This window comes from Erpetoichthys calabaricus, chromosome 5 (genome assembly GCF_900747795.2).
Source record: "Erpetoichthys calabaricus chromosome 5, fErpCal1.3, whole genome shotgun sequence".
Lineage (NCBI taxonomy): Eukaryota > Metazoa > Chordata > Cladistia > Polypteriformes > Polypteridae > Erpetoichthys > Erpetoichthys calabaricus.
In genome coordinates, this window is record NC_041398.2 from 109616440 (window position 1) to 109760618 (window position 144179).

The 144179-nt window shown below is 38.1% G+C and overlaps 4 protein-coding genes across 6 annotated transcripts in view; 3 read left to right on the plus strand and 1 right to left on the minus strand.

Annotated features, from left to right (window-relative positions):
- Positions 1–10601: 10601 nt before the first annotated feature.
- On the plus strand, positions 10602–45572 carry guf1 (GTP binding elongation factor GUF1). The gene is made up of 18 exons (XM_028801919.2): positions 10602–11039; positions 11660–11771; positions 12020–12168; positions 14359–14439; positions 15856–15933; positions 16957–17040; positions 23596–23660; positions 23860–24063; positions 24483–24622; positions 31404–31527; positions 31990–32122; positions 32634–32777; positions 33318–33451; positions 33725–33826; positions 42400–42519; positions 44094–44130; positions 44227–44545; positions 45460–45572. The coding sequence occupies exons 1-17, from the start codon at positions 10854–10856 to the stop codon at positions 44359–44361; spliced, it is 2028 nt and encodes a 675-aa protein (XP_028657752.1). The 5' UTR covers positions 10602–10853; the 3' UTR covers positions 44362–44545; positions 45460–45572.
- Positions 45573–53981: 8409 nt separating this feature from the next.
- On the minus strand, positions 53982–80460 carry gnpda2 (glucosamine-6-phosphate deaminase 2). Of its 2 annotated transcripts, none has more exons than XM_028801920.2 (7): positions 80332–80460; positions 74293–74421; positions 70605–70706; positions 67057–67239; positions 64174–64358; positions 58652–58826; positions 53982–54861 (listed from the first exon to the last, which is right to left on the minus strand). In XM_028801920.2, the coding sequence occupies exons 2-7, from the start codon at positions 74414–74416 to the stop codon at positions 54797–54799; spliced, it is 834 nt and encodes a 277-aa protein (XP_028657753.2). In that variant the 5' UTR covers positions 74417–74421; positions 80332–80460; the 3' UTR covers positions 53982–54796. The 2 variants fall into 2 exon arrangements, with proteins under 2 accessions (XP_028657753.2, XP_051784294.1); XM_051928334.1 differs by having other exon boundaries at positions 74293–74417; positions 80328–80367.
- An 8350-nt stretch (positions 80461–88810) lies between these two features.
- Positions 88811–117667, plus strand: LOC114651879 (protein YIPF5-like). Of its 2 annotated transcripts, XM_028801922.2 has the most exons (6): positions 88811–88896; positions 100412–100522; positions 102444–102574; positions 104977–105122; positions 115168–115349; positions 117411–117667. In XM_028801922.2, exons 2-6 carry the CDS (start codon positions 100413–100415, stop codon positions 117571–117573), a joined length of 732 nt encoding a protein of 243 aa, XP_028657755.1. In that variant the 5' UTR covers positions 88811–88896; position 100412; the 3' UTR covers positions 117574–117667. The 2 variants fall into 2 exon arrangements, with proteins under 2 accessions (XP_028657755.1, XP_051784295.1); XM_051928335.1 differs by lacking the exon at positions 88811–88896 and having other exon boundaries at positions 100424–100522; positions 102421–102574.
- Positions 117668–130202: 12535 nt separating this feature from the next.
- Positions 130203–144179, plus strand: part of LOC114651878 (BTB/POZ domain-containing protein KCTD8-like) — a 168765-nt gene continuing 154788 nt past the window's right edge. The window contains exon 1 of the mRNA XM_028801921.2: positions 130203–131484. Coding sequence (XP_028657754.1) covers positions 130686–131484 — 799 coding nt within the window. The 5' untranslated portion in view covers positions 130203–130685. The remainder of the gene's footprint in view (positions 131485–144179) is intronic.

The following is a 144179-nucleotide window of genomic DNA, read 5'->3' on the forward strand; positions in this document are numbered from 1 at the left end:
GCGGCCCTGTGCAAGTGCACAGTTTGCACATGCCTAAGGCCGCCCCTGCAGTATTGTCACTTTCAAACGTACTAACCTCCAATTCCTATCCTTCCTTTTATTTCTCCAAGTAGCCGATCGCCACACAATCAGCTCTGTAATGGACGTTAAGCCATCTGTAAGCTTATAACGCCGATTCTTCAAAACTTTTAAGGAACATTGAAATATCTTCCTAGTACAGTGATCCCTCGCTATATTGTGCTTCGCCTTTCGCGGCTTCACTCTATCGCGGATTTTATATGTAAGCATATTTAAATATATATCGCGGATTTTTTGCTGGTTCGCGGATTTCTGAGGACAATGGGTCTTTTAATTTCTGGTACATGCTTCCTCAGTTGGTTTGCCCAGTTGATTTCATACAAGGGACGCTATTGGCAGATGGCTGAGAAGCTATCCAACTTACTTTTCTCTGTGTCTCCTGCGCTGACTTTCTCTGATCCTGACGTAGGGGGTGTGAGCAGGGGGGCTGTTCGCACACCTAGACGATACGGACGCTCGTCTAAAAATGCTGAAAGATTATCTTCACGTTGCTACCTTCTGTGTGCAGCTGCTTAGTGAAGCGACATGCTGCAAGGTGCTTCACATACTTAAAAGCTCAAAGTGCACGTATTGATTTTTCATTCTTTGTTTTTATTTGTCTCTCTCTCTCTCTCTCTCCCTGCTCCTGACGGAGGGGGTGTGAGCTGCCGCCTTCAACAGCTTTGTGCCGCGGTGCTTCGCATACTTAAGCCAAACAGCCCTATTGATTTGTTTGCTTTGCTCTCTGTTTCTGACAGCCTGTGCTCCTGACACGCACTCCTTTGAAGAGGAAGATATGTTTGCATTCTTTTAATTGTGAGACAGAACTGTCATCACTGTCTTGTCATGGAGCACAGTTTAAACTTTTGAAAAAGAGACAAATGTTTGTTTGCAGTGTTTGAATAACGTTCCTGTCTCTCTACAACCTCCTGTGTTTCTGCGCAAATCTGTGACCCAAGCATGACAATATAAAAATAACCATATAAACATATGGTTTCTACTTTGCGGATTTTCTTATTTCGCGGGTGGCTCTGGAACACAACCCCCGCGATGGAGGAGGGATTACTGTACATGTTTAATTATTCTAGCCTTCACGCCAGTCCCAGTGAAGCATACAGGGTGCGGCAGGAACAATCCGTGAGCGGAGCGCCAGATCCTTACTAGCGTAGCAACACCGTGTCCTTTAATTTTTAACAATACAGATTATTTAAATGAAGTTTCATCTGTATAATATAATATAAAGTATCTATCTATCTATCTATCTATCTATCTATCTATCTATCTATCTATCTATCTATCTATCTAAACATATTTTGCAGCATTTCATCTTAAAAATGATATCGTCATCATATGTAAATACGCACTTTATAAAGTGGCTTAGGTTGTGCAATATTATAACTGTATCGCAAGTTTACAGTGAGGTGATTGTACTTAAAGTACAAACAGTTCTACCAGGAGCAGTTGATGGACTGATTTGAATGCCTTTAGATCTCTTGGGATTAAACTGTTTCTGAACCACGAGGTCTGTACAGGAAAGGTTTGAAGTGTTTGCCATGTGAGAAGCAGTTCAAATAGGAAGCATGGCTGAGGCAGCGTATGCTTGATGCTGTATACCGATAATTCTCTTTCTGATCAGCTTCTCCGAGTGGTGCAGTAAGAGTAATATGGAAAAAGATGATCCGCTGTGGCAACCCCTAATGGGAGCAGCTGAAAGAAGAAGAAAAAGAAGGTGCAGTGAGAGTAACAACGCTAAAGCAGCTATGGTATTTAGAATAGTTTGACCATTCCGTGGACCATTATATTGTTACTGGTTAATTACAATCAGATGCATTAAACTAATAAACAATATGTGGTTAATTTCAGTGTATTTATAAAGCCGCGTCATGAAAAGAAAGGATAACCACACAGGAACAGTAGCACTGCTTTGACGCTGGCTGCCGCCAGTCTGCAAAACCGAGCGGAAAACTTGCGTACGACAAGGTATGAGGTACCGTGGAAATGTGCGTGGCTTTATGCCAAGTTTAGGTTTTATACATCATGATTTGAACGTGGAAACATTCTTACGCAACATTTCTGTGCGTACGCACCATTTATACATGAGGCCCCAGGGGATTCTACCATAAATTAGGATAATATGGAGGACCAAAACTAAGGTAGTAAAATGCAATAATTTAAACTACCTTAGGGTCAAGCTGTGTGGGCTGTAGTGTTTCCTTAATGTTTAGTTCTTTCAGTTTATAAAGCTATTTTGTAATCCACTTGTATTCAGTACAAGATTGCAGTTTTTTCTGAATTTGTCTCTAGTCAGTGATCAGAAACTTTCTTCTCTGAATATTTTAGGCTCTTTGAATCAGTATGTAATACCTCCCACAGCAAATTAAACACATAGTGTTTCCATAAAGGGCGGCACGGTGGCACAGTGGGTAGCGCTGCTGCCTCGCAGTTGGGAGATCTGGGGACCTGGGTTCGATTCCCGAGTCCTCCCTGCGTGGAGTTTGCATGTTCTCCCCGTGTCTGCGTGGGTTTCCTCCGTGCGCTCCGGTTTCCTCCCACAGTCCAAAGACATGCAGGTTAGGTGGATTGGCGATTCTAAATTGGCCCTAGTGTTTGCTTGGTGTGTGGGTGTGTTTGTGTGTGTCCTGCGGTGGGTTGGCACCCTGCCCAGGATTGTTTCCTGCCTTGTGCCCTGTGTTGGCTGGGATTGGCTCCAGCAGACCCCCGTGACCCTGTGTTCGGATTCAGCGGGTTGGAAAATGGATGGATGGATGTTTCCATAAATCCAAATGTCTCTCTGTAAAGGATGAAAACAGTGCTCCAGAATTACATCTCTCTATTATAATAAAAAAATCCTTGGACAAGATGAGATTTTTAAGCCATGGATGAGACGTGACTTTTTCAGAGAGATACTTTCACGTCCCTCAAGACAAGACTTTGTGCCAAGAGATTTAATCACGCCTGGGGCCAGAAATAAAAGACAAAGAGTAGATGACAAAGTAGAATGTCATAAAGAATTCAAAAATGTTGGTGCGATACACATGCAGAGCAGGTTAGGGACAATGAAAGTACTATAATTCAAAAGTTTAAAAAAATTATAGTAAAGATAGCATCAGCGCAAACAAAACGGAAATTATTACTCAGTGAAATAACGGAACAGCAAAAAGAGATTGACTGTATTGTTCAGATTTAAACTTTAAGTCAGAGATTTGTAGATTGTCTAATCCGTGTTGCCATCAGGGAAAAGTAGTGTTTCTTCCCAATGAAGAGGTGTATCCGCGAGAATTAAAAGATTTGTTGTTTGGTGAAAGTGGAATCCACATACGCGAGTGGCAGAAGCACAAAGTGGATGGCATGTAGCGCAGGCCAAAGGGGGCGAAGCCCACTAGTTTTAAATATAGTTAAAATCACAGGGAACAGAAGAATACAATTAGACATAAACCAAGTTTTGTGCATATGAATTAGCTAGTCTCATATAATGCTCTGTCATTACATAATCTAAAATCAAATGACATATTTAGAGTAGAATTGACACTTGCATTAGTATGGCAATTCATTGAATTTTGAACTGAATGCCACTGAGGAACATCTGTCAAATGCATCCCTTCTTCACATGTAAATTGGTCTCTTGATAAAAACAGTCCTGAGATGAGAATGTACTTTGTTTTGTTTTCCTACGTGATTGAACTCTTAGATAATGTCAGCCATAAAGTTCACTTAACAAAGAACTATATATTATAGTTTTAGATATAGAGATCATAAACAAAAATATACTGTATCTTTATTATTACTAGGGGGCTCTGCCCCCTGCTCGCTTGGCTCGCCAAACCCCGGGTTTGGTCCAGTGGAAATACAATTTATTTATTTTGTTTTCATGGGAATTGTTACATATGCATTAGGTTCACTTTTTATTTTAAAACTTCCGTAAAAATTTCTTTAAACACTTTTGTTCTTTTGAGTTCCAACATACTGAATCTTTTAAATGAGGTCAGTGAGACATGTGTTTAATGACTTTGTACCATAATTCAGGACAGGTTTCTCTGTTTGGAATCTCAGACAAACCGATCTACATCATCAACAGTTAATAATGTACTTTGAAAAGTAACCAATAAATGCATGTGAGGCAAACCTTGTGTTTGAAATTCTATGTTGTAAATGTATGCTCTGATTTGCCGGAACACCGTTTCAAGTGCATTCAATAAAAATAAGACTTTCTGATAAAACAATCTACTTACAAATGTGGGAGTATCCAGAGCCGATGCAGCCGGTGGCATTGTTCTCAAAAATCTGTGGATTTCTGGCCATTGTGGATTGCACGTCATTGTAATAAATAAATCTGGCCGACCGATAGTTCTGGATATTGCCATTGCATGATGATCTAACTGTTGCAATGCTACCTTTATATGATGAAGGTAATATTACTGCTATACCTATTTTGAATTTGTCTGAACTATTGATATTTGAATTTTGAACGAGATCAATGAGACCTTGCATATGTTCCCTTCTAAGTTTAGCTTGATTCGATTTAATAAAGAAGATACGATTAGCTTCGACTTTTACATACGCATTAACAATGTAATGTTGCAATAGACGTCGAGATGATAGAAGTGGGTTAAATACATGGGAACGCATCGCTAATTTGGACCAGAAATATTGTGTGGGTGTTACACACTTTTCTGATTGTGTTTGTTTCATATTGTATACCACCCTGTTTTGCCATCTAGGAAAAGCAAAGGAAAGAGTAAAGGATCTGAATGTGGCGATGTATTTTTGACAGAAATGACAAATCGTGCTTTGCCTTTGGATATACACGAATATCTACTCTGTCTTTGATATCTCCGTCTTTCAAAATTATTATCGCTGACAATTCGTCACATGTTGGTTTATTATAAATGCGACTGTGATCTTTCGGATTCAGATAGAGATCCAAGACAATTTCTTTGTCTGTGTTCTCTAGATAAATGTTGTGTAAAGTGCGATACTTTTGGACGTATGGATTTGTATCCATTATTGGCTGTAGAATTTCTAGTACGTCGGATAGTTTAACTCTTTCAATTCTATGTTGTAGCGCTTCTCCCTGATCATAAATATACACCTGAACAAATTGTGTTTTTTTCGAATTTAAACTTGTCGTAGCTTTAATTGTTGCGGGACTACAGATTCTCATAGCGTATGGTCCATTATTGTGTAAATCAACGTTTTGTGCATTGAATGATGCTAACGTGAATAGATTATTGTAGACGTGTATATTTTGCCTGTAGTGTTTGTGGATTTCCCGTTCACCAAACAACAAATCTTTTAATTCTCGTGGAGACGCCTCTTCATTGGGAAGTAGCAGTACTTTTCCCTAATGGCAACATGAATTCGCCGATCTACAAGTCTCCAAGCTAAACTTTAAAGCCTTAGAATATCTACATACTTCCGACATATCACCTATGCCCATATATTTGATCAGTGTTTGCTGTTCTGTTATTTCACCGAGTAATAATTTCCGTTTGTTTGCGCGAATGCGATCTGTACTGTCTTTTTTTTAACACTTTTGAATTTTAGTACTGTCATATTTTTGAGCTTGCTCTGTGTGTGTATGGCGGGAACAGGTTTTTTTGAGTCTTTCGGATTCCACTGCTGTCATAACCTGTAACCTGCTCTGCATGTGTAAGGCACCACCATTTTTGAATGTGTTTATGAAGTTCTACTGTGTCTTGTACTCTTTGTCTTTTATTTCTCACCCCGACTGGACCTGCAAGGTTTTCAATTCCACTTGTTCCAGGCTGATTATTACTGCCCTTAGTTTGCGATGCTGCTCTTTCTTCTTTGTTTTTTAGATGACCATGATCTTGTTTAAAAATGGTTGTAAGTAGGGCGGGGCAACAACTGAGAAGTTACATGGCCATTATCTTGTTTGACAAGTCACCATCTCACTGGAACATGCTTCCAATGGATGTCAGTATGTCACAGGAAGTGAAAATGTCTCTGACGTGACTGTTTCTCTTTAAGATTGCGTCTTGTCGCAGGATTTTCTTTTATAATCCATATTACTAACCGAAGGTTGTAAACCGGATATGGACACAGGGCTCATCGAGGAGCACGCGCACTGCCGCACTGCAATGAGCCCGCCACAGAGAAAACAAAAAAGGTTGTAAACCGGATATGGACGCAGGGCGCTGGGCGCAGGGCGCATCGACGCACACGGGCGCTGCCGCACTGCAATGAGCCCGCCACAGAGAAAACAAAAACGAGACGATTCAGCGCATATGTGAATCACATTACAGTATTACAGTACAGAATCCTCAGACGTCCAAACTACACAGCGTAACCCGGATATGGACGCAGGGCGCATCGAAGTGCACGCACACTGCCACACTGCAACGAGCCCGCCACAGAGAAAACAAAAACGAGAGGATTCAGCGCATATGTGAATCACATTACAGTATTACAGCACGGAATCCCCAGACGTCCAAACTACACAGCATATTTTAATCACACATCGAAGCGCACGCACACTGCCGCACTGCAACGAGCCCGCACGGATAACGCGCTTCTAAAACACCAGAGGCAAAGGAGTCACGGCTCAAGAACGAAACAGCTCAACTAATGGAAATACAAATCCGAGCCCATTGGTAACGACGCAGCCACAGAAAAAACAAATACGAGAGGATTCAGCGCATATTTCAATCACATTAAAGTATTACAGTACGGAAACCCCAGAGCTCCAGACTACACAGCATATTTGAATCACATTACAGTATTACAGTAATACATTATTAACAGTCCAGCCACAGAAAACACAGAAACGACACCAGATGGAAAAAAACAATAAACGAACGCTCCGTATTATACGTAAGTGCGATTATAATTCCTAACAGTAAACGACTTATAGCTAACGGAGTCACGGCTCCAAAAAGATACAGCTCAACTAACGGAAATACAAAAACGAGCCCGTATGGATAGAATGAATGAATGAAGGTGCCCACACAAAGACACCGCTTTAGTACAAATATGTTTATTTAATTAAATGAAACCTTCACCATGGCTACGACCTGTACACTACACCTGAGGTAAAGCGTGCACGCCGGGTTATACAGCCGCCCGAACGCGACCGCCCACACCGCCGCATATACCACGTTCGTTTAGTAATGTAGCCCTCCATGCCCGGATCCGCCGACATGGCCACTTCAGCATGCGAATCCGCCGCCGTCAGCAAACGACTTCTCGCTGACGACGCAGCAATAGAAACACAGAAACGAAACTGCATGGCTAAAAACAATAAACGAAGGCGCCTACAACTGAGTCACAGCTCCAACAAATATGTTTATTTAATTAAATGAACTTTCCCGGGACGCACCCACCCTCCATGATATTTCATCACTCCAAATATCGGAGGGAACAGAAAGTGATTGCCATTCTTGGATTTGCGATTCTTTTGAGAATCGTGGGCTTGCTGGTAGAGAGATATAAAGAAGTAACCACTTAAAATAAATTTGTCTGAATAAGCACATTGCAGGTGTATTTTTAGATGAATTAAACGAAATTAATTTATTTAAGTTTCTTGCTAAAGTATTAACAAATAAAAAACAGAAATTGTGATATGTTATTTATCAGTTTTACTCTGCAATTACTACATTATGAATAAAAACTGCAGTACAATTTTATGAAATGCATGATTACCATGTATTTCTTCAGGGATCACATCATGTAGGGAGGTAAGGACATTTAAACTTATTAACAGCACAACAACTGGAAAGTCTGAAAGAAAAAAATGACCAGAGCAGAGCATCTTTTACTATAGAACACATCAAGCCCTTTCAGATAAAGACACCATTCAGAGGTCAACTCACAAATGAAACTCTTGTGAATGTGCTGTCTTGCACAATCAACAAGTTAATCGACACACTATAACAATGATTTTAAGGTACATGAGGATGTGTTAGTCAGCTAAACACGATGCATGTAGTTATAAAGAAGGTTTAAAGTAAACAGTGTTAACTGAAGTAGTGATGCAGCAGTCATTTATTCATTTTTATACCAGGACCTTATATGAAAGCACCCTGACCTCTCCCCCGAAGTTAAACATAAGAACTCCACTTCCTAAAAAAACCTCCCTGAAATCAGTTCTTTAAGGCTGGGCTGTCTGGGTAATGACAAAACATCAAAGCTAACATTTCCAAATTATACTGTACTCACATAACTGGAATTCTACTTCATAGCAAGCAAAACTGGCTTTATTATACAAATAAACCTGTATTGGCACAATGTGTTCTGGATGTTAGTGAATATTTACAAGATATGTTTATATAAAGAAAAATTATTTTCATAAGCAGTAGTAAGTAGGCTGAGCTTAAATGCTGTCACCATATTGAAAGTCAGACTTGCTGGAGCTTTTCAGTGCCTCCCCAAAACTCACTTTTAGAAGATGGCCTACACCTAACAATGTTTTACTGCTTTTACATTATCACATTTATCATTTTTGTTTACAGACACAGTTCTGCTACATATTTGCACTATATCTGATTTATTTTAGGTTCGTTCCTTTAAAATTTGTGTTCTAATTTTTTTATTCATGACATTCAAGGGGGTGGCTGGTATGGGATTGTATGAATGTCAGAGTTTAATTATATTTGAAATGTACAAATAAAATCATTATTATTATTATTTTATTACTATAACTTAAACAGGGATATCCATCCAACAATATGTGTTTAACATGCCTATCCATGTGTGAGAAATAAAATCTTATATTGTGTCAGAACAGTAAAGGAGCTCTCACCAACTGATGATAATCCTCAGGATTCTGAGAAGACCCTGGAGGTGATAAGCAGAAATTGTTCAGCTTACAAAAACTGTGTCATATTCCGCCATGTCCTTCTGTCTCGCTAGAACCTGTTGACTGATGACTACCATGTAATTGGCTTTTGGTCACAAGTTCCTGCAGACCTTGCTTGTGACACAAGTGGCCTGTGAACAAAGCTTCTTCACACTGAAGCTTGTGGGGAACAGGCTGAGGACCTGTGATACACAGGAGCACCTTGAGGCCTTTATTCTGTTGTCAATAGAGAGAGAGATACTTGTTGAACTTGACACTAACAGGATCATTCAATTGTCATGGTTGCAGAGGGACAGTAAATTCTTGCACATCCTTCTGATTTTCTAGGCTAGTGTAAAACATGGCATGATTCAAAGCAGAATAAACTTTGGAAGCCCATCGTTTAGTGATATAGGTGAAGAGGATTGCCTAGTTGGGAAATTTTCTGCAGTTCTTGTAAGGACAATATTCTTGGCTGGACAGTGCAGCTCTAGATATGCTTTCAAGTTGTGTGGGACAGCTATAATGGTGGTGCATACCTGTGGTGCCTCGAGTTGTGAAACTTCTGCCTTACAAATAAACAGTGAATACATAAGAAGCCACACCAAGCTTTAATGCTCGACAGTGGAATAATTGTGTTCAAAGGGTGTCAAAACATAAAAAGGAAAAAGCAATACCCTTAACCTTTAAGTATTTCTAAGAGCACAGTATCAATGGCATAAGAGAATTGAATAACAAAGTACAAAGTAGGATTTCTGTTAAAGTGTGTCAGCACTGATGGCGATGTCAGCTGTTGCTTCAGGGAAGAATGTAGTCGGCAGCAAGAAGGTGGTGAAAACACAGGATCTACAGTTAAGAAATATGTGAGACAATTTCTTTATGCAAATTCTAATACTCTACTGTTCATTTTCTTACAGATCACGGCAGGAAATAACTTCCTAACATGTAACCCACAACCAATCCCCAGCTCTTCTAACCTAGAAATGAGCATCCCAGCATTACTAGCTGATTTATTGTATGAAATATTAGTAGGTAGGTGCAGTAGGTGTTTGTCATTCATTCGTCCATTTTTTATTCCAGTAAAAGCCCTAGGGAGCTAACCCTTAGTTTTATCAGGCAAAAGGGTAGAACCAACTCTGGATTGGTCCCCTATTCATTATATTTTACATATATTCATCACATAATTTGGTATATGAAGAATGAGCCTTAAAAATATACATTTTCAATTAAATTACATTTTTATAATTAATTTAATTGATTTAAAGTATTAATTATTTTAAATACGCTATGTCACATTATTAACTCAGCTCTCAAATAGTTCCGCTTAATGCTGTATATAACAAGGAATACATTTGAAAACATTGCTTGCACTTACAGATTAAAACATTTTCTAAACAAATGCGGTAGTTTTTAATTTTTCTCATATGGTTTTAAGTACTGAATATATCTTTTTTTGCAGCAGTGGACTTGACTAAGCATTTCTTTGAATAAACGGAAGGTTTGGACTACTTTCGTTCTCAACGGCTGTCAGTGACGTCAGAGACGTGACGAACCCAATTTGTAGTCAAATCTCAATCACGCAATGAACTTCATTTCCCATGATACCATTTTTAAAAGACCGTTTAGGACAAAAGAGAATCCAACATCTGGTAAACTATGACATGTGAAGTAGGCGTTAAAATAAGAGGTATATGTTGTGTTGTATGCACATTTATTTTACATACAGCATATAGAAAATGAACGATGACATATGACCTTTCAGCCTAATATGGCCGCGCCTACGAGTCACGCTTCATCGTGAATTTAAAAATACTGTACACGTTATAAATAACAAATAATGTGGACATAAAAAAGTTGCGTAATTAATGTCGCCTGAAAATTAAATTCTTCCATCGAGTATCTGCGCAGAATAAACCGATATACCTTTTTGTATCACAGTGCATCAGTAACAGTTTTGGCTTCACTGTAACGTGACATTTCAGTTTTGGTACTGAAAAAAATGAACCTTGCCTTGGTTTGTCAGAGGAACGTAATATCAGGAGTTAGGCGTCTTGTAGACTTTAAAATCAAAGTACAACGCAAAAACCCAGACATCAATGTGCTCACCGTGAGGCACTCATGGAAGAAAAATACATCCACTCTCACAGTTTTTCTTTGTCGACATTACGTTTCACAACGAGATAAGGTAATAATTGCTTTTCACCCTTCTTGTTTTCTAATTCTTAAAAGTACCATATAACTGGATACTATGTGCAAAAAGCGTACTTTCAGCATATTTCAATTAAAGACCGTGTGATCTGACTAAAACTTGCAGGTTTGCTGGTTCATTCCCCACCACGCAGTTACTGGTTATCTCCAGTAGGTCCCATAACCTGCTTTTTTACCGCAAGTGGAAAAATAAATAATAAATATATACAGATACACAAGCACATCTATACCATCATCTATATCATATCATGTTTAAATCTGTGGACGGCACTATTTCTTACAAAGGCTGTTGGAATCTGTAATAAAATACTGAGTCGTACTGTATTTGAAGTGGATAGTATTTAAATGAGATGTTGACATTTAGCTTTGAAGACCACTAAGCCACTTTTTTGTCAAATCACAGAGTGCATGTTGGATTTTTTAAATTATATATTTTGCACTTTTGAGAAGCAGAAAATGTATACATTACGAAGTGTGATACTTCCAAGTTATTCGAGGAGAATAGATGCATTTAATATAGTAGTGGCACAGTTACATTAATTTAGTGCAAGCACATTCATAATTTTTTTTTTTGGGTGGTGTTATTGTGACTTTTAGGAAAATGTCGACATGTCAAAGTTCCCAACAGAAAACATCAGAAATTTTTCAATCATCGCTCATGTTGATCATGGAAAAAGTACCCTAGCTGACAGACTCCTTGAATTAACAGGTAAAATTATATAAAAGTAACATTATGAGTTAATCATAAAATACTTAAGAGTTGCAAACTAATTTTCTTTTCATACTTAAAAATACTTAAAACATGATATACAATAACTTGACTTAAAGGGCATATTAACTTGAATGCAGCTCTGAACCTGTTGACTGTAAAATCAGACTATACTTATTGTGCCTATTTTATTACAATGAAGAAGAAAACAATGGCTTAAATTACTGTTTTGTTTTTCTGCCATGTAGGAGCAATTGACAAAACTGACCGCAATAAACAAGTTCTGGATAAACTACAGGTTGAGCGGGAAAGAGGAATCACAGTGAAGGCACAGACTGCCTCTTTGTTTTATTATTATAAAAATCAGACATATTTATTAAATCTGATTGATACCCCAGTAAGTAGATACTTCTGGCCTCTTCTGTAGTCTTCTTATGGAAAAAGAAATGTACATTTTGAGTTTTAGGTGTTTCTGTGAAGTTATGTTATATTTTTTCATTTGGATGTTTAAGTTTTAAAATTCAAATAGTATAAAATAAACTCATATAAATTTATCTACATCCAAACAGGGAGTCCAGTAATCATGTATTGCTGAACTTGTTTAAAATGTACCTAAGTTCTTGTCAATAAGCCGCGGCTTATCTAAGGAAAAAAGTTGTGAAAATGAAAAAATAGAATATCGGCTTATACATAAGTCCGGCTTATACATCCATCGCGGGGGTTGCGTTCCAGAACCACCCGCGAAATAAGAATATCCGCGAAGTAGAAACCATATGTTTATATGGTTATTTTTATATTGTCATGCTTGGGTCACAGATTTGCGCAGAAACACAGGAGGTTGTAGAGAGACAGGAACGTTATTCAAACACTGCAAACAAACATTTGTCTCTTTTTCAAAAGTTTAAACTGTGCTCCATGACAAGACAGAGATGACAGTTCCGTCTCACAATTAAAAGAATGCAAACATATCTTCCTCTTCAAAGCAGTGAAGCAAACAAATCAATATGTCTGTTTGGCTTTTAAGTATGCGAAGCACCGCGGCACAAAGCTGTTGAAGGCGGCAGCTCACACCCCCTCCGTCAGGAGCAGACAAAGAGAGGGAGAGTTTGTTTTTCAGTCAAAAATCAATACGTGCCCTTCGAGCTTTTAAGTATGCGAAGCACTGTGCAGCATGTCTTTTCAGGAATCAGCTTTACAAAAGATAGCAACGTGAAGATAATCTTTCAGCATTTTTAGACGAGCGTCCGTATAGTCTAGGTGTGCAAACAGCCCCCCTGCTCAATCCCCATACGTCAGGATCACAGATAGTCAGCGCAAGAGAGAGAGAACAGTAAGCCGGGTAGCTTCTCAGCCATCTGCCAAAAGCGTCCCTTGTATGAAATCAACTGGGCAAACCAACTGAGGAAGCATGTACCAGAAATTAAAAGACCCATTGTCCGCAGAAATCCGCGATATATATTTAAATATGCTTACATATAAAATCACAATTTAAATGACCGCTACGCGCTCGTGTTGACTCGGCGACGCCCAGAGCAGAAAGAACGCGCTCCAACCGCGCCATGCGGGGAGTGAGAGAGATGGCAATATCTCACACTCTCTCCCCCCTTAAAGAAATTAAATGGGCGCGAGTGAGACCACTGACCTCCCTCCCTTCTATTAGTTATAGGTTATAGTACGTTCGGCTTATCCATGAGTCCGGCTTATCTATGATACGATTTTATTTTAAAAATTCGTATGATTTTTGGTCTCCGGCTAATACATGAGTCCGGCTTATAGACAAGAACTTAGGGTAATTATAGCCAGTGACATGTTCTTATAGTTAATTTGTGAAGTGTACTTTATGTAATGGATAAATATTTTAAATGAGCTTTTGAAAATACTGTATGGCCTTGTCTCAGCAGGGAATGAAGACATAATAATAAAAACTTACACTTTTTTGTGATTGCATTCTTAAGTTGTCAGCAGTCTCATTAAAAGATGATTTCCTTTGGAATGAAACAAAAAGTGGTAAAGTTCTAAAATATGAAACATGTGTATGCAGAAATACCCAAACATATCAAAAAATAAAAGGTGGCACCCTGTGCTTATTTGAGATTATTCTGATTTTTATTAAAAGTTGGAATGTCTTCGGTATGCAGCACAAACAGCAATTATTGCATCTAGTTCCTAATATTTATATAGGACTCAGTATGGACATTTGTGGAAAAAACTTGGAATAGTTGGCATTGTAATATGAATGTCTGCTGAAATTGTACTTTGGTTGTTTATCTTAACAGAGATATAATTTGCAATTGAAGTGCTGCACACTAACTTAAAAAAATCGTGGGATTGACTAGTGGGAATTTCAGGTAAAAAGGATTGAAGTGATTGTTTTACTTGTATGTCTAGAATTTAATAGTGCTGAACATTTAACAGAAATATTTAAGTAACTTGTTATAATTTTCAGGTATTTAAGAAGTTTTTCATTTTTTTGCACAAAATAATTTTTATAATCAAAACTTGCTTTTCAGAATATTTTTTATATTTGTATGTTTGAAGTGTTATGCTAATTTTACTTATTGTATTTGTTTATTTGTGTTTTTCATAGGGCCATGTTGATTTTAGCTATGAAGTGTCAAGATCCCTTTCAGCCTGTCAAGGTGTACTTCTTGTAGTTGATGCCAATGAGGTACTGTGTACATTGTTGTTATTACGCAAATACTAGTTTACAAATAAAATATATTAATATGTTCAGCATTTCTAGGTTAGATTAAGAAGTATAAAATTTGTTTAGTGTTTTGTTTCCATATCTGTCAAAGAGCACTTTAACATACTTGTTTATTAGGCCTCTTCACCTGTTAATTTTACATGAAAGTGTTTAGTTATGAATTTTTAATTATCTTGTGCAATATCACATTTTTTTGCAGTTAAAAATAAAAAGGGCTATTTTAATTATAATATGACAGAGATTGGTCAAATGAATATATATAATTAGTAATTACTCTAAAATAAAAACAGTAATACAGTTTTCCAGAAATGTACATAACTGTCTGTTATAATAGTACCCTTTTTTGAAGTGCATATGTTTTGAATTGTAACAACATAAAAGTTTCTCCTTAAATGTGCATATTTTATGAACAAATGGCATTATGCGCATAACAGCACCTGCTCAGTTTAGTGTAGCTGTTCAACCCAATATACAAATCTGTTGAATAAGGGTGAAAACCAGAGTACCCAGAAAATCTCATGTGGGAATTGGAGGAAATGTGACAGTTCCACACAGAGAATGCCTAGGCCAGAGTTTGAACTCAGGACCTGAAAATCAGCAATGCTTATCACAATGTCAATCCTAAATAAATATTTCACATAATAATCTTAGGTAAAGTAAAGGTTATCAGGATGCTTACTGGGTGATTCAATTGGTACTGGTATATCTATAGGATGGCACAGTGGTGCAGTGGTAGTGCTGCTGCTGCCTTGCAACAAGAAGACTGGGGTTAGCACTCCAGGTACTCCCAGTTTGTGGAATTTGCATAATTTCCTTGTGTCAGTATGGATTACCTCTGGGTATTCCAGTCTCCTCCCAAAGACATGCAAGTTAGGTGTATTGGTATTGCTAAATTGGCCTTAGTGAGAGTGTGTTTGTTCGCCCTGTGATGGACTGCATGCCTTGCACCCAGTGATTGTTTGGATAGGCTCCAGCAGTCCTGCGACCCTGCCCTGGATGGATGTCGACTCTAGTATATCTGTAAGGGGGCATGGTGAAACAATGGTTTACACTGCTGTCTCACAAGTTTTGCGAGATGAACAGGTGAATAATTGTATTGTTGTGAAGGAAGATAAAGAATATGAAAGAATTTGTTTTGCTGTAATAGTTTTCATTATCTACTACCAGTTCTTTGACAGCACTGTCTTGGAATGTAGATTTTCTATCTAACTATACTTTGATTTTTAGGTTTTTAACATTTCCCCTGTGCATCAATGTTCTGATTGGCATATCCATCCTTTATAGGTTCATTAAATAAAGTACTTAAAAGAAGAACAATAATCTTTTTTCTGACTATATATTTTAAATTACCTTCAATTATGTTTTCTTTTAATTAAGGGTGTTCAGGCACAAACTGTGGCAAATTTTTTTCTGGCTTTTGAAGCTCAACTGGCAGTTATTCCTGTTATTAACAAAGTAAGTATGGTGTTCAAAATAAATATAAATTGCTTCAATCATTAATAATCATGTAATTAAAACAGTATTTTGAATATAGATACTGTATTAGCTACATGTAAAGCTACCAATGAACAAAAAAATATTTGCATTCTAAATGTACTCCTTTCTTCAGCCACTTGATGGCTCCGTAAGCACTTTATTGAAGTTCAGAAAATAACATGTCTGTAGTATGCATGTACAAGTAAGCACCTCAAATTCTGTATTTTCAATATACAATAATTTTGAAAAAATTACATATTTAGTATGAAATGTCATTATCTTTATTATGTACTGTTGTTCTAGATGTGTCCAAAGTTTTTGTAAATACTATTAAATCATTCTTTGTTTTATTTCATGTAATGAAAAACACATTAGGTGATTGAGGAATTATGTGCCAAGTTGAACTTATTGAGTCAAAACGTTTTTATACTAGTGTGAAGCCATCACAATAAACCAGTTTATTAATAATGAATTTTTAAATAAAAAGTTTACAAGTTGCCGGAAGAAGGGACCTAAGCTGCTTCGAAAGCTTGCATATTGTAGTCTGTTTAGTTAGCTAATAAAAGGTGTAATTTTGCTTGACTTCTCATTGCATCCATTATGACTAACATGGTAAAACACTCAATTACTGTGCCTGTCAAGAACTTCTAATATGATTTTATTTTTGGAGAGATTTGGTTTGTTTGTTTCTCAATAAATGTTGAAATAAAACTGGAACCATACTTCAGTCTAAAGATAAAATAAAGAATACATTCATAAATGAGCTGCCCATTGCTGGATCAGTTATGCTGCCATTATTTAAGAGCTACCTAGATGAATTGATTATCTAGTACCTAACCAAACAATAAAATGGTTACAGGATTACCTATTAAGAAACTTCAGTTGTTCAGCAATGTAATGGAAATAGTAGTTTAGAATACTCAAATAAAAATATGAAAAAGGCTTTTATTCTGATGGAAAAAAACATTTTTTGTCTTCTTGTTTGTTTTCAATTTACAATAGATTGACTTAAAAAATGCAGACCCAGAGAAAGTAGCAAAGCAAATAGAAAAAATTTTTGATATTCCTAAAGAAGAATGTATAAAGGTAAGCGTTTATATATTGTGTGGTGTGGTTTTAGTTTATGAATGTTTGTCTTATTCTTCAAAATGCACAGATTAAATTATATCATATTTTGACATTTGCTGTATTGAACTACTGTATAATTCAGTCTAAAGTATAGCTGGTGTTCTTGTTAACATCCCTTAATCCAGAATACTTCCAAGCAGGCCGAATTAAAAACAAGAGATCTCTCTATTATATTTAAAAAAAAAAAAAAAAACTTGGGACAAGACTTTTTTCCTGCGGCGAGACATGATCTTTTGAAGAGAGAAAGAGAGACACTTTCACGTCCCGTGAGACAGGCAAGTCACATCATACTTACAACCTTTGGAAGCAAGTCCCGTGAAGCACATGCAAAACAGGTTAGAGATAATGGAAGTAGGAAAATTTGAAAGTCTCAATAAAATGAGAGTAAACATCGCATTAGCACAAACAAATGAAAAATATTACTTGGTAAAATAACAGAACAGTGAAAAGAGATTGAATAGTGTTTGAGGATGTCTGGCGGAGAAGAGAGACCAGGCAGTGACTATAAAATGTTTGAAGCGCCGCACGAAATGCAGATCACACAGCACAGGAACTGCAGCAAGCCAGCAGCTGATTGAGCAAAGAGGAGGTAAAAAAAAAAACAACTGTTATTTGTTTCCCATTGTATCACTGTTTAAGAGGAGTTTTGGAGGAGCGAAAGCATCTCCTTGGGGTGCGTTAAGCCCCTCTCTTCACAACGGCGCGAAGCGAGCAGGGGACAAAGCTCCCTAGTTTATTAAAAAAAATCTATAAGGGCAACGTAAACAGAACAATACAGAAACAATATAGAAACAATATAATAAGTGTCTAATGCCTGTCTGGGACTTATGTACCATGTCAGATATGCCATACTATCCATGGAGTGTCTTGCTTACTTACTAATAAATTGTACTTCAGATACCAAATTTGCCTTGTTAATCTTCCATCACCCAATATTTTCTCTCATTCAAACTCTGAACCCCCTACCATGCTGCCAGACTAGTGTTTGCCCAGGTTGCACATCTTGACTCCTTGAATAAGCCAGACCATGCATACTATATTTGTTAAGAGCCCTATGCGTCATGCCCTTAATAGTACACATCTATAGGAATGGTAGCCAGCTGCCTGGTGGATATTCAGTGGGACTGTGTTCATTCCTGTGGCTAGGAGGTGTTTTATCTTCTGTGTTTTTGCCTATTCCTTCCTGCTATACTCTGTTTTCAAAGAGAGAGTTATATACCCCTGCTAGATGTTGTGATGCCTTCCTGTTAGTGTCCTGAAGAACTGTGACATTGTTCCATTATGTTTTGCACTCTGTCTTCCTCTTGCTGATGCTAAAGCTAATATACAAACATACCATCCTCTAGGAGGGATTTTCTTTCTGTGTTGACAGAAGAACATGTGTTGCCCCTGCCAGTGTTCCTTTCTCTCAGGTCTCTGTCGCTTCACTGGGCTGTGCCTTTGTCGCGTGAAGCAACCTCCTGCATGTAGTACAAAAATTCACCTGGGAATATCTTAGTGAGTATTTTGTTATGTGCTGACAGTGTGTTTAAGCGCAGTGTGCATTGTTGATTGCTTTGTGTCATGTCATGTTTCAGCGATTTCTCTAGAGAAACGTGATTAAATAGCATTAAGAAATATATTTCTGTGTATAATTAGCGGTAGAAAATAACAATAATACATTGAAAAGTTTCCTTGTTATTTCAGTTATCAAAAATATTTACTTATACTCTAGAAGGCTGAAATATGGCCTCATCAATGACTTGAACGGGTGGTATAACTTAGTTTCGTTAAACATGTTAGTGGCAGGGTGACACAGTAGACAGGTTTGCTACTTTATTCATCCATTTTCGATAATGTGAATCCCATACCTGTACCCTCATGTATGGAACCTTAAGTAAATTCCATGCTAAAACTGAGTTTCCAAAACCATGCCTATGCTATATGCCTCTCCATCTTTCTTTATAAATTTCAAATCAACTTAAAACTATGTGCACATGCACAATTTTTTACTCCTTTAGCTCCAGCCCATAATGGAACACCATTTTTGAACATTCGTGATCTAATCACCATTTAATTTTCCCATGTTTTTGAGTGACGTTTTTACTACAAACCACAGGAAAAAAGAGGAAACAAAAGTTCAGTGAATGTGAAATTAAGGTATTACTCACATTGGCAGAGTGCAAGTGGTGGCTGGGGTAGTCTGGCTCCATCAGAGGACGCACTGTGTTACTAAAATAAATGTCAAATAAAGGGTATTCTTTCACCAGTTTTTTTAGGCTACAGTTAAAGTATACAGTACTAGCTGACGCCCACCGTAGCATACGGCGGTGTAAGAATAGGAACGGAAAACAGTGAGAAAGGAATTCAGAAATCAAGAAGAAATAAGTACTTCTTGAAAGATGCAGTTGTGCATAGGTGTTTTGGTGGAGAAGACAGAAAATGAGTCGAAAGATCTAACCCTAGAAAAAGCCATGTACAACTGACCGTGGCTGAAGACTGGTATCAGGTCTGTGCTCTGGTCTTTGGGTATCCGACAGTGCATGTAGAATTTCCGGCCAAGCAGGATTACATGTGAAAGTGATAAATAAATCAGGCTTTCCGAATTTACGTACTATGGCCATGGCATCCTGATAGTTTTGTTGCATGTATCTTGGACTTCCTGGAAATGTGGATGGTAATTATGATAATTTTACCTACACGTACGTTGTTATTTTCCGCGTTTGCTTGCAGTGCATCTGATAGTCCTTTGTATTGTTCCACGCGCAGATGTTGTTGATGTAATCCGAGATAGTTGAGACGTGCGCCCTCTGTTTTAACATACGCATCTACGACATACTGTTGGAATAGTTTGCCGCTGGAGTGCAAAATACTAAATGTATTCCTCATTGCTAATCTGTACACGTAAAATTGGCATTGAGTAAGGTTTATTCGCTTGTCGGTTCTTTTATCGGGAACATGTTGTAAATCTTTGTGCCAGCCAATGTCTCCGTAAGGGAATAAAAGTGGGTAAACCATAGGATCACAATTCATATTGAGCATGGAAATCTGTTTACAGGAGTTGCCTATGGGATAGATGTAAATGTCCCTTTCGGCAGATGGTTCGCTGCAACATCGGTGTGACATGTCGGGGCATTGTATCGTCGTAAATCCTGCCTAGGGTTTTCCTTGAAAACCATTCATACAGATGCTGTTGGATTGGACTGAGCGATTTCATGCATGTATTTTTGTATGATATAGTGAAGGGGTTGATGGTTCTGAGAATGGAATTTAGCTGGATAAATAAATTTTCGCTGCATGCAGAGTTTGCTTTATGTTGTAAGTGTACTTCAGTAGCTTGCGCTATGTCAAAAACATACAACTGTCCATATCCTGGAGAGGTAGAAGTGTTAGGGTATAGTGGAGAGATTTGGTGATAAATTTGCCCGTGTATTTTAAAACAGTATGATCCGTGGCTAGGAGGTTGAGTTATCTGTGCACCCATGGAAGCAAACGCTAGAGAAGAGTTGTATTCTTGAATGTGTTCACGATAAATTTTAGCTTCTGATGTTTGCTGTGTAAGAAGCTGTTGTAAAGATACAGGAGCTGCAGGCAGCATGGGGAAGGTTTTGGAAGAGGATGAATCGGAATCGAGAAATGCCGTGTCGGCTGCGTGTGGGCGGGACCGGTTTTGAAGTGGAAGCAGGTCGAACCAGAAGAGAAATATATATAAAAGATACGTTAATAATTACCTAATTAGACGCACAGTGACACAGTGGAAGTACTTCTCCCTTGCAGTAAGGAGTTGGAAGAGTTTGCATATACAGTACTGTAGGTGTGCATGGGCTTACCCTGGTTTCCTCCCAAATTCAGGGACATGCAGGTTACATGAACTAGTGATAGTAAAGCATCCCTTGGTGTGTGGGGGGGGGGCGTTTGTGTTCATGAGTGACACTGGCCAATTTTAGTTACCTGTATTTCAGCATGTAATTGATTCAGCTAGGTATTTCCTGAATGACAACGGGTATTGCTCCAACAACGGATGGTCTATTTAGGATTGAGGTTTATTCTGTTTATATTTAAATGTAAATACATATTAGTAATACTTTTTGTTGTGATCAAGTTTTTATTTATAAAGTATAAATAGTAACAATTGCAACAGCGCGCAGAAAGGTACATTATAATATAGTAATAATTTTTAATTGATATCTTTATACATGCATTGGGAAATATAAACAAAACAAATCACTACTTTAAGTTTAAAATCAAAACTGTCCTGTTTGAAGAGCAACCAAATTTTTTTTTTATTCATCTTCAGCAAATAACTACAACAGTGGTTTTTGGAACCCTGACTTACTGCTGACTTACTGTAAGGTCTTAAACTGATCCAAGACATATTAATTCTAGCAGGTATTAAGCTATTTCTGATTAAGAGAATAATGTTAACTGGGTCAGAAATGTACCTCCAGAAAGCTATACTGATACCAAATACCTAGTTTCTAGTACTCCTTCTTAGAGGTTATTATACTTTAAGTCAACTACCCACAAATTACAGCATCTGTCGCTGTTTATTACAGTACAGTTAATTATTTTACCTTTTTTTTTTTTAAAAAGGAATCACTTTCTTGAAGTTATCGAGACATGATTTTCTCAGAAAGACACTCTCACGTCCCACGAGACAGTACATTGTGCCAAGAGATTTAACCACGCCCAAGGCAGTAAATAAAAGTAAAAGAGTAGATTATAAAGTAGAACATCGTAAAGAATTCAAAAACGTTGGCGTGGTACACATGCAGAGCAGGTTAGAGGTAATGGAAGTACGAAAATTCGAAAGTCTTAAAAAAATTATAGTAAAGATCGCATTAGTGCAAACAAACGTAAATTATTGCTCGGTGAAATAATGGAACAGTGAGAAGAGATCATATATTTTGTTCATATTTAAACTTGAATTAAAATTCAATACGATATTGATGAAAAGGTAAAAGCGAAAAGAGATTGAATATATAGACATAGGTGATATGACAGAAGTATGTAGATATTGTAGATCATCTAATTTGTGTTGCCATCAGGGAAAAGTGGTGTTCCTTCTCAATGAAGAGGCCTATCCGCGAGAATTAAAAGTTTTGTTGTTTGGTGAAAGTGAAATCCACATACGCATGTGGCAGAGATGCGAAGTTGCAGGTGCGTAGTGCTGGGAAGGGGGGTTGGCGAGTGAAGCCCCCTAGTATATTTACTAATAAAATCACCTACTCAGGGATGCCATTGGTAATGAAAGGGCAGTGAATTTAAGACAGAAGCCAGGAACCACTTACAGTAAGTAGTGTTGATCAGTGAATTTCACCAAAGCGTTATTCGTAGCGGATTTACTGATAATTTGGCCGATTTAGGAGAATTTTTTTTTTTATACCAGCGCCCTATAATGCTTTGCGAGGTCAGTGTGTCATCCTCTGGAGCTGTAACAGCCAATATTGATGGGACTGCCCCCTAGGTATATAATGCTAATCATTTGCATTACAGACTTTGTGGGACAAGTATTCTGTTCTTGTAGCCAAATGTCAACATAAGAGAAGGTGCGTGCCCTATACATGCATAATAATTAGCTACGTGAAAGTAAACATTGAAGGAGCCTGACAACCCTCCAAACACCGGAGACTATATGAAATAATAATAATGAAAGATTTCTTGCTATCTGCAAGATGTTTCTATTATTTTGATGGAAGAAAAAGTGCAAAGCATTAGCACAGACAGTTTGGAGACCCTTCAGCGTGACTTCAAAAAATAGAATGAGCCTGCGGCTCCAATCATGACACGGCACTTTGAATTTTCTGCCTTTAAAAGACCTACATATTTTTTCTGACCTTTGACTACAATTTTTGCATTTTGTTTGTTTTTTAACATTTTATTGAATTTATTAAAATCAAATAACATTCCATACAAGCAAGTCAAATTTTACAAGACTAGATTTGAATTAAATCAACCCCCACCCATACGATTTTGGCATTTCTATTTTGTTTAATTTCTGCTTTGTTTGTGAAGTATGTGATTGCGCGTCTCTGTTTGGGTTCTTTCATCTTTGATCCCATGGAGGTACGTTGGTGGAGTGGTTGGCACTGCTGCTGCACAGCTCATATCACCTTTTTGGCCAAATTAATCAGTCCTGTATAGTTGGCAGATATTTCCCTTGCCCTCAGGGACACATGAAAGATGGTTACACCATTGTAATCCAGACATATCTAGTTCAGTTAGTCCTTCCCCATTGACTTTAATGCATATAGCCAAGTTCAGTGAATATCGCAAACATTTCTGTGATTTCAGTGGACTCATGGAGAATTGAACTAGTAAGAAATAAAAATGGAAATTTAGAAATATTAATCGAGCTTGGATTACTTTGACGTTCTTGATTAATCAGCGATAAAGTACTTTTTATAAGCGCTGTCGGCCAATGAACTGCTGGAAATGATATTGCTTACTCACAAAGGCACCTGACATTGCTGTAAGAGTTTGGAGGTCCTGCATGATATTACTTAATTTATTTTTACTAATACTTATTCTTAGATATCTGCTAAACTGGGGACAAATGTTGATCAGGTACTTCAGAAAATTGTGGACAAAATACCACCGTAAGTCTCACTTTATTTTCTTTTTAAATTAAATTGTGACATTCATTAGTGAGAGCTACAATGTAATGTTTTATATAATTTGTAAATTGAATAAATCTTACTTTAATCGTACCTGTAATATGTTATCTACTGGAAAATGTATGGGGTATATTTCAATAAATATTTTACAGATTTTAATTTTGTAAATTTCTGGTTTTAGGCCTACTGCAAGTTCAGATGAGCCTCTAAAAGCATTGGTGTTTGACTCTACATTTGACCACTACAGAGGAGTCATAGCAAATGTAGCCCTCTTTGGCGGTTTTATGTGTAAAGGGGATAAAATTGTGTCTGCCCACTTGGGAAAAGCCTATGAAGTTAATGAAGTTGGGATTTTCACACCTGCAGAGAAACCATCAGATAAACTGTAAGAGGATATTATTATGAGTTATAGTACTACAATTGCATTATACTAAATACACATAACAATAAATAATCACTTAATCCTTTGTTTTGTTTGTTTTTGAAATATTATTTTACATGACTTTTGTCTTACTTTTTCTGTTATTATTTTGTTTTTAAGCATATTCAAACACTGCTTTAAAGTGCAGCTAATTGTATGTCTCACAGTATATATTTATTTTTCTCCCAGTGGTAGATAATTTAGTGCATTCTAGTATTGTAGATTAACACAATGTTGTTGCATAAGATGCTTGTGTTTTGACAATGGCTAAAATTTATCTTGCAATTCATATCCAAGATATTTTCATCAATACTAAGCGATTATTTTTAGTTACTTTTGTGTCTTCACTTAGACAGTTTATGCCATTATCGGTTCTGTTTTAGATATGCTGGTCAAGTTGGTTATGTGGTTGCTGGAATGAAGGAGGTCAAAGAAGCTCAGATTGGAGATACTTTGTATTGGCTTAAGCATCCAGTTCACCCACTGCCTGGATTCAAGCCTGCTAAGCCAATGGTTTTTGCGGGTAACTCTAAAATTGAAATGTATTTTAATATTTACCATATAGGCTACCATATCAGCTTCATTATTATCACCTGAATGCAACTTTGTGTGAATGTGTATCGGTTGCTGTCTTCAAAGCAAAAACAGGGACATGACAGTACTTAGTACAGATGGAGCCTGATGATTTCTTGAACACAATGGTAGTGGTTAGTAAAGTCATAGTAAAATCTGCATAATTATTTTTGTGTGCTAGGTAGAGCAACATTCCTTAGATCCTCTATTTTTTACATCTTATGCTTGATTATTCTTTATTTCTTGATAAGAAAATGCTTCATTTTTGGGAAGGTACTGGATTTATTGTATAGATTTTAACTGCAAAACAACTCTACATTTGATTATTCTTTTTTTGCACTATGTGTTGTTTACTGCATAAGGCCTGAATTTTGTAACCACAAAGAGGAGGATTTCAACTTGGTATTTAGAATGGCATATTCAACATAGTCTACCTAATTCATCTTACAGTATGCACACATAAAATTTATTCACTGATATGTTTTGTTTAGTAACTGAAAAATAAGCACTACTAGAAATCAAAGCTAACTAAATCAAAATGCAAACATTATTACACTAGTGTTACATACAGTACATAAATTAATAAATTCCAAAATTATTCAGGATACTTTCATTGGCAACATCTTGTTTATAAAACTACTTTAAAAGCTGATTTCGTAACCTCACTTTTCAAGTTCTGTTAAAAAAGTGATATTGTCGTATTGGGTTTTGTGTAAGCCTATTTTAGGACAACATGTAACTTTTCTACGAATAAAGATAAGCTCCAAAGCATTTGCTTCCTTAATTATGCTTTTCAAATCTTTACATTGAGCATGAAGTTTTATAAGAAGACGGAGCAGACCAAAGGACAGCAGTCCACTTGTAAATTATTGATTAGCATAAGAGAAATATCGGCAGTGTGTTCCCCTCGACTTTCTCGTATACCGAGATAGAAGAAAAGGTCATCAGAACCACTTCCAATTGAGCAATATTTCTCAAATATCGTATCTCTTTGTTTCTTATCATAACTAATTGATAATATCGATGCACAATCATTTATCTCTATTTATAATCAAACTTTTTATTAAAATTATATTTTCGCACTTAGGGAGGTCGAAAACAGTGGTGGAATTTTTTCATGATTACATATGCATTACCTAGATTACTTGCAAAGTAAAAAGAGTTATAGTCACCTAAAAACATAGAAAAAGTGTTAGTATTATATAATATTTGTTGCAATAAATTGCTATAGGTAAAACTGCATTTAGCTACATTTAATTATGATAATGATGGCGGAAATAAAAAAAATATATATAAAATTAAATGTATTACCAGGAACATGATGGGGATGTAGCAGCTTATTGTTCCCATTACATTTTTATATTTACATTGCATGTTCAATGTTTACACGTTATTGTTAAACTGATGATGTATAAATTAAAATAAAATTAATAATTAATTGAAAGAATATGTGTTATATTGAATACAGTTTTTAATATTGTGTACACATTTATATTTCCATGATACAAAAATTTTGAATGGTTGTTTAAATAAAATACCACTTCCAGTTGAGTAATTTTTCTCAAATTTCATATGTTTGCTTTTTATCATTATAAATATGTATACAAAATTAGAATCATCTATCTGTAATAATAACCATAGTTTACTTAAAAATTTGCAAAAGTATTCAGTCAAAGTACCACTTCTGGTTGCTGGAAGTGGCCCAAAAGTTGATATGATTTCTTATTTTTGATACAAAACAGGTGTACAAAATCTCTTTGAGCTAGGTCAAAGCGTTTTCGAGTTACCGTGTTTACACACACACAGACAGACATAATTTCAAAAATGGTATTTTTGGACTCAGGAAGTCTAAAACGTCAAGATTCATCAAAATCTCAAGTTCAAATTTTTTCACCATCCTTATACTTTCACCATACTATTTATATCCCGCTTATCGCGGAAGTTACGTTCCAGACCCATCAGCAATAGGTGAAAATCCGCGATATAGAAAGACCATATAAATAAACATTTTTTTTTTATAGTTTAAGCCTTAAATACCCCTCCCACATGCTTTAAACACATGTAAACTTATTAAAACACACTTTGTAAACACATGATATGTGGATGTCGGGCTAAGGATATAAGTAATATCTCTCTATTATAAAAAAAAAATCTTGGCAGGGAGACCAGGCAGACAAGGTTTGATTTTCTCAGGAGACAATTTGACATCCTGCGAGAGACGTTTTAATGTCACGCAAGACAAGGCAGTGAGGCAGAAGGATAGCTGCTGTACAGACTTTTAAATGATCGACTCGCAGAGCGACAAGCAGAACAGGCATCTTGGCAGAAGCAGCACAAAGCTAGTAGCTGATCTGTCCACTTCTGCTTAGCGTGAGTTCAGCCCCCACAATTCACAACGCGAGCGGGAGAGACGCGAAGTGGCAGGAGCATAGCGCGCCTCCGAGGGAGTTGAGCGTAGCGCGCCTCTGGGGAGGTTGAGCGAACCGATTGAGACGTGATCATCTCGGAGAGACACTTTGAAAACACGCAAGACTAGACATTACAACCTTAGGAAGCAAAACCCATGAGATGGTGACTTTTGCATGTCACACCCTACTTACAAACAATTTAAAACAAGTTCACTGACATCTAACGTAGCACTTGTTGGAATGCTTTTGGCAGACACACTTCAGGTGCTCCCAGCTCTTAAAACAACGACAAGCAGAACGTGCAGCTTGCCAGCAGCGCTGCAGCAAGCCAGCAGATATTCTGAGCACTTCTCCTTAGCAGGCATTCAGCCCTCACATACCCCTCCTCCTTCAGAACGCTAGCAGCAGAGACACGAAGTGGCAAAAGGACAGCTGCTGTTAGACTTTTAAGTGATTGACACAAAGCGTGACAAGCACAACACACAGCTGGCCAGCAGCGGCAGCAACACACCAGCTGAACCGATCGCATCTCTTTAGCATGCATTCAGACTCCCCCTTCACAACGCGAACAGCGTTACAAGTCCCGTCAAGAAAGAGATTTAACCATGCCCGGGGCAGGAAATAAAGGACAAATATTGTTTTTACAAAAGTTTTAAAGTAAAATGAAAATAATGCATATGTAACAAGTCCCATAACAATAATAATAATAAATCCGCGATGTAGCTGAACCGCGATATAGCGGGGGATCACTATACATGTCTTCTGGGTGAGATGTGGTTTTGTTTGCTTGTTTAATTAGTTTAAAGTCATATAATTATATAAATATATAGTGGCCTGATAGAGGCACTCTTGAAAAGACCCCAAAACCAAATAAAACTTGGCTTAATTTCAGAAAGTATTTCATAAGGTGCCACATGAAAGGTTGGGTATCAAACTAAAAGAAGTAGGGCTTGAGGATTATGTTTGTAGATAGGTGCAAAATTGGCTTAGATGTAGGAGGCAGAGGGTTATGGTACAGAGTACAAAGTCCTAGGAGGTTATGCTAAAGCTTTATAATGCATTAGTGGGGCCTCATCTGGAGTACTATATACAGTTTTCTTCAACTGCATTTAACCTGTGTTTAACCTCTTGTGAACAATTTGACAAAAGATTTAAAATTTACATTGATAATGACACATTTACAGAATACTGAGGCACGGCTACCTGAATGTAAATTGTAAATTAAAAATGTAAATTAAAACAATGCAATTATTTGCAAATCTCATAAACCCATATTTTATTCACAGTAGAGCATAGGAAACATGTTGATTATTTGCTCATTTTGAATTTATTGACAGCAACACATCTCAAAAAAGTTGGGACAGGACAATAAAAGGCTGTAAAAGTAAGTGTTACTAAAAAGAAACAGCTGGAGGAACATTTTGCAACTAATTAGGTTAACTGGCAACAGGTCAGTAACATGGTTGTGCATAAAAAGTGCATCTTAGAGAGACAGAGTCAGAAGTAAAGATGGGCACAGGTTAACCAATCTGCAAAAAAACTGTGTCTACAAATTGTGGAACAATTCCAGAATAATGTTTCTTAATGTAAAATTATGAAGATTCTGAATATCTCGTTATCTACAGGGACACTTCAGAAATCATTGTCTGTGAATACAGTTAACTGTGGCATCCACAAATGCAGGTTAAAACTCTGTCATGCAAAGAAGAAGCCATATGTAAACATATTCTAAAAATGCTGTGCCTTCTCTGGGCCAGAACACATTTAAAATGGACTGAGGCAAATTGAAAACTGTTCTGTGATTAGACAAATAGAAATTTGAACTTCTTTTTGGGAAACATGGATGAGGCGTCTTCCGGCCATCTGGCTTGTTATCACTACTCAGTTCAAAAGCCTGCATCTGTGATGGTATGGGGGTGCATTAGTGCCTATGGAATTGGCAGCTTGAAAATCTGGAAAGGCACCAGCAATGCTGAAAGGTATATACAGGTTTTAGAGCAACTTATACTCCCATCCAGATGACATCTTTTTCAGGGAAGGCCTTGCATATTTTAGCAAGATAATGTTAGAACCCCATACTGCATCTATTACACCAGCATGGCTTCGCAGTAGAAGAGTCCAGGTGCTGAATTGGCCTGCCTGCAGTCCAGACCTTTCACCAGTTGAAAACATTTGGTGCGTCATGAAATGAAAAATACGACAATGATGACCCAGGATGTTTGACCAGCTAGAATTATATATCAGACAAGAATGGTCAACATTCCTTTCCCAGAAGTCCAACAACTGGTCTCCTGAATTCCCAGACATTTACAGAATGTTGTTAAAAGAAGAGGGGATGCTACACAGTGGTAAACATGGCTCTCTCCCAACTTTTTTGAGACGTCTTGTTGCCATCAAATTCAAAATGATCTTATTCTGTTCTTAAAATGGTACATTTACTCAGTTTAAACATTGGGTATATTTTCTTTGTTCTATTGTGAATAAAATATGGGTTTATGAGATTTGTAAATCATTAAATTCCATATTTATTTACATTTTACACAGCATTTTTGGAATTGGAGTTGCCCTGCCTATCGCAGAAGTTACATTCCAGACCCATCAGCGATAGGTGAAAATCTGCGATATAGAAAGACCATATAAATAAATAAATAAATAAATAAATAATTTTTTTTAATAGTTTAAGCCTTAAAATACCCATCCCACACGCTTTAAACACATGCAAACTTATTAAAACACACTTTGTAAACACATATGATATGTTGATGTCGGGCTAAGGATATGAGTAACATCTCTCTATTATAAAACATTTTAACGTCACACAAGACAAGGCAGTGAGACAGAAGGACAGCTGCTGTACAGGCTTTTAAATGATTGACGCGCAGAGCGACAAGCAGAAGAAGCATCTTGGCAGAAGCAGCACAAAGTCCACTTTTCCTTAGCGTGCATTCAGTTCCCCCCTTTCACAATGCGAAGTGGCAGGAGCATTGCGTGCCTCCGGGGAGCTGGGGGGTGTTTGAGTGAAGCAATCGAGACCAGATCATCTCGGACAGACACTTTGACGACACGCCCTACTTACAAACAATTTAAAACAAGTTCACTGACATCTAACCTAGCAGTTGTTGGAATGCTTTTGGCAGACAAAGTTCTGGTGCTCTTAAAACAACGACAAGCAGAACACGCAGCTTGCCAGCTGCAGCTGCAGAATCCCAGCAGATGATCCGAGCACTTCTCCTTAGCGTGCGTTCAGCCCTCACACAACCTCCCCCCCAACTCCTCCTCCTTCAGAACGTGCAGAGTGACAAGCAGAACAGGTATCTTGGCAGAAGCAGCACGAAGCCAGTAGCTGATCTGTCCACTTCTGCTTAGTGTGCGTTCAGCTCCCCCCTTCATAAAGCGAGCGGCAGAGACGCAAAGTGGCAAAAGGAAAGCTGCTGTACAGGCCTTTTAAGTGATTGACGCAAAGCGCGACAAGCACAACACACAGCTGGCCAGCAGTAGCGGTAAGACACCAGCTGAAACGATCGCATCTCTTTAGCGTGTGTTCAGACCCCCCCTTTACAATGCAAGCAGCGTTATAAATGCAGAGAAAAAGAGATTTAACCATGCCTGGGGCAGGAAATAATAAATATTGTAATAAAAAATACATATTGTTTTTACAAAAGTTTTAAAGTAAAAATGAAAATAATGCATATGTAACAATTCCCATGAAAATAACAATCTCTTTAAATTGTTTATCCGGTAAACCAAACCCGGGGGTGGGCAAGCGAAGCGAGCAGGGGGCAGAGCCCCCTAGTAATAATAATAGTATTAATAAATCCGCGATGTAGCGGGAGCACAATAGCTGAACCGCGATATAGCGGGGGATTCAATGTAAAGAGTATAGTGGACTAAAGTAACCACTTAAATAAATGATCCTTTTGTCAGTTTTCATCCTGATAATCTTTACAAGAAGAAGTTGAATACAGTGAGACAACAGTTAACTACTGATTCATTTAACTCTTTTACAAAATGAGCTTCATTGAGCTAAGAGGGAGTTAAAAAAGATTCTGAATATGATTGAAAACTTACAGGGAAATAAGTCTTGAAAAGAGAATACTATTCTGTTTGATCTTTTCTCAATTTTTCATTAGTATTTATTATCAGCCTCACTTATGTTTATTTTTTGATGACTCTGTAAATGGAAGAACACAGTATAACGACAAGGTTATCTCTTTATCTTGGGTTAAGACTTTATAGGGTTAAGAAAATTACACTATATTTATTTTCTTTAGTTGTATTAATTTATGTTTATGTATTCAACCTGATATTTTCTTTATCACTTAGGTTTATATCCAGTGGATCAGTCGGAGTACAATAATCTACGTAATGCAATTGAAAAGTTGACTCTTAATGACTCAAGTGTAACTGTACACAGAGATAGCAGTCAAGCTTTGGGTGCTGGCTGGAGGTAAGAGATGGCTATTGATGGATAACATACTGTATTATAATCTAGTCGAAATTGTATGTAGTTTTTACTTATACAAAATTGCCGGTTTTAGTCAAAATTATAATTTTATTTCTTACAGCTTCTTCTAAATTTTATTTTTTTTGAATTACAGACCATAGTATTCCTTATTGCGATAGAATATATTTACGTGGCACTGGTTGCACATCCAAGGAGAATCAGAATCCATTTCTAGATTTCTGTGGTTTAGAAATATGTGAATGCAGGGCTTTGTTACTATATTCTTGCTGCCACATACCATGAAGATTCCTGGCTAATAAATGGAAATATCATTGTTACAGTTCTGATAGCAAGTCTAAACATTGTTGAGGGGATGTCAAGCACAGACTTTTTTATTTCCTTAAGTTTAATAAATCCAGATGTCCCAGCATTACACAATTATACTGAACAGTTACTAATTTACAGATTGGGGTTTCTTGGCCTTCTCCATATGGAGGTTTTTAACCAGCGTCTGGAACAAGAATATAATGCATCAGTTATTGTCACTGCGCCAACTGTTCCATACAAGGCTGTTCTTAAGTCAGCAAAACTCATAAAGGTATATTATCAATTTTGCTTTTAAGCTTTTTGTTGTTTATTATTGCTATAAAAATACATTTTAAGAAAAGTATTTTTTAAATGACTTTCTTCAGGCAAATTCTAGCTAGGATGTCATATGTGTTTGTTTTGAAAGCGACTTTCTCTTTGCCTGTCTCCAATAAAGCTATTATTGGAAAACCATCTAGGCAACAGTTGGTGTACTCAAAGTCTCCAGTCTTTTCTGCTGTTGCTTCTAACTCCTTCAGAGTTATCATAGATCTCTTGGTAGCTTCCCTCACTTTTCTTTTTGGGAGAGTGTATATATTTTACTACGCAAAAAGACAAAAATACGTGGCTTTATCCACCTGACTGCATAAGTATTCTTTTAAAGCATTTTGTAAATTGCCAGATCTTAAAGCCTACAAAACAGAGAGCCTACAAAACAGAGAAAGATAAATTAGTATTCATGGTTATATGATACATTAAATGCGTAATCTTGATGCATACATGTATTTGTTTCTTTTTCACAGGATTATGGTGAAAAGGAAATTACCATAGTCAACCCTACACAGTTCCCAGAATCATCCCAAGTATCTGAATATTTGGAGCCTATTATTCTTGGCACAATAATCACACCTGACAATTATATTGGCAAGATTATGACACTTTGTCTGGTAATTGAATATCTTGTTTCTGTTTATTTGCAAAAAAAAAAAAAAAAGATTTTCCATCTAGTTGATACTGTTTTGATATGTATAGAACTGTGAGTTTTTTTTTCAAATATTGAATAAATTATCCTGATACACCAGAAATTTGAGTAATGTCATGAGGTAATAATAATAATAATAATTAATAATTACCCATTCAGTCAAAATCAAAGTACCCTGAACACATTTGCATTGCAGCAGGGTTTCGTTTTTCTTAAAAGATTTGAGGATTTACACCAACCATAAATTCAGAAGTTCATCAAAAATTGTTTGGAATAATTTCACCATATTAGACAGAAGTAGCTAAAATTTGAATGTCTTTATATACAGTAGCATACAATGGCTTAATTCTTAGAGAAATGCTAAATATTAAGAAAACTTCTTTTGATCAAATAGGTTGTTCAGAATAGTTTTTCTTAATATATTTGGGTTATTGGAAACTGGCTTTTTATATTTTATTTTAATGGTATTTTTGTGTAAACTATTATGTATATTTGTGTTTTGTAGAGCCGCAGATCAGTTCAGCAGAACATGAGTTATATTGATGACCAAAGGGTTATGATGAAATTTCTTTTTCCACTTAATGAAGTTGTTGTGGACTTTTATGACCAGCTAAAATCTATTTCTTCTGGATATGCTAGGTAAATGAACAAGATTTTGAGAAAATGGCTAAATATTTTTAAAACAGCTTGTCTTCAGGTTAAGAATGTGCATACCCTAAATACTTGAGTATTACAACTAAAAATAAGAATGTTACTTTAAATATGTGGGTTTTTAGGCAAATTCTAGTTCTGAAATGCATTATATTAGGTGTAAAGCCCAATGACCCACTTTATAAATATGTTGCATTTATAGTTATTTTTCTTCATAATGTGGGTAATAAAAAAAAAAAAAGGTTTTCCTGTTTATTTTAGTTTTGACTATGAAGATGCAGGGTTCCAGCCAGCTGATCTTATAAAAATGGACATTTTATTGAATGGAAAACCAGTGGAAGAGCTAGTGACTATTGTGCATAGGTATGTATATATATTTGATATTGAGCTGATGAATAAACACCTAACCCTCAACAGGATTAAGCAAGTTTAACAATTGAAATACTCTGCAAATTACAGTTTAGTTAACCTGGTCTCTTTTAATTTAGAATATTTTACTGTTGTTTATGACTTCACTAAGTATCTGAAAGAGAAGGAAAACAGAAAAATGAATCTACTTCAGTTTAGAAAATACTGAGTTAATTTACACATCCATGTCTTCATCCATCCGTTTTCAAACTTGTGTTTTCCAATGCAAAACATTGCAATAGAATTACAGAAGGAACAAAAACATTTTTCATTAATAGCAAGGTTTGGTTCATAATAGAGAAAATGGATTCAACAAAAACCTGTCTCTTCTGCAGCCGCAAGAAATTAAGTTTATCCTTGGCATATACCCTTATTCTTTTGAATCTGAAAATTTTAAAGAATCTATAATTACCTACTAATAGGCACAGTCCAGGATATTCAAGTCCACCAAAGAATAGCTTAGGAGAATGATGTTCTGCATTCTGGAAAAGCTAAGGCAAAGCTTTGACCTGTGGCAGGACTTGAAGATGGCTGTTCCTTCAAACCTCCTTGAGCTGAAAAAATTCCTTGAGCAAAGATGGATTATTTGTTATAGGATGGAACTGTGTAAAGTTATTTCTGAAAAAGGAGATGCCACAAGTTATTGGCTGAAAAGGGTTTTGCATAGTAGAATATATGGTGATTTGTCAAATATCACAGATAATCTACAGTATGATTTCAAATTTCTTTATATGTTTAAGAATTCATTATTTAGGATATTAATTATATTTATTTGTTAAGGTCTTGTTTACACTTTTGCTTTTACCATTGTTTTTTGTATAGCACAATGGTAAAATTATTTATATTCTACCCCCCCTCCCCTTTCACATCAGCACAGTGTAGTATACATTAAAAAAAGTGACACCCTGCATGTTTTCTGCATGAAGATGTGTCAGAGTGCATTATTGTGGACATTTTTCTTCTTTTTTTTTCCTCCAAAGGTAAACTCACATTATGGGAAGCCTGCTTCTTGCTGTTCCTAGGCAACTGCCCTTACTTGGCTTCGGATTTTTGCAGATGAGACTGAGCACATGTATGCCTGTGCCATTCTTGTTTCTGTGTCTGATGCATCATTTGGATTTCAACTCTAACATTTACGATAATAATTGTCAAAATGAGCATCATACAATGAGAACCTTATGGCTCAACAGAATAACTGCATGTGATAGGAAATGTCTCCAGTGAGATAATGTATTTTTTTTTTTCTCTCAACAGAGATCTTTATTTAAACACAAAATAACAGAACCTTATTGAAGCTTGTTCCTGCCATTCAAAAATGTTTTAATTGTGCTAGTTCGCTAAAGTATTATTTATTATGCCAAAGTATTGCATTATTTTATAGTTATTATTGCGTTACTTCACGGTATCATTGCACACTCGTGTGCTGTGGTCATCTAGTGACAGAGAGAGATTAAGCACTTGCAAAGCATCTAATCAGTTGATAAAAACTGAACAGACACTATTGGTGTAGATTTAGTTTTAATCATGCTAATATCATGATCTTAACATAGTTTATACATAACATGATAGTTTTATCATGTTACCATAAATTAAGTACAGATGTTTTAACTTGGATAAAGAGATGGCACAAAGCTATCATCCTCCATAACAGCAGCAGGAACTCAGGTTTGTTTGCTAGCCTGCTTTGGAGTGTACATGGAGTTTGCATGTTTTCCTCATGTATTTGTGGATTTATTGGTATTAGTGAGTACTGGCCAACGCCGCATAATTATGTATTGATGGGTGAACACTTCCTGAAAGACACAGTTGTCCAAATGGGGTTGGTTTTGAGGATACAACTGTAGGTGAATGAAAAGATGTAACTCTGGAGAGGGCAACATACAATACAGCGTTTTACACGCTGCATACAGCGATTCACATCGAAGTATAGACAATGCTAAGACCATGGAATACCCCTCGTAAACTGTTTTACACGCTGCATACAGTGATTCACATCCGCGACAAATATGATTCTTCTTAGATGGTGCTGGCGCATCCACCCTCGCTCTCAAAGCATACACACTGCCTGGTCATGTGCCCGCTCGCAAGAGCAACTAACAGAGACCCGCCCACCAACTATAAGACCATGGGATACCCCTCGCAAACTGTTCTACACGCCGCATACAGCGATTCACATCTGCGACATGATTTTTCTTAGATGGTCCTATCGCGTCCACCCTCGCACTCGAAGCATACACACTGCCTGGTCATGTGCCCGGTCGCAAGAGCAACTGACAGAGACCCGCCCACCAACTCTAAGACCATGGGATACCCCTCGGAAACTGTTTTACACGCTGCATACAGCGATTCACATCCGTGACAAACATGCCTCTTCTTAGCTAGTCCTGCCGCGTCCACCCTCGTTCTCGAAGCATACACACCGCCTGGTCATGTGTCTGCTCGCAAGAGAAACTCACGGAGACCCGCCCACCAACTCTAAGACCATGGCGTGTAAAACAGTTTGCGATGGTGGACGCGGTCGTGCATCATAACTGAAAAGAATACAGTGGAACCTTGGTTCACGACCATAATTCGCTCCAAAACTCTGGTCGTAAACCGATTTGGTCGTGAACCGAAGCAATTTCTCCCATAGGATTGTATGTAAATACGATTAATCAGTTCCAGACTGTACGAACTGTATGTAAATAAAAATTTTAAGTTTTTAAGCACAAATATAGTTAATTAAACCATAGAATGCACAGCGTAATAGTAAACTAAATGTAAAAACATTGAATAACACTGAGAAAACCTTGAACAACAAAGAAAACTAACACTGCAATAGTTTGCGCTATAGCGCTACCAACCGCTGGCTAAAAACACTTTTTTTTTAATGAGTGTTAAGCACAGGGAAAATAATGAACATTTGAAAAAATCTGTAATTTAATAAACCACCAAGAAAAGTAACATTGCAACAATGCACACTACGAACTGATCGCTGTAAACAGACGTGAAAACAAAATCAAGCCCAGTGCAGTCTTTAACTGCCTTCCTACCTTATGAGTCCAGCCCCCTCTCTCTCGCGCTGCCTGTGTGTGTGCGTATGTCTCTCTCTCGTGCTGCCTATGTGTGTGCCTCTGTCTCTCTCTGGTGCTGCCTGTGTGTGTGCGCAGCTCTCTCTCACGGGCTGCCTGTGTGTGTGCGCGTCTGTCTCTCTCTGGCACTGCCTGTGTGTGTGTGCGGCTCTCTCTCTGGCGCTGCCTGTGTGTGTGCCTCTGTCTCTCTCTGACGCTGCCTGTGTGTGTGCACGGCTCTCTCTCTCTGGCGCTGCCTGTGTGTGTGCCTCTGTCTCTCTCTGGCGCTGCCTGTGTGTGTGTGAGGGTCTCTCTTGCGCTGCCTGTGTGTGAACCGAGGTTCCACTGAGGTTGACTAATGAAAAGTCAACGTGGCTGAGAGGTGCATGTGGAGTCTAGCAGAGACGAACGTGAATGACGCCCAGTGTTGTGAGTTGCTGCGTCCGAGTTGGTGAGCGTGGCTCTGCGAGTTGTCGTCGTATCCAATGATCTTAGAGTCGGTGGGCGTGGCTGTCTTGTGTGCTTTACATGGGTGGCTACTTGTCGGCGGCTTAGTGAATTATATACGGTGGGCGTGGCTGTCTTGCGTGCTTTCCATGGGTGGCTACTTGTCGGTGCGTGCTTTCCATGGGTGGCTACTTGTCGGCGGCTTAGTGAATTATATATATAGATGCTTAATTGCGGATTACCTGCTTTCAGTAATACGGTTGACCTGCTTTCCATAATACTTCTCAATTACCAAAGTACTTTTAGTCCTACATCGCGTCCATACTGTTTCCTACCAGAAATACAGCTTTTTTAGAATCTTATAATTTTTTTATGGTTTTATATCTTTGCGAAAGAGTTACTTATCCTGTCAGTTTCATGTGCAAGTCAAGAACAAAGACATACTCCCAAACCTATATTGACTCTGTATTTAGACTTAACAATCAGTGTAAGCTGCATGCCTTTAAAAGTTAGGCATAAGATTAAAGTTCATATAATATCTCTTTAATATAATGACCACCTTGAAAGTGTTCCCAGACTTTCAGCACGACTGTAGTTGAATTGGAAATCTTGACTGCTTAAATTTTGTCTAAATACTTAACCCGAATAATTTTTAAAAATTTTATAGACTTGATTGGCTATCAATAAACAATAGGATAGATCATTTGGAGAAAAAAAAACTACATTTAAAAATCATAATTGATATGGAACAATCATGAATCTGAATGATGTTTCAATTGGAATGAAAGGAGTGATGAAACTCCTGAAATTGCAACTACATGTTTTTGAAAGTTTTTGTTTTTGAAATTAATTTTTGGTGCCTGAACAACTTACTATATAATATTTAGCCACACAGTTTCCAAATACAGTATGCTTCCCCAGATAGGTGTTGTTTTTGGTAAGAGCCCATTTTTTTATTTTGATACCTTTATAATGTTGTCTCAGTATGTATTTTTCCAGTTGCTTCAACTGCATAGAATAATAATAATAATAATAATAATAAATTTTATTTATATTGCGCTTTATATTTAACAATCTCAAAGTGCCCCTCCTTTAACCGTCACCTTATCGTGGTGGAGGGGTTTGCGTGTCCCAATGATCCTAGGAGCTCTGTTGTCCGGGGCTTTATGCCCCTGGTAGGGCCACCCAAGGCAAACTGGTCCTAGGTGAGGGATGAGACAAAGAGCGGTTAAACAAACCTCCTATGAAGAAAAACAATTTTGGACGGCGTTTTCCCTTGCCCGGACGCGGGTCACCGGGGCCCCACTCTGGAGCCAGGCCTGGAGGTGGGGCTCGATGGCGAGCGCCTGGTGGCCGGGCCTGCACCCATGGGGCTCGGCCGGGCACAGCCCGAAGAGACAACGTGGGTCCCCCTTCCCATGGGCTCACCACCTATGGGAGGGGCCAAGGAGGTCGGGTGCAGTGTGAGTTGGGTGGTGGCCGAAGGCGGGGACCTTGGCGGTCCGATCCTCGGCTACAGAAACTGGCTCTTGGGACGTGGAATGTCACCTCTCTGAAGGGGAAGGAGCCTGAGCTAGTGCGCGAAGTTGAGAGGTTCCGGCTAGATATAGTCGGACTCACCTCGACGCACAGCTTGGACTCTGGAACCAATCTCCTTGAGAGGGGCTGGACTCTCTACCACTCTGGAGTTGCCCCCGGTGAGAGGCGCCGAGCAGGTGTGGGTATACTTATTGCCCCCCAACTTGGAGCCTGTACATTGGGGTTTACCCCGGTGGACGAGAGGGTAACCTCCCTTCGCCTTCGGGTGGGGGGACGGGTCCTAACTGTTGTTTGTGCGTATGCACCGAACAACAGTTCGGAGTACCCACCCTTTTTGGAGTCCCTGGAGGGGGTGCTAGAGGGCATACCTTCTGGGGACTCCCTCGTTCTGCTGGGAGACTTCAATGCTCATGTGGGCAATGACAGTGAGACCTGGAAGGGCGTGATTGGGAGGAATGGCCCCCCTGATCTGAACCCGAGCGGTGTTTTGTTATTGGACTTCTGTGCTCGTCACGGATTGTCCATAACGAACACCATGTTCAAGCATAGGGGTGTTCATATGTGCACTTGGCACCAGGACACCCTAGGCCTCAGTTCGATGATCGACTTTGTGGTCGTGTCGTCGGACTTGCGGCCACATGTCTTGGACACTCGGGTGAAGAGAGGGGCGGAGCTGTCAACTGATCACCACCTGGTGGTGAGTTGGCTTCGATGGTGGGGGAGGATGCCGGTCAGGCGTGGTAGGCCCAAACGTGTTGTGAGGGTCTGCTGGGAACGTCTGGCAGAGCCCCCTGTCAGAAGTAGCTTCAACTCCCACCTCCGGCAGAACTTCGACCACATCCCGAGGGAGGTGGGGGACATTGAGTCCGAATGGGCCATGTTCCGTGCCTCTATTGTTGAGGCAGCTGACCGGAGCTGTGGCCGTAAGGTGGTCGGTGCCTGTCGTGGCGGCAATCCCCGAACCCGCTGGTGGACACCGGCGGTGAAGGATGCCGTCAAGCTGAAGAAGGAGTCCTACAGGACCCTTTTGTCCTGTGGGACCCCGGAGGCAGCTGATAGGTACCGGCAGGCCAAGCGGAATGCGGCTTTGGTGGTTGCTGAGGCAAAAACTCGGGCGTGGGAGGAGTTTGGGGAGGCCATGGAGAATGACTTTCGGACGGCTTCGAGGAGATTCTGGTCCACCATCCGTCGTCTCAGGAAGGGGAAGCAGTGCAGTGTCAACACTGTATATGGTGGGGATGGTGCGCTGCTGACCTCGACTCGGGACGTTGTGGGTCGGTGGGGGGAATACTTCGAAGACCTCCTCAATCCCATTAACATGCCTTCCAATGAGGAAGCAGAGCCTGGGGACTCAGAGGTGGGCTCCCCCATCTCTGGGACTGAGGTCACCGAGGTGGTCAAAAAACTCCTTGGTGGCAGGGCCCCGGGGGTGGATGAGATACGCCCGGAGTTCCTCAAGGCTCTGGATGTTGTAGGACTGTCTTGGCTGACACGCCTCTGCAACATCGCATGGACATCAGGGACAGTGCCTCTGGATTGGCAGACCGGGGTGGTGGTCCCCCTCTTTAAGAAGGGGGATCGGAGGGTGTGTTCCAACTACAGAGGGATCACACTCCTCAGCCTCCCTGGAAAAGTCTATTCAGGGGTCCTGGAGAGGAGGGTCCGTCGGATAGTCGAGCCTCGGATTCAGGAGGAACAGTGTGGTTTTCGTCCTGGTCGCGGAACAGTGGACCAGCTCTATACCCTTAGCAGGGTCCTGGAGGGTGCATGGGAGTTTGCCCAACCAGTCTACATGTGTTTTGTGGCCTTAGAAAAGGCATTCGACCGTGTCCCTCGGGGAATCTTGTGGGGGGTATGGGGTACCAGCCCCCCTGATAAGGGCTGTTCAGTCCCTGTACGATCGGTGCCAGAGCTTGGTCCGCATTGCCGGCAGTAAGTCGAACCCGTTTCCAGTGAGAGTTGGACTCCGCCAGGGCTGCCCTTTGTCACCGATTCTGTTCATAACTTTTATGGACAGAATTTCTAGGCGCAGCCAGGGTGTTGAGGGGGTCCGGTTTGGTGGGCTCAGGATTGGGTCACTGCTTTTTGCAGATGATGTTGTCCTGTTTGCTTCATCAGGCCGTGATCTTCAGCTCTCTCTGGATCGGTTCGCAGCCGAGTGTGAAGCGGCTGGGATGAGAATCAGCACCTCCAAATCCGAGACCATGGTCCCCAGCCGGAAAAGGGTGGAGTGCCCTCTCAGGGTTGGTAGCGAGATCCTGCCCCAAGTGGAGGAGTTCAAGTATCTCGGGGTCTTGTTCACGAGTGAGGGAAGAATGGAGCGTGAGATCGACAGGCGGATCGGTGCGGCATCCGCAGTAATGCGGGCATTGCATCGGTCTGTCGTGGTGAAAAAGGAGCTGAGCCGCAAGGCGAAGCTCTCAATTTACCAGTCGATCTATGTTCCTACCCTCACCTATGGTCATGAGCTATGGGTAGTGACCGAAAGAACGAGATCGCGAATACAAGCGGCTGAAAATAGTTTCCTCCGCAGGGTGTCTGGGCTTTCCCTTAAAGATAGGGTGAGAAGCTCAGTCATCCGGGAGGGGCTCAGAGTAGAGCCGCTGCTCCTCCGCATCGAGAGGAGTCAGATGAGGTGGCTCGGGCATCTGATCAGGATGCCTCCTGGACGCCTCCCTGGTGAGGTGTTCCGGGCACGTCCAACTGGGAGGAGGCCCCGGGGAAGACCCAGGACACGCTGGAGGGACTATGTCTCTCGACTGGCCTGGGAACGCCATGGGATTCTCCCAGAAGAGCTAGAAGAAGTGGCCGGGGAGAGGGAAGTCTGGGCATCTCTGCTCAAGCTGCTGCCCCCGCGACCCGACCTCGGATAAGCGGGAGACGATGGATGGATGGAATCTCAAAGTGCTACAAAATAAGAATAAATTAACAAAATAATCTATAAAAATAATTTAACAAAATGTCTTTCTAAAAAGAAGAAGAACATGTTTTAACTGAACTCCTCCTACAAATACATTGAAGTTCCTTGCAGTGTGTCTTGAACAGGAATCCAGCTCATAATGACTTGCATTGTATTTTAATAATGTCTGTTTTGTTTTGTGTCTGATTGTTGTGCGAGTATTAGGGCCTGTTTATATATTGTTCATCCATGTAGATGTGACGGTCTGCGTGATGAAAAATGTCAACAGTCAAATTTGCAAACAGGTGTCTTCAGATTTTTGTGTATGCTCGGTCCTATGCACACACGTATGCATCAATGAACATGTGCTAAAGAACAGGCCAGTGTGTGTGGAATGATTCAGTGCAGTGCCACACATACACAACTGTACCATAAACAGAACAGGGTGCACATCCTCTGTCTGCGTTCATTCAGTTTTAGAGTGTAATTGTTTCCTTACTGTACAAGGTAGCCATTTCCTGTCCAGTCTTTCCTGTTGTGTTCATCATATTTTGAAATTATTGAAAAAGAAAAAAAAATTTTTTATCTTTCAGAGACAAGGCATACTCTGTTGGCAAAGCAATATGTGAGAAACTAAAAGAGAGTGTTCCAAGACAGTTGTTTGAAATAGCTGTTCAGGCTGCCATTGGAAGTAAAATCATTGCTCGAGAAACGTAAGTAAATATTTCATATTTTTGAAAATGACTATTTAGAGCAGATTATGCCAAAGCCATTTCAGTGAACTAGATGAAAAATATCTGATCCTTAAACAGAACTGGAAGCCAATGCAAAAACTTAGGAAGCATGTCTACATACATCCTGATTGTAATTTTAATAGTTACCTTTTCATGAGCATTTTTCAATCAGAGATAGGATTTATAGAACATTGACAATGGATAGTTAAGTTAATTAGTAAATCAAGAACTTTGTTAGAGGAATTGGCTCCTGATTCACCAGCACCATTCATTAATTGGCACACTGACACGGTACTGCTGCTAGGCACTAAAACTTCTCAATATGTGACAGCTACTTCCACATCACCGGTAGGAAGGAAAGAAGAATATATCCACATGTTTGAAGATGGTGATTCTACTCCCAAAAAGATCATACTTAGCCGTGCACCACTCCAGTGTGTTTTGTACTGTAGACTCCAGTCAAGTGGAACAAAGAAGACAATTGCATTCATAAATAGCCAAGATTTAACCCATAGGTCCCCAAACTGGGTGGTTTCTAAGACTTGGCTGCACCTTGATATCTTTTCTGTAATGACCATTTACAAGAGAAGAGACAAGATGCATCCTTTGAACCATGTTGTATCTTCTTTTATCCAATCCAGCTTACTGCCAAGCATACAAAAACTTAGCCATCATCATGGAAACAGACACAGTCCAAACATCATATAGAAACAGCCACTGAACCTAATACTCTTGTAGCACCTCCAGCAGGTTTACATGGAGTATGTCGTAAGTTGTATGTTTATACTGAAATGGCCAAAACTCATTATCCCAAATACACCTATGCAAGGGCAAATAGTTGGAGAGCTGTACTTTGACAAGGGGTTAAGCCTTATTGTTCCTCCTGGATATGAAGCTGAACTTCAGAATTTCCAGGCATCTCATCCTCTCCTGCACTTTTGATACTATGGAACTTCTCAACCACCATACTGCTCTCTGCCACAGAAAAAGAACTGATTCACACTTGATGTCTTTTACATACAGGTATGCTACTAAGGGTGTCTCCACTTTGACCCTTTAACTGAGTGAGGAGCACAACACAAAAGTACATTGACTTGACTATGCACCCATTTTGGGGAGTTTCAAAAATTGTTTTTGTGTTTATTTCTTGTTTTATTCCAACCTATTGGCATGTTGTTCTCTTGCGTTAGAAATTCAGTAATAGCATATATAATTTTGCGGTTTTCATATTCCATGTTGACTAGATCGTGAACCAAGAGCATACATTAGAAATCACAAATGTTGAAAACCTGTAATTGAGATATTTTAGTACACAGGAGCAAATATTTTGCTGATTACTAAACTATTATCATAGAATACCCCATTCAAGTTCAGGATCAAAACAATTTCATCATCCCTCAGATTTTGTCTTATATATTGTGTAGTCATAGTCCTTAAGCTATCCGTTTTGAGGTGCAGTTTCCTCACAGACAAAAAGCAAGACTGTACACATGATTACAATATATTTTAAACATGTTTTGAAATACTAACATTTTCTGTTTTCTGCCCTTTAGAATTAAAGCATATAGGAAGAATGTGCTTGCTAAATGTGTAAGTTAACATTGAGTGTTCTACAGATTTTTTTAAATGCATGTCTCTAAAACTGCATATGTAACTGACTGTTAACTTTCTTTTGTTGTTTTACAGTATGGTGGTGACATAACACGCAAGATGAAATTACTAAAGAAACAGGCAGAAGGTAAAAAGAAGATGAGAAAAATTGGAAATATTGAAGTGCCAAAGGACACGTTTATAAATGTTTTAAAGAGAAATGAAAAATAGTGCAACACAGTGTCATAAATTTTGATGGTATATAATGTGAACATAAAATATTAAAACACAAGGATCGAGACATTTTTCAGATAAAAAAAGATTGCAAATAAAACGTATATTTATCTATCATTGAACTGTAATATTCCTGCATGACGCTAATGTATATTATAACATACAAAATGATGTGAGTCAGGTACTAATTACACTGGTCAACAAGCAATTTGCTACTGGGATTCTTTCACCTGTACTTTAACAAATTTCACTTGCTGACTCCAAATCTGAAAACTGTTTTCATCCAGCACGTCCCATTGTTTAGTTATGATGTTCCAGGTCTTGGACAACTAGGGTGATTGGACAGTAAAGGTGATGCATTTCAGCATTTAAGAAATAAGTTTGGTCTCGAGAAAAGTGAAGCCAAAATGAAGGAAGGTGTTTTTGTTGGCCCTGAAATCCGTGAACTGATGCTTGATGACGAATTCAAACGGAAACGGAAACCAACTGAATCAACAACCTCATTCGTGCAGGTTGTCCGGAATTTTCCTGACAGTCACAGAGCAGAGAATTATGCTGAGCTTGCGGAGAATATGCTGAAAGTATATTAGCTTATGGGAGCCAGAATGTCACTGAAGATGCATTTTTTACATTGTCATCTCGACTTTTTTCCAACAAATATAACAAAGATTATAGCAAGATATAAAGGGCAAAATTCACTCTGAGCATGATGGGTGACTACCGTTGGTGCAAAGAGAGACGGATGTGCAGTACAAGCGCAAAAGCGAGTGCCTCCAACATTTTTGGGCAGGCTGACTTCACCTTAATATTGAGGTTAATTGACATAAATATGCTTTAATGTGTCTCTGGTATCGTCTTCTGGTTTGTTTTCAGAATAAACACAAATAAATCAAAACAATTTTGGTGGGACAGAGTTCAAACTCCAGATATCGTGTTGATATATTGATATTCAAAAGTGTCAAAACATCAACAATGTATATTTCAAAAACCTGACGTGCTAGCTTAATTCCAATTTCATATATGAAATCAGTGTAAAAAACGTAATAAAGAGCTGCTCTGAAGTTCCCAGCAGCAAACAAAAAATATTTTTTGTAGACCAGTGTTATTATTTGGATCCAGGTCTCAGCAAACAGAGCTTCAAATAGACATAAAAGAGCTGGTAGTGGTTTTATGAGAGGTGTCATATCAGTGTTATGCTACAGGCCAGGCCCTTGGTTTTATTTTTAAGTTTTTGTTTTTACAGTTGTGCTTGAAAGTTTGTGAACCCTTTAGAATTTTCTATATTTCTGCATAAATATGACCTAAAACATCATCAGATTTTCACTCGAGTCCTAAAAGTAGATAGAGAAACCAGTTAAAAAAAATGAGACAAAAATATTATATTTGGCCATTTATTTATTGAGGAAAATGATCGAATATTACATATTTGTGAGTGGCAAAAGTATGTGAACCTCTAGGATTAGCAGTTAGTTTGAAGGTGACATTAGAGTCAGGTGTTTCCAATCAATGGGATGACAATCAGGTGTGAGTGGGCACCCTGTGTTATTTAAAGAACAGGGATCTATCAAAGTTTGATCTTCACAACACATGTTTGTGGAAGTGTATCATGACACGAACAAAGGAGATTTCTGAGGACCTCAGAAAAAGAGTTGTTGATGCTCATCAGGCTGGAAAAGGTTACAAAACCATCTCTAAAGAGTTTGGACTCCACCAATCAACAGTCAGACAGATTGTGTACAAATGGAGGAAATTCAAGACCATTGTTACCCTCTCCAGGAGTGGTCGACCAACAAAGATCACTCCAAGAGTAAGGCATGTAATAGTCGGCGAGGTCACAAAGGACTCCAGGGTAACTTCTAAGTAACTGAAGACCTCTCTCACATTGACTAATGTTCATGAGTCCACCATCAGGAGAACACTGAACAACAATGGTGTGCATGGCAGGGTTGCAAGGAGAAAGCCACTGCTCTCCAAAAAAAAACATTGCTGCTCATCTGCCGTTTGATAAAGATAATGTGGACAAACCAGAAGGCTATTGGAAGAAGGTTTTGTGGAGAGATGAGACCAAAATAGAACTTTTTGGTTTAAATGAAAAGTGTTATGTTTGGAGAAAGGAAAACACTGCATTCCAGCATAAGAACCTTATCCCATCTGTGAAACATGATGGTGGTAGTATCATGGTTTGGGCCTATTTTGCTGCATCTGGGCCAGGACGGCTTGCCTTCATTGATGGAACAATGAATTCTGAATTATATCAGAATTCTAAAGGAAAATGTCAGGACATCTGTCCATGAAGTGAATCTCAAGAGAAGGTGGGTCATGCAGCAAGACAACGACCCTAAGCACAGAAGTTGTTCTACCAAAGAATGGTTAAAGAAGAATAAAGTTAATGTTTTGGAATGGCCAAGTCAAAGTCCTGACCTTAATCCAATCGAAATGTTGTGGAAGGATGTGAAGCGAGCAGTTAAAGTGAGGAAACCCACCAACATGCCAGAGTTGAAGCTGTTCTGTACGGAGGAATGGGCTAAAATTCCTCCAAGCCGGTGTGCAGGACTGATCAACAGTTACCGGAAACGTTCAGTTGCAGTTATTGCTGCAAAGGGGGGTCACACCAGATACTGAAAGCAAAGGTTCACATACTGTTGCCACTCACAAATATGTAATATTCGATCATTTTCCTTAATAAATAAATGACCAAGTATAATATTTTTGTCTCATTTGTTTAACTGGTTTCTCTTTATCTACTTTGAGGACTTGAGTGAAAATCTGATTATGCTTTAGGTCATATTTATGCAGAAATATAGAAAATTCTAAAGGGTTCACAAACTTTCAAGCACAACTGTATGTGACATTTATTTTCATTATTTTGTAGTCCTTATATCTACAGTATTTACAGCCCATGGACAACACAGTTCACATTTCACAAATTTCAGTCTCGTGATTATATTCATAATCAGTAAATTGCATAAAGCTACGTAACACGTGTAAATGAATGCACTGAATACGTAGATAGTATTAAACACATATATGCAGAAGCAGGATGACCTGCTTAAAGAATACAGATTTTAAGGCTAATGCAGATGTGTGTGTTTATAACTGAATTGTTACATTAATTTTTGTACATTTTGGTATGCAAACTCTCTCCTCCATCTCCATTGGCCAGTAAACTTAAGGCATTAATGGTACTTATTTATCATCACCAGTTTTTATACATGACCAAGAGCAACCTCAAGAGCAAACGTGTGTACAAAAAAGCAAGGAAAACTTAATTGCCAATGAAGATAGTGTTTACTTAAAAAAATGTGCATAAGGAAGTACTTTCTACTTAAATATGTCATTAAATTCAAGCAGGATTTATGTAAATATGCAGATATATTTCTCATTCTTAATTTGCCACCTACAGACAAATATCAGGCACCCATTCACTATTACAGGCTTCTCTTCATTGATGGTAGTACGTGATGTTAAGGCAAGTTTTTATTATTAGCTACTCTCTTCCCAAACCCTACACATACAGTATATTATTTAAATTGACCTCAGACTGGACTTAGCACTAAGACAAAACATAGGTGGGAAAATGTCTAAATGTAGAATTCATGTTTAATTTCCACAGAAGTAATTTCTTAACTAAGGTGTGTCCTGGAATGTAGCATTTTACTTTTGTTTAGTAAGAGTTGGTGATGATTTCTTGGGACTGAGCACATAAAAATTTGTCCTGCATATTTTTGTGCTATTTGCACACAATGTCTGCACACACTTATCTGCCCTGCACTACCAACCAAGTATAGTAAGCTTTGGTGTACTGAAGTGGTGCCTTGCAGGCTCCATAAATTTAAACTTGGATTTGTTTTCTCGTTCTTTTGAAACCTTTCAAAGTAATCATTTTCTTACATTTTCTCACATTCATCTATGTACATGACTGGACACTTACTGCAAGAAATGCAGCAAGTAAGATTTGTAGACTGGCAGAGGACCATAGCTTAATATTGAATTTACCAGAGGGACCAGATACGAGACTAATGTTTGTGACATATTTGCAGGTGACCCAGCGTCTCCTTTTACAGCTCAAAAAAGCCTATTGTAGAATATGGCTTTTCTCTGTGAAGTGTGCTGTGGATGAGAAGTTTGCACAGGTTAGGTGGTCGAAGGAATATCAACGGAGTGTTAGGTTTAAGGCTGCTGTGGAAGGATCAGTCTGCAAAACTGGAAAATTGTGCTTGATGGCCCATGAGTCAGTCAGAGTGTTATTTTGGAATGGGAGGACCAGTGGGATGCAGTTTCATTATTGGTGTTGCTCTTGGAGTGGATGTTATGTGGAGTTCACCTAGCTTGGTTGCGGGCCTTGTCCACAATCTGAGAAGGGTATCACCTATCAATTAAGAAAATCCTCACTCTGAGTACTACATTACAGAAGTGACTATCACTGCAGAGACAACGGAGTCTAAGGAGTTGTAAAAGAGGTAGAATGTTATTATGCCAGGAATGGAAGAAGCTGTTTAGGAGGTGAATGTGTGAGTCAGTTGACTTGTAAGAGGCAGAGGTTTTAAGCAGTTATATTTCAGTTCTGATATTAATTGTAGTTTTAATTTTTATTTTATAAAATTTTTATTTTTCTAGTTTTCAGTGGAGTCATCAATTTTTATTTAGTTCTGTGTTTAAAATTTTAGGTTTTATTTTATTTAGTTCTGGCTTTTTTGCATAATATTAGTACAAGTTTAATTTTGTTTTTCTGTTGTAAGACTACAGATGCTGGCCAACACATATTTCAATGCAAATTATGTTTCAGTCAACAAAATACACTCACAGTTCATAATGTAGTTAAACACAGCTTGACTATCAATGAGCAAACAGATTAAGTGGCCTAAAGAGTACAGTCAGCAAGATCAAATGTTTCAACCCAAGAAACCAGTCTGTGCAAGCACGTTGCTGTTAAGCTTTAAACGAGCACACATTTCGAGAGATTTGTTCATGCTGCAACGATGTCCATTGCACAGATAACCACATAGTGAAAATATTAACTTGACAAGCGTCTGTAATGCAGGTGCACAGACAAGGTCCTATCTACTGGCACCAGCAGACTGTATGTTGGCGATTTCTGCTGGCAGTACTGAAGCAGTGACGTGCGGTGAGGTTCATGGCTGGTGAGGCACGGACTCCTTCATAGTCAGATTTACAAATATAGGAACCCCAAAGAGTAGCTTCTTCACTATTAAGTTGGCAGCATGCACATTGACTACTGGTTATGTTTCATATCTCATCAGCATTCTTTACACACACATAGGTAAGGCACATATTTGGCTAAGAAAGATCGTTACATTTATAGAAAGCGGAGAACACATTTGCTCTGCATCCTCCATGTGTTCTAAATTTGCCGTTGCAATTTCAGTATTCACACTCATTCAATACAAATGAAAGTATAGAGTGGTGTTCGATAAAAGGATAACATGAAAAACAAAAGAATATTTTATTTAAGGTCAAAATTGAGTTTTTAAATATTGTTTTTTTCTTAGTCCGAACCCATTTTTTATAAAATTGAAAAACGTTTATGGTCTTACCTTTATTTGTAAATGAAGTCCATGCGCCTATCCTTCTCCACGAAAATCTTTCTTATAAAAGTCCTTCTCGTTTTCCTTTAGTTTTAAAAGTCTTCATCTTCCATTTTGGCAGTCAGTTGGAACAAAAAATGAATAAATAAACAGACTGCTGCAGTGAACTTGATTTTCTGATATCACTAACTTATTGGCGCCCAGAGCCTCTGCGTAGAAGAACAGCAGCAACAAGCACCTGTTGGGCTCACATCTGTCCCCTTCAGTGCAACAGAGTGAAGCTGGTATTGCGGGCAGCAGTTAGAGACCCTTCTCCTTCAGTGCGCCATGGTACTGTCTGCCTCACCTTCTGGCTTTTCACTGCGGTTTTATGTCCAATCAGCAAGACTAGATATGTCACACACATTCATTAAAGATATTAGCCAGACTGTGGAAAGTCAGGGTGTATAATAAACGCGTGTACAAACAATATATTGACGACATGCAGAGAGACAGCAACAGGCACACACCAATTGCATGCATCAACCCAGTGTGTGAGGGATAGCGCAGACTGAGGGGAGGCTCGTCACAGATGCGCCTTGCATTTCTCCCCTATATTTAATCAGGAAATGAGCAAATTCAGTGATTTTGACTATTATAATGATCAAAATTACTGGAATCATACTGAAAACAAATTTATAGCACAGACCAGTGGACAAATTTATTTTATGATATCATTATTAGTTTTTTTACTTTTCATGATGACAGGCGAGACTGCGTGGCCCTGTATGAAGTGCAGTAATGGTCCCAGATAAGTGCTGGACTTCCACCAAGTACTGATCCAGCTGGTCCGGCACTGAAACTCCAAGACTCTTTTGTTCTTCTTGCACGCTACATTTACTTTTATTATCATCTGCGCTATAATTAAAGTATTTCCACATGTTACTTTCTTGCTTTCTACCCGCAAACATCTGTGCAAAACTCGCCATCGTCAACCACAAGTGCTTACTGCTTCAACCCTACAAGTCAAATGCGCTCAACAAACAAACAACAGTCCTTTGCAGAAGTTGCGCCACGTGACTATCGTAAGCCCAAGTTACAAGATCACCGCATAGTGAAGAGCGCAACATAACTGAACGCTCAGGGCGACCTACAAACAACCCCCCTGCACGACTGAATGAAAATGCTATTGCTGTTTTTTTCTTTTTTTACTCATCCACCCCAAAGACCAGATACCAAAACAGAAGAAGAGCAATGTAGTATATGCCATTCAGTGCAGCGAAGAGTGCCCTGAACTGTACATTGGAGGGACCAAACAGGCACTACACAGGAGGATGGCCCAGCACAGAAGGAGTAACACCTCAGGGCCGGAATCAGTTGTGTACCTCCATTTGAAGGACATTAACGTCCAGATATTGGATAGAGAAGACAAGTGGTTGGAACGAGGGGTGAGGGAAGCTTTGCATGTGCAAATCAACAACCCCTCACTCAACAGAGGTGGAGGCCTTAGGCATAACCTGTCTACAATTTATCATGCTGCCCTTTCATCCATCCCCAGGGAAATCAGGCCCAATTCACACCTCCACCAGGTGGACCACTCTTAACAACCCACTTTATGGGGGTAGGAGGGGCTGTTAAAAGGTGTGACTGTTACATCTACCCACACCTTCCCCTTCCTTTGTTTTACTCTATGAGCCTATTCAGGGCAGGAGTGAAGTGAAACTAACCTGGAGGATAAACCTGTGGTCTTTAACAACATTCCTCAGACTGAAGAAGCTGCTTGGATGAGCAGTGAAAAACGTATCTACCTAACAAGAACGATGTCCAGTTGCCATGACTCAACTACCAGATAATTTCACCTGGATGACTGAGAATCTTCACAGATGTTTAGTTTCTCTGCCTTAATTTCAGTTCTCGTTCTTGTAAAACGAAAAACAATATTTTAAGTTCTAGATCTCGTTTTCATTATGAAAATATCACTAGTAAGTCCTGGAAAGCTGGTAGAAAGAATTATATGAAAAAATGGTAGAGTTGTGGTAGAAACGTCTATTATTCCTTGAGATGGATGGAAACTATTAAATATCTAGTAAATGAACGAATTAATGAATGTGTTGCTGGCGTTTGGTGCTAAACACAGTACTGGCCAGTCATCAATGTATCTTTTGCACAGGTCTGGTACAAAGCCTAGGCAGAAAGAAAAGGGGAAAAAGCACTGTTCCACAATGTTGGCATAGATAGGTCCCCTTCTGGTACCCACTGCAGCTTCACTGAGCTGTTGAATAAAGTTGTTGTCAAATGGGAAAACAGGGTAAGAACCAGTTCTGCTAGGCTGCTGTGACGGGATCCTGGACTGGATGTCTGGTGCAGTCTTTCTGAGGGCAGTGAGACCTTCATTGTAAGGAATAAATTTGTGTAGAGAGGAGATGTCCATGGTAAAGCTAAAGCAGTCAGGACCGTGAAACATTTTAGTGGTCTTAAATGTGCCTAAACCAATGTAGGTGTAGCAATCAGGGACTACAACCTAGATGGATAACAGCTCTTCTTGCAACCATTGCATTTTGCTTCTGAGCTGATGGATCTTTGATTCACTATAGTCTCCAACTGCATATTGATAGGAGAGATGACGTGCCCTGTATTTATGCCAGCTTTGTTCTAATTTACTGCATTCCTTGGACCTATGGGACATCATAGTTTAGGGCCAACTCCCTTTCTCTGCCCTGGTTATATGTTTCTGGACCATCCCTGGCCAGGCACAACCTATATTCTCAAGCCTTTCATCTATCAGTGTTCCACCTGAGGCTGTGGGCTTGGGTAAAACATTTCATTTTGTCTTGCAACCCCCCTACCTGTGGTTAGTAGGTTAGTTTAGATGACCCTAAGTTCCACTTTCAATTGGCTCTAACTGGTCATATGGTGCAGGCAGGCACATTCTTACAATGTAAAAGGTAACAGAGCAAAATTTTCCTTTACATCTTAAGAGTTTATTTTCTAGAACATACTTTACCACTACAAAATTGCCAGTAAAATAGCATATTAAAGTATGAAAGCTGATATGCCAAACAAACATCAGTCATCTTCCAGGAGTGGTACAGGATTCTACACTCAATGCCAATGAAGGTCAGTGCAGTACTAAAAAGTGATGGTATATATACCAAGCACAAGCATAATACATCCATCCATCCATCCATTTTCTAACCCGCTGAATCCGAACACAGGGTCACGGGGGTCTGCAGCATAATACATATTATAATAATTATTTACATGTATATAGTACTTTTCCCACTACACACAGCACTTTGCATAGTGAGTGAGGAGCTACTTTAACCAATGTGCAACATCTACCTGGATGATGTGACGGCAGCCATTTTTGCACCACTATGCTCACCAAACATTCGCTGTTAGGTGGTGAAGGGATGAGAGGCAGTTAACCAATTAGAAGCAGGGGAAGATTAGGGGGCCAAAATTACTAGGCTGCACTAGGACAATGGGCTACACCCAACTCTTTACAAAGGATGTCCAAGGATCTTTTAGGACCACACAGATGACCTCAATTTTATGTCTCATCCAAAGGATGGCGTTATTTTTACAGCAGTGTCCCCCTCACTGCACTGGGGCATTGGGATCCACATTCGGACAAGAGGGTAAAGTCCCTCCTGCTGGCCTCATCAGCAGCAACCCAAGCTTATTGTGGTTGGTCTCCCATCCAAGTACTGGCCAGGCCCAAATATGCTTAGCTTCAGGTGGACAACCTAGTCTGAGGTGCATGGCTATGGCTATACAACTTAACCAAGGACAAACTTATGTTTGCCACCCTTGCTTTAAGCAGTGGTGCCCAATTTACTTATCTGACAGTTGCTGTTAGCATATAAACTTAGCAACAGCAAGAAAGATCTACAATACATGCACATTTTGTTACTTTTACATGAATGACAATGCTCATCATTTAGACATAAAACATATCTAAACGTTCAAAGGTATGTACCCATTTATGTTGTATACTGTATGTATGCAAAGTGTTAAAAGATATTAGTACTACGATAATGCATCAGTTAACTCAATCGTATAAGGAGTTAAGACACATAAAAGAAGATGCACTAGTTAAATGCTTTAATAAAGAAAATGGAATATATAATTAACTTATCAATGTATGCTTTCCAGGTTCCACAAGCTGACTCGAATTGGGTCAACAAATGCCAGAATGAAAAGAAAAAAAAAAAAAATATATCAAATCAACTGACAAATTTTGGCACATAATTAATTATAACTTTGTTTCCAGTCCCCTATTTTTATGATTTAAAAAGCAATCATTACATAACCTATTAACAGTTCAAACTAAGACACCCAAAAAACGTAATATAAAATGCAATTTATGAATGTGCTTTAATAATAAGTAAATACAAGTTTTCCAAGCATTTGCTACCATGATTTTAAATTAAGTGGTTAAGCCTAACTATAAAATATTTATTTTAAAAAAAGTACAAAAGAGAGTGTGTGTTATAAAGTAGAAGAAACAACTGCACTCGAGCTTGACTTAAGTAAAGTGCAAAACGTAAATGTGAAATATTGACTGCAAAACTGCACTGAGTTTGGGATAAGTGAAACATTTTCAGCATATAATTAGTGTGACATAGATTGGCCATCGAATATAAACTATTTCAAGTCTGAAGAATGTCACATGAAAAGACACACCGCAGGGTATCCATGTGCCCGTTACATAAAGTCTTAAACGGTGATTTGGGTTTTCTTTTTGATGCATTTTCACAGGCTGGCTGTCCTGCAGGAGGCAATTAAATGACGTCAGGAGTACTCAGTGGAAATATTCTAGCGTACGTCTTGGTCATCCCGGTATAATGTTTATGCCTCTCATGACTTTCACCTTTGCTTTCACTTCAACAAGTCTTTGGTCGTCAGTTTGCAAAGTCTTTCATTGAGTATAATGGGTCCACCAGCTTGTTGTGCACATGCATTAACCCTAAAAAAAAAAAAAAGACAGCAGATGACAAGAAACTGCGCCACAAAATGTTTTAAACAGTATTTGGTAACAAACATATGGTAAACAAGAAAAGCATTTGTATTTCATGGATTAACTTAGTATTTTAGTGTTGAAGATACGTACAAATCTGATGAGATCAGAAGGAACCAATTACCTAGCAATATGGACGTGTATCTACAATTACGCGTGAAGAAAAGTTTTCCAGTATTTGTTGCATGTCCACTTCACTCAAAATCAGTTTTCAGATATTGTTGCATTGTCGCTGTAGAACTTGCATTAAACAACTGCCTTTTATCAAACTTACTTTGCTATGACCGCCAATGCAGCACTGCTCTCTGACGAACACAAAGCCCTGATGTAAAGCTGTGCAGCGATTGAAACTACCACAGAGTAGGGCACATTTCTCTTGCAAATTAGCTGTAGATGAGCCAACTGCCCATTCCCCATTAGCTGACCCAGCTGTGTCACACAACAGACAATTAAGTATTTGACTTTTTTTTTTGTTTTAAATAAACTGACTGAACTTTATCTAAAATTACAGCACACAGATGTGTTCATAAAGCACAGGGAGACTGAGTACACTGCACTCATCACCATCAAAAATCATCCTCGCAATATACTATACATAATGTACTAGAAACTCTGCTGTATCCCCTTCTGACCCAGACCTTTCAGCAAGGAAACCGTCCAGAGCTTTTTTAACTCACTGTAAACTGTGGGAAAGTACAAGGCAACTGTGGTTATGGCTGCACTATCAAAACCAAGCATCTTAACAGGAACTTAACAAAGGAACAAATGGCTTTAATTGGATAATCAGAGTCAATTCAACTGATGGCATGTCAAGGGAAGTTATCTGTGTGCATGCGCTAGAATGTGATTGGTCAAATCTGAACACAGTAAGAGTGCCCTTCAGAAATGATGTACAGGCTACTGCAAACAAGGCATGGAAAGATTCCTTTTTAAATAAAAATGTGTATTTTTCACATAGCTAATGTTAGTTACAAATAATTAAAAACACTCTCACATAATTTATCTTAATTAACATCAAAAATGATTACACCTTTGATATACACTCTACATACAGTTAGGTCTATAAATATTTTGGACAGAGACCACTTTTTTCTAATTTTGGTTCTGTACATTACCACAATGAATTTTAAATGAAACAACTCAGATGCAGTTGAAGTGCAGACTTTCAGCTTTAATTCAGTGGGGTGAACAAAACGATTGCATAAAAATGTAAGGCAACTAAAGCATTTTTTTAACACAATCCCTTCATTTCAGGGGCTCAAAAGTAATTGGACAAATTAAACAACTGGAAATAAAATGTTCATTTCTAATACTTGGTTGAAAACCCTTTGTTGGCAATGACAGCCTGAAGTCTTGAACTCATGGACATCACCAGATGCTGAGTTTCCTCCTTTTTAATGCTCTGCCAGGCCTTTACTGCAGCGGCTTTCAGTTGCTGTTTGTTTGTGGGCCTTTCTGTCCAAAGTTTAGGCTTTAACAAGTGAAATGCATGCTCAATTGGGTTAAGATCAGGCGACTGACTTGGCCATTCAAGAATTTTCCACTTCTTTGCTTTAATAAACTCCTGGGTTGCTTTGGCTGTATGTTTAGGGTCATTGGGCGACGTTTCATGATGGACAATCAATTTGACTGCATTTAGCTGGATTTGAGCAGACAGTACGTCTCTGAACACCTCAGAATTCATTCGGCTGCTTCTGTCCTGTGTCACATCATCAATAAACACTAGTGTCCCAGTGCCACTGGCAGCCATGCACGCCCAAGCCATCACACTGCCTCCACCGTGTTTTACAGATGATGTGGTATGCTTTGGATAATGAGCTGTTCCACGCCTTCTCCATACTTTTTTCTTGCCATCATTCTGGTAGAGGTTGATCTTGGTTTCATCTGTCCAAAGAATGTTTTTCCAGAACTGTGCTGGCTTTTTTAGATGTTCTTTAGCAAGGTCCAATCTAGCCTTTCTATTCTTGAGGCTTATGAGTGGCTTGCACCTTGCAGTGCACCCTCTGTATTTACTTTCATGCAGTCTTCTCTTTATGGTAGACTTGGATATCGATACACCTACCCCCTGGAGAGTGTTGTTCACTTGGTGGACTGTTGTGAAGGGTTTTCTCTTCACCATGGAAATGATTCTGTGATCATCCACCACTGTTGTCTTCCGTGGACATCCAGGTCTTGTTGCGGAGTTCACCAGTGCTTGCTTTCTTTCTCAGGATGTACCAAACTGTAGATTTTGCCACTCGTAATATTGTAGCAATTTCTCAGATGGGTTTTTTCTGTTTTCGCAGCTTAAGGATGGCTTCTTTCACCTGCATGGAGAGCTCCTTTGACCGCATGTTGCCTGTTCACAGCAAAATCTTCCACATGCAAGCACCACACCTCAAATCAACTCCAGGCCTTTTATCTGCTTAATTGATAATGACATAACGATGGACTTGCCCACACCTGCCCATGAAATAGCCTTTGAGTCAATTGTCCAATTACTTTTGAGCCCCTAAAATGCAATCGTTTTGTTCACCCCACTGAATTAAAGCTGAAAGTCTGCACTTCAACTGCATCTGAGTTGCTTCATTTAAAATTCATTGTGGTAATGTACAGAACCAAAATTAGAAAAAAGTTGTCTCTGTCCAAATATTTATGGACCTAACTGTACACTATCATTACATACAGTATTTAGAGTTTACAAATGTTACAATATAAAAGTAGTTTGTCACTCATGGACTATACATACATCCTTTTTCTGTAGGAGTTTTGTGCAGTTCTGGGTTGCACTATGCATTGCAATTGCTGCATCTGTGGAAGATTGCTTGTCTGTTACGAGAGCAACTACAGTCTCACAGGGCTGCAGTGGAATGTTGCAGAAGCAACTCCGAACCAATCGCAGTCACACTCTAAGTGCCTGTCGTGGAGGGGTGAGGAACATTATAAATGCAGGGAACAGTATTACTTGGCCACGACCCTGCCTGTCTGCTGTGTCTGTGTATAGGAGAGAGGTAGCTCCCGCTACAATAAATAACTATGTTGTTCCTGTTTCAAGTTGAATAAAGCTGGTTTTGCTAAAGTAGTGAGACTCAGCCTCGTGTTTTGGGGTGCAAGACAGTGACTCACGCATCAAATGGTGCCAGAAGTGGGGTCCTTACACCAAAGGATCCCCAAGAAATACGGCAACCCTACCCCCCAACCCCCCGAAATTGTACTGGTCTCAAAACTGGATGGGTTCAGTTCTGTATTGATTTTAGGCATTTGAATAAGATTTCCAAGTTTGATGCTTGGGCAGGCATCATATATCTCCACCCTAGACCTCACGAAGGGTTATTGGCAGGTCCCCTTGGAGAAGTCTAGCTGTGAGAAGTCCGTGTTCACCACTCCATGGTGCACTGTTAACTTTTCAGCGAATGATGGACCAGACACTGCATTCCCATCCAACGTACTTGGGTGCCTATCTTGACGATTGGGAATCTCATCTTGTCTGCTTTCGGGCAGAGCTTGACAGTTTGCAGCTGGTGGGGCGGACTGCCAAACCCTAAGACATGCAAGCTGGGTATGTCGGAAACGCATTATCTGGGATATTCCATAGGGAAGGGTTTGCTCAAACCTCAAATGGATACGGTTGTGCCTTCTTAGGGCTCGTGGGGTACTACAGGTGGTTCATTCCCAATTTTGCACATCAGGTCGCCCTCCTCACTGACTTGACAAAAAGCAGAAGGCTTTGTAGTGTTGTCCAAAAAAAATGTAAACCTACCTTTAAAATACTTCACTGTCTTTACTCGCAGCTCTAAAGTTGCATCTTCATCACAGACAAAAATTGTACGAGGGTGTTGTTGGAATGCTGAAACTGTCCACATGTGATTCACTCCCTCTTCAATTGCCTTGTACAAAGCAAAGGCTTTATGTGCTCCTGTGATCAGAATCATTACCTAGTGGAAAGCCAGAAAATATCAAAAGGCAGGTATGAGTACAGTATGTGTCAAAATGATCACTATATTTACATACAATATTGCCCATTTCAAAAACTTCGACATTCCAAAACAAAGAAAATCTGCTGCACACAGACTCCTACAATTTATCTTCTCATTTTTGGTTGCAGTAAACTAGTTCAGGTACTTTTACTAGCATATGGTTTGTGGCAGTCCAAATGACATGACAGTGTCCGAATGAAATTAAGAAATACGAACATATATAAACTTTTGAATAACAACAAGATATACAATGCTTAAACTAAAATTACTTTTTAAAAACAAATACTGAGAATTAAGTCAATCAAAAGGCATATGGGGCACACACACACACACTTTTGGAGGTTACTGTATGCGGTTACTCAGGTCATTATGCTACAGCTATATTTACATGAAGCTTAATAATCCAGTGAAAACTGCTCTAACTGCACACTTGGAATAAAACATGGACATATTATAATTCTGCATTGTTTGGGACACTTTATCAGACAAAGGACAATCTAAATTACGTTTCAACCAATAATGAAAGAGATGACTAATACAGTACGTAATTATCTGAATCAGATTTATCTGTTAAAACTTTTTCCTTCCATAAGCCCCAGGAGCAGTAAAGCAGAACACAATTTCATGCTGACAGACATGGTCCCCAACCATTTCTCACATTTCTGTCTTTCATTTAAAATATACAGTATTCAGACATAGTACTGTTACATCTTGCCTGAAGAAGGGGCCTGAGTTGCCTCAAAAGCTTGCATATTGTAATTTTTTAAATTAGCCAACAAAAGGTTTCATTTTGCTTCTCACTACATTCATAATGGCTAACATGGTATAACACACTAGTACTACAAACATAATGTGTAAGTCTTGAGCATCCTTTTACATAGATGTTTATTTTTTGTCTTCTGAATTAATATGTCAGTAGAGAAGACCAAATTTTCCAAAAAAATCACAAATTACAGTGAATTTATATTATATATAACTAAAACTTGGATGCTACATCAAAATCAGTAAGTATCCGCTAAGAAAAGTCATTTAGATTTATCAATATTTAGAAGTAAGACCCTACCTCCCCACAATAAAAAAAAAACCTAAATACAGTGGAACCTCGGTTTACGGGTAACTTGGTTTACAAGTGTGTTGCAAGATGAGCTAAAACTTTTAATAAATTTTGACTTGAGAAACGAGTGAGGTCTTGCAATACGAGTAGTATGTATACGCTTTGTCTGCTGAGCATCATGTGATCACAACTGAGCTGATGGTTCTTCTCTCCTTCTCTCGCTGCGGGATTGTGGTCAATCGTCTCCTATTCTCAGACGGAGTCGGCGTGCCTCACTCATATAGTCAACATCCGTACGAGCATATACTGTTTACTACAGCATTGTGACTGTGTGTGTGTGTGTGTGTGTGCGCGCGCGCGCATGTCTGCTCTGACGTGCGAGTCCCTGTCTTGCACTTCAAAACACGTAGCCGAGTCTCAGTACTTTAGCAGCACCAGCTCTATTCAGCTTGAAACAGCAACAGTGCGGTTATCTATCGTAGCGGGATCTGCCACTCTCATATACACAGACACAGCAGTCAGGCAGGGTCGTGGCCAAGTAGTACTGTGCCCTGCTCATTTATAACGTTCTTTGTTTCTTGTATCACCCATCGACGGCAGGTGCTTATAGCATGTCCGCGATCTTTTCGGATTCGCTTTTACAGGTCCTCCCGTAGGGTGGAATCCCACAAGAGTTTAGAAACTCACTCACACCAGCCATGATTCTTTTCAAAGGTGAAGTGCAGGTTAATTTGTTTTATGTATTTTTACTTTATATTTTGTATTAATCATTTTTATATGAATAGTTTTGGGTTGTAGAACGAATCATCTGAGTTTCCATTATTTCTTATGGGGAAATTCACTTTGATATACGAGGGCTTTGGACTGCGAGCATGTTTCCAGAACGAATTATGCTCACAAACCGAGGTTCCACTGTACTACAAAATCTCCAAAATGGTTTGACAGATTTGAATGAAATTTGGTGACTTTTTTATTTTAAATTTGTGGATACATTTTTTTAGGTTCAATATTTATTAATGTTTTGTAATGTAATGTATATGCGCTGCACTGAGAGTGCAGGAACACTGGAGTGAGCCAGAGGGATTAATGGAATTGTGCTCTGGGGTTGGAATTGTGGAGAAGGGTGGAGAGACATCCATGGCATCCTCTATGGCCAGGACACTGGAGAGGGCCACAGAAGCCCGTGGCATGCTCTGGGATCTGAAAACCGGAAAGGGTTAGAGACATTTGCAATGTGGTCCAAGGCCAAACTAGAGCTAAGTGGTAACTTTCCTTCCCTTAATAGAAGGTAACTTCTCGATGTAAATAATTTTCAGCCCATTTCAGTCTTCCCCGTGTTTTCATTTATAACATATAACATTATTTCTGCTGATTACCCATTTCAATTAAAAAAAAAAAAAGGCAGTGATGTTTTCTGCATTTGTAATTGTGTATTGCATGTTTAAGAGTAAGAAGCTTCAATGACCTAAAATTCATATTATTTGACTGAAACTTTTATCCAAGGCAACAAACCATTTGAGATACAATTGGTTACATTTCATTTGGTTTTCAGATTGGAGCACAGGCAGGTGAAGTAACTAGCATATAGTCACACAGTGTCACTAGCAGGTTTTAAACCCACAACCTCAGGATTTGAAGTCCTAGTTCCAAAGCATTAACCACTACAACTTACTGCCTGTCAATAATATTAGCCCTTGGTTTAAAAAAAAAAAAAAAGGAAAAAAAAGTAATACTTCTGATACACGTGATTAACCAACGCCCATGGTCTTAGGAAATTTCCCGAGCAAAGCTAGATAACATAACGCTAGTGTAGCGTATTAAGCAACACACCATATTTCTGCTAAAATTTTGATTTCTTTGTAGATACAGAGCCTAGTACATGATTAAACAAATATATAACAAAGAATTGGCAATGGTCAGTGATATAATAAGCTGATCTGATCCAAACCGATTACTTCTGTTTCAGCTAATCAAACTGGGCGAAGGAAAACCAACTTGTGAATTTCCCATCGGGATTAATAAAGTATCTATCTATCTATCTATCTATCTATCTATCTATCTATCTATCTAAAAGGTTAGAGTGTAGCAGATGTATACAGTTTAACCTTCAAGTCATTAATTTTTGACCATGACAAGATGTACAGTCCAAGCCCTTCTGAAGAAGCACAAGGAAACGGGCAAGGTTCAGGACAAGAATAACAGTGGTCAGCCATGGAAACTGAATGCTGCAGACCAGAGTAACATGACACTGAAATCCCTTCCAAATCGGAAGCGGTTTAGCACTGCTATCAGCTCTGAAATTACTGTAAGGATGCTCCCATCAGGTTTTTTTTTTTTTTTAGGGCCAATACTGATCACATGTATCATGTTACTGAATTGATCAATTCTGTTTTTTTTTAATCTCTTTGTACACAAAACACAAAAACATGTACACAAGCCCTGCATAACCAGGCAAGGAGAAACCTTATTTCCACATTAAGATGTTACTGTTCACTTTTTATTAATAAAATGAATTTATGTGACTTATTGTCCAGTGAGCAAAAATAAAATAAAATTCCCTTAAAAATACATACTTTTACTAATAAAACACAGAGAAAATATTTATCCATAAAACATGCATTAAAGAAAATAAATTGCTTCTCATAAATTACAAGCTGTCATAATGTTCAATTCCTTCAGTAATGTACTTATCCTAAAGAAAGCTTAATTAAATAAAAAAAGTAGTTTTTACCTTTTGTCTAAATATATATATTTTTTTTCCCTCACACATTAATTCAATTAAATGATATTGGGCAGTTAACTGCTTAAATGTAAATATGCATGCAGCTACAGGTTTTAATAATTTTTTAATCATTAATTGTACTACGTCTTTTTTTTTGCTCTTAAAATACACATTATATTTACACAGGGTTTTTTTTCCCATCACATGTACAAGCTAGACGTTCCTAATTCTTGACATGTAATTATAAATATGGATTGCCATTTTAATTATGCAGTACTTTTTTCTTACCAAACTTACACTGTATGAGACACACAAACAAACAATAAACATAGTACAAACGTTTAAAAAAGCCACAAATGTATCAAATGTTCATTAACATGTGTATCAAGAAGATGGGAGGCTGACATGCCTAATAAGTTTAAAAGTTCACAAATTTTATTGTTTACTAAGCAGCAATTTCAAATTCTTCCTTTTTTTCTTTTTTCTTTAAAATGTAAGCTGCTGTACTTAACACGAGCTAGCTCACTGTGCAACCTAGCTGTTCTCACCATTTACCTAATTTGCACAAGATGACTCTTCAGATTCCTTTTTCTCCATTTATTACTCCACTTACTTTACCAGAGGGAATAATAGCCTTTAAATTAAAGTCTGCCTTACTGCTCTCTGCTTACAGGAGTTTTGCAGCAAAAAAAAAAAAAAAAACCAACAACATCTGCAAGCTCAACTACTGTAGTACTTTCCGTAAAGGAGCACTACAACAAAATTACCATAAAGAAAAACACACACTATATAAAATGTATTACTGTAATGCATAGATATAAAATGGAATTTAAAAATGAACAGTGCACCCATTCATTTTCTGAATGATACTATATATGAAAAAAAAATGCAGAGGAGAAAACATCCAGTGGAAAAGTGAATTATGAAAACCGGTAAGTGCAAGATTTTGCCCAAAGTCATCTACTCCATCTTATGGAAGAAAAAGATATTTCAATGCAAACTAAAGCAAAATAAAATGAGTGTGAAAGAATTTGCATGACAACTTCCAGTGTGTAATAGTTTATATATGCATCTCAGTAAGACAAAATGAATCAGAATGCTTCATAGTAATACACAGGTGTTTAATAAAATGCTGCTTGTCAAATGGGGCTGCTAAGAGATAGAGTAGGGGTCCTGTAAGTTGCTCCTACTTCTTATATATATTGTCACATGCATGTGCATGGGGAGCAGCTTAAAAGCTGAGATAATAGTAACTTCCCGCTGGAACAACAGTCCATCTGCCTAGACTCACCTCTTCCTGCCAGGAGTCCATATTTCTGATAGCTCTGCCCTCTTGTGGAAGTTTATGCCAGAGACTTATGTCTACATGATGTTTATTTGCTTTTTCAACACATTTTTTAACCCACGTTTTATTTGATTATACAGAGTTAGCCTTCAGGTGCCCCAAAACTTTATCTTTGTCTCATACATTACAATATATGTGTGCACTGTATACTTGGTAGAAAATGAGGTTAACCAAGTGTATTTACCTCTCTGGCATCCATAACTGTTCCGACACCTACTGTAAGAGCCATTGTTGGAACCTTTGACAAGTCATTACCAAAGAATCTAGCATTAGCCACAATGGTATCCTTTGCCAATGTTTTGACCCTTGTTCTGGAAACCAAACTGGAGCCTGGCTCATTGAAAGCAATGTGACCATCAGGGCCAATACCTGAAAGTAATATAAATGGGATGAGTTTACCATTCTTTAAAAACATAGTTATCAAACTCAGGCCTTCTCAGAAATGGAACTTAAAATTTCATTTGAAACAACAAGATCCAGCAAATGAGCAGCAGACAAAAAAAGAAAAAAAAGTACAGTTTAATAAAGAGTTTAATTTTCACTTACTACAATCTACATATTTTTCCAGAATTGCATATAAAGTATATCAACACCTTTAAACAAATCTACAAGAAGATTTAAAAAAAAAAAATAGTGGTAATTTAGCACATACTAAATATTCTGCCCACAGAACAATAGTGTCATGATGAGCATAAGAGGATTATCAACACCAACATGTACCTCATCATACTATAAAGACACTAAGGTGATGAAGGTGGCTGGATGGCCACAGTCATCCAAAATATGATGTTGCTTATTCTAAAAGATTGTGGAACCAGGGAGGTTTGCTTTCCTTAGGAAAACTTTCAACTCGATTATTTACTTTTCCTCTCCAATACTTCCACTTCCATTATATTCTGCTACTTTATATACAATGTTTCCTGTATTTCGGAATCTCTGCATACACTCAATGCCTGTTATTTGGAGGTTCTGCTTTGACACTTAATTCCTTTTCAGTATTACCTGAACAACAACTATGGTCAAATCCATCCATCCATCCATTTTCCAACCCGCTGAATCCGAACACAGGGTCAAGGGGGTCTGCTGGAGCCAATCCCAGCCAACACAGGGCACAAGGCAGGGAACCAATCCTGGGCAGGGTGCCAACCCACCGCAGGACACACACAAACACACCCACACACCAAGCACACACTAGGGCCAATTTAGAATCGCCAATCCACCTAACCTGCATGTCTTTGGACTGTGGGAGGAAACCGGAGCGCCCGGAGGAAACCCACGCAGACACGGGGAGAACATGTAAACTCCACGCAGGGAGGACCCGGGAAGTGAACCCTGGTCCCCAGGTCTCCCAACTGCGAGGCAGCAGCGCTACCCACTGCGCCACCGTGCCATGGTCAAATCCTCTACAGGAAATGCTTTACAGAGCTCCTCTGTGACTTTTTGCACTTGCACTGTTTGTTGGGCTAGCCACAAGAAAATTAGGTTGAGACCTATGCAGAACTCTGGTCTCAAGGGGTGAGGATTTCTGATGTGTATTTAACATTGAACTTTTATTGATAAAGAAGAAAAATATATTGTATTTAAAGAATAAGTATTTTTCAAGTGGAAGTTGCTTTTCACAATCATAGATTAGTATGACAGAAGCATACTATGAAGTATATTTTATAAAAATTGTGAGAAAAAAAAAAAGGAACTAGCCCATTAATGCATTTCATAATGAAGCCAGTGGGTACTGAGGTCCTTTTGTAAAGAAATACCTTACAATTTACTAAATATGCCCAACTTTTAATTAGCAAAGGTTACAATTAAAAAATTGTGCCTTTCTCATTTCTTAGGCATGCTTGTGAAAACTAAAATAACCCAGAAGATTCAATAACAGTTTTGGCAGTGTAGTAGTGAAAACGAGAAATACAGTTTCTTTCTGTGTTTATGTTCATGTTTTGATATTTAAAGGTTTCTGAAACACATAATAACATTTTCTTTTTGACAAAAATTCAGTGACTTTGGCTCATTTTTCTGGGGGTAAACGTAACACTAAGGAGGCCAACAGCACCTGACCAATTGGAACATTTAATAATTCATCATGACAAAAACATGCTAGTGGTCCTCTTAATTACATTGTGCATCTCCCAATGAAGGAGTCTGCATGTTCTCCCCGTGTCTGCGTGGGTTTCCTCCCACAGTCCAAAGACATGCAGGTGCATTGGCGATTCTAAATTGTCCCTAGTGTGTGCTTGATGTGTGTGTGTGTGTGCCCTGCGGTGGGCTAGCGCCCTGCCCGGAGTTTGTCTCCTGCCTTGCGCCCTGTGTTGGCTGGGATTGGCTCTAGCAGACTCCCCCGTGACCCTGTAGTTAGGATATAGCGGGTTGGATAATGGATGGATGGATTCCCAATGAAACATGCAAATAAACCCCAAAAATGTTTAAATGCACATTTGAACAAGTAAATGATTCAAATATGAGACCAGTTATCAATCTGTTAATTTATCAATTCTTTTGCAATCTCCTAAACAATTCCAGGTTGTAGGGAACCAGTGTCTATCCCAGCAACACTGGGGATAAGGCAGAAAACAAATGAAAACTGGACAAATATTACAGTTTTAATTATGGGTTCAGATGGCAGACTTAGAAGTTTGTGCAGCTCTTGTGAGTGAATAATGAAAATATAAACATTTTATTGGGCATTTTCATTTACTGGCAAAGTACTGTACTCAAATAAACAGTAATGATTTTGAGTTTGCTGGAGTGTAGCTATTTTGAGTTTTGACTCACAGTCCAAACCAAAATCTATTTAGACATAACTTATTTATGTTTGGCTAGAAATTAAAACAGGACAAATGTCTTGATGTTTTGGCAGTTATGATGCCAAAACCAAAGCCAATTTTCGATTTGCTCCTAGCACCAGATTACCTTCTACTGCCCCTTAAATTACGAGATTATGTTCAAACACAGAAAATGGTATGTAGTGTGAAATACATTCACAGGTTTTATTGTTCCTGTTGTTAGGTACCCTACTTTCAAATTCATCTCGGCAACTGATTGACAAACAAAATTCTATTTTACTTACCACCAACAAACAGATCAATACCCCCTGCTTTACTAATTTTTTCTTCAAATGCTTCACATTCTGCTTCAAGATCCGTTGCATTTCCATCAAGAATATGGGCATTGGCAGGGTCAATATCAGTATGTTTGAAAAAATTGTTGAACATGTATGAGTGGTAGCTTTCTGGGTGATCTCTTGGTAATCCTGTAAAGAAAAAAAAATGTTATTCAGCTTCACAACAAAATTAAAGAAAAACTATTTCAATTAGAAATGTATAAAAAAAAAAACAATATTTAGTAGGGCTTCTATTGATTTTAAAGTTAAAAGTAAAAAGGAAGCAAATGACCAGCAACAACTCTTTGGAAAGTGCCTCTAAATGACACTCATTTCACTTTAAGAGCTTAATGTGTGCCAAAAAACATTCCCTAAAAGCACCACCCTACAGCCTTCAGCCTGTACTACCTTGGATTCATGCTATTCACACCAAATTCTAAGTCTATCATCAGACCGTTGCAACAGAAATGAAGATTTGTTAAGCCAGGCGTCATTTTTCCCAGTCTTTGTCTAATTTCTGTGATCACATGCCCACTGTAGACTCAACCTCTTTTTGTTAACTGATATGAATGAAATCTGACATGATTTTTCAGCTGCTGCAATGCATCCATTTAAGTCTGGTTTACTGCATGCCGATATTGTAAAGATCAGTTTCTTGAATATATCTGCCTTTCTGTTAGCGTGAACAAATCTGGCCATTCTCTTATGATCGCTTATTAACCAAGTGATTTTGCTCACTGGATTTTTTTTTTTCTTTTCTTAATTGCAGCATTCTCTGTAAACTCTTCAGACTGTAGTGTATGAAAATTCCTTGAATCCAGGTGTTTCCTAAGATGCTGGAAGAATCAAGTTCCACACCAACATTTATAACAACCAAGGCGCTCAGACCATGCATCTTACATATCCTATTATCTGGTCAAACAACAACATATATTCAGAGGCACCTAGAATGGATGTCTGGAGGAGAAGAATATTTGCTTTAATGAGTAGCGTATCAGCAAGAGTGAAAGGGAAGGTCTACAGGACAGTAATGAGACCAGCTATGTTATATGGGTTGGAGACGGTGGCACGGACCACAAAGCAGGAGACAGAGCTGGAGGTAGCAGATTTAAAGATGCTAAGATTTGCACTGGGTGTGACAAGGATGGATAAGATTAGAAAGGAGTACATTAGAGGGTCAGCTCAAGTTGGACAGTTGGCAGACAAAGTCAGAGAGGCGAGATTGCGATGGTTTGGACATGTGCAGAGGAGAGATGCTGGGTATATTGGGAGAAGGATGCTAAGGATAGAGCTGCTAGGGAATAGGAAAAGAGGAAGGCCTAAGCGTACGTTTATGGATGTGGTGAGAGAGGACATGCAGGTGATGGGTGTAGCAGAACAAGATGCAGAGGACAGAAAGATATGGAAGAAGATGATCTGCTGTGGCAACCCCTAACAGGAGCAGCCGAAAGAAGAAGAAGAAGAGTAGCTTTATCTAACAGAGGCCACTGAACACAAAATAAAGTAAGTACAACCCATGAAAATCTAGGTTTTTCAACATACCTGCAGTGCTTAATTTAGCTCCAAAAACTTAAAAGGAACCTTTTCCACCTCACCATGAAGAAAGGGTGCAGGAATGGACTGAGCATGGGTCTACAGACTCCACATCTAGTTTCTTAAATCACCCTGATAGGTAATCTAACTAAACAGTGAGATATTCATCCATTTACTGTTAGGTGGGAATGAGAAGTCAAGAAAAATTACACCTTTTATTGGCTAACTAAAAAGATCACAATATGCAACCTTTCAAGGCAACTCAAGCTCCTTCTTCAGGAAAGATGTAAGGCCTTTATTGAACAGTTTCCTTCAAGAAATAGCATGTCAGACAAAGACCACTGACCTGAAAGCAGTTACTACAAAACCCTTGGTAAATAAAAATGTTTGACAAAAGTGTGCTCTTTATTTTATGGAAGTATTCCAATTAAACTTTCAAATATCATCTAAGAACATCCTAATTTGACAAGTTTAATAAGATTATAAGAGCAAAAGAAACACCTTTACAATAATTAATAATAATAATAATATCCATGCTAGTGCCCGGCTGATAACAAGATTGACATATGAGCAAAGAAGATGGCTAATTACCAATGTACATTGTACCGATATTGCTGGTGTGTTTATTAGCTTTCCTAGAAAAAACATGAATACAAAGAAGTATATGATGTTTTCACATGAACATGTTTTAAAATAACAAACAAGTTAAATAACCGTACCTAATAACACCAACTGTGAAAATTGTGGGGATCTTTAAAAAACAGTGAAAATAGGCATGCTCTTTAAACCTTATCAGTATATTTGCCTAACCCACTTTAACTCTCCATTTGCCTTCCTCTTTCTGAAAGTGGGAGATACTGTTCTTGTTTCAAATAAAACAATTCAAAGTCTCAATAGTTCCAGTTAACCTGTGTGTCTTTGAGGATGAGGAAGGAACACCAGAACACTAAGGGGAACATCTATGAAGCTGTGGAAGAATGTGCCAACTCCATACAGCTAAGAAATGGTTGTAACATTTGAATGGCAAACACTGGACCCGTGAAGTGGCATAGCTAAATTACTAGGTTGCACTGCTGCCCTCAACTTTAAATAAGATACAGATTTTCTAATTGTCTTCTCACCAAGAAACTACAAGAGTAACATACTTATTTACTTTTCTTGCTATAAAAAGTCTGAGCTTTCTGCCTTCTACAGCTGTATGGACCTGTATAAACTTTATATGCTCCAAGATGTGCAGGTAAATGAGTTACACAACTGATCGGAAAATTTTTCTCACAGCAGCACTGGACCTTGATGGAACATATAATATATAAAGAGGGTGACTAACACAAGCTATAATGTTTAAATTTTTTTCCATTACAGCTATGTGTAGAAGCAAAGAACGTCTGCTTTTTAAAGATGTGTAACATCTGAAGAATTCTTTGACATACACTTTGTAGATAGGGAGTTTTGGAGCCCTAGAATTATTTAGCACATAATTGTTATGTTGTTAATGCTCAATTTGTTAGCATCATTTTGAATATCAGTCAAGGGATGTGGATTTTCAAACTAAGGCAGTCTATGCTAGGAAAATAAGCTAATAAATGTGCTTTGCTTTGAAGAGCTTAAATATCAGTGAAATATTGTCAGCACACACACACACACACACGTATCTCAAAGCAGCATTATAATTGCAAAATATTTAAAATAAAAATTATGCATACTCCAATTATGTCTTACTGTATAATTAAAAGTATGATATGGTCAAAATGCCTTGACAGAGTGAAACATTAAATGAAACAAAGTGTCTTATATAAAGGCAAGGACTTGAGGGTTACATCATGTGTCAAACTTGCAGTTAAGTATAAAAAATGCTAATTTTCTAATGAAATGTATTATTTATTACATTAATTTGAAATGTACAGACTCAAACAAAATTCAGTAACTTCTGAAGTATGACTATTTCATCTTCAGTTGATTGATGCAAATTAAAAGCGACTTACCCACATATTCATCCATGTTGAAGGTCTTCACATACTTAAAAGACAAATCACCACTTTTATGGTATTCTATTAGTTTTTTGTAACAGCCCAAAGGAGTGCTTCCTAAAATTAATCAATCATAAAATGAATATTTACATTTACTTGTTTATTACAACATATGGACCAGTTAAAAACTAATGTGAATATTTTGTTTTAGGACCAACAAGCTTCAACAGATCATTAATTTGTGTTTTATCCACAATGCACAAAAAAAAGCACATGCAACTTTACACGTCCTTCAAGTGCTACAAATCTGTAATAGATCCAAGAAAAATCAAGGTTTAATACAATTGACACAATACTGCTGTACAAAAGCACAAGTTAAAAGACGAGACTAAATTTGCAAAGCCAAACATGCAAGCTATATAGCTACACTGATAAAGGGCAAATCACGAAAAGCTAAGATATAATACATTTACTTGAATAATATTTCTCCTTTGAAATAGAGCTGAAATGTGTTCTATATCAGGACAATCTAAATGAAGTATCAGCAGTGATAAATCATACAATTAAAGTTTTAATTTTTAAGTGCATACATAGAAAATCCAAAATGCACCTACTGTCACCTTTCATGGCTCTGTCTGTCTGACTGCCTGCCTGCCTGGCAGCATGAAACAACTCAGATTCCCACTAGACCAATTTTTTTTTTTCTTCAAGGAGATTTGTCAGGAAAAGTTCCAATTTAATTCAAACATCTCAAATAAGCAATGCTTTAAACCTTTTTAAATTTGGAAAACTAAAATCAGTAGCAAAATGAGCAACCTTAAATATTGATTAATTTACAGTTTAAAATTTAACTTGAGAGAGATGATTTTAACTTATTACTCTTTTACTCATAATTAGATTCACTACAGATAGTGGCGAAAGTACAAGTCTTCTCAATTATGACTTGACTAGACTTGAATAAAACCAGTAAGTTAGCATGACTTGCTTGAGAAAATCCTGTAATTTTAACTAAGATAATTAAGACTTCACTTGAAACTTGAAGTTTACTTGTGATTTACATATGAAGGACTTAGTCCTATCTCCACAAGTTATTAAAATGCCAACAGAGTCATGTAATGGGGAACACACAGTCGCATCAGCTGTGTGTGCAAACCTCTTTTACCATCTGTCACACAAACTCACATCTTCAGCTGCTTGAAGTTGTATCAGGTAAATTAAATGATATTTCTACCCTTACATATAATTAATGCAAATGAGGAAAGCAAAAAGTTACTCATCTGGAAATAAAGATTAAACAACTTCTCTAAGCATAGCTCAATAAGTCATTTTGCATACAGTGGATAAACATGTACTCCGCATTTATGTTTCACTAAAACCAACTTCATGACTGTATTATCTGCATATTATGACTGGATATTGGTGTAATATGTTATACTATGTAATGTAATATGAATACTAAGATATCAGCAAAGCAGTATGATGACCTACAGTACAGCAAATTAGCCTGATTTAGATTTTATGTCGACATCAGGTAGATCTTTAAAAAATGTTATGTTTAAGAAATATGAACTACAACTAGCGATAAACCACAAAACAGCCTAACAATACTACAAAAAAATATATTTTCTACATCACTTATGCTGTAAAATGGCATCAATGAAAACTACTGTATATCAGGCACAATAAAGCAATTTTTTTTTTTTTTTAACTACAGTAAATGATATTGTAAAAAGCTCCCAAAAACATGTATTTTATGTTTTCTACCAATACATATATTTACATTATTGACTTATTATTTATGTTTGGATAAATCTCATTGTTGTAATTATACTCAAAAACCAATTATGTGATATTGGTCTCTTTGATTAAGTAAATAAAGAAAAAACTTTAATTAACTAAGTCCCTGCATGTGCCTGAAAATTATACCGTGCATACATTTTCTGTCTTATTTTCCTTTCATAAAATTGGCTGAAGAAAAAAAAACAAGTGTGCCATAAAAGCACAATATAGCAGCTATTTTTTATTATTCTTCTTCCCTAGATGATTCTGAGAAATATCACGTATTCTAAGCAGCCATGGTTTCTGTTCCTTCTTGCACACAGCTGTCACTTTTAGTACATACTAGCCAGATACAGTTTTACAAATGTATTTCTAAAAAGGAAGATTAAATTCACTATTTGCCAGTCTCCAGAACCAGTTGATGTTTGTGTATTTTTGCTGAATGTGATAGACAGATTAGACCTTGTCTATATAGAAGACTAGACTTCAGTACAATCTGTACCAATTGTTATAAAATAAAAGCAACGGATGGTCGCATTTATGTTGTCAGCTTTTCTGTTCTTTTAGAAGAGATGGATGCCACTCCATAGCAATACCATCTATCCATCTATTAATCCATTTATCCAGGGTATAGTCATGGGGCAGCTAGAGCCTATCCCCAACTACCATCGAGCACAAGCAAGGAACAACACCAGCAGAGGGGAAAAAGTCCCTCACAGCATCAACACACACACAGGCACACACAAACTAGGACCAGTTTAACAAAACCAATACACCTAACCTGTATGTCCTTAGACTGCGGGAGGAAACTGGAGCACTTGGAGGAAACTCCAGCATACAGAGAGGGGATATGCAAACTTCATGCAGGGAGCACCCTTTAGTGAACACCAGTCTTCTTACTGAAAGGCAGCAATTCTACCACTGTGTCCATAGCAATACATTTTTGTATGAACACATTTTTATTTTGCAAATGTTCTGTTCTGTGATTTTTTGTTTCAATGAAGGAACAAGCTTCATTTATGCAGAATCAGTTGTGCAAGCTTTGTTCACTATGCACTTATTCTACAAAGGCTAAGAAATGCTCCAACATTTCTTATCTTACATTGAAGGTCAACTCATAAAAAATAATATTGTTTCCAGAATCTATCCAATGCAAAGTCATAAGTTTCATATTCTGTCATCTGAGACCAGTACTTTGTAAAGTAATATTATTACTACAATGACATATTTTCCCTAACCACTGCTTTTATATTTCTTGAATGCAGCAAAAAAAAAAAAAAAAAAAGGTAAAAAGGTCAGCACTCATTATTTTAAACAATACACATATCTTCTTAAAAATGTACAAAATACCAAGAACTTTAGAAGGCAGTTATCTTATGGTAAATAGCTGTAAAGAAAAGCTTAGTCTAATGATGTGTCTGTTATTAAAATATTTTAATCTACACACGTAGATCATTTTTTCAATGCTAGTTTAGCCATAGTATGTCCTTGAAGTGATTATCCTAGCAGTACAATTCACATAGAATATTAAGTTGTTTGCATTTTTTAAAGAACTGATCCAACGAACACAACTCGTCAATAAAATAATTTGCCAAATTAATTTCAATATTTTAAATGCCTCAGTCAATTGAATACATGCATAAAGACTTTACTAGGTAAGATTTTACTTATTCTTCCACAACACGATTAAGGAATGTTGCCGGACAGATAAAAATAAGAGTTTAAAAAAATAAAAGAAAAATATGTTGGATTAAAGTGAAAAAAATCTGCTTAAAGATTTCTATTTTAAGATCCATCTTGTCTACTTAAAGATGGATATTTATAGGTTCATAACTCTAAAGTGATATATTGGCTATGACTAAACCTGCTTATACTTTAAGGTTAAAAGGAGAACATAGTTAAATGGTTTAAAGAAAATGCTTACCAGTAGGCAGTCCTAAAGTAAAATATTTTTGTGGTCCAGGTTGAAACTGGATAATACGGTTACGTATGTATTTCGCAGCCCATTCACTTGCCAGATCATATTCGTCAAGAATTACCAGTCTCATTCTTTCTGGAATTACAAAAACAGAATTTTAAATGTTAACTACAATAATAAAAAGCAACAAATTCTGTACAAAAGTAGTTCCAAACACAGCCGGTTCATTGTATTGCCACCCCTCTGCTGTTACTATAGTATTTACAGTAGCTCATTTTGTGTCAGTTTTGATCATGGATTACTGTCTCAAAAAAAAGCTTTATTTACATAGAACTTAATCCAGTTCACAATGAAATGGCTTATTTCCCAGAAGTAAAAGTCACCAAGCTCCTCTAATTCAATCCCTCTCAGATAACATAAATCAAAAGGTTGAAACAAAAGCAACACATGGCATGTCTCAAGAAACTCGCTTACATTTTAGGTAAAAAGAAACAAGTACAGTTTTTAACAAAAACACATTATGCTACTTGATCTACTTTATGAGATTAATAAAAGAATGCACATACTTCTGTTGAATTAAGAAGATCTATAGAAGAGGCCTCACACCAGCATCACTTCTACATAGTTAATTAATAGTGATACTCAGGTTGCCCACCAATCTAAATCAGTCAATTTTCACTCCAAATGACTTAATCAGTGATTGGTAAATTGATAAATTTCAAGGGCTGATTGTCCCCAACTGCTGTTTAATGCTGATATCGTCATTAAAGCAAATGGAAAATAACTCATAATTTTGATTTCACTTTTATTACAACGCTTTAAAATCCCCACTTTAACTAGCCTAATGTTAGGCAACATACTGTGTCACAGAATTAGTCCCAGTCTTACCTTGCTGCTGGATTGACACATAATGCCTAGAACAGCGAGATTAATTTGGAAAAATTCAGTCCATCTTTATTAAAATATCGCTACTACTGTAAACAAGAGATAAAGTAGACAGACTGCATGGATCCTGACTTGATACTGTGATTATCATGCATGTCTGGGCGAGTTCAAAGGTGCTGACCAGCTTTTTTTCTGAATGCCATGATATTAAATGTACCCTGCCACTGCCCACTGTGTTGTGAATACCTCCAAAATAATAAAACAAGTCTGCCTGATATTTTACTTCATTCACTATTCTCACATTTTCGCGGTCTTACTAACTGAATGGCCATTGTTTGTCTTGATATTTGTCAGGATAGCAACCCATAAAAGCAGCCACAAAAAGGGGCCTAAATCCTTACAGGGCACATGCGATGGCATTGCGCCTCGCTACATCATTAATATTTTTCATTCGCTGGTGACAGTGCAAAGCATGACGTGCTTATGACAGTGTTGCTTAGATTTCGTTAGTAGCGCTCATCTGGTGTCCCACTCTACAAATGTATTGTGATGTGTTTTGCAGATGCATGGACAGAAGTGAGGAATGGGAAGTGGGGCTATGGTGGAGACGAGGAAAACACACTTTTTATGAGGGTACAGAACACGTCTGTAGGAAAAGTTGTGCAACTGGGGTAAGGGATAAGGTGATGCTTTCGCGCCACACAGACTGTGCGGTTTAAACTTAAGTATCTAGCTGTAAGTAGCAGACTTAAAACAAGACAATGGTGCTGATGCTTTCTTTTTATATGGTGCAGCTGCTTGAGATTTTGATGGTTCTTATATTTAAACAACAGTTCTGCTAGAATTTGTCTTTTAAGTTACCACTTGTTCTTGCTCTAGCTGCCACTGCAGCCATTACCATAATAATAAAGTACAAAAAAAAAAAAACAAGTACAAATGTAAATGTTTCTCCAAGCAATGTTAACCTAAGTTCAGATATATTTCAATATTTACTTACTTTTAATTTGATTACCTGAACCTTACTTCTGGGCTAATTTGACAGTCCTAGTAAACAATGTTAACTTTGCAATGCTGGGCAAACTGGCTCACAAATTCTTGTGCATACCAGCCATGAGTTTACCATCAGAGAGAATGTTTAGTGCTGGAGACGATGTAGCCATGTGTCCGAGTTCATGTCTGAAACCAGCAAAGGTTAACATGCCGGTTTTCTTGACATAAAATCTGTAAAGACAGCAATGAATGTTAAGAAGAAGTGGAGATGTCAAGGAAGCAAGTATTATGTCAGACTTCTGTTATTTGGAGTAATTTTAAGATTTTATTTGTTCCGTACTATATCCTATAGTGGCAACCTTTGTGGAAAAACCGTTAAATGCTGGTTATCTACATATCTTTTAATGTGCAATATTTAAATACTTTAGTGGAAATTTACATTCTATTTCTATTATATTTGGTGATCACTTTAGGATAATTATTCTGTGGTTTGTGAATTTGTAAGCTTAATGCTGGATATTAGTAAATAATGTTCTAACAATTACAAATTGTGCAATATTGTATTTAGATGCTGCTCCTGAGCCACAAGTCACATCTTTTGTGACTTTTATGCCTATTAAAAAAATGTAATAAATACGCCATCCTTTAGAATATAAAGCAGTTAGTATTTTCATGGTATTTCTTGCAATAATTCACCACCATGTTTAAATCTAGTACACAGTGAATACAGAACTGAAGGTTGACTTTATAAATTTATCTTGCAAAACAAATCACAATATCTGTCAGAAAAATAACAATCTCTGAAACAATCAGGAGCCTAAACATGTATAGCTTTGTATTCACTTGATAAAATCAATTGCAAATCTTACTGGCAACTAGTGTATGAAAACAAGCACAGACATAATATGGACAAATCATGTGAAGAAGCAATCTAACCACAGAATTATGAATAGGACGGAGGCAAATCAAAGTATGGTGATTTAGACAAGAAAATATTACAATAATCTAGGAATGATGATATACAGTAATCCCTCACTATATCGCGCTTCGCCTTTCGCGGCTTCACTCTATCGCGGATTTTATATGTAAGCATATTTAAATATATATCGCAGATTTTTTGCTGGTTCGCGGATTTCTGCGGACAATGGCTCTTTTAATTTCTGGTACATGCTTCCTCAGATGGTTTGCCCAGTTGATTTCATACAAGGGGCGCTATTGGCAGATGGCTGAGAAGCTACCCAACTTACTTTTCTCTCTCTCTCTCTTGCGCTGACATTCTCTGATCCTGACGTAGGGGGATTGAGCAGGGGGGCTGTTCGCACACCTAGACGATACGGACGCTCGTCTCAAAATGCTGAAAGATTATCTTCACGTTGCTCCCTTCTGTGCAGCTGCTTCGTGAAGCGACATGCTGCACGGTGCTTCGCATACTTAAAAGCACGAAGGGCACGTATTGATTTTTGATTGTTTGTTTTTATCTGTCTCTCTCTCTCTTTTTCTCTGCTCCTGACGGAGGGGGTGTGAGCTGCCGCCTTCAACAGCTTTGTGCCGCGGTGCTTCGCATACTTAAAAGCCAAACAGCCCTATTGATTTGTTTGCTTTTCTCTATCTCTCTGACATTATCTGCTCCTGACGCGCACTCCTTTGAAGAGGAAGATATGTTTGCATTCTTTTAATTGTGAGACGGAACTGTCATCTCTGTCTTGTCATGGAGCACAGTTTAAACTTTTGAAAAAGAGACAAATGTTTGTTTGCAGTGTTTGAATAAAGTTCCTGTCTCTCTACAGCTTCCTGTGTTTCTGTGCAAATCTGTGACCCAAGCATGACAATATAAAAATAACCATATAAACATATGGGTTCTACTTCGCGGATTTTCACCTTTCACGGGGGGGGTCTGGAACGCAACCCCCGTGATGGAGGAGTGATTACTGTACATGGTCTTTTCTATAGACACAAAACAGGAGAGGTACACCTTAAAGGATACTTAAGAAACTGAGACTTAAAAGAGTAAAACTTGCCTGAATTAGCCTCATTTTACAATCAAGGCTTCACCGGGTCCACTTACACAAAGTGTTTCTCCTTAACTCATGGCAGGCATAGATGATTCATGAATATGCATGCACACGATATTGAAGTAGCCCTAAGAAACAATTGTGGGGAGGATCTATCATGGTTCAAAAAGACAGAGAGGGATGTGTAACATCTACATTTGAGTGTCTGTGAATTTAAATAAGAAGCTGATGAGATGTATGGTGTATAATGGTATGCTGTAGCTTGCAAAAGTAAAGAACACAAGTTACAGACTTGCCTCTTCCTTGGAGTTTTTGGTTGTTTTTTATTGATCTAAAATAGAAAAAAACATGTAAACTGACAGAAAGTCTTTCCAGCAACTGAACAAGAAATAATATTTGATGCATGAACCGTAAGAATCCATAACTATACAAAAAGGAAATGTGTCAATTATTAAGAGAAGGGGAGAGAGAGAGACAGAGAGAGGGACAGAGAGAGAGAGAGAGAAGAACTGTGCAGCAAACTACAACAGGCTAATCACATTAATAAATGTATTATGGTTCAGAATCTGTGCACTTCATAATTAAATGTTATTGAATTTCTCAACTTTAAAAAGTTTCTTTAAATTGTCTAGATTAATTTATACTTTTTTGTGAATATCATGCTTAAGGCAAATATGTATTCAGTACCAATGTAAGTGGTGTAAATCACAAGAAATTAAACAAGAACATACTTCAGAAACAAAGAAAAGAAAAGCTGCAGCTTCTGCCACTGGTGGGAACTCGTTCAACTTGGTACTGCACTCGTGATGAAAATTTCACCTGGAATAATATAATGACTGATGGAATAATACACTTATTAAACGTATTTAAAAAGGATTTACCTGTATGGGAATATTATGGAATATTTTGCATTTTATAAGGCCAGCCTCTCATGGGTCTGATGGTTCCGTTATGTACTGCAACTAATATGACTGCTAAGCCTGATGCACACTACCTAGAATCACTGATAAAGCTATAGTGAAGTATAAATGCATTTAGCATAATCTCATAAGCAACTTTTGTTTCATACACTCAAAGACGATTTGATAGCATAAGTGCTACAATGTCTAGAAAACACCACAAAAATGTTAACAACCCATTTTAGTGCAACAAATATTCTGCACACTTCCAGACTTATAGATTACCTTTTCAAGATTCCCTAAACTGTCGACACTGCACAAAAATGGACCAGATGCAAAGAAGCGCAAATTGATTCCATTTGTTCACACAAAAAGGAAATGGATTTTATGTCACTAAATTATTTGGGCAGGTGGTAGCAAATATAATGAAAACAAAAACAGCCCTACAACTGACCCCTGATGCACACCATAACGACTCACTGCTGACTTGGGTTTCCAAATCACAACTCTAGCTATAACAATAAGAAAAATTCAAAGCCATTATATTGGTTGGGAATAATGATCAACTCAATTCAAACATAAAAAGTATACCATGATTATGCTTTAGCAATAGAGGAGGAAAAAAAAAAACAGTGGCTAACTGATACACTCAATTACAGCTTTACTGAAGCAAACAAATACAACACACAATGTCTTATGTACAGTGTGATGTTAAAGCCATTTAAAACAGCCATTTATCATCACCATACACTATATTTAAAAAGCGTTAGAATTACTCTGTGGTGATGGGTAGGTAAACTAAGAAACTTAGATTGGCGGTTTTACACATTTGCAAGATGATAAATGTATTATGTTATGATCGTGTATTTTTTTTTCTAATGGTAAGAATTATTTTCTCCTTTCTAAGGTTTCCTCCTGAAATATTCTTCACAAAACGCTGTAACTATAAATTTCGTGTTGGTTAATTGAAGTCCATCGCTCAGTGCCTGCTGGTCGTTTCCTGTTCACTCTTGTCCTAGATACACTCGACAGGTTCATGTCAAATAGTCACCACTGCACTAATTTTACTGATGCTGGCAATGAGTAAACATATGACAACAGAATTTAATACACAATGTGATCGCTCGATGCACGTTTAAAAAACGCATGCATCTATCACCGTTTAGTACATGTAAAGGAAAACTTTTTTCTTTGTCCAAAACGCAACACACGAAACTTTTCCAGGGGAAAATAAAAGTCCCTCAATAGCATTTACTTGCCTGCAGTAGTCTCTTCCGGCGTTCCGCTCGATGATTAAAGTAGTGGATTGACTAAATTATCTCTCATGTGATCACTGATCATGTGCTTTTTCACGTGTCACGTGCTTGCGCAGGCCATTGATTGGCTCGTTCTTTTTTCTCTCAAGCTGAGTAGAACGTGCTGACTTAGTGACTTGACGGTTTGTAATAATAATAATAATAATTCATTACATTTATATAGCGCTTTTCTCAATACTCAAAGCGCTATCCACACAGGGAGGAACCGGGAAGCGAACCCACAGTCTTCCACAGTCTCCTTACTGTATCATAGCTGATGGAAGGAAAGTGGCCAATTACCACCTAATTTTCGTTATTAAAGTGTAACAGTGAGTTTTTAGTGAAATACAAACGGTTCTCCCCTTAAATGTAAAAACATATTACTCCGTTTATGTTTAACCAGCTGATGTAAAAGATAGCATTAGTAGCGTTAATTCCGTATCATAAACGAACTGCACCGTGGAGAATTATTCGGCGTATATTGTTGAGTTAAATAGATAAAAATAATTTACTGTGTGAATTTAATGTATCTTGTCAGCTGAAGGATTGCATGCATGATGGACACCTCGATGTTATTTTAATTATTTTTTGCAATCGGCGAGTTTAGAGTGGATTTACAGCGGATTTACTTTAAGTAGTCATTTGGTAGGTTCAGTACGCAAATACTTTTCGAGAAAAACACGATTGCTATTTTAAAACGACCGTGGATTTTTTTTTTTTTTTTGGCTCAGTGTATCGAGTATTTCAAATCGTTCGATAAAGAATGCTGGAATCTTTCAGGGAACAAGCACAGCACGAGATGTCAGTCCATGGTAGGGTATACTTGCTCTCCCCCAGATAGTTACACTTGTGCAATTATGTTATGTAATGGAATATCCACAAAGAAATCAGTATCGAAATATAACTGTAAATAAGGGTCTGTTTATAATAAAAATAGATAATGTGCCTCTCCCAGACATGTTTTAATGTACATTCTTATGATCAGGTTTTCTTTACAATAAGTCATGTATCTCATTTTCTCAATCCGCTTAATTTAGTCTAGGTTTGCTGGCGAGCAGAATTAATCTGGCATATCCCCAGGATCCAACGCTAGAGGGGGCACCAGCTCATAACAGACACCACACAGGCACTGATCATCACAAACAGTAATTCAATGTAGAGCCACCCTTAAGCCTAGCATGCTGCTTCAGTACAATATGGGAAGAAAACCAGAATGCACAAATATCAAAAGAATGTGCAGACTACACAGAGAGTGACACATTCTCCTAGAGCAAGAATTGAGTAGTCCTTTTATTATATCCTTCTGTAGTGAATGCTATTCTAAAAACCTGTGCAGTTAAGAATCCATCCATTTTTGAAGTTCTTTTTATTAAATTCAGGGTAACATGAGGCCAAAGCTTACACTGGGCGCATCAGGTGCCAAGCAAAAGCTCACCCAGAATTAGGTGCCAGTTCAGCACAGGTCACATTTATTCACACACAAACACAAGTCCTCTTTATAGTCACCAGATGACCTAACATGCATTATCTTTGAAAAGTAAGAAAAAACAATTACCTAAAAGAAAACCTACACAAGTACAGGGAAGGTGTGCAAACTCCATGCACATAGAGACTATGCCAGGGTTCAATCCTGGTGTTGTGAAGCCACAGCTGTAACTGCTGCAACATTTTCTTGCCACTGTACATTCAGCTATTGATTTATTTTATTACAACTGGTAGTGAAACATGTATTTGTTGCTAATTTTCTAGGTGCAAACTAGCAACATGCAGTAACAATATAGTGCAGTGGACACTGATTATTAAACAACACAATATCAATTAAAATACTGTTAAATGTCACTAATTAGGCAAATGTTTAAAATTAAAAATATAAATATGAGCAATAATCATATAAACATATACCAAAAAGAACAAGTAATGGCAATCAGTAAGTTTAAATTGATTTAAATAGTGCAATCATATTGGTAATGCAGGTGCTTTCCACAGCAGAGTCTAGGTGACAAATTAGATAGATAGATAGACAGATAGATAGTTTATTAATCCCCAAGAGGAAATTCACATAATCCAGCAGCAGCATACTGATAAAAAACAATATTAAATTAAAGAGTGATAAAAATGCAGGTATAACAGACAGTAACTTTGTATAATGTTAACGTTTACTCCCCCCGGGTGGATTTGAAGAGTCGCATAGGTGTGGGGGAGGAACGATCTCCTCAGTCTGTCAGTGGAGCAGGACAGTGACAGCAGTCTGTTGCTGAAGCTGCTCCTCTGTCTGGAGATGATACTGTTCAGTGGATGCAGTGGATTCTCCATGATTGACAGGAACCTGCTCAGCGCCCGTCGCTCTGCCAAGGATGTCAAACTGTCCAGCTCCATGCCTACAGTAGAGCCTGCCATCCTCACCAGTTTGTCCAGGCATGAGGCGTTAATCTTCTTCATGCTGCCTCCCCAGCACACCACTGCGTAGAAGAGGGCATTCGCCACAACCGTCTGATAGAACATCTGCAGCATCTTATTGCAGATGTTGAAGGACACCAGCCTTCTAAGGAAGTATAGTCGTCTCTGTCCTCTCTTGCACAGGGCATCAGTATTGGCAGTCCAGTCCAATTTATCATCCAGCTGCACTCCCAGGTATTTATAGGTCTGCACCTTCTGCACACAGTCACCTCTGATGATCACGGGGTCCTTGAGGGACCTGGTCCTCCTAAAATCCACCACCAGCTCCTTGGTTTTGCTGATGTTCAGTTGTAGGTGGTTTGAGTCGCACCATTTAACAAAGTCCTTGATTAAGTTCCTATACTCCTCCTCTTGCCCACTCCTGATGCAGCCCACGATAGCAGTGTCGTCAGCGAACTTTTGCACGTGGCAGGACTCCGAGTTGTATTGGAAGTCCGATGTATATAGACTGAACAGGACCAGAGAAAGTACAGTCCCCTGCGGCGCTCCTGTGCTGCTGACCAAAATGTCAGACCTGCAGTTCCCGAGACGCACATACTGAGGTCTGTCTGTAAGATAGTCCACGATCCATGCCACCAGGTATGAATCTACTCCCATCTCTGTCAGCTTGTCCCTAAGGAGCAGAAGTTGGATGGTGTTGAAGGTGCTAGAGAAGTCCAGAAACATAATTCTTACTGCACCACTGCCTCTGTCCAAGTGGGAGAGTGATCGGTGTAGCATGTAGATGATGGCATCCTCCGCTCCCACCTTCTCCTGGTATGCGAACTGCAGAGGGTCGAGGGCGTGGCGGACCTGTGGCTTCAGGTGGTGAAGCAGCAGCCTCTCCATGGTTTTCATCCCATGTGACATCAGGGCGACAGGCCTGAAGTCATTCAGCTCACTGTGACGTGATACCTTTGGGACTGGGATGATGCAAGATGTTTTCCAAAGCCTCGGGACTCTCCCCTGTTCCAGGCTCAGGTTGAAGATACGCTGTAGAGGACTCCCCAGCTCCAACGCACAGGCTTTCAGCAGTCGTGGCGATACTCCATCTGGACCCACTGCTTTGCTGGCACAAAGTCTCCTCAGCTCTCTGCTTACCTGGGCTGCTGTAATTGTGGGTGGAGGGAAATTCTCTCCTATGCTGGTATCAGCAGAAGGATGGCTGGAGGGTGCAGTACTCTTAGGTGAGAGTGGGTTAGGCTGGTCAAACCTGTTAAAGAAGTTGTTCTTCAGGTTTGCGCTCTCCATGTCTCTCTCGATGGTGGCACCCCGCTTCGAGCTACAGCCAGTGATGATCTTCATCCCATCCCACACTTCCTTCATGCTGTTATTCTGCAACTTCTGCTCCAGCTTTCTCCTGTACTGAGTTCCTTCTTCATGCGCTTGTGCTCATGCTGATCACCGCCTTTAAAAGCCCTTTTCTTCTGGTTCACTTGTAATCCATGGCTTGTTGTTAGCATAGCAGTGTACTGTTCTTACTGGAACTACAATGTCCATACAGAAGTTAATGTAGTCAATAGTGCAGTCAACAACCTCCTCAATGTTCTCACTATATGATCACTGCAGGATATCTCAGTCCGTAGTTCCAAAGCAGTCTCTCAGAGCCTTCTGTGCCTCAGGGGACCACTTCCTGAATGAGCGTGTGGTTGTAGGTAGCTCCCTCACTCTTGGTTTGTAGTGAGGCTGAAGCAGAACCAGGTTATGATCTGCTTATTAAATTAAACATGCTTAAACTAAATTAAACAGATGAATGAATGTGATATTGCAGTTTAATGCAGTTTAATGGCCTGGGTGTAAAAAAACAATTTGTGAAGCTTGTGATATGGCATCAAATGCTATAGGAACACTTAAGATGGTGGAGAAACAAACAGTTTGTTTCTAATTTATGTCGCCTCGACAACAATAAAAATACTTTCTTCAGACTTTACATGCCAATGCAGCATGGAGACTCAATGATGAGGTCTAGCTTTGAAAGTCCCTAAAATCATACTGTCTACCACAGTACTTTGTAGCTTATTCCCTGTGTCTGTGGTTCTCTGTGCAAAGAAAAACGTACCAATATTTGTGTGAAACTTACCCTCAATAAGTTTCCAACTGTGTCCCTGTATTCTTGATGAACTCGTTTTAAAATAAGTCTCTGTACTAATTCCCTTCATAATTTTAAACACTTAAATCATGTCTCCTCTTATCTTCTTTTGCTTAAACTGAAACAACTCCGCTCTTTTAATGTTCCCTCATATTTCATCCCCTTTAGTCCTGGAATTAGCCTAGTAGCTCTTCTATGACTTCTATGTCAAATGTATAAGTACTTCAGAAGAGGCCTCACCAGAGCATTATAAAGCTTCACCGTAAAATCATTGAACTTGTACTCTACACATCATGCTATATAACTTAACATTCTGTTAGCTTTGTTAATGGTTTATGAACACTGTCTGGAAGTTGATAGTGTCAAATCCACTACAACTCCTAAATCCTTCTCATAAGGTGTACTTTCGATTATCAGATCCTCCTATTGTGTATTCAGGCCTGATATTTTTACTTCCTACATGTAATACTTTACATTTAATGATATTAAGTTTCATCTGCCACAAATCTGCCCAAGCCTGTATGCTGTCTAAGTCCCTCTGTAATGATTCAACGGATTCTAGGTTATCTGCTGATCCACCTAGCCTGGTATCATCTACAAGCTTCCTCCTTAGACCTTGCCAGATATGTTCAAAATGTGCTGTACTAAAGTTAAACATCAGTTTTAGCCTTTGCATCTGCACTCTTTCAAAGCACTGAGAACTGTTATTATATTGAGGTCACTGGACCCTAGTGATTCAATCACCTCTACTTACTCAATTCTATCCTGTTTGTTACAAAATACTAAATCCAAACAGGCTTCTCCCTTCATTAATGCTTTAACATGTGTTAAAGAACAGTCACTGTTTACTTCTAAAAACTCCTGCTATTGTACTCCGCTATTTGCAACGTTATCTCAGTTAATATTTGGGTAGCTAAAGTCCCCCGTGACTATAATATCATCCTGTAAACTTTCCTTTTTAATATTACTAAAAAATTACTGTCTGCATTGGGGGTTCTATAGCAGACTCCTAAAATAGGACCTCTTTCCCTAATGTTTTCCAGAAGAAGCCTGATGTCTTCAGTAAAATGGGGCTCATCATCCAACTAAAGAGGACTTACATTTAAGTTCTGTTTGACATAAACAGCAACCCCACCTCCTTTTCTGTTCTATCTAAAAATTGGGTATTACTTTGTGTTACACTCATCCTCATCTTTACTATTTAGCCAGGTTTCTGTTATTGCTATAATATCATAATTATGCTCTGCTACATACAAGTCCAACTCATTTATTTTATTTTTCATACTTCTAGGATAAATACAGGCTCTTTTTAATGGGTTACTTATTTTACTTTTGCATTTAAACATTGGGTTAGAAATTATTACTATGCATTTTTATTTTTACACCATTGTTTGTTCCTTCATGTACAGTTCTAAACCTGGCCTGTCCTTAACTCCCTGCCCCCCCCATACCCTAGTTTAAACAGCCCTCAACTAAAAAGTTACGTACTGTATATATCCCTTAAATATTTTGTGTTTTTGGCATTCTAAAGAGAGTTAGAGAGTTTGCTTTCTGTAGACTCATGTGTCATACTTGATGTTATCATTTCTCCCCTGACTTTTTTCTGATGACAAATTTGGAAATGCTGGGTTTTGACATGTAATAAATGCCTTTTATAGTGCACACCCACTCCCATACCATTCCATTCTGAAGAACAGAACAGGTTGGAACAAAACTGCTTTTCACTTGCAAATATTTTACAGTCGTCAATGAACCTTAAACACATAAACATCTTTGGGATGCAGAAAGCGGGTGTATCCAAAGAAAGCTCATGTGGACAGAAGGAGAATGAACAAACACTAGATTAAAAGTAAGCTGGGCCAGGAATGATCCCAGACATTGTGAGGGGTAGCACTAACCACTACTTCACTGTTCCTTCTTGATTATGGATACTTTTTTCATGTTAAATACATTTATTACTGAAGTATCTTGTCAGTGTATTAACTGACCCAGCTCCATATATACTGTACTGTATTTTCATGTTATGCGGTTTTCTACAGCCTTTCAGCATTACACCATGTAAACACATGTTTTCAAGTTTATGTTAGGTCCTTTCAGTATCATCTGTGACAAAGGTAAACCTGCCAAAAACTTCAAATATGTTTACATTTTTAGTTCAGTAAAAATATTAAATTTTTTAATTTTTAAAATAGATTTGCATTTAAAGAGGTCTAAAATGTAAAAATAGCAATTCACACTATATACTGAACTCATGTTATAAATATAGAAAATCATGTTCTGGCCACATTACTTTTTATTTTTTTAGAGATAATAACAATGTATGTACTGGATTTGTTAATTGCAACTGAACCAAATATTAGAGAAACATTTCTGCTTTCAAATAATGGCATACATATTTGTTTTTCTCTTTATGACCTTTTCAGATAGCTTCTTAAACTAGCCAAAAACACTTCTCTCTGCACCATGATGATGTACAGAATTTCTTGCAAACAATAATAAAAAAAGTAGGTTCGGTTTAAATCTACACATTACATAAGCAGGTTATTAACATGTATTTAAAAAATCATTGCTGTTTTCTAGGAGCAACTGGAACAACAGTTCTAGTTGACCAGTAGAGGCCCCTTAGAGGAAAGCTGGGGGCATTCATTATAATCAGGCCCTTAAATAGAGGCAGACCTCTTCTTTTTGTTGAACACATTATTTGAAAAGACATTCTTGTTTTAACACCTTTAACAATAACCACAATCATATATGAGTGGTAGAACAGTTATTTGGTGGGATACTGGTAACATGCCTAGTTTTTAAATTATCTTTAGGAAGTTCAGAGACAATGATATTTTTCCTATTTCAGTGACAAGAAACTTGTAAACTGGATCCAAATCCTAACCTGGTTAATGTCTTCCATGTTTCTACATGGGTTTTCTGAGAGTACTGGTTTGTTTCCCATGTTTGTGAGACATGCAGGTTAGGTTGATTGAGGATGCTAAGCTATATGAGTGTGAATAAATACCCTGCAGTCCACTTAACATCATCCATGGTTGGTTCTTACCTTGTTCCGAAATCTACCAGGATGAGCTTTGGCTCACGGAAATCCATAAAATATATTAAATAAAACTGTGAAATGGTATAATGTCCGTAAGGTGGCAAAATTATAGTGCAATAATTAGTGCTGTTGCTTCAGGTAACCATGATGTATTTCCCCAGCTAGTGAAATGCTTTGTGCATTTTGTGAATTTTTTCCTGGGGACATGATTTCCACCTACACCAGTTTCCTCCTACCTCATTAAAAATGTTATGCGACTCAGAATTATCACAGTATGATTGAACCTGTGTTAGGATGACTTGGTTACCTATCAAGTGACTGTTCCTTTCTTGTGAATTTCCCATTGGGATTAATAAAGTATCTATCTATCTATCTATCTATCTTGTAGTCATTTAAAGATAAGCTATGGTTTTCCATAAGCCTATAAAGGGAAAAATAATTTTGAAAATGAATGGATGGTTGGATACATGAATAATGTTAATAAAATCATAAATGCAGTTTTTAAGTAAAATGAAGTGAGGGAAAAGGACCAAAAAGTCTCTGCCAGGGCCTCAATGTCCTTCAGCAATTACATTCTCTTTCAAGATCCATCCTACAATACATGTAATAATACATATACAAAAGGAAACATTTAAAACAGAAGTATTTTCAGTTTGTGAATGTAACAACCATTGGATGAATTTAAAAATATGCTTTTAAATTGAGTTATTGATTTTATTCAGATTCATACAATATGAAAAAAATATGTTCACAGTGTTTTTCCATATGAAAAAGATGTTGGGAATAAAGAGCTGAAATTCTATACAGCATGGCAACTGCTATTAACACTTGTCACGATTTAAAATTAGAATTCTTTAAATAGCTCTTGTTTACTCTGCTTACAGCCAGTGTCCTGGTACACTCAGCCCCTCTTGTTAAATGAAGAAAGCGAACTATAGCATATACCTGCATTTCTGTGAAGGTATGAACATTTAAATGTCCTCTATATAGCTTAATATGTTGATCAGTTGTATTGAAATCATAAATGCAAAACATTTCAGCTTTAAATTTTAACCATACTAACCAATACCTTGTTAGTGTGAATAATGTGAATTCTTATAAACTATTTGGCAAACCAACTGTTGTAAATTCCAATAAACTGCATGAAAATTTCTTTGTATGTATTGAAAAGTCATGTACTGTAAGTTCACTCAAATATTCTATTTATATTCTGTCTTATTATTCGCATAACATGTTATAAAAATATTTTAATTGCTGATGAAGTGAAATATGTTCCCACCACATAATTTGCTTTACAGGCTCAATTTTGAGTTGATGTGCCTCTCTAAAATCTATGAGATCTCTTCATGTATTGCATAGGTAGTAGTCCAGAATTACGCTCTTAGGTAAAATGGAGTGTATTGGTATGTGTCCATTTTTGTTTGAGGCTGCAGAAGACTTGTATCCTATCTCTCCCGGGTTAGTTCCTGCTTTTGGCTCACAGGCAGATTGATTCATATGGCATGAGAAAGAAGGACCAATAATATCCAGCCAAGGACCCAATCCTCTCTCTCTACCTTCTGTTAAAAACTCCCCTAAACATATCAATGGCACATCAGAAATAATCGATAGCACATCAGAAAACCTTCAACAATTAAATAATTTTCCTGTAGTACTATTTCCATGATTTTAGTTATTTGAAGGAAAGTAAGAGTCACTATTTTGTTAGGAAAATTTTCACCAGTTTTGAAGAAACAGAAACCAGAACATACATCAAAGTACTTCAACTCTTTCTATCATATTAACTCAGACTGTATACAAATTATAATCATTGTCTGGTGGATCTGGCATTTACACCTGATATCTGACATTGCTCCTTGAAAAAAAGCACTTTCAATAGAACCCCGATTTAACATTCTCATATTTAGAGATTCTACACATTTAACATCTTTTCGATGCTGTTGTTAAACAGAAAACCTGAAGAAGCCTGAGTCTTTTAAGACTACATTCTCACTGCAGCTAAAAGTGACTCGGTCCTGGTTTTTACCTCATATCTGATCTTTTTTTTTCCAATCAGATAGGAGTCCAAATGTCTGTCTTCAATGTATAATGAATAAAAAATTGTTGTCAGACATAGATCCAAACTAATAGATAGATGCTGGTTGCTGAGCTACTTTTAAGTGTAGGATGTCTGTGAATCTGTCAGTTCTTGACTGCAAGGAAGAGAAATAGGAAACAAAAGATCGGAACTGTTGGTTTGAGTATATTTAAATACAACTGTAGTTTAAATCCTTTTCTGCAAAGTTTTTCTTTCCATTTTTGCTAATTACAAATCAGATCCATGTCACATAAGGGAAATATTGGAATTGGGCTGCAGTGAACGTAGCCTTTTTTTGGTTGCAGAGCAAAAGGTTGTATGTGGTGTGATGAGCTGCAATTGGGCGTCATGCTCCTAATGCTTTAATAACAGCTGTCACAAAAACGAGACATTACTCAGATAGAGGGTTGGGGCAGCCACTCGTATAATGTGGTATCCCGGCTGCAAAATCGTTCTGTCACAAAATAACAACACTGAAGTGCAAAAAACTGAGTCCAAAACAAGACTGAGGAATTAGGAAAGAGGGCAGGGTTTTAAAGGGGAAGACAGGAAGTGAGGTCATAAGGATCAGGGATGTGTTCGTTCTCCATTGGACTGAGCCCGGACGTGACGTCAGAGGGGTCGGAGCCAGTCAGGTCTCCTTCCATTGGCTCGGTCCCGGAAATGATGTCACGAGAGCCAGGTGGAATCTCCCGGGAACGGTCTGCAGGCAAGAGAGAAAAAGAGTCAGTGCACTCTGCCACCTCCCGGAATGTCTCAGAACTGCCGTCCCTCAAGCCCTTTAGCTGCCTCCCATGCGCACGTGTGTGACAAGGCCCCCCCCTTAGCCCAGACTCGTCGGGTCGGGCGACCCTAACCGAGAGGTCGTGAACCCGGGAAAGAGCATCAGCGTTGGCATGGAGAGAGCCACGACAATGAATGAGCGAAAACTTGTATGGCTGTAGGTCAAGAAACCACCTGGTGACCCGCGGATTCGACTCCCTGTGCAGGGCCATCCACTGTAGGGGTGCATGGTCCGTGACAAGGGTGAATTCCCGGCCCAACAGGTAGTACCTCAGCTGAGTTATCGCCCACTTAATCGCCAAGGCTTCCCTTTCCACCGCTGCATACCTGGTCTCCCGGTCCAACAGTTTCCGGATCAGGTACATGATGGGGTGCTCCACACCATCAACGCTTTGGCTCAGCACTGCTCCCAAGCCTGTGTCCGAAGCGTCCGTCTGGAGAATGAAAGGCAAAGAAAAGTTAGGTGCCATCAAAATAGGTGCGGACATAAGGGCCTGTTTCAAGTCACTAAATGCAGCGCCTGTCTTCTCAGTCCATACCACAATGTTCGGGACCCTCTTCCTTGTTAAATCAGTCAAGGGCGCCGCTCTCTCTGAGAACCGAGGTACAAACCGGCGGTAGTACCCCGCTAACCCGAGAAAGGCTTGGACCTGCCGCTTGGTTCACGGACTGGGCCATTTCAAAATGGCGTCTACTTTGGAGCACTGTGGCCTCACGGTACCCCGACCCACCAGGTAGCCTAAATACTTGGCTTCGGTTAATCCAAAGAAACATTTCTTGGGATTAATCCTGAGCCCAGCCTCACTAAGTGTCCGCAATACCGTTTGGACCTGCTGTAGGTGTTCCTTCCATGTGCCGGAATAGATGACCACGTCATCCAGGTAGGCAGCACTGTATGAGTTATGAGGTCGGAGCACTTTGTCCACCAGACGCTGGAAGGTTGCAGGGGCCCCGTGTAACCCAAATGGAAGGACACGATACTGCCAGTGTCTGCTAGGGGTACTAAACACCGTTTTTTCCTTAGCGGAGTCCGTTAAAGGAACCTGCCAGTACCCTTTCGTCATGTCAAGCGTGGTCAAATATCGAGCCTGCCCAAGTCTCTCAAGGAGGTCATCCACTCGTGGCATTGGATAGGCATCAAATTGGGAGACTTGATTAAGCCTGCGGAAGTCATTGCAAAACCTCCAACTCCCGTCCGGCTTACCGACCAGCACAATGGGACTGGACCAGGGACTATAACTTTCCTCAATTACTCCTAGTTCCAGCATGCGCTTGATCTCAAGCTCCACTTCAGCCCTCTTTGCCTCGGGAAGACGATACGGGCATTCTCGGACAATAACCCCGGGCTCTGTCACAATGTTATGCTCAACCAGAGAGGTCCGTCCGGGGTACTCACTGACTACCTCCTGAACGGCCTGGATAACTGTTTCCAGCTCCTGCCGTTGTCAGGGACTCAAGTCCGCCCCGAAGTTAAGGCTGGGGGTGTGAGCGAAGAGCGAGCGGGGCTGGCCGGAGGAGGGATCGGGATCCCTGTCCTTCCACGGTTTCAGCAGGTTCACATGATAAACCCGCTCCTTTGGCCGACAATTCGGCTGACTCACCAAATAGTCGACCAGTCCCTTCCTCTCCTTAACTTCAGAGGGGCCTTGCCAATGGGCGAGCAACTTCGAGTGGGAGGTAGGCACTAGGACCATGACTCGATCCCCCGGGCAGAACTCCCGGAGTGACGTGCCACGGTTATAATAACGGGCCTGTGCTGTCTGAGCCTCCTCCACGTGACTTTTAAGGAGGGGCCGTATCTTTCCAAATCTATCGCGTAACTGCGCGATATACTCTAATATGTTTGTCGAGGGAAGAGCCTCTTCTTCCCATCCTTCTTTTAAAATATCCAATATGCCCCGGGGTTGTCACCCATGCAGTAATTCAAAAGGGGAGAACCCCGTGGAGGCTTGAGGGACTTCCCGATAGGCAAAAAGGACGAGGGGGAGGAGTTGATCCCAGTTCCGTCCATCCTCGCTGACCACCTTACGTAGCATCTGTTTGAGAGTCTGATTGAACCTCTCGACTAAACCGTCGGTTTGAGGATGGTACACCGCGGCCTTTAAATGCTTTATTCTCAGTAACTTGGCAGTCTCCTTGAACGTCTCCGAGGTGAAAGGTGTCCCCTGGTCTGTCAAGACTTCCTTGGGGATACCTACGCGCGAAAAGACCCCTAGTAACTCCCGTGCGATTGCTTTAGAAGTAGCTGAGTGCAAAGGAACAGCTTCGGGGTATTTCGTAGCATAGTCCACGAGGACTAAGATGTACTTGTGTCCTCGGGCTGAGGGCTCTAGAGGTCCGACTATATCGACCCCAATTCTCTGGAAGGGAACATCAATCAGGGGAATGGGAATGAGAGGAGCACGGTCCCTTCTTGGAATTTGTCGCAGTTGACACTCCGGACAGGAAGCGCAAAAGCGACGAACCTCCTCATTGACTCCCAGCCAGTAGAAACGGAGCTTAATCCGCTCCAGGGTTTTTTCGGTGCCCAAGTGGCCACCTAGGAGATGGGCGTGTGCTAACTCACAGACCTGCCGCCAGAAGGTCCGTGGGATTAGCAGTTGCTTTCTCTCCTGCCCGTCATGCAATGCTACCCGATATATTAGGTCATTTTCCAACACAAAGTGAGGACCCTGTGGCATGGACTGGTTGGTGCGTTGGCCGTTAACAAGGACTACTGCATTTTTTGCATGTTTCAGGGAGTCATCACTCCACTGCTCCCTTTTAAAGGAAGCCGGCGTCTCTCTAAATTGAAACCTTAAAAGGGAGAGAAGGTTGGTGCCGACCTCAAGGGGCGTGGTTTCCTCCTGCTCCGCCACGGCACTGGTGGATGACGTATTGGCCCGCGACGGCCTGGGAGTAGCCACGCCACCCAGGCCGACTGCTTCATCTCTCTCTGCCGGCCAATTACACGGCGTGGAGGCCGCTTGAGACGGCTCATCCCCGTCTATAACTAGGCCTAACTTATCCCCAGGAGTGGTATGTGACTCACCGCTGTTTATTTCAGACCAGTCCCGTCCTAGTATCACCGGGTGTGGAGGCCCAGGATGGACAGCCATGGTTAACCTCCGAACTGAACCTCCGTAGCTGATGACACAAATGGTGGTCTTGTACCAGCGGATGTCTCCGTGGACACAGGTTATAGCAGTCTTATGTTTTAACCACTGTTGCGGTAGCACAAAACGGCGGGCAACAATGGATATGTTGCTGCTGGTATCTAATAACACAGATGTTTTATACCTGTTAACGATCAGCATGTCTGTATACGGGACCGCTAACGGGTTTGTCAGAGCACACCAACCCCTCTTCCCCCTCCACCTGCATCCCCCCTTATTCCCAAACGGTTCGTGCGCCCGCGGCGCCGGGGACGTCGGTGCAAGGTCTGGGTTGTACAGAGGGAGGCTAGGGTTTGGAACGTACTCCAGGTTGAGGTCGGCCCAGGGGCGGCTCAGCCCTCCCAGGTCGGGAGGCCTCCCTTTGTTGTTCTACGAGCTCAATGAGCTCTGCCATATTTATGAAATCTTTACCCCAAACCGGCTGGGTGAAGTGCTGGGGTAGTGAATTTAAAAACAGGTAGCAAGCCACCTGTTCAAGCATGTGGTAGGGCGTACTTTCATGTGGACGTAGCCACAGCCCTACCTTCATCCATAGGCTCAAGGCCTGTTGAGGGGTTGGCCTCTCTGGGTCAAACCGCCAGGCTTTCACTCTACTCACCTGCCGGTCTGGGGCACCCCTAGGTGGAATTCGGGGCTCTGGCTTTACAGGGAGACGGGCACTCTCTCCCGAGAGAGCACAAACAGCCCTCCTGGCCTCCCGCTTCCGAAGCAGCCCAATTCTGTGAGCCCCTCCCGCATACTCCCCAGCCCTCCTAGGTTGCCTAATAGAGTCTGCTGGAGGCAGAGCCTGCACCGGGTCACCCTGAACCACGGGACACCCTCCCCGCCTGGAAACTCGGTCCCGGTACGCTCCCACCTGGATGTGTTGCAGGTCCTGTCCCCTTCTTTTCCAGGACTTCGCCCTCCTGCCGACTACGCCACTGTCACAAAAACGAGACATTACTCAGATAGAGGGTTTGGGCAGCCACCCGTATAATGTGGTATCCCGGCTGCAAAGTCGTTCTGTCACAAAATAACAACACTGAAGTGCAAAAAACTGAGTCCAAAACAAGACTGAGGAATTAGGAAAGAGGGCAGGGTTTTAAAGGGGAAGACAGGAAGTGAGGTCATAAGGATCAGGGATGTGTTCGTTCTCCATTGGACCGAGCCTGGACGTGACGTCAGAGGGGTCAGAGCCAGTCAGGTCTCCTTCCATTGGCTCGGTCCCGGAAATGATGTCACGAGAGCCAGGTGGAATCTCCCGGGAAAGGTGCACTCTGCCACCTCCCGGTATGTCTCAGAACTGCCGTCCCTCAAGCCCTTTAGCTGCCTCCAATGCGCACGTGTGTAACACAGCACAGCTGCTATCAACAACACACCTATGTAAGGAAAAACAACCTGAAACAACAAAAATGACAATATTAATTCCACAAATAGACCAAATTGGGATACTAATTAATCATAAAAATAACTAAGTGTAAAAGTAAAAAGAAAAAAAAAACAACAAAAATTCATTAACATAGAGATTCCATATCTGCACTAATTAACCCTGTGTTACCATATCTTTCATGCATTTAACAGTTTTTTTCTATTGAAGTTCTACTGTTTTTCAAACTCACCTTCTTATTGGGTGAAATCAGAAACTTTTCAAACCAATGTTTTTTTTGAGAATAAATTAACCCATGCTATGCACTGCCAATTTATTGTAAATTGGGGAAAACTGCAGTGGAATTAACATAACAATTACATTTTTTGAGATCCCAGTGTTACTATTTACTGTACTTGTTTCTATTCAAATGCTGCATATCATTATTTAAATAGCCTGGGTCTGGGTTTGTCAGGTCGCTTGGCACATTTTTATTAAAAAGCTCATGGCCGTGTACAATTGGAGCAAGGAGAAGCAGCATCTTCTGTTGAGTTCTCCGTGATTCTCAGTTCACCTGAAGGCACTAGCAGCATTTCGAAAAATTACTCTTATACTGATCATTTAAACATAGATGTCATTTTTGGTATCGTTTTGCAATAGCTAATTGTTCCAATTGCTTGCTTTGGGCAGTGCTTAGATATTTTCTTTTTCATACAATATAACTCTTTGTTGTATACTAGCTAACTTGTGCATATTTCAGGTATTAGTACGTCCACCTGTCTCTTACACAAAATACTATTTCTGTTATCAAAAATGAAAATTATATTGATGGGGCCATTTTTGTGGAGGTTTGATGTAGCCTCGCATGGACTATTGTGATTCTCAAATAAGAATACACCTCTGGAGAAAACCCGTCAAAATGTTTGTAGTGATTTCAGGGAGAGAGAGAAAAAGAAACTGAACAAAAGACTTGGCACTGAGAAAGCTGAATTTGCTATTATAATTTCAGGAGCTCAGTAGCACAAGGTAACAGAAGCTTAATTATTAATATTGTAATATTGCTGACAAGTAACATCAGCTAGTGATTTGTCATTTAAGTATGAATTGGCATTACATCACCAGTGGCGGGGGTGCCTATATAAATGGCAAGTTAGCAAAGTCACATGTTTTCCCAACCAGTGTGGCAAAAAGTGAGTAGTCATTTTAAAGATAGAGAGCCACCTCAACGAACCATGTAAAGAGCAAAGAATTCATCCATTGCAGTACTCTGTGCTGACGCTACACTATGTAAATAAGATGCCATCATCATGTGCAGTGACAGGGCACATTTCCATTTGAATGGTTACATAAATAAGCAAAACTTTTGCTATTGGGCTGAAACCAACCATCGTGAACTTCATCACAGACCCCTGCACAGTGAGCGTGTTCCAGTTTGGGCTGAGTTGCAGAATTTGACATTGTAGGCCCTTACTTTTTTGAGGAATGGGGAGCAACGGTCACGTCACTTCAGAACATTACATTGAAATGCTACAGAAGCTTTTGCAGCCCGAACTGGAAGAACTGGATGTAGTGGATGCCTGGTTTCAACAAGATAGAGCACCAGCTCATATGGTGACGAGATCCATGCAAGTTTTGCGGGAGATGTTTCTGGGGAAGCTGGCCTCGGTGATGTCGGATAGCCTTCATGTTCGCCTGATCTTGCTCTATGCTATTTCTTCTTGTGGGGGAATCTCAAGTTGAAGGAAGGTCAAGTTCTTGTGTCATAATGAAATTTATTTTATCTTGTAGAGTTTTTTGTAGAATAAACATTTGAAATGTGGTACTTCTTTTTGGCTCACCCTGTATAATCTAATGTATAATTTAATTTTTCACAAACGATGTGCATTTTAAAATGTGCACTATATTCCCTATATTGATTTACCTGAGCGCACTTTAGCATATCTTTCATTAGCATTGTTCAGAAAAATACTTCAGCAAATTTAGATCACTATGCCAGTCTTAAAAGTACCACAATGTTGTGTCCTTTTTTGTCCAGCTATAGCAATAAAGGAAATAAGCATAACATTTCTTGAGAGAGTCAAGATAACATCTACCAAATTTAATTATGCATGTAGAATTTGATTTGTGATAGTTAAACTGAAGAAAATATATCTTTCCAGTGTCCTAAAAAATGGAGACTAAGAGGACATACACAAAAAGTATTCAAACCTATGAATGGAGAGGAGATGCCACTTTCATTTTGAAATACTTTCTTAAACATGGACACAGTAAGGGTGGTGGTAAAGTGGTTAGGGTTGCTGCCTGATGGTTCTACCATCATTGGTTTGTCCCTGAATATTGTCTGTATAAAGTCTGCAACTTCTGCATGTGGCTGTGTGTGTTTTCATCCAGGTATTCAGGTACTTCATGAAGGATAGATAAATTGATTATTCCAAACTGGTCCTGCAAGGGTGTGCACATGAGTGACCCCTGTGATAGGCTGGCACCTTTCCATGGCATTCCTGCCCTGTGCTGAGTGCTGCTCTCTTGACCATAAATTGGGTTAAGTATTAAAATATTATGTTATACTTGGCATTTCTGGATTGCTAGAGTTGCTGAATGGCACGGTGGTGCAGTGGGTAGTGCTGCTGCCTCGCAGTTGGGACATCTGGGGACCTGGGTTCGCTTCCTGGGTCCTCCCTGTGTGGAGTTTGCATGTTCTCCCCGTGTCTGCGTGGGTTTCCTCTGGGCGCTCCGGTTTCCTCCCACAGTCCAAAGACATGCAGGTTAGGTGGACTGGCGATTCTAAATTGGCCCCTAGTGTGTGCTTGGTGTGTGGGTGTGTTTGTGTGTGTCCTGCGGTGGGTTGGCACCCTGCCCGGGATTGGTTCGTGCCCTGTGTTGGCTGGGATTGGCTCCAGCAGACCCCTGTGACCCTGTGTTTGGATTCAGCGGTTTGGAAAATGGATGGATGGATAGTGTTGCTGAATGCTGGAATGTCATTCTTAGGCTAGCTGCAGTCTCCTAAAGAAATACCCCACCCATAAATTATTTTTTGTATGTTGCTTACCCCATATAATTTGAAGTGGTGGCTGAAAAAAAAATTATCTCATGTTTTCATGCAGAATGGAGAGAAAGAATTGTATGCCATAACAGAACTCAGTGATGGCCAGTGCTGTTCAATGGCAAAATGTCCATGAAAAAAGTAAAAAAAAAAATCTAAATTTATTGGTGTTGCATAATCAACATTTTGCTCAGAATGTGAAAAATGTATTCTTTTTTTCTAAAATATTGTTATATAGTTACTTCTTGAATTATCAGTTATTTCTTGAATTATCATATACAGAAAACCTAATGACTCATTGAGGTCGCTTTTTGAATTTAAGACAGGACTTTTGACCAATGAGTGATAGTTAGAGGTGGGTAAAGTCAGTCCCATGAGGTTATAAAAATCTTTGTTTGTTTGTATTTGCATGCCTTCATTCACTTTGTCTTTAATTATTTTCCTTGTTAACCAATATTTTCTGCCTTTTCCAATCTTTTGGAAATAAAACATATAAACATCATATAATGACATTAAAATTTTGTGTCATCTAGACCTCTAGTGGAGGGTTGATGGACTCTACAGTTTATGCCAATATCTACTGTCCTATCAGTCCTAGATAAGAAACACTCATGTACATGCACAGACACACTGTCTTATGTCAGGCTAAGTTACAAATAACCTAGACAACATGTTTTTGAGATGTCTAGAGGAAACTGGTGTGCATAGAGAAAACCCATACAAATGTGGCGAGTCAGATCCTTGTAGATAAAAGGCAGCAGCATTGTTCCATCATGATCCCCACTGCGTTAAGGTGTAAAGGCTGCTATGATTCTATATGTTTGGAAATTTTTGGAATGCTTGCTTCAGCTTTTTTCTTCATTGTTCTTTCTTGATAAGAGTTTATTATGGTGCTGCATTATATTATTTGAATTTTTTTTATTTTTAATGTTATTTTCAGTTATTAGAAAATTAATCTGTACCATTTCTGGCAACATTTTGTTTTACATTGTCTGGTACTTAGTGCACCTCAGGAGGAGACATGCCTAATGTCAGTGCACAATGCTATAAAAAGTTCCACATCAGATACATCACCACTCACATTTGCAGATATCCTTTTGCACGTATGTTAACTCACCAGCTTTAGATTACCTTGTTCCTGACTATTGTTTCTGTATTCCTTTCTATGATTCTTTGATTTGTTTTTGACAAATGACAGAATAGACCTTTGGTTTTAATTATTGCTCTGTTTAATGTTTTTTCTCTTGGTCACCCCTATTAACTCTGGTTGCCTTTTTCTTGTGGAAGGCTTAACAAAGGTCTATAAAGGTAGCTGAGTGTCTCAAAACAGCCAGAATCAGTGAATCTGTTCTTAGGAAAATGGAAAAGATGGAAGATAAAGGCAGGAGTTATGAAGTAGATCCACTGTTACAGTGGGAATTTGTTTTGTAAAATTGTAAGGAGCAGCCAAAAGTCTAATTTTAATCTTATTTAACGATTTGAGAAAAATAGCTTAAATGGCTACTTTGGTCACTATGGAAGTGGGAAGCAGGGGCTGGCCACTCAGTAAATGTAAACAATTAATAGAGATATTACTAGAAAAGCCATATATGGAAACAAAATGCCAAATACAGAATACAAGCAGACCAGCATTTTAAAATTAGCAGGAAGAACAGAGCAATAAAATATTAATTTGAATATGTTTGTGATTACTTTCTGACACAGAGAGTGGTTCTGTCTCAAGTTTAACTATATTAATCCACCATGAATTAATTTACTATGCATGATTGTCAGGATAAAAGAACAACACTGTGTTATTTACTCTTGCTTCCTCTTTATCTTTTTTATTCAGGTTAGGCATAATGCCTAGACGTTTGTAAATATGTGTGTTGGATATATCAAAGTCTGGACTAACAGAAATTGTGTTATATCTTTTCTGACTAACAAGTTATACAAAGTGTTTTATTGTGCAATGTTACATTACTACTTATTAAATAACCACAAAGAGGTTTAAATTATTGAAAAAAACCGTCAATGCTGTTAGACCATCCATCTCCATAATTGTAATGTAAAAAACACAACCTTTTTTTGTAGTATGGAATATTCTGAGCCCATTGATCAAGATTTTTATCAGTCTAATTTTAACACCGATGAAGGACAAGACATGTATAACTATGGTATCTCCAGTCATCCTTATCACAGCAAGTAAGTAATCTGTTGGTCAAGGACTATACAGTTTGTATGAATATTGCTGTTATTATATTTGTTATTTATTTCATTTTACCAAACATGTTTTTATAGAAAATAATACTTGGAAAATACAAGAACAAAACACAAATTAATAGGGAACTTTGTGCAAGAGCGGTGTTTATATGGCAAAGGTGAAAACATAGGAGTTGTGAGGGAAATTTTGAACTTTTGTCATGTTATACAGTAATGCTAATATTTTACTTGATGTGTAAGCTCAAGTTGCTGTTTAGAAGTTCTTGTTAAATGTTTTGACAATATCCCTTAGTATGCACTATAATTTTTAAAATTTCTTCATTGCTTGTGTCTTAGTGAAAAAATAAAATTTACTTAGCCTGCTAGATAAAAAAATATTTTGCAAAATGCAAACATGTATTTAGTTCTAAAATGTTGAACCTTTTGGAACTATATTAAGATTCTTTGCAAAGATGCTGATCATTCTCTACATTAATAGATTCAAATGATACAACCTGTTTTGTAGTGAAAAGCTTTTCAGTAATGTATTTCTCTGGTAGCATAATACAGACTTGAAGTGCTGACTAAGAGCATCTGTCATAAAATTGTATATATATATTTCTTAATAACTTAAAAGCAAATGGGATAATGCACAGGGAATAACCCAGGTGAGACACAGGAGGAGACAGACCCAAAACCTACTTGTCCCAGCAGCCCTAGCACCAAGCAAAGTAGTGGAACCTCAGCAAATGAAGTGACATGTAGCTAGTAAAAAAAAGAGTGGCTCCAATTTGATGATTATATAGACATCCTAAACGCCACCATGTAAAGGATGTTTGCAGGAAATTTCAGACAGTGAGAACCATTATCATGATCTTTGATGAAGAGGTTTGGTATGGTGGAGATTATTGTCACCAAGACTCCATATGAAGAACAATTTGGTAAAGGTGATTAGTCAGCTAAGGAACAAACACTGAAGATTAGTTTCCTGCAGACACTGAAGAAGCAGTTCAAAAGTCAGACCAGGAAGAAAGGAATGGTAGAGAGGTAGTGCTCAAACCCAGAGCAGAATGACACAGTAGGTGGTCAAGAGTCAGGGCCAGGAAATGAAACCCATTTGGGTTCATCAAGCAAGTCTTAGATCAGAAATGCAGTAGCTCCCTCACATTCCTCAGAGAGGAGATAGACCACCTTCTCTACAACATCTACAGTGATGAAGAAAGGAAGGTGGACTTAGGGGAATGTAGAGGCTTGATAGACCCACCTGGGCCTACCATTAACTTTAACATCAAGCAACTTAGCTTAAAGGAGATGAAGGAATCTGTAAAGTTTGCCAGAGCCAACCCAGTCTCCAGACCCAGCAGATTTCCCTACATAGTGCACAAGAGATGTCCCAGGCTAATATAATGAGTGTGGAATATCTTGAGGGTTATGTGGAGGATAGGTAAGGCAGCCCAACAGCAGAGATTTCCAGAAGGTGTCTGGATTGCCAAGGAGGAAAAGTCACAGAAGATTTTCCAGTTTAGGAAATCTCACTACTCAGTATCAAAGGGAAGATATTCTTTAGTATCACTGCCCAACAGGTAACATAATACCTCTTGAAGAATTAGTGCATCAATACCTATATTCAGAAGAGTGGCATCCCTATGGTCCCGGTTATTCATGGAACACACAGAAGGTTGCACAGGTGATCTGAGAGGCACAAGATGTGAAAGGAGATCTGAAATGTGCTGTGGCTGGACCTTACTAATGCATATGGGTTCATACCCCACAAGCTTTTGGAAACAGCACTGGAGCGGCACCATTTCCCTGATAAAACCAGGATTATTACCACCATTTCAAACTGAGAGTCACTTCTAAGGCACTTTCTAAGATTTGCATTTAACTAATTAATTCTGTAGCTATGTATTTTTCTCTGAATTAGCATTTCCCCACCAGAAGATTTAATGTTTCCTGAACAGCCTTATCTGGGTCAGATTTTACATCCTTTGAGTGTCACAAGCTCTCTTCATTCAGACCCAAATAGCTTTGATGATGAACCCCCATTACTGGAAGGTATATTTTCATTTTCTAATGATGTGATAACTATATTTTAAATATTTTAAGGTTCTTCTTTGCATTGCTTCCAATAGCAATACTTCAACAGTTAGGAAATATACTGTTTACAGTATTATTGTGCTATAGCTTCAGTTTTGAAGAATGACTAAAATATAAAGTGAAGTATTTATTGGATAACTTTGTTTATTAAATAAAAACTATGTTATTTGGTCACACAAATAAACTTTACCTAATACTAGATTTTGGTTAAAGACCTGAAAATGTTTAGTGTCAAACATTTGCAGTAATAGAGGAATTCTGAAGGGATGCAAGTAATTTCTAACAGAATTGTATAAACAGTTTGTGTGTATTCATACCTCTCTCTCCAGCCTTCTTACACACTCATCACTGAGTAATTACCCAAACCCCCCTCTGAGCTGAGACAACAATGAACCATCTTTCAGGGTCACTTCAAGCTGTGCCACTGAATCACTTTCAGATCCAAGCTGCTTTTTCATCGGTAACTATGCCACTAGACTAATGATATGTTAACCTTGCAACCCTGAACATTCAGTTCTAATAAAGCAACAGGTTTAATAGTTAGCCTCCATACTGGCCATTCTCTTAATGGACAGTATGTTCCTGCTTATTATGACTTGGGACTGTGTGCCATTTAGCAGTCTGGAGAACCTCAGTAATACCAGTCTCTCCTCTAATGAGTCAACATAGTCCATTATTTCCCAATCTGGAACACTCTAGTGCCATCTAGTGACCTGAAAATACTATCGACACCACTCCTCAATACTGACACTTCATATCGAATAGAGCAGGGGTAGGCAACGTCGGTCCTGGAGTGCCACAGTATGTGCAGGTTTTTGTTCCAACCCAGTTCCTTAACGAGAACTCAATTATTGCTGATGAAGCACATATTGCTTAAGTGACATTTTAATGCTTCATTTTAGTGGTCTCACTTGTTAAGGTTCTCTAACCTTAATTGCTTATTTCAATCTTAAACTGCTGCATTCAGTGTTTTAATTGCTCCTTATTAGCAATAAGATGTAAAACAGGGGTAGGCAATGTCGATCCTGGTGAGCCGCAGTGGCTACAGGTTTTCATTCAACCCAATTGCTTAATTAGAAACCAATCATTGCCAATCTCAGACCTTATTTAATTTTATGGCTTGTTAGTCTGTGCAATGTAAGGCTTTTATATCGTAGATTTTTTTCCTTTCCAAGGATATCATCCAAATGATTTGAAGCCTAAAACAGATCATTTTCAGTCTGTCACATTTTTCTATTACGTGTTTTATTAAATCAAACCGTGCATGATGAACACACACAGATGTAACTGGAAAAAAGCTAGCTGGAGAACTGCTGGCTGCTTTGTCTTTTACATCTTATTACTAATAAGGAGCAATTAAAACACTGAATGCAGCAGTTTAAGATTGAAATAAGCAATTAAGGTTGGAGAACCTTAACAAGCGAGACCACTAAAATGAAGCATTAAAATGTCACTTAAGCAATATGTGCTTCATCAGCAATAATTGAGTTCTCGTTAAGGAACTGGGTTGGAACAAAAACCTGCACATACTGTGGCACTCCAGGACCGACGTTGCCTACCCCTGGAATAGAGCATCAAGCCCCGTTTGAATCAGCAGTGTCACATGCCTTCACTGCATAATGCTCCTAATTTCCCAAGCATCCCACTTGAAAGAAACTGCCACTTACTGGTGGTTGTTGTCATCCCACATTGGTATATTGTATAAAGAACTTTCCCCTTGTAAGTGTGGTTGTTTCTTTTGCTTTTTTCTGTAGGTGTTGTAAAAGGTGTGTTTCATCATAGTCAAGTCCTTGTCACTGGCAACCTATTGCTAAAAAATCATACTAGTACAAAATCCTCAGTCTTCTAAAGCTGTAATTTCAAACCCAGATCCTGTAGGGATGCAGTAATATCAGGCTTTCATTCCAATCATTTCCTCAATGAGCAGCCAATTACTGATGCTAGTGCAACATATTTCATTTGCCTTAATTTCACCTGATTACTGCAATCTCTCATGGTTTTGTCAGCTCAGGTCACAAGCTTATATATACTGTATTTATAACATGATAAAGCTTTGTTTCTCACATGATTTGCAAGTATTATATTTTAATAACCATATTTTCATTTTGTACACACCTTTAAATGACAGTAATTGAAATTATAGTATGGTGTACTTTAAACAGCACAAATACACGTAAAGAAAGCCCTAAGCACTACAAGCTGAAACAGCTGCACTAGTTTATTTGCCACTAGATGTCTCCATTTAGTTTCAGATAACTATGATTCTAATAATTGTGATCTGTTAACTTTTTTCACATTTTTCACCTTTAAGAACTTACATATTTTATTTAAGTATTTGCTTATGTCTTTTGTTTTTGAAGAGCTGGGTATTAACTTCCAGCATATACAGCAAAAAACCTTGACAGTACTAAATCCATTGAAGCAGACAGATGGAAGCATTATGAATGAGACAGATCTAACAGGACCAGTGGTGTTTTGTTTGGCATTAGGAACAACATTGCTACTCGTAAGTGTGAACTGCAAAATTTCCTGATGTTTTACATTACTGTCTATTTTAAATAGGTAAAATTTGAAGACTTTAAAAAACAAAAAAACTACATTTTTTGCTAGTGTTATGCACTGTAAATTGAAATATCTTTGATCTTTTCTTGTCTTTGTAAAAGTTTATTTGTAGGTTATGTTTTAGCTAATTCATGCTAATTCAAATTTAAGAACAATTTGAAGGAAACATTTATTATTAATTTTTAAAACAGGATTATTTAAAAGCACAGCTCATTTGAGTTGTCATAAGCTTTAAACACCTTAATAATGAGACTAAGTAATTACTTAATTTAGAAGTTCTGTATTTTCTCATTTTTCTCTTATACACACTAAAACAATTAACTTTTATTTATAATTTCTTCATGTGAATTCAGCAATGTTTACCTAATTTATGTAAAATATGTAATTTAAGTATGTATATATGCTCTAAATTTCATCACAATAAATAAATCTAGCTGCATCCAGCAATGATCAGTGGCCAGGCTTCCACACACATAAAAGGTGATAACAGGTATTTTGAAAAATCTTAATTATCTGCATATTTTCAGGTAACAGTAGCAACTCTTTAAATGGCCTTCATTACTGATTACTTCAAAATTCACTTACATCAAGAGAATACACTCCTGATTACTTCCCTGGATATGATGCCAGACAGACTTAGAATATGCTCCCACATACTCTCACACCCACTTACTGGGTCATCTTTAAGTAATTAAATTAAATGTACATGAACATCTTTAGGATATGAGAGGATAATCGAGTATATGACGAAAAACCAATCAAACATGGTAAGAATGTGTCAGACTCCATAAGCAGAACAAATGAGTGAGGAGGCAATCTAAAATGAATTGCTATAGGCCTCTTTAAGTGGTTCCAAACATAGACTGGATGCTGTTGGGATTATCACTAGTTCACCACAACCCTTTAATAAATTGAGTAGTTTCATAAAATGAACAGTAAGATATGTGATTTGTTACATGTAACAGGCTCACATTAAACACCAACTAAAAAAGAAAGTTAACACACCGTGGATTCAGAAAGTATTCAGATGCCTTCAATTCTTCACACTGTGTTGTGTTGTAGATTTTATTTTAAATTGATACATTTTCCATTTTTCCCCTTTAATCTATAATCTATAACTCATAATGACAAAGTGAAAACAAATTTTTATTAAAAACCAAAAACTCAAATTTGTCATAAGTGTATTAGACCCTTTGCTGTTACCCTACAGATTGTGCTCAGGTGCATCCTGTGTGTTTTAATTATCCTTGAGATGTGTCTAGAACTTGACTGGAGTTTACGTGTGTCAAATTGAATTGGTTGGACAAAATTTAGAAACACACACGTCTCCCTATTCACACTGCATGTCAGGACAAAAACCAAGCCATGAAGTTCAATGAACTCTCTGTAGACCTCTGCAATCCAGTTTTGGTGAGGTATAGACCAAAGAAACCTTTTCTAAAGCTTTGAGTGTTCCCATGATTACAGGGGTCTAAATAATTGTGAAATGTAAGAAGTGTGAAATCACCAGGGGCCTCATGCATAACGCCGTGCGTAGAATTCGCACTATAACATGACGTAAGCACAAAAGCTGAAATGTGCTTACACACAGAAAAATCCAGATGCATAAATCTGTGCGTTCGCCAACTTCCACGTTCTTCTGCTACATAAATCCCGGTCAGCGTGAAAAGTAACGCTCGAGCACGCGCCTGCTGTCCCACCCCAACTCCTCCCAGAATTACGCCTCTTTGAATATGCAAATCAATATAAATAGCCCTTAAGCTCAGCGTTCTGTGAAAAGGCAATGGCAAATGTACAAGGAAAAATCGAAGAATTTCAGCAAATACCAAATGGAGGCAAAGAAAAATGTACTATTTGTTGGTTTAAACAGTTATATAAGCAACAAAAGGAAGTTGATTGAGTGACATAGCGTGTCGGAGAAACTCAAAAGCTCAAGTTCACAAAGTCGCACAGTGCCCGAAATAAAAATGAAGTTGTCACATATCAAAGTCGGCATGAACAAGCGACTCGTAGCCCACTGTCTGAGTGTCATATGAAAGCTTATTAGGGTACAGTGAAAAAAAAGGCACACAGTGTGAAAAAAAGAACGAAATATCAACTTTAATCTCGAACTTTCCACCTTAATCATATGGTTTATTTGGTCATTAAAGTAGAACATCATAAACTTCATCTTAAAATCGTTTAATTTACTAGTTTCTCAAATCCCATCGTAACTAAAGTAGCACGTTAAATGCTTTGTTTTGTATTTGATCTTATATGTGCTCTATGTGCCTGAATCACTACGTGCTCTTCCTCCAACAGAACACAGAATCCATTACATTCATAATATTACAGCTCTCTGAATAATTAAAATACTGAGAAGTATACGTGATATCATTTTCATGATGATATGAGTTGAAGCATGTTATTAAACATGGGAACACGGTGGCATAGTGATTGTTCATGTCTTACGCAAGATGCTTGCTGCGCCATGCGCGACCTTCGATGAAATGCTTTATTACAGAAGTACTGTCTTTTTCAAACGTAGTAACCCCCAATTCCTGTCCTTACTTTTCTTTCTCCAAATAGCAGCTGACAGAAGAAGAAGAAGGTGCAGTGAGAGTAACAACGCTAAAGCAGTTATGGTATTTAGAATAGTTTGACCATGCTGTGGACCATTATATTGTTACAGGTTAATCACAATCAGATGCATTAAACTAATAAACAATATGCGGTTAATTTCAGTGTATTTATAAAGCCGCGTCAGGGATGTGGATCTAAAAAGAAAGGGAAACCACACATGAACAGTAGCACTGCTTTGATGCTGGGTGCCACCAGTCTGCAAAACCAAGCAGAGAACTTGCGTACGACAGGGTATGAGCTACCGTGGAAATGTGTGTGGCTTTACGCCAAGTTTAGGTTTTATACATCGCGATTTGAACGTGGAAACGTTCTTACACAACATTTCTGTGCGTATGCACCATTTATACATGAGGCCCCAGGACTCTTCCTAGAGTTGGCCATTTGGCCAGACTGAGTAACTGGGCAAGAAGGAATTTGCCCAGGGAAGTGACCAGGAACCCAACAGTCCCTCTAACACAGGTTCAGGAGGATGGCAGAACCTGTCAGAAGTACAACCATCTCTGCAGTGCTCAATTAATCAGCTGTTTATGGTAGAGTGGCTAGACAGAATCCGCTCTTAAAATAAAAGGTATTTGTCAGTTTACTGCGGTGGATTGGCACCCTACCCGGGATTGGTTCCTGCCTTGTGTCCTGTGTTGGCTGGGATTGGCTCCAGCAGACCCCCGTGACCCTGTGTTCGGATTCAGCGGGTTGGAAAATGGATGGATGGATTTGTCAGTTTAAATATCTCTAAAAACATAATGAAAAAGATTCATTATGATTTTTTTGGGAAGACCAAGACACTACTCATTACCTGCCTAATATCATCCCTATTACATCTCACTGACAGGGACAGGAAGCCTAGTTAGAATTGAGGTAAGAGTGAATGTTGTCAAATAAAGAGAGATCTTTGAAGAAAACATGCTTTAGTCTGCATGCAATTTCATCATTGATCCGAATCATACAGACAAGACAATGCTAAAGTAGCTTTGGGACAAGTTTCTGACTATCCCTGAATGACCCAGCCAAAGGCCAGACATAAATCCTACATAACATCTGTGGAGAGACCTAAAGATTTCAGTTTACAGATACTTCTCATTCAGTTTATCAGAGCTTGAGAGGATCAGCCTGGAAGAATGGGATAAACTGCCCAAAACTGGGTGTGCAAAGCTTGTACAGACTTACCCAACAAGACCTAAAGATGTAATTGCTGCCAAAGGGGCTTCTACAGAGTACTGAATTAAGAGGCTGAGTTCTTTACTGATATTTTGACTCCATGAGAGATTTCAGTTATTGATTTTTAATAAATTTGCAAACCTCTCTGAACACATGTTTTCACTTTGTCATTATAAGTTATTGAGTGTAGATTCTTCTTCTTCTTCTTTCAGCGGATCATCTTCTTCCATATCTTTCTGTCCTCTGCATCTTGCTCTGTTACACCCATAACCTGTAGATTAATGGGCAAAAATGGCAAATGTATCCATTTAAAATTAAATCTACACAGTAAAATGAGAAGAATGTGGTCTGAATAGTTTTTGAATCCACCATGTATATAGTACAGGCAACATAATGTAGTGAAAAAAAGGAATAGTTAATTTAAAAGTTTCTAGTATAAAGTTAAGAATTTGGGCAGCTCACACTATATACTATCTCTGTTGACTTGTTAGCCCATATTTATAAATCTAGTTAAATTCAAGTCAATGAGTGATTAGGCCCAGAGAGAGAATTTAAGTTAAAACAAGTGTAAAGAAGGAGGAAGGTAATGTCTTTGGTGATTTATGGGGTGGGTCTAAAGCAAACCACGATTTGCCTATCAAACAGATAAGGATGCAGCCAGTTGAAAATGTGCAATGACTACCAAGTACTGTAATTGTAAATGTCTAATTAGCATACTGTATTTAATATAGCATTATGTTAAAGCAGAATATGGATGAAACAAATGTTACATACCAGATATTATTATTCAGTATCTACAGTACTTAGGTAATAGTCAGTCAGACTTAAATATTAATTTTTATTAAGAGTTTTTATGATAGTTACTAACTACTGATATCTCATTGTTAGATTTACTGGATAGTTTTGTCCTTGTTTTCATTTTTCCTCATGGTTGCAATTTTCTTTTGATTTCTTCTTGTCTGGTTTTTCTTGAGCTTTTGAATTCTCCCTGGCCCTTCTCCCTCATTGTGCTTTGTGTGTTCCAAGGTGGGGCATCATTGTAAATTATGATTCACAGGTGCTATGGTCACCTGAGACGTTTATTTAAGAGAGCTGCCCACCTCTGGCTTTTTGCTGTGGCCTTACCAAGCTTCGATGTTGTGCTGTTTTGGCACTATTTTGTGCTCTTTTTCTTTTGATAAAGGTTTAGTATTCTTTTGAGACCTTAGGTTTTAGAAACATCGAATTTGGATTATACTTTCAGACTTTGAGGATTTTGAGTTAAGAATTTGGTACTTTATAAGGAAAGGCAACAGAAAGTGATATCAAATTTGATTTACTTTATTTTATGTCAGGTGTGTCTAATTCAGATTCTGGCAAGTCACAGTGGCTGCTGATTTTCTATTCTGCCACTTTCTAAATCAGGGACCAATTTCTGTTGTTAATTGACTTCTATTCCCTTTGTTTTAATTACCATGTTTTAAAAGACTCCGTCTCCTGAATTGATTTTTTTTTTAAATGGCAGCCAAACAAAAATTGGATGGGAAGTGAGCCAACAGATGACCAGCTAACTCCAACCTATTTCTCTCCAACCATTTGCTTAATTAGAAGACAATTCTTGTTGTTAATTAAACCAGTTTTTTACCTCCATGGCTTGCTGGTGCTCTCATTCTGCCACAGCAGACATTTCCAAAACAGTTGATTTTCTTTTTTCTAAGAGAACCATCAAAATGTTTTGTAGACCTGAGCAGACCAACATTACTGAAACCTTCACCTTTCTCTATTTTCAGATATTGTATGATTTAAACAGGTTATCTGGTTATGTGTTGGCTCACTTTGTGTCTCATTATTAAGGGGTCTGATCTTAAATAGAAAGTCAATTACAGATAAGGTAAAAGAAGTTAATTAGCAGCAGCACCTGGTCACTAATTAAGAAAATGGATAGACTGAAACCCTGCAGCCACTATGGCCCTCCAGGATTGGAGCTGGACACCCCTGATTTATGTCCATGCTATCATTCAGATATAATACTGGTTATAAAGTTTGGTAGCTGAAACCTTCCAGTTTGATCTTTGCAAAGTGGTCTAAAACACAAATATACGGTAAAACACAAAGCAATTGATTAGATAAGTGTTCACTCCCTTCAAGTCAGTATTTAGTTGATGCACCTTTGGCAGTAATAACAACCTTAAGTCTGGTCTTTCTCAGCATTGTACATCTGAACACTGCAGTTGTTCCTTGTTCTTCTTTTAAAAACTCTGTCAGATTGCATGGGGATTGTTAGTGAACAGCCTTTTTCAAACCCAGGCACACATTCTCAATTAGAATGAGATCTGGACTGTAGCACTTGAGGATATTAACAGTGTTAGCTTGAGGATATTAACCGTATAGCTTTGTCTTTATGCTAGGGGTCATTGCCTTGTGGGTTTTCTTCAAGGATTTCCTTGTATTTTGCTACATTCATGTTACCTTCTACTAAACCCTCCAGAGCCTGCTGCAGAGAAGCATTTCCAATGCATGATGCTTCCACCATCCTGCTTTACTGTGGGAATTGTTAAAGTTTTATTATGCAAGCGTTTTGGGGTGTCCATGTCCTAAATTTGTTATGTTGACGCACATGTATGTCCTCCACCCCAACTCTTGTCCTCTTATCTTTGCACTTACTTTGCTGGGAAGGAAGCCACTTATACCTGTGACTCTGGTTTAATTTCACCCAGAGCTGACCATATTCTCCTCTCCTGTAATCTCTAGACACCAGGGGCCTCATGTATAAACAGTGCATACGCACAGAAATGTTGCGTACGAACGTTTCCACGCTCAAATCGCGATGTATAAAACCTAAACTTGGCGTAAAGCCACGCACATTTCCACGGTACCTCATACCCTGGTGTACGCAATTTCTCCGCTCGGTTTTGCAGACTGGTGGCGCCCAGCGTCAAAGCAGTGCTACTGTTCCTGTGTGGTTACCCTTTCTTTCTTAGAGCCACATTCCTGACGCGGCTTTATAAATACACTGAAATTAACTGCATATTGTTTATTAGTGTAATGCATCTGATTGTAATTAACCTGTAGCAATATAATGGTCCAGGGAATAGCCATAGTATTCCAAATACCATAACTGCTTTAGCATTGTTACACTCACTGCATCTTCTTCTTCTTTCAGCTGCTCCTGTTAAGGGTTGCCACAGCGGATCATCTTTTTCCATATTACTCTCACTGCACCACTCGGAGTATTTATATCACTGTATCTGAGTGGGGAATCACAGCAGCAGCTGATCGGAAAGAGAATTATCGGTATACAGTTTCAAGCACACACTACCTCAGCCACGGCAAAATGCATCAAAGCCTTTCCTGTACGGACCTCACGTTTCAGAAACAGTTTCATCCCAAGAACTATAAACACACTCAATCAGTCCATCAAGTGTTCCTTGTAGTGACTGTTTGTACTTATAGGTACAATTACCCCACTGTAAACTTGCATTACAGTTATAATATTGCACAACCTGCGCCACTTTATAAAGTGCGTATGATGACAATATCATTTTTAAGATGAAATGCAGCAAAACATATTGCTTATAGTATACAGATAAAACTTTAACTTCATTTAAATAATCAGTATTGTTAATAATTAAACATGTGAGGACACGGTGCCGCAGCTCTAGCTTGTTCACGGATAGCTCCTGCCTTGCGCTGTATTATTGCTGGTGCTGACGCGACATTGGAAGGATAGACGGATAGAATAATTAAACATGTACTACGAAGATATTTCAATGTTCCTTAAAAGTTTTGAAGAATCGGCGTTCAAAGCTTACAGATGGCTTAATGTCTATTACAGAGATGATTGTGTGGCGATTGGGTATTTGGAGAAAGAATAAGTAAGGACAGGAATTGGAGGTTAGTACGTTTGAAAGAGACAGTACTTCTGTAATAAATTATTTCATCGAAGGTCGCACATGGAGCAGCAAGCCTCTTGCGTGAGATATGAACAATCACTGCGCCACCGTGTTCCCATGTTTAATAACATGCTTTCATTCCTATCATCATAAAAAAGATATCACGTATACATCTCAGTATTTTAATTATTCAGAGAGCTGTAATATCACAAATGCAATGGATTCTGTGTCCTGACGGAGAAAGAGAAAGAACGGAAGCACGTAGTGATTCACACACATAGAGCACCTAGAAGATCAAATACAGAACAAAGGTGCTACTTGAGAAACTAGTAAAATAAACAATTTTAAGATGAAGTTTATGATGTTCTACTTTAATGACAAAATAAACTACGTGATTAAAGTGGAAATTTCGAGATTAAAGTTGACATTTTGTTCTTTTTTCCCACTGTGTGCCTATTTTTTTTCCCTGTACCCTAACAAGCTTTCATATGACACTCAGACGATCCGCTACAAGTCACCTTTTCACGCCGACTTTGATATGTGACAACTTCTTTTTTATTTCGGGCACTGTGCGACTTTGTGAACTTGAGCTTTCGAGTTTCTCCGACACTATGTCACTCGATCAACTTTCTTTTGTTGATTATACCACTGTTTAAACCAACAAATAGTACGTTTTTCCTTTGCCTCCACTTGGTATTCGCTGAAATTCTTATATTTTCCCCTGTGCTTTTCCCATTGTCTTTTCACAGAAGGCTATTTATATCGATTTGCATATTCAAAGAGGCATAATTCTGGGAGGAGTTGGGGCGGGACAGCAGGCGCGTGCACATGCGTTACTTTTCACGCTGATCGGGATTTATGTAGTGGAAGAACGTGAAAGTTTGCGTACACACAGATTCCTGCATCTGGATTTTTCTGTGCGTACGCACATTCCCGCTTTTGTGCTTATCCCATGTTATAGTGTGTTCTACGCATGGCGTTATACATGAGGCCCCAGGTAATAAGACAGGGCATCAAAACAAGGAGCAGGTTTAGATACCTTATCCAGTCATTATAGTCGTCAGCATTGTTAAATATTCTAAATGTGCCTACAACAGAAGAAAAAGGTAAATGTATGTGTCAAATCACCATACAACCTAGATATTTCAGCAACTATGATCGGCAATGGCAATGACAGACACATACAAGGTCTCTTAAGGTTCTGCTCTCATTCTGCTCTCTGGTTCTCATTACTGCTTTATCTCATACATCTAATGACATAGGTCATCTGGTCCTCAGTCTTCCCTATTCCTCCTCTTTTTTTGCCTGAAGTTGCTAATTTTGTAAAGTTTGTCAGGGCCTAGGTAAACATCCCTATCCCCTCTGTGTCCAATGTCATTTGACATATCATGTGAGCACGTGTAAAGGTCAAGCTTCTAAGTCTTAAGCAGGTGGAATGTCTAGGAAAAATGTCATTTTTCTGTTTAAACTTTGGATCATTGTCTAAATCCTGTTTGTCTGCAAATGTCCCACTCATTAGAGTGGAAAGTTTTTTATTTGCGATCCTGTCTTTCACAGCTACCAAAATTCCCTATTTTAACTGATAAGCTGCTGCTACAGAGGTCATATATAACAAATAAAACAAAAATAAATAAGGGTAAAAAGTTTCAGTTCTATACTGCACTTACCATCCAGCAAATGCTTTTAACAAAGTAACAAACTACGAATGCAACAAAGACAGATAACTAAAACATATTTTAACATTCTTGATCACTTTTACTACACAATAGAGTCACATTCCATAACAGTGTGTTTTTGATAATTTAAAGTTTTTGGCCTATACCAAACATGGCATTTAGTCTGATGGCTAAAAAAGTTTAATGTTGGTCTCATAACACCTTAGAAGCTTCTTTCAGATGACTTCAGAGTCTCCCAGGTGCCTTCTGTCAAACTGGGTGTTGTGTTTGTGTTTTTTAAACAGTGGCTTACTCTTTGCCCCTCCCCCATGAAGCTGCAACTGGTAAAGCACCCAGGCAACAATCCAAACTCGTCCAAGCTAACTATGCAGATACTGTATGTGTTTATTAATGCAAACTCAAACAATGTGAAAATATATACCAAAAATGAATCATTTATGTCTGTAACACAAATCATAGTGATACATTAAATAGTGATCTTTTTTTTATTGCTTACTTCAATAATATTTTAAAATGCAAATGAACCTATTTAGACCTAAAGCAATTATTTTAAGCACATTCCACTACAATTCAAATACACAGAAAGAAGACCATCAAATTAAACTCAAACACTCTTTGATATTATGATCAAAATTTAAATGATGTGTTTCGTGCATTTTTTCAGGCTGGAAAAGTTCACTTTGGTTATGTTTATGGAATTAGCGCTCTTGGATGCCTTGGGATGTACATGTTGTTAAACCTGATGAGCAGAATTGAAGTGTCATGTGGCTGCGTGGCCAGTGTGCTTGGATATTGTCTTCTTCCTATGGTCAGCCTATCTAGTTTTGCTGTGTTCTTCTCTTTGCAGTAAGTACTGTGAGTTATCTCAACGCCTATCTCATTACATTTTTTGTCACTACCAGTCTGTAGTAAAACAACAGAAACCTATTTATGCAAAATAAATTATAATTAAAAGCAAATTTATTTTTATTTTACAAAATGAAAAGTTTAACTGACCTGCGCCCATACCATTATATATAAACAGCCCCCCTGCTCGCTTCGCTCGACAACCAAAGGGCGAGCCTGCGCTTTGCGCCAGCAAATTCACGTCTCTGTCGCTCATATATGTGGATTTCACTTTCACCAAGCAACAAAACTTTTAATTCTCGCAGATAGGCCTCTTCATTGGGACAAAACACTACTTTTCCCTTTTGGCAACACGAATTAGACGATCTACAAATCTCTGACTTAAAGTTTAAAGCCAAACAATATCTACATACTTCTGTCATATCACCTATGTCCACATATTCGATCTCTTTTTGCTATTACTTTTCATCAATATCGCATTGAATTTTGATTCTGTGTTTGGAATTACATTGTGACAATGCAATGTATAACTGCCCGTGAGTGAATATCATTTCTTTCTCTCTACAAGAAATGTGTCTGACAATAGCATTCACACAAATGAGAAATGATTGAACCGTGTGCATGGTTATGTGGGCAGGATTTTTTCATATCTCTTTGCATAAGCTCTTGTCTCATGGGGCTTGAAATTTTTTCTCACGGGTTTTCACTTTCACCAAACAACAAATCTTTTAATTCTCACGGATACGCCTTTTCATTGGGAAGAAACACTACTTTTTTTTTTCCTTGATGGCAACACGAATTAGATGATCTACAAGTCTCCGACTTAAAGATTAAATCCGAACAATATATTTAATCTCTTTTCGCTGTTCTGTTATTTGACCGAGTAATAAATTCCATTTGTTTGCGCTAATGTGATCTTTACTATCCATTTTTTGAGACATTCTAATTTTCGTACTTCCATTATCTCTAACCTGCTCTGCCAGCGTTTTTGAATTCTTTACGATGTTCTAATTTGTCATCTACTTTGTCTTTTATTTCCGGCCCTGTGCATTGGTAAATCTCTTGGCATAAACACTCGTCTCGCGGGAAGTGTAAGTGTCTCTCCGAGAAAATCACGTCTCATCTCCTTCAAAGATTTTTTTTTATAATAGAGATACGTAACTTTAATTATTACCTGATTTATAGTTCAACCTGCTTAAATGAGTATGTTTATTTACAGATGTTTTGAATGATGTCAGACATGTTTTTAATCAGGGCCATTTTTCTGGTGATCTTTGAATTTTTGGTTGCATTTTCAACTGTCCTATGGAAGCATCATTAATTACCTAAAAATAAAAAGGTTCAGTTATTAGACTTATTCTTTCATAAAACTGTGTTTCACTACTTATTCTTTTTTAAAATTGTGTGCTGCTATAACAGACACATGATCATAAATTAAGATTTCTAACAGTAAATGAGAAACAAAACCAAAAAATTTCTTTCCATGTGGAGATAAGTTGCAGTTTATATGACTTTTATGCAACTTTAAAACTAGTATTTTAACCCTAAACCACTATATAGTCACTCCTTTTTCCAAATATTAAAATTAATCAACAGATCATAATACATTATGTATACAAATAAATCTACACATAAGCTTCTTGTAAGTAAAAATGGTAACTTTTTACATCTACCTTTTCATTTAGATTAATTTAAATATTTGTTTTTATTCAAAAATGTATTAATAACATTTAAAGAATATTTCAGCCTCAGCACTTTAACATTATAAGTTATTTGAAAATTATGTTTTTTGAATTCTTAATTATATATTTTGTCAAACCTTTAGATTAGTAGCAAAATATTTAGTAATATTAGCAGCTATTGTTTTCCATTTGAACTTCACAAATTCAAATATGACATGTAGGCAACTTGCTTATGTGTCCTTTTGACAGACTTTCAGTTGCATTAAGTTTCCCGACTCAGATTTCATTTCAGGCTTTATTAGATTTTGTAAAATATCTTTAGTTACCTGAAGTGCCTTGGTTATTTGCTTTAGTATCTGTTTTTTTTTTATCGTTACAGAAGCATCTTTGGAATTGTTTTGGCTGTCATAGTTATCGGATGGTGCAGCCTCTCAGCTTCAAAGATATTTGTGGCTACACTAGCCATGGATGGTCAACAGCTTCTAATCGCTTATCCTTGTGCTTTGCTCTATGGTGTATTTGCACTTCTTACAGTTTTTTAACTTTAGAACCATTCATTTATAACATCTTCCAAGAAGATTGAAGGACTGTGACAGCTATGTTCTTTACAGTTCAATAAATATTACAGCCAATTAAGTTGTAGGACATGAGACAATTTAAATCAACCTTAAAAACATAAGATGTCTGACAAATAAGAGGAAACCATTCATTCTTTAAAGCTTGTTTCGTTGGCTAATCTAATCTGAGCACTTTTTAAGGGTTGTCTAGGTTTCTCCTTCAACTACATAAGTCAGTAGTTTGTTGCAGAGTTTCACAACACTTTGTGTGAAGACGTTCTTCCTGACATCAGTCTTAAATACATTTCCCTTTAATTTCATCTGAAGTCCTCTATTGGATGATTCAGTATTTAGATGAAAGCCTTTTTATGGAATCAACTTTATCTATGACTTTGAGAATTTTGAAGACCTGGATTAAGCCCCTATACAGCCTTCTTTTCTCAAAATTAAACAAGTTGCATTCCCTTAGCCTGTCCAAGTAGAACATGTCCTTTTATCCTCGATTGCACTTAGTTGCTGTCCTCTGTACAGCCTTAAGTACTACGTTATTTTATAGTGTCATGACCAGAACTCTGCAGTGGGCTGGCGCCCTGCCCGGGGTTTGTTCCCTGCCTTGTGCCCTGTGTTAACTGGGATTGGCTCTAGCAGACCTCCGTGACCCTGTGGTTAGGATATAGCGGGTTGGATAATGGATGGATGGATGACCAGAACTGCAGAAAGTACTCCAGATATGGTCTTACTAGTGCATTATACAGTCTGACCAAAACATCAATTGTTTCATATTCAACAGTTTTTAAAATGTGCCTAACATTTTATCTTTTTTAATTGCCTCTATACATTTCCAATTAAAATGTTTACGTGAATCCTGAAATCCTTTTTTAGATGCTGCTCTTCAAATCAACTGAGCTTCTCACATACCTATCACTAGTTAGAAGGATTTTACAACAGATGCTTTACTGCATGCCGTGTTCTTAGAAATATTGTTTTTAAAAAGCAGGCAGCATGGTGGTGCAATGGTAGCGCTGCTGCCTTACAACTACAAGACCAGGATTTATGTCCCAGGTGCTCCCTACATGTAGTTTGCATATTCTTCCCCATCATCATTTCCAGGTTTCCTCCAATGGTCCAGAGATATGCAGAGTAGCTGAATTGGAATTGTTAAATTGGCCCGTCTGTGTGTATTCACCTGTGATATTGGATTAGGCTCTGGCTTCCCCGTTACCCTGCTCAGAATATGCAGGTTTGGAAAATGGATGGATTTATGGATTTAAATTCCAATCATCTGTTAAACAAAAAAGGTACAATATTACCCCTGACAAAAAAGTGCAGTTCCTGGCAGATACCTGCTAGATGCTCTTCTTGAAATATCCTGGGAAGATTCACTAGGAATGAATATTTTCTTAGTAAGCTGCTCATTTACTAATGTGTGCTGCGCCCAAATAGCCACTGTAAAACCATAGTATACAACATTGGCTGCAAAAGGCAAAAACGGATTTTTCATGCAATTTGAGGGCTTCCAAATGTGATTGCTTTTATTGTTGGCACACATATTGGATTAAATCACCCATCGACAAGTCACTGTGAAAAATCTACAAATTATCTGTGACAACAAGCTCATTATAAAGAACATAGTGTCCAGGTTGTCAGGAGCTACATAAGATACCACAGTATGAGTGAAATGCAACATTTGAGCATCTGGTAGAAGAAGGTGAGTTTCATATTACGTGGCATTTGAGAGACAGCAGGTATCCTCTCTTTCTCTACTTGTTGTAGCCTATGAAGCAGCCGTCATCCTTAACGAAAGAGACAAGTCATTAAGGTATATATTGGTTTGTTTAAAGGCCACTTCATCTGTCAGAAGGTGCCCTACAGTATTTTCCTAATAAAAGTGTGATGTCTCTGTTTGGCTTTACTTCAATAACTTTACCACTCATTGGTAAGCCTTTGCTTAACCTTTCCATTTCTATTAAAGAAATTGTACATTTCCTGCACAGTTGCTTTTGCATAATCCCCCCTCTCCCTTGGTGTAATTTATTTATATACCTTTAACAATGTGTTGCAAATGTCCTTCAACACTGTATTAACTTTTTTTCTGGTTTGATGTTACTCAAATATGTGTCTAAAGATTGAACTTTTTCAACCATATTTTTTTTATTACCGTATTTTCTATATTGATATGTCAAGTACCCTCATTATTTAATTATTTATTTGCATTGCTTTACATCAGGAATTGTTTTAACTGAAACTTTAATAAAGGCTTTAATAAAGGCTTTAGGCATCAACAGAAGAAAATGCAAACAAATCTCTCACTTTTTGTTATTGAGAACCTGGACCAATGTCTCGAATCTTATGTTTATAATTGATATTCAATTTTGCCTATGTGTAATGCTTTGCACTTTTCTACTTTAAACTGTATTTTCAAGTGTTCTGAAGATTTTCCAAGTCTTTTGGAATTGTTTTTGCTGACTCCTTAATATCTGTTATTTTTATTTTCTAAATATACTGGATTTTACATCATAAATGTAAATTAGAAAAAGGACAGACCCTTGTGGAACTCCACCTAGCCTCACCAGAGTATTCACCTCTTATTGTAATCTTTATCTCATACTGATTAAAGGCAGTGTCATATTACATGACTTTTTTTCAGCAATTTTCAGTCTTAGCCTTCTTATACATAAACAGTGAGTTGAAGGCAGTCAGCAGCATGGTTCTTTCAAGTCAGTAACGTAATGTAACATGCCCTGCGATTCTCTCCAACTAGTTTGCAACTTGCTCCAATAAAATCAAACAGATTTAATTTTCTCTTTAGTTGTAGGGGTAGATTCCTCATGCATGACTACTCATTTGGAAATGCGATACATACATTATACATACAGTGCAGCAAGGAGTAATAAGTAACACAATTGTTTTGGACCTCCCAAACAAAAGAGAAGCTTGTCTGTCTGATGTGTCATGTTTTAAATACCATAACAGCATGAAGAAAAGGGGCAGAGATTGCAGTTGAACTTGACATAGCTGTTAACCCTTCATACACCACCGGAGAGATTCTTTTCTGTAAGCAATAGCAATTCTTGAACAGGTATAGTAGAGGAAGAAGATCTAAGATATTTAACCAGAAACACAAAGAAAGAGAAAATAGTTGAACCCAGAAACAATGGTGCAATTTGTATGAAAGCAGATAAACCAAACAACTTACAGTATACATTTGAAATCAATGACCAGCAAACATCAGCACAGTAACATATTGTTGGAGACCAAGCAGAGCTTTATGTGGATACCATTAATATCATTTAAAGCTCAAATAGCTTGTAGTATTTGCAGCAAAGTGTCATGAAATTGAACACCTTGCATGGAAGTCCACTCTAGGGTTATTTTTGTGGCCTGGTGACTCCAGGAGCTGGAAAATTTGTAGTCTATATACAAGATGGAGTCAATCAACAAAACACATGTTCAAACAAACAAGCAAAAGATTCCAACACAAACAATAATTCTTTTCCTTAACTTTTTGGAATTTATTCAATGATCAGATAAACATCAGTTTAAATGGTTGGGGATGGTGACTCATTGCATCATACAACTTCCATAAGTCCTGACTGGCAAAATGCATAATCACCAAAAACAATGTGGCAGCAACTATGAAAAATGAGCACAAAGTGTTGCCTCTAGAAAGTAAATGGTATTGCAGTGAAACTGATAGTAATAATATGCATCTAAGGATGCAAAAATGAGGCTTCATCACAGAAGCTAGACTACTCCTATATATGGCAAAGCAGCATGAAATGTAGTTGGGGTCACATTACATTTTATGCATGCTCCATTGTTAAAAGGAAATTGTATTGAAATCATGCAAGTATTCCTGGGGGATTACAGCCATCTATGGTTGGTCATTACTCTATTTGAAAATGACAATGAGCAGATTAAAGGTGATACAAATGGTGAACTCCTTCATGCCTCTCCTCACCATCAAATATCCCATAACAAGTGATACAGGGACAGACTTTGAACAATTGTTTGTGTGCCAGTTTATATTTCACATATAACACTAGACATATGTTTATGTAGCGATAAAGTATGTAGTCAAAAGAAGAACCTAATGTGTAACAGATTAAGTGCTCTTATGCTTACTCTGCTTACTGGAAAACCAGTCAGAACCAGTAAAAAAGAGCAACTTGGAGTTGTCTAAACAGACACGTTAACCACAAGTTGGAGGCTGCAAAGAGAAACAAAATACGTGATTTATTTATTCTAGCCCATGGCCATGGGTAGAACAGTGATTGGTAGAAGGTTTAAAACATCAGAAATTAGTCAGAAGTAGTTCAAGGGCACATGAGAAGGATGTTGGCATCTAAACTATGATGACCATTGGTACAAGGGGTACAGCACGGAAGCATAAGACTAGCATAAATATGGGAGCTCGCCAGGAGCTTGAGGTCTCAGTCCATCAATTCAATCCTAAAACCATGCTGGATTAAAAATTGATTACCTCAGAGCCAAAATGCAACATTGAAAGAATCACCCACTGTCTAGGCACATTAGGTGTTTAGACTTCCAGCAAAAAGAGCTGCCATCTATTCAGGTTATATGGAGTGATTACCACAACCAATTTGTTTTGCTTTTTCTTAATGCACATTTAAGAATTCTAAAATCTATATAAATGGTAAAGTTTTAATGAGCAAATAAAAGTTTGAATTCACTCTCATGATTGCTTCATGATCTGTTTTTCTGCCTGGGAACTAGAGAGTTAAAAGCAAAAGAAATAAGAAAGTCATCAGTACGATCAACCCTGGTGACAATGACCGCAAATGGAACTGCAGACAGCAGCTATATCTATGCAATAGGCTGGTAAGTATCACAAAACAGATGAAAAGTCAAAGGACTAGGATGCTCAAATCTACAAAGAAAGTGCTAACGGGAGGATAGGATCACCATTAGACCCTTCCGAGATAAAACAGTTGGCATCACGAACAGGATTTTGGGGAAACCATGTCTCACATAACATTTATAAGTAACTTAGTGTGTAAATATTTGAGGGGCACCTTGGCCAGGATAGAACGCACATTCTTAACAGAAGCATAGTGTGCAAAAATACTTTTGTGTATTCATTGCTAACAGTAGTAAGTCTCCAGTATTGAAGAGTGTTGGGCTGTGCTGGTGTAGACACTATTTATAATTAGTGCTTTAAGCCGATAGTTTTTGTATTAGCATTTAGTAAAACAGAGCAAGAGTATTTCAACCCAGAAAGAATTAGAGAAATAACATTAGATTATTACCACAGACCCAGAAATATCTAAACCCACACTGAAATCAGAGACCTTACAGTTGTTATGTGTCAGCAAGTGTTCCTCCTCTAGTAGGAGTTCACATTTCTTTTTAATGTCTTTTTTGTTCATTCTTAATTTTTTTATGATAATAAAAAATTGCTCCTGTTTGTTATTTGTATTATTTTGTATCCTATAGTATTGTTGATCATTTAGTTTTTATATGTCCATATGTTTTCATTTATGTTCTTTGTGCTTTGCGGGTGGTTCTCCAAAAGGTGGGGCTACCTGTCCATCACTGTCAAGGAACTTCCCTTAGCCATATAAATGATGGGGAAAAACATAGTTCCTTGCAGTTCATTAAATGTGGTGGAATTGGTGAATTCTCTAGTGATTTATTGCTTCTTTTTGATCATTGATTTGCTAGAATTTGACCTCTGTGCTGTTTTTAGATCATTTTTGAGATTTGTATAATGAGACTCGTTTGCCTCTGACTTTCCTAATTTTTAATGGTTACTCCTTCTGTGCTTTTAATGCTCCTTGGTGCTTTCTGTGCCACCGGGCATTTTATGATAATAAATGTTTTTTTTTTTTAAATAAAGATCCTGTGTTTACCTTTCCATGATTAGCTGGGGTTTGATGTTTCTCCTTCTCCTCTAGTGGGCATTTTTGAAGTATTTTGGGACTGTGTTTTCTTCAAAGGCATAACAACAGTGCAACACCACTGGAGCAGCCAATGTAAGCAGGCAAGAGAGCCCTACTAGCTTTCTCTTTTAAGCCTGTGGCATGGAAGTGGGCAGCTGTTGTTCAAGCACTAGTGGATGCGCAAGTTGAGTCAGCAGGAGTACCAGATGTAGCACAAATGAACATGAGGCAAGTGTTACACACATTGAAGCTATATAAAGGGACATCAGGAGAAAAGACTGTAGCAGACGTAGTGTGGATATTGTCTTCAATTATAGGAAACGTTGAAGAATAAGGGCAAAAACTGACCAATGAAAACAAAAATATGAAGAAAGCTATAGCCAAAATGGAAAGTGATAACATGGACGTACGTATGTGAATCAGTGTCCAAAAGCTGTAATAGTTGGTGAGCAAAATGAGAGGTGTTAATGTGTAAAATAGCCACCGTTAAAGTTAAGAGGAAGTGATGGAGCTTTAAAATGAAGCTTAAGCTGTCTACATTTAACGTTAGGGATGTGGTAATAGAGTCAAACTGGAACCCTAACACATGGAGAGGTAAAGTACCAGATTTGGAAGAATATTTGGATAAAAAATAGGAAAAGTAAGTGGGAATGGGAGGAAAAGGCTACATAAGGAGAAATACAGCTAGTAGCATTAGTAGCACCATCCCCATTTAATCTTATATTCAACGCCTGTCCAATATTCAAAGACAAATACACAATGGGAGGACAGCAGCACAAGCATGCCATTCAGGCACAAAGAACAGTACATGATTTTATACAGAGTGGATTGCTGCATATATGAAGACAAATAAACAAAAAATCAGGTGAGAAACTGATCACTTGGGTGTCAGAGATTCAGAACAAAGGAGGTGAAAATGTGCAGTTGAAGCAAACTGAGCAACACAACTAGGTATGATGGCTACTAACACCAAATTGAGGCCCTTGACAGACTGGATTGCTATGGTTATGAAATTGTGTTGGCAAGACAAGTATGACATGTCTCCAGAGGATAAACCTTGAAAGGACCTTGGTGAAACTGTAGAATGGATTTGAGAGCATGGGATATTGCAGCCTATCTTCCCCTTTGGAGATAATGAGCAATGCTATTTGGTAACCCCGACAGAAAAGACGTCACCTAGTGCTTTGGGCAAATTAATTAAAATGGCCCCACAGGAGTTCAAGGAGTTCATTCTTAGAGACTGAAATGATCTTATTATATGAGAAGTAGTTAATTGTAAAAACACCACTGAGGATTACAGATTTCATGGGAAAACCTTCTTTGGTTGTTTGCCTTGCCAGATATTATGAATATAACTGAGAAAGTCATAGAGAAAGCTGGGGATTGGCATGCTAATGCTTTCTTTTCCTTTACTCTGACTCTGGAATTTCAAGATCAACTTACATTCACATGGCTAGACATTCCACCCACAGGGTTATCTGCATAGCCCTATGGTATGTTACAGTCTTGTAGCACATACTTTGGTGAAGTGTGAAGCTTTGCAAAACATCACATTCTTTCATTAAGTAGATACTGACTCGGAGTAGTGAGGACCAGGTGAAAGGGACGTTGTAGGCACTTAACTGCATACATGAAAGGGAGTGGGTGAGCAATACATAAGGACAAAGTGCAGGGACCAGCCCAAAAAGTAAACTCTAATCAAATTGAAGCGGTATCTGCAGGCCTAGTATTGAAATGGAAAGGAAAGAGCCAAGCGCACAGGAAGGAACTGTGGCTGGTACTGTAGAGTAATCCCATCACCATTTGGGGAAGCTCCCCCTTTCAGCTCACTAAGCAAAGAACAGAAACAAAACACATGGTTAATACAGTAGACAGAACAGCACAATTGTGCAATGCAACCAGAAAGTGGAAAGAACATCTTTGTATCCTGGTTCAGGAAACATTAAGTCAGAACAGGGAGAGGGGAAATCCAATCAATGAGCAGAACTAAGGCCAGTAGCTTCTGTACTGGAAAATTAACATGGACGACCACTGTACATATTCACAGACAGTCAGACTGTGTATCAGTATTTGAAATTGTAGTGTACAAAAAGGAAGGCTAATCAATAGCTCATCAAAGGTAAGTCCATATGGAAAGGAAAAGTATTTGGCACCAAGGTCTACAGGGTGATGTGTGCAAAGGACATGCTAATGTGCATAAGAATGGCAAACTTGAGGGAGGGCATTAGATGAACTATCAGTGTCTCAGTGGCCTGAGACACTCCAGGACACAAATCATCAGGTAGAGACAGTAAAAGCACTAGCTAAATGGAGCCACAAAACATCAGGACATCTGAGCATCAAGGCTGAGTGATGTCAAAGAAAGAGAGTTGTAGTAACTAAAAGATGGATGAAGGAAGTAATACAAGGATGTCCTGTCTGCAAAAAGAGTGCAAAAATGGCTGTGAAAAAGTGCAGCACAGGCTAAAATCAGATCAGGCTAAAAATGTGGCATGCAAGATTTGACAAGTTGATTATGTAGGGCTACTAACCAGTTATAGAAATACAAGACTTCTGATGACTAAAATAAATTCATATATGGGAATCATGTATGCAGTCCTCTCAGTTAGGACAACACAGACTGTCACCATAAAAGTGTCAAACTGGTTAGTCCAAGTATACAAGGTGCCTGATAAAATATAATCAGCCAATGGAACACATTTAAAGGGCTTGAAGTTCATAACAATGATGTCATAATAATGGCATGTATTAGAATGGCTTTGGATTCTAAACTCACCTTTTGAATCACTTGTTTCTTCTAATGAAATTTCTAGGACAGGTTTTGTTTGTTTGAAATAAAGTTAATAGATAAATATGGGCTATGGATTTCTAGCTAATTTTAGCAAAATCAAATAATATTACATAGAAGTGTTACCAATAATTTCCTGCCAATGCCATTTATAAATATTTTCAAACTTTTTGTATTGTTTAAAAAATAGTGGTCAATTAAAAGAACAACAAAACACCAATGCTTTGGGAAGCCATTTGTTTACTACAGAACAAAAGGAATTTTAGTAGATTGGTTATACTGTAGCTCCAAGTAAAAAACATTATCATTTTTTAAAACGGACAAATATAATGAATATGATTTAGTCACAAAATTGGTAAAGGTCATTATTAATTATGGCATATTTATGCTTACTCTTAAGATGATTGTAATTTGAATTTTAAAGTACTCTGGAGTGGCAGACTGCAAAATGGCATTATTATTTGTAAAATGTTATAACTGAAGCACATATAAAGTAGGTATAATTAAATTAGTGACTTTTTAACACACACAACTGTGAACAACAGAAACAATTTATTTGTTTTAAGTATGTAATATGCTGTCAGCAGGTACAAACATGCTAGAAAACTGCAGTACACTATTGGTATTGTTTGGTTTGAGGTTAACTTAATTCACTGTAAACAAGACAGGCTAGTGGTTATTTTTGAAAAGAGAAAGTAAGTCATAATGATAAACTATTTCCAATTTAATGTTACTTTGGTAATGTTTCTATATCTAAATATAAACAAAATAGAAAAAATGATAACCAACTATACTGTCAAGTTGAAGAATATGAACTTTTAATACTACTTAGGTCATACTGACTACACTAAACTATGAAGTCAAGTCAAATTTATTGTCAAGTGTACTCAGTTTCTTCATATTATCAGATAACCTAACATGAAAGGTAGCGACTAACCCCTTAGGATCTTTTCCTACTAGGGGATAGAAAGAAATGCTAAAATCAGCTACTGTATATATATGTTTCCTGTAACCTCTTACCTGTCTCAGTGTTCTTTTTGTATCCAATCTATTTAACCCTTGATACCTCTAATGGCAAGCTGCTTTGCTGACTAAGACTGCCTTTCGTTTTCAAACCTTTACTTCAACCCTGTTTTAGCACAAATAGTAAGATTCTCAAAAGTGTATCCTTGAGTCCTTAAGAGACCACATCTAGACAAAGAATGGACAATCCAGCCCCAAACAGCTGGTTATAATGATTAGACAATGGCATTCACTTTTGTCCTATCACTTGTAAATTGTATTTATTTGCATTAAAATCAATAACAGCATATATAAGGCGATACACAGAATCACAAAACCTTTAAATCTGTATTTAGCCATATCAGATACAAGAAAATGCTGATGACCATTTCACTCACAGATGTTCTCTATTCTTGCAGGTTATGTGTTCTCAAGAAAAGCAAGTATTTAGTGAGCAGGAGACACAGAATTCTTTGCCAGTTTTAAAACAACAACTGCTGGGTCTCCTGTATAAGTCTTGCCCTTTTCGCACCCAAACAGGGCACACACAGCAGTAGCAGGGCATGTTGACATTAATCTTTGCAGTTTTACCAGCACCTTACATTGGTATCATCAGAAGATTCCCATCTAAGTAAGCAAAAGCTTAAAATAAAACAAACATCTAAATTCCTGTTTAGTGGTCCATCTTCCATATCATGACTTCAGTCTAAGAATCCAAAAGTCCTCTTACTTGAATATTTTAATCTCTATACATCAGTACATTAAAACTCTTTCTTGCATGTCTTCTCTATCACACTTTAACAGAGTTTGAGTTTGTACCAGAGTGTGTTATTCACAAGATCAGTATCCCATATGTGTCTAGTGCCAATAGGATTGGCAGAGACTCCCCAACCATACTGTAATGCAGGGGTCCGCAAGTTTGGTTATGGAGGCCCACAATGGCTGTTTTTTTTTGTTCCAATCAAATGTATTAATTAGTAGCCAGTTATTTCTGCTTAACCAGATATTACTCCAGCTACATTTTTGTGCTTCATTTTAGATAACTTGCTTATTAATATCACCACCTCTTATTTCTTTCTTAAATATCTGCCTTCCTTGTTTTTAATTGCTTTTTGTTTTCTTACCCTGCTGCTAATTAAGAGCGAGATGCAATTGACAAAAGAGCCAGGAGCTGACCAGGTACGTGGGTCCCATTTACACCTTTGTGTTTTCATCGTGAATTGTCTGTTTTAATGAAATGATTATAAAGCGGTGGAAGGCAAAAAGTGATAAACTGAAAGTTACTATGTTATTGTCCACAAATTATTTGGGTCATATTTTTGGAAAAAACACATCTTTTATATAAGAATCACCCAACATGGCAGGAATGAAAGCATTAATAAGTCTTAAAAATAAACAACAAGTTCAGCTCTTGGTAATTACTAGGTTCTTGTTAAGTGAATGAGTGAAGCAGGATGTGTGTGTGTGTGTGTATCTTGTGGACGACTGGCACTGTAAGCCAAAGCTTTCTCTTACCTTGTTTTAGTAAATTTATTTTAGCCCATTAGTTTTAGTAATGGTTCTGGGTCTTGTAATGAAGTGATTCTTAAAAAAAGTCAGGTTCACAAACTGCTTAGATGAAAAAAAAATGAAATTTCATTATTAAATCTATAAAGATACTTGAAACTCACATACTTAAATATTGTGAATTTTAATAATGTATTTGCAGTTGTATATAGTAAAACTGTATCTATGTTTAGTTTTAGTTCTCTTCTATTTCCATAAGATGGTGCTGTTGAAACTTCATGCCACAGCTGTGAGAATGTGCCTTTACTTACTAGTACTGTTTTATCCAGTCTGTCAGCTATTTCAGTCCTTGTTTAAGGTAAAAAATAAAAAAAGACACTGCCAAAAAACTAACTTACGACCCAGTTAAAAAAATACTAAAATATGTACAGCATAACATTTTTCACTATCTCTAGTTATTTGAGAGATAATATATTTATTTTCCTAAATAATAATAAAGTAACATACTGTATCATATGATTGTCAAACCTGCTTAATCCAGTTCAAGGCTTAAGGTGCAAGGCAGGATCCTGATCTTGACTTTATGCATACACCCACACACACTTGGGGCTATTTAATCTATTTATTTTTTTAAATATAAAAACTATTATATTTCACACTGACTTGTGAATAAAAAGAAATGTAAACTCTACCAGCATAAAATTGCATAATTTAAATGTCTTTGTACTCACTTCTTCTTTGTAATATTTTTCTGTGCTTTCCAAATCCCAAATCCCTGCGATTGTAACGTTTGCAGTTTACACATTTAGTTAAAATGAATGCGCATTTGATAATTTTGGTTAATCATCTCACCAACGTCCATCAGTACAATAGCTTAAAGGATTTAGAGAATTTTTGCTGCAACCTTAAATGAAACATTGTACTTTACTTGCATATGGCAGTTCATAATACCCACCGCAGGAGATAATACAATCTGCTTTTCTTTCCCTCAATTGTATTCCTTTAAAGATTTAATTTTATATCTGGGGCAAGTGGCAGAGAAATATGAACCTAGATTTAATTTTAACAAACCTTGTTTATGCTTTCACAAATGTGAAGCTATGTTGTGGACCCATGCAGGTAAGAAGCATCAAATGTTGGGAGCTATATATGCCTTTACTTAAAATAAAGCTTATGGATATAACTTCCACATATACAACACAGGTAGTATAAAGGTTGAAAATCCCTTTATTTCTGTATTAACTGGAAAAAATTGAAAACACTCTTTTTTCAGTGGTTACAAATGTATTCTATAATCCAAGATTAATTTTCTTTCACATTTTTAAATATCTTCAAAGTCAAACAGTTAAAGTATAAAAACATACTGCTTCTTGGAATTGTTAATCTACTGAGGGGTCTGCTGCAGTCTGCCCAGTTTATTGATATTTAGTAAACTAATACAGCTGCATGGCAGACTGCTATATATAAACAGGGTGAGAGATAGACCAGCCCCTGATGAGATGTAATACTGTCTCTTTAAATGACTGATGTGTAAATTTCTAATAGCATTCCCTGCAGTCAGGTAATGACGTCACCATGGCTTCCCCAGACTCTAATGATGCTGGGAGTTGCTCAGCAGTGATTTTTTTTTCTCTTTTTTTTCTTTTTTTTTTTTTGCCTTTATGAGCCTCGTTCACTCTCTGCTTTTCCTCTCTCTCTCTCTCTCTCTCTCTCTCTCTCTGTAAGGCTGAGTGCAGTCCTGGGAACCTGATACTCTATTTTTTTTGCTTGCTTTTTTCCTCTCTTGAGCAGGGATGTAGATTCTCTGAGCAGAAACTTCTAATCTGCCAGCAGCAGCCGCTGGGTCTCCTCCAGTTTTCCCAGAAGCTTTTCCATTTTTCCTAATTGCTTCATCAGAAATGGCACTGAAAGAAAACATTTTACCCATCAGTGAGATGTCGAGTCCTTTCCCAGAGGTAGTGGAGCTGAATGTAGGAGGACAGGTGTATGTTACTAAGCATTCTACCCTCATTAGCGTTCCTGAGTCTACTTTACACAGCATGTTTACCAAGAATCAGGTGAAAGAGCTACCCAGGGACAATCGGGGTCGTTTCTTCATAGATCGAGATGGCTTCCTCTTCAGGTACATTTTGGATTTCCTAAGGGACAAACAACTGGTCCTTCCAGATCACTTTCCTGAAAAGGAGAGGCTGTTGCGAGAGGCAGAATATTTTCAGTTGAATGATCTGCTTAAACTTCTGACGCCCAAGGTCACGAAGCAAAGCTCTATGAATGATGAAGGATGCCAGAGTGATATTGAAGAAAATTCTCAGAGCAGTGACCTGGCCAGGGCTGCTGCGCTTGACAAAAAATCAGGATTTATTACCATAGGCTACAGAGGCTCTTATACCATGGTGAGAGACAACCAAGCTGATGCCAAATTTCGACGAGTGGCTAGGATTATGGTGTGTGGCAGGATTGCCTTGGCAAAAGAAGTGTTTGGTGAAACTTTAAATGAGAGCAGAGACCCAGATCGACCACCAGAGAAGTATACTTCACGATTTTACCTGAAGTTTACTTACCTAGAGCAAGCTTTTGACAAGCTGTCTGAAGGGGGCTTTCATATGGTGGCTTGTAATTCTACAGGGACTGCTGCTTTTATCAACCAGTATAGAGATGACAAAATCTGGAGCAGCTACACTGAATACATCTTCTATAGTAAGTTTTAAGCACTTTACTTTTTATTTCAAGTCATGTACTTTTCCAGGTACTTTGCTTGTAGTTATGGCATAAACAATATATTTATTTTGGTAATAACAGAAACATAACATCATTTTACAGTTCTGCAATTTTTCAAAATCTCTTTTGCTATTTGAGTTACACTACCTTTATTCATTTTTTGTAAAAGAAAATAATTTAACATTCTGCAATTAAGTGATGGCCAGCGTAAAAGTTAGATTAAATTGCACCTACCTTTCTTAATCCCGATGCCTATTTTCAGTATTCTCTGCGGAAAAATATAGAATTATCATAAGTCTATCACAGGTTCTGAGCCTGTTGAATGGGTAGAGAACTGAAAAAAACAAATATACTGTATATATTGGATGCTTTAAAAAATCAGTTATTTTAACTGAAACCTTTATGTAATGAAAGAAAAGACTGTGCCGGTTATTAAGATCTAAATTGGAAAATAATGCATTTTGTTCAATGTATGTTTCCAGGAAAATTCTGATATACTAGCATACTTTTTGTTTTGTTTCAATCATGTCATTAATACTTTGGTGCTAGATTCTTCTGAATTCAGCTCATTTCTTAATTATCTGTTCAATAGTAAATACATAACAGCTTGTGTCCACTGCTTAGGGCTACAGTTTAAGATCAAGATGGTAACTAATTCTTTTTCAAATTTGATATACATGTACTATATTTTTGCTATCTATGTAGTAATCGATAATAATAATAATAATATGATAACATTATTCTAGTAAAAAAGCACTTAAATAACGAACTAGAGATAAATCAGGAAGACAATAGTTTAATTAGACAACAGATTGATAACCATCTGCAGTTTATTGCTTACAGATTTAATTAATTTTTTTAAATCTATTTTAACCCTTCACAAAAAAACTAAAAATATATAGTATATTTTGAAGTCGTGCCAAGAAAACTAAACAAATACTCATTTTTAACATTCAGGAGAAATACTATGCAATAACATTCACAGTTTTCCTGTTTATAATTAATGTACTCTCCTTAGAAATTTAATGACAGTGTAAAAAAGGCTCCAGTTAGGAATTTCCTGCTAAACACACTTTTGTTGTAAAGAAACATTTATCTGAAGGGTTGTCATAATATGAAGAAAATTATTACAAAATTATGATTTTTTTTTGTAAATACAAAATGGAAAAAAAATCCAATTAAAAAATGAACAACACCTAAACGTGGCCATCAGAAAAAAAGAAAAAAATGTGTACATTTAGGAACATTAGTGCTAATAACAACAAAAGTAGTTCTAGCTATCATAATTCATTGTCCTATAAATATTTGACACTTTATTTTTCTCACAGATTTCTAAGTGCAATCATATGATTATGCTTTTCAACATACTCATCCATCCATTCATCCTCTTTCTGAACCTGCTTATCCAATCCACACTCAAAGACTTGTGGGAATTTGGAACAAACTTCTGAGTAATGTGGTTGAAGCAGAAACATTGACAACCTTTAAGAAGCATCTGGATGGGATTTTGGGACAGTTTAACTATTAGTCTGATGGACTGATGTTTGTTAAATTTCTTGTTCTTACAGAATGTTCTGCATGGAACCGGAGCCCACTCACCTGCGTTAGGCATAACACAGGAACCAGCGCTGAAAGTGATACTAGTCCACTTCACGCATAAATTTTAAGGCATAACAAAATGATCATTGAAGTTGTTCACTTTATAAACTGTACATCTTTGAATACACTTATCATTTTATTTTTATAAATATAGATTAAGTAAGTTCAATAATGTATGGATGGACTGATGTATGTTAGTATGTAAAAAAATATATAGTAGAAAATATATTGAAACTGCAGTACTGCAGTTAGCAGTGTTCCAAACAAAGCTTCCATTCTCAGTCCACTCGCTGTCTGCTTGGAGTTTACATGTTTTCCGTGTGACTGCCTGGAGTTCATTGGTCACTCTGTTGTCCTCTCACACCTCAGAAAACGGTATATTAAGTTATCTTGCATATCTGTTTTGATCTGATATGATAAATTGTGTGTATAAATGTACTCTATGAAGATCTTGGTTTGCAATATTTTACATTTTGGCTTGGCTTTCCTCTGACCCAGTAATTTAGAAAGCAGGTTCCAAATAAGGGTTGAAAACAATAAATTATAAAATGTTTATGTGTAGTCTTTATTAAATTAGTTTTAACTCTTTCTCACAGTAATCATTACTGTATTAAATTATTTGGAGGTGTAATTGTCAACTAAGCTTTCTCTCTCATTCAACAAATCAGTTTGTTTTGTTAAGGTGTTGCTTACACGGAAAATACTTTGTTGGCTTTGACTTCTTTTGAGATACTTTGTTTTAATTTCTCATAATATTATACGTGTTCAATTTTTTTTATTGTTATGAAAGTACTATGCTTTTCTATAGATTTTTAGTAACTTCATGTACTGCACACAATTTTAATAGAATCATATATATATAGATTAAGTACTGTATAAATAAAACTGTATAGATAAATAGTGAGATGAAAATAGAAGCAGTAGCTTTAATACAGTTCCATATAAAAAGCTCATTATTACGCTATTTTTTTATAAAACGTAATAAGTCATTTTCTCAGTTCTGGTGTATAGGTGTGTAGTATATATACAGTATACTATATACTAAATACATCAACTGAATTTTATATCTGACCTTTTAAAACTCCATGTAGACAGCCTCTGGTAATCTGTTTACTTCAAATGTGATACTTTTTTGCAGTTGGCTTCATAACAGAGTTTACCCTTGGGGTGCATGCTGCTTGTCAGGAATAGCAGATTTTATGTGCCGACAGGCAATGATTCCCTCTCTTGCTGTGTTATGTAAAATTCAATTAGTGGTGTTAGATGATTTCTCAGATGTTAAAAGTGAATTGAATTTGTGTTGGCAGAAGTGATTTTTGCTCAGGGATAGTGTAATTCACACTTTCTTCAAATCAAACTTTTAGCTTATTATAGGAAATAACATTTTGAAGTATGTGTGTTCATCCTTTATCTGTACGCTGGACATGTATTACTTTCTATAATTCAATTATATATATGTTCATCCATTTTATTAATCCACTTAGTGTTTAATTGGGTTGTGGAGTGCCAGAGGAGAACTTGGCAGTTGCAGACACAGGATAAGAATCAACATTTGATGGGACACCATTTCATCACCAATATTGCACCCACATCCATTCTGTACAAAATAGAAATATTGAACCACCAAAAACTGCCATTAAGGACTAAAGTAATGTACTAACAGTAGATAATATTGTGACCAGTAGGGGGCATTGCAGCATCCCAAATACAACTACACTACATAAGTAGTTACATTTACTTATTTGGCTGACATCTTTATCCAAGGTGGCTTACAACATTTTTTGATACAATTTGTTACATTTCTTGTGGTTTTCCAACTGGAGCACAGACAGGTGAAGTGACTTGCTCATGGTCACACAGTGTCAGTAGCAGGATTTGAACCCACAACCTCAGAGTTTAAAGTCCAAAGCCTTAACCACTACACCACTCTGCCTGCTCAAATAATACATCTAAAAATAAATTCAAATTAAAAAGGTTTATTAACAAAAGTACCCTAATATAACAAGGTTCTTATACGTTGGTTCTTCACAAATATTCTCTTCTCCTCTCTTTCTCTCTCTCTCTCTCTCTCTCTTATTCCTCTACCTCTCCCAGGCACATGTTGTCCAGCTCTGACTCACCTGGATGAGGTAGAGCAGCTTCTTTTATCTTAGACCCAGGAGTACGTCTGGTGCTAGGGCATAGGCTGAAGGAAGCACTTCCAGGTTGAGCAGAAGTCCCCAAATGTAGGGATCACAAACACAGCATCCTCTGGCAGCACATCCGGAAATCAACAAGTCTGCCCCATGGGACTACAGTTCCAGGCATTCTTTGTGGGTGTCTATACAGCTAGTGCCGCCCAGGAATACCACTGCCAACATACCCAGTTCCAAACTGGCATCTTCTGCCATCTTCCTGGCAAGTGTAGGGAACACCCTGTCTTTTCTTTTGAGCTTCCAAAGGGCTGGCCTTCTGTCCAGGTAAGGTGCATCATCCTTTGCAATACGTAATGCTGAAAGTTTAGCCTGTTCATTATACATTCAAAAACATTCAGTGGTCTCATCTATTTTACAAAAATTAAAAGCAAACAGACTATATTATGTCAAAAAGAAAAAGAATGAGAAAACAGAAAAAATATTCACTATTTGAACCAACTGAAAGCTCCTTGAACTATATAATAATAATACATTTAAATTGGCTAAATGTCTAAGGCTGTGGACTATTATGTACTGTATGTGTCTGGCTGGTCAGTCCTTGCCTCTGACTTATTGTGTAACTCTCACCAAGCTTCTTATCTTGCTTCAACTGTAAAAAAAATACACATTCTCATACAAACATTATCCAGTTCAAGGTTGCTGGGGGCATGTGCCTATCACAGCAGCACCGGTACAAGGCAGAAAAACACAGGGCCCACTTATACTGTATACGCAAACACTTACATTCACACAGGGCCAAAGTCTTTTGAAAATTGGAAGGAAAAGTGGATAATATGTGGGAGAACATGCATATTCTACACAGAAAATATCTAGGGTAGGATTCTAAACCAGGATGCTAAATTTAGAAATGACAATTTACCCATCATGCACATCTTTGGAAAGCTACAAGCATGGGGAGAACTTCTGCACTCCAGAACATCAATCAGTTCAAACCCAGGATACAGTGTCCCTGAAGGGCATGTCAAAAGAGATGGTATATTACCGGTAAATACACATTATTTGATAAATGTCTATTTATGACTAAATAGTTCCTGGATTGTGAATTAGTCAGTGACATGTACTGCATTTTTCTGATTTAATAAAGTATAATATCCATCCATTTTCTGAGTCCACTTTTTCTTTATAGGGTCAGAAAGAGCTGTTGCAAGAACATAAAACAAACAGAATGCCAGCTCATTACAGGTCATGCTGACTCACAGACCAACACATACATTTATTTAAACTGTTTGACTTGCCAATTAAACTAACATGCACATTTTTGCGTATTGGAGGAATCTACAGAACTCAGAGAAAAGCCAAGCTGAAAGCATTTAAACACCACAAAGTTCTGCACCAGCAATCAAATCCAGGTTACTGAAGGCAGTGCTAGCCTCCGCACCAACCTAATATACTTTATGTTAATATTATTTTTTAAAATCTATGCACACTTTATTGCCATAACAACTCCTTTTGCATGAAATTTGTTTTGATGAAGTTAATGCAAATATAATGTCAACAGAAAACGTACAGCATTAAGAATATCAGTGACCAACCATCATTCACCCACAGCCCAGAAACAACCACTGAAATATAAATGCAATTTGATATAGTCATCATATTATTGTAGATGACTCATAAGGTCAAGATGTTAAGCCCATATGCCTCACAGCTTGTGGTTAAGTAGTTTTACGAAATCTTGCAGTTCTTGATTTACTTAATTTACTAGACGGAAGATGTTTGAACACGGGCGGCACGGTGGCGCAGTGGTAGCGCTGCTGCCTCGCAGTTAGGAGACCCGGGTTCGCTTCCCGGGTCCACCCTGCGTGGAGTTTGCATGTTCTCCCCGTGTCTGCGTGGGTTTCCTCCGGGCGCTCCGGTTTCCTCCCACAGTCCAAAGACATGCAGGTTAGGTGGATTGGTGATTCTGAATTGGCCCTAGTGTGTGCTTGGTGTGTGGGTGTGTTTGTGTGTGTCCTGCGGTGCGTTGGCACCCTGCCCGGGATTGGTTCCCTGCCTTGTGCCCTGTGTTGGCTGGGATTGGCTCCAGCAGACCCCTGTGACCCTGTGTTCGGATTCAGCGGGTTGGAAAATGGATGGATGGATGGAAGATGTTTGAACAGAAAGTGAGAAGGGTGTCTTTGGTCAGAAAAGATGTTTACAACTCTATGTTTCAGTTCAAAAAAACAAAATGTGTCCACAGTGGGAAGGTGGTTATCACAGATTTTAGAAATGATGCACACTACTCTCCCCAGCTGCTTCATCTCCTTTGCACTGACACTGACCTACCAAATTGTAATGGAGAAGGTTAAAACAATTTCAATAATCAACCTGTAGTCATTGCTTCTTGTGACACTTCAAATTTTTACATGTCACAGAAAGAACAACCTTCTTGATCATAACAGATTTGGTGACCTCCTATGTTGGAGTCTTAGATATGGTAATGCTGAGGAACTAAAAATTCTATTTATAACCTAGCTGTTAAAGTATAAATGTCACAGAGACCTTTTGCTATTCACAAACCCCCCACTCCACAACCCTCTTACAGCACCAATTCTTTTATTTTCTTGTTATTTAAATCCAGATTTATAATATTTTATATGAGAATGTGGAACTTTAAAGAGTTGCCCATTATAGTAAATGCATTTTGTCAGTTGCTGTAGAACCCCTAGCTATCTAAGCTGAAAACACTGTACTGTATATCATAGATCCAAACTGATCATTACCAAATGCATTAAATATGTAGGAAGAATTTTACAAGAATATACTTCACCTTTCCCATTCAGTAATTTGCAGGTCAAACTAAATTAGATATCTTTTTGACAGTATGGTCTGCTATGGGTCTTACTCCAAGATTCTATATTTTTTTCCTCTTTTGAATTGGGGTTTTCCTGTTTTTGTTAAGTTGTATTACTGATAATTTAGTGTTACTTTATCAATTTCCTCCCTTCTGTGTCTTGTTCATTTAGATACTTTGTAAATTGTTAGTTGTGAGACACAAGATCAGTTTTTGTTCAGTAGAACCTGGGAACTACTGTATGTATAACAAGCACCTGCTGCTATTGCAGATTACAGTGGCATTAACCTTGTTTAGTGTTCTTTAGGTTCGCTTTGCACTTCTTTTATTTCTTGTTATCTCAAATATTTTTGTTTTTGATAGTTACAACTTTATGAATTTTGCTTTCGCTTTAGAATTCTAGATATTGAATTTTGCTATTATTATTAGTAATTAGTTTCTTTCTTGTGTTATTGCCTTTTTTGTACTTTGTATTTTTGTGTTTAGTATTTAGGATTTTGGAAATTTAAAAATTTTAATTCACTTAATTTTTTTCTTTTATATTAAAAATAAATTACAGCAGAACACTATGTTTATGTACAACTTAGAAATGTTGTAATAAGAAATCTGTTGAGTTTTATCATTTTGAATTTTTCATTTTTTGAATACATTTTAACTAAATAAAGTTATTAGTAGCAGGCGGCACAGGGGCGCAGTGGGTAGCGCTGCTGCCTCGGAGTTAGGAGACCCAGGTTCACTTCCCGGGTCCTCCCTGTGTGGAGTTTGCATGTTCTACTTGTGTCTGTGTGGGTTTCCTCCCACAGTCCAAAGACATGCAGGTTAGGTGCATTGGTGATTCTAAATTGGCCTAGTGTGTGCTTGGTGTGTGTGTGTGCCCTGCGGTGGGCTGGCGCCCTGCTCTGGGTTTGTTTTCTGCCTTGCACCCTGTATTGGCTGGGATTGGCTCCAGCAGACCCCTGTGATCCTATGGTTAGGATATAGCGGGTTGATGGATGGATGAAGTTATCAGTAATTATTTCTAGACCCTATCAATGTTAAATGATAACCTGAACTATCAAGAAGATACTTAGAGGTTTTCAAATTGTAGAAACAGAAGCACTGTATAGATTAAAAAGCTAAACATCAAACAAATCACCAAAACTAAATAGCTTAAGAAGGTTAGTGAGTATACATACTGTATATAAACTCTTGACATGTATTTTTCACTTATCACTGGAGAAGTTGTTACAGGTTGTTATGTAGAAATTGTATGCCATTACATAAATTGTAGTATTATTGATTCAAGCATCTACAGGCCAGTAAGTTTAACATCCATTATTGGCAAATAAATTGAAACAATAAATTAAGGAAACAAATAGGTGTATTAGTTAACAGCCAGCATGATTTTAGACATTACAGGTCATATTATAGTAATATTCTGGAATTCTGTAAGTAAGCAACAAAAAAGTATGATCAAAGAGGTACACATAATAATATTTATCTTGATTTTTGGAAAGCTTTTTAATGTACTGCATAAGTGGCTGGGGATTGTGATGCAATGCTGTGCAGGACAGTGCAGCCGAGTAGACAGTTCAGCTGATGCCACCAAGAAGCACTCGGCCAAGGCCTACAGTTCTCCTGTTAGCTCAGGCTGATAAGAGACTGCTTCTGAGGGTCATTTTAATCCAGGAATCACGGATTTGCTGTGGGCCATCTGCAGTTACTAATAGTGCAAATCTGCAAACTGAGATGGCTGTGACGTGAATCCACAGCAATACAGGGCTCAAACTAAAAGAAGTGGGAATTCCAAATGCAGAATGCAGTGAGTAGATGGGTGCAAAATTGGCTTAGACAAATAGATAAGGCTTGGAAAACATTTTCAGAATTAGGTGATATTAAAAGTAGTGTCCCTCAAGGATCAGTGGTTGTAAAAAAAAACATTTAGTAGTCATGCTGGGTCAGTTGCAGTGTGCTATGGGTTCAGGGTGATCTCAAGCTGATCTGGTCTTAGTACGTATTTATAGTAGCATACAGTAACTAACCCAGAGCTCCAGACTTGCAGCAGACCAAAACTAAGACTAAATGCAGTTACAGTATGCTTCTTGGAGTCAAAGAAGATGAACAAAGTTGTGTACTAACTTAGACCAACTGGAGAGCAAGTCTAAATAACAATACAGTGGGTAATGTTACAATATGAATTCTGCACGAATTAGATATGCCATTCAAAAACATATAAACAATATTTCATATTTGGACTGAAGAGTAGCATGATACTGAATCAAATATACTCAAGTCCATGAAAAAAAGATGAGCCATGGCTGGAAATATTTATATAGAATAATATAAAAAATAAAAAAATAAGGATCAACATACATTTAAGCATTAATCTCCAGTACAAAGATGCAAAGTAGGTGTCCTTCATTAAGAAATCACTTAACTGCCAGTTCGGAAAGTGCACATTGAAAAATGTTGCCAGTTTCTTCCATGCTGTGTTTCTTCGGAGTGACTTGAAGGTACCATGTGTTCTCCAGATCTGATATGAGAGCTCTCACAATATGTACTATGTAGATCTTGTGCTCTATTATGAAGTTTCTGCTGTTCTGAGGCATTCTTTATCAATATTGTTCTACCTCCTAATAGGTATTTTATACACTTGGTGATTGTTCAGTTATTCAGAAAAGCTGGGTGCATAATGACTGACAGGTATCAACTCTTCTGTATTATCCATGTAATTGGGAAATGAGGCTCATAGATTCACAGGGTATCACATGCATATGTTTACATTCTATGAACATCACATAAAACTAAAAAGAGCTGGGGAAGGGGGGAGGGTCTTTCTCATAGATTTGGGCCATGAGGCATTCAAACATTAGATGGAGGGACAAAAATATAATGCACTGTACGAGTAATCAGTTAAGTACCACTGAAACAGAAAATGTCTGGATTACTTCTTTTTTTGCAAATGCCAAGGCACCAGGGCATGTACGCAGGACACACGGATGATAGATCTGTCCATAAGTTACAGAAAGACAATTAAACTTCAGATATGATTTAGCTAATATTTAACGTACATTGTCAATACTTTCCATAAAAGGAATTCGCGACATTTTCATATGCAGGATGTGGATAACATTTACAGTAAGCACAGTGACACTCATTTTGATCTAATGTAGTTTAATGATTGCAGTTATTTTTTAATGCGTTTACATGAGGATGTACTTTTACCCTGTGCTCTGTTCCTTTAAATTGAGAGGAATGTGTAGCGGTACATCAATTAATTGAAAGAGAGCAAGATGTTAATTATTTGCTGCTCCACCATTAATGGGCAATCAGACAGCCAGCTGCCCAAACCGAGAAGAAATATGAAGCAAAAACAAGACTAGCTGCGAGTTAGTTAAACTTGGTACTGATCTTGTTCTACTGTTCATTGCAACAGCACTTAAACCCGAGGATGGTCTCCTCTTACTACTGTACTAAGTAGTCTGGTCTTGATCCACAGCTATTATGCTACTATCTCAGGTACTCTGCAACTGACCACCTACGTTTCACACTATGTTTTGCTTGTTTTAAGAGTGACAAATACTTCCTGTTGTCTTGGATTTTTATGTTGGCAAAGGCAGAATGGGAGGATTGTGAGGTGGAAACATAGTTCTCATTTGGTGATGTGTTCTGGTTTATAGGTGAAAAGGAATACTGGTAAGCTGATGTTTCACCCAAAAACCTTCTGACAGTGTATTCTTGAAATTCTTTGCTGTAAGACTCATGTGTCTGTCAAAATATTTATATAATTAATTATAAATTAGATTTTTTGAACAAAAAATACATACACACACAAATTAAGTAGAATCGAAAAGAGAAAAAAGGTCATTTAACACTAATAAAAGAATTTTTGATTAACTAGAAGAAAACCATCAAATTATACAACGTGAATCTTAGACATCAACATTTACTAAAAGAGCACATAAAAGAGAATTCACAAGAACATATTTAATTTTAAATTAGAAATCTTAACCAGAGCAGAAAACTCCACAATAACTCGAACACGGCTACTGATTAAAGAGGTTAGGATGAAAAAGAAAAAGCTCATAAGCATACTGAGACCAAAAACAATAGTGAAACTGGCCATTGAACATTCAGCCACAAATCAAACTAAAAAGAATGTGTGAACAATAGGCCTCACCTGTTCATAATCCAGACATCATCTGTTTAGTATGTAGTCGAGTTATGGACCAATGAGATTGGACTCCCAGGCAACAGAATTAGGGCAAAGTGTCTGAGCCACAGTGAAGGGCACAGTAAACTGAGCAAATAACACAGGGTCCAGGTCAAACCAGAATCTAAAGCAAAGGAGCTGGGTTCAGGACCAAAAATGACTTAAAACTGAGCAGTTATGAATGGGGCCTAAGCAATACCATAGAACTGAATTAGCTAGAAGATACTTTAAATGTGTTCTATGGTCTCAAGATTCATGACACTTTTCCTCCTTTTTAAGTGATGATTACATCTCTTCTTTTAAAGGAGAGAAATACACCACTGACCAGCTTATTTTATTTAGAAACTAGACAGCTGATCTAGACATGTCCAAATCAACTTCTAGATCTGAATAACAAAGTTGGATATGACAATATGTCTATAGTAATGACAAGAAAATGAACAGTGCAGTGAAGCTATTGTTTATGGGCTACTCTCAATATTTGTTGCTTACATGTTATTTTATACATTTCATTTAGCAGTTAATACATTTTTAAGGACATTATGTGCTTTCTGATAATGTACTGTTTTATAATATATTAAAACTGAATGAATAATTGTATTTTGCCCCATATCTAACCTCTAAATAATATAATACACCGCATAACAGGTGTAATAAAATGTATTGCTGAAATAGCTATACATTGCATTGCATTAAAAGTTGCATAGTTAGATCTGGACCACCCTATACTTCTGTAGACATATACAAGTACTAAATTTACTTTTTCTAAAAGTGTTTTTGTGGAGTGAGGGTGCTGCTGCAATATGTTTTCGGCGGAAGTTTTTGCAGAATCTGTCATTATAATTATTCTTTAATGATTTTGGCAGTTTATCTGAAGTTGACCCTCTCTTAATTGAAATTAGGGCAGTGTATTTTTTTCTGCATTTACACAATCCTTCAAGTTTACTATACAAAATAGTGCCCACCAAAGAATCCTGCTCTGTCTTTAAAATGATGCCTGTAAAGAAGGGAGTAAAAAAAGTACTCTGCACTTTTAGCAAGTATATGATGCAGTAAAATCCTCAAAGCTGTCATATTTAAATTCACCACAAAAATAAACTGCTCAAAAAAATTAAAGGAACACCCTCATGAAGTCTGTTTCTGATTGTTTGATCAGAGACATTCACAGCAGTGGCCTGCTGGAGGTCATTTTGTAGGGCTCTGGCAGTGTTCATCCTGTTCCTCCTTGCCCAAAGGAGCAGATACCAGTCCTGCTGATAGGTTAAGGACCTTCTACGGCCGTGTCCAGCTCTCCTAGAGTAGTTGCCTGTCTCCTGGAATCTCCTCCATGCCCTTGAGACTGTGCTGGGAGATACAGCAAACCTTCTGGCAATGTCACGTGATGATGTGCCATCCTGGAGAAGTTGGACTACCTGTGCAACCTCTGTAGGGTCCAGGTATCGCCTCATGCTACCAGTAGTGACACTGGCCGTAGCCAAATGCAAAACTTGTGAAAAAACAGTCAGAAAAGATGAGGAGGGAAAAATGTCAGTGGCCTCCACCTGTTAAACCATTCCTGCTTTGGGGGTCATCTCATTGTTGCCCCTCTAGTGCACCTGTTGTTAATTTCATTAACACAAAAGCAGCTGGTTGTAATAACCAGTGCTTAATGCTTTCAGTAAAAGGTCTTTAGTAGTATGATGTTGTACCATGTTGTACCATGTTAGCCGTTATGGATGCAATGAGAAGTCAAACACAATGAAACATTTTATTGGTATCCTTCAATAAGGGCGCGCACAAAAAGGCGAGCTTCAAAAGGGCGACCTCAATTGAGCGCAGCGAATAACGGCGTTCGTAGATAATTTAAATAATAATAGATAGATAATAATAGTAGATAATAATAAAATATCTACGTGGCATTGCACGTAATCTACAG

What these genes read in the sequence shown, in the direction of transcription:
- guf1 (XM_028801919.2), top strand. Translation starts at nt 10,854, where the DNA reads ATGAACCTTGCCTTGGTTTGTCAGAGGAACGTAATATCAGGAGTTAGG. An exon ending in TTATTCCTGTTATTAACAAA is followed by an intron (nt 15,934 to 16,956) that starts GTAAGTATGGTG and finishes AATTTACAATAG; the next exon opens with ATTGACTTAAAAAATGCAGA. An exon ending in GCTTTGGGTGCTGGCTGGAG is followed by an intron (nt 31,528 to 31,989) that starts GTAAGAGATGGC and finishes ACTAATTTACAG; the next exon opens with ATTGGGGTTTCTTGGCCTTC.
- gnpda2 (XM_028801920.2), bottom strand. Translation starts at nt 74,416, where the DNA reads ATGAGACTGGTAATTCTTGACGAATATGATCTGGCAAGTGAATGGGCT. An exon ending in CAACATGGATGAATATGTGG is followed by an intron (nt 67,240 to 70,604) that starts GTAAGTCGCTTT and finishes TTTTCTTTACAG; the next exon opens with GATTACCAAGAGATCACCCA. An exon ending in TATTGATCTGTTTGTTGGTG is followed by an intron (nt 64,359 to 67,056) that starts GTAAGTAAAATA and finishes TATTACTTTCAG; the next exon opens with GTATTGGCCCTGATGGTCAC.
- LOC114651879 (XM_028801922.2), top strand. Translation starts at nt 100,413, where the DNA reads ATGGAATATTCTGAGCCCATTGATCAAGATTTTTATCAGTCTAATTTT. An exon ending in AGTCATCCTTATCACAGCAA is followed by an intron (nt 100,523 to 102,443) that starts GTAAGTAATCTG and finishes TCTCTGAATTAG; the next exon opens with CATTTCCCCACCAGAAGATT. An exon ending in TGAACCCCCATTACTGGAAG is followed by an intron (nt 102,575 to 104,976) that starts GTATATTTTCAT and finishes TTGTTTTTGAAG; the next exon opens with AGCTGGGTATTAACTTCCAG.